Raw genomic sequence first — 144,179 nt, 5'->3', positions numbered from 1 at the left:
CACACTGTAACTAAGTGATCAACAGTCTTGAAAGCTTGAGAAAAACATTTCCATAACAGCAGAGCCGCCCGCTGCAGCTGAGCTCAGTGAAAGTGTGAAAAGCCTCCTCAGAGCTGCTCCATCACGATTCTAAATGCAGCTATTACTCGTATAAGCAAACTAATTATGATATATTTAAAGTGATGGTAAATTGGTACAAATTGTTTCATAATGTGTGATGAGAAAAAAAAAATCAATCTTCTCAGTTTACAATAGGAAGTGCATAAGAATGTGAGATAAATTATTCAAGAATACTATTTTTGATTTCACAATGTCTCTTAATAATTCATCACGTATGCTGCGTATCACAAGAGTTCTGACTCTGTGAGGATTACATGCCTATTTACAACTTCCTTTAATTGGGAAAATTTTAAATTGGACACAGCAATCATGGAATTTTTGATAAATTCTTGAAAATATACAACATAAAATACCTTGTCTTTTTTATCTAAAGTGTTTAATGTTCATCTATCTAGACTTTTTTTTTTTACCCACAGGGAAGGAAATCTCCTATAGGTTACAACACAGTTCATCTCCTCACCTATCGCCACTGGCTAACAGATCAAAGCAGCGTTCACTCACAGGAAAAGAGTGGAGCAGGGAAAAAGTAGGTTGTTATGGCAACTTCTACCAATTAAATTATGGTCCTGTGCTTCCATTTAATTAGTGAGATAACTATATTAATCAACAAAAGCTCCTGCTCATATAACAACACCTGCTGGGAAGATGCGGATGCTGGCGACATATTTTGTTTATGGACTTATTTTCTATGTTAAATAAAGGGGGGAACTACATTTTCAGTTTGTTTGGATATAGGATTTTTCTTGTGTGTATATATGACATTTGCTTTCTATACGACATGTCTTTCTGCACGTCCCAGGAGACTGCATGTATATGGCACAGGAGGATCGTAACATGAAATATTAACACCACACTCGGAGAGTAAGAGTGTCCTTGATACTCTGACATCTCCTGTATAATTAAGTTGTCCGGATTAAAGCCGGGACGGAAACTAATCAACAGAAGGGTGTGATGATAAGCGGTAAGCCACAAAGACAGAAATTATTTCCCCCCCAAAAAAACGAAAAACCTCTTCTGATCAGAAGGATCCCATAATGCATCAATCCCGAGGAATGAGGTCAGACACTTTGGGTTTTCCACGTAGTCAAATCCATTAAATACTGCGTGTGGGTTTGACAGCAGCTGTACAAATCTGTGTTGAGTGTACAAAGACATTACAGTGTGGGAGCCAAACGATCAAAAATGTCCTTTATTTTCATATAGTGGCGTCGATTTATCTACTATATATTTACTGCTACGGACTGTGTGCCCCTCCAGCATGTTGTTGATGTCCCCCTGACATTTTGCCTTTCTCTTAAATCTGAGAATAAACGTTTCTTTCCGTCTTTTCTAACCTTAGAGAAGGAAAAAATGCCCTTCCTGCAAACGACTCCATCAAAATGCCCTTGTTTTGTCACGAGGTGGGTATGACTCACAAAGTATTCCTGTTTGACTGCACCACTCCATAAATTCATACCCACGGACATCACAATATAGACCATTATTGTCGTCGCCAGTTCCGTCGTCCTTCTGTCCCCATTGCCACGGTCATGAAAGAGAAATGTTCTACAACAATGTGCAGCGGAGCACAATGTTTTGCAGTGTCGAGGCGATGTGAGTGTACTGTAAAAAGAATCTATTATTTATAAGTAGAAGTCGGAAAACATTGGAAAGATTTTTAAATTTCTCCGGCTTTTTCATCATCCAATGTTGAATGCTGGAATCAGCATGTCTCTGCTGATGATATACTGTTGTACAGGGAGAATTCATTTACAAACAGCACTGGGTGGAGTGGTCTCAAAGTGTGTGTGTGTGTGTGTGTGTGTGTGTGTGTGTGTGTGTGTGTGTGTGTGTGTGTGTGTGTGTGTGTGTGTGTGTGTGTGTGTGTGTGTGTGTGTGTGTGTGTGTGTGTGTGTGTGTGTGTGTGTGTGTGTGTGTGTGCGTGCGTGCGTGCGTGTGTGCGTGTGTTAGTTCATGTGCTGCTCGCTCGTCTGTCTGTTTATACCTGATGCCTGAGTGTTGAAGATCACATAGTTAATCATCATGTAATCGTTAAGACATCGCTTTAAATTCGTCCACTTAGGGCAACTAAGGTCCTAATTAAAGAGTAAAATATGAATCGCATTTAAGCAGAACATTATTTCCATGCACTTACGAGACAAGATTCATTTATGCTGATGGCAACACTCTGTGGAACGCCATTAATATAAAACATACATAATGCACACCTACACTTTAAGGAGACAAATCTATAATGCCTTTGCAGCATTATAGCTGTGGAGTGGTGGAACCTGTTTCTTTGCCTGCAGGTGCTGCATCACCTTTTTGTGAATTATAAATTACACTTATGGGCAACAAAAGTGTGCAATTAATAAACAATTACTGCTTACTGTTATGATAGGGGACCACGGTTGGTGTAGTGGTTAGCACTCTTGCCTTTGCAGCGAGAAGACCCGGGTTCCTGGGTTTGAGTCCCGTTTGGAACAACTTTGCAACAAGGGCCTTTCTGCAAGGAGTTTGCATGTTCTCCCCGTGTGTGCGTGGGTTTTCTCCAGCTTCCTCCCACAGGAATGGGGATTAGGTGAATTGGTCACTCTAAATTGACTGTAGGTGTGAGAGTTTTGCGATACAGTACATTTGTTTGATCGCAAATTGTGGTAAATTAGTTGGTAAGTTCATTAAGAGGCGATAGAGCCGTCTTTTATGTTTATATTCTATACTGCGCTTATTGTACTCTGTGTGTACAATAAGTGCATTTGGTGATTATCGCACTTCACAGTTCTATAAATTGCTTCACGATGTGAAAATAATATACAGTACTGTGCATTATGTAATAAAACTAAAGCAACTGGCCATAAAATCCTCCTAATATGTCACAAAGACTCAGGAATAATGTTCATATAACAAACTGAACTCACCAACAACAACAGTACAGCCAAAATATTTGCATTAAAAAAAATATTTTGCAGACTGCAAATCATGTTTATGTTTTGAAATCATGTTTTGGCATGTGGCGCCACCTACCGCCGTCTACCAATCATAGCAGTCAGTAGAGTCTCAGCTGCCGAGTTACCAGTTAAGTCTGAGCTACAATGGTGGAGAAAACAAAACCTAAAAGAAATCGGTATTTTGAATTTGCGTGTAGTAACCGTTTTTGGCCACATTCTTACATGTGGCGCCTTTACGCCACCATTAGATTTATTGTTTTAGCAATGCTATAACGACAATAGAGGATAATTATTTCTGTTTGACTTTATTGGAACAGATCCAGAAAATACAGTATGTATGCATTACATAGCATGAGTTAAACTCATTGACAGCTCGCTAATATATAAGACCAGCTTTAAGTTGCATCACTTCATTCCAGATGCCAAAGATCACAGAATTTGACAGGCAGAAAAAACAACAGAGCTGCCCTGAAACTTCTGCACAGTACTGTATATTTATAAGATGATTGTTTTCTTTATGAATTGACTTTTTTCACAAGATTTTGCCAAGATGTGCAGCTCAATAATAGCTCTTAATACGTGTACTGTTTAGTTAGTATCAGCGTGTCCCATCATGCCAGATATATCTTTGAAATAAGCAGAATAAGAAATGAATTTGAAACCCTGTGAATGTTCTGCAGTATGACTGTAATGGCAAATTTATCTCCTCAAGAGAATCTGCCTGGCTGTTTGTGTTTGCATTATTTGTGCAGCGTTGCTTATCTCAAAGACTCGCTCCCTACGCATTGCTGAATTTCTTGCAAGAAAAAGAGAGAGAGAAAGAGAGAGAGAGAGAGAGAGAGAAGGCCAACAGGTGCAGCAGAGCGCAGTGTGTGAGGTTCTCTGGTGAGAACTGGGAACGGATGCAACTTTAATAGCAAAAACTCAAGGCAGAAGTGCAGACGCGCAAAGAACACAAACAGAAACAGTCAGGCGGTTTCTCATGAGGACAGAACTTTGCGATTAAAATCATCTTGTATAACAAAGTCTAGTGCACTGAACATCTTTGAGACCAATATTTTTTTCTCCTCTGTGCATAATGATGACTCATCTACGTCTGTCCTGCAAACAAAGTATCCTGTAACTCCATCCATTCATCCATTATCTACCGCTTTATCCTCCACCAGAGGGTCGCGTGGGGTGCTGTGCCTATAGACATTGGGCGACAGGCGTGGTCACACCCTGGACAGTTCGCCAGTCCATCACAGGGCCACATATAGAGACAAACAACCACTCACTCACACTCTCACGGTCAATTTAGAGTGCCCAAATTCACCTTATCCCCATATCGCCTGTTTTTGGACTGTGGGAGGAAGCCGGAGAACCTGAAAAAAACCCACACACACACGGGGAGAACATGCAAACTCCTTGCAGAACCCAGGAACCCAGGAACTGTATCCTGTATCCTGAACTGCATCATTCTAAATTTTGAGCACTGTGACTGTGTCTCAGCTGCTTTTAAAAGGTTTTAAGACTTAATAATTAATGGGAAAAAATGGGAAAATACAGAATATATTAAGCCAATTACAGCCCTTAAAATAACCTTGCAGGCACAAGTATTCTTGTACAGTATATCCTTTGAGGCGGAATTCATTGTGCTACGGAATATTCATACTGTGGATAAGCTAATGTTAACTGTTTCTATTTTTCCTGTGTAATAAGTAACAAAATATTGACGGTAAACCACACTCGACTCTTAATTTAGAGTTGGATTTTCACTGATGTCGTGACATGAAAGGTGTCCCTTGCAGTGTACTATTAACTGATAAGTATTAATTATCACCTGCACCTCTCCTCAGTTCTGTGGAGCATTTCGATATATTTCTGTTCATCGTGTGTGGTTTTATAGCCCACAACTCTCACTGCTCTCTTCAACCTTCTTTCCAGCAGTAACAACAGGCAGCTTTCCACCATCTGCCCGGCACCAAATGGCAGACAAATAAAAACAGTAACAAGCTGGTGGGCATAGTGGCACAGCTAGCAGCTTAAAAAAAAAAAAGAGCTATTTATAACATAATGTTTGCTAACGTGTTCTCTTAATCAATTTCCAACTGTTTTTTCTTTCTTTCTCCCTTCAACTGGCTAAAGAAAACCAAAGCTTTCCCGGGTTGACCTTGTGATCCAACTGTGTCTTTCACTGTCATATAAATCCATTGTAGTTATTTTAGAATCTTCTGGATATTTTTCAGCCGATCTGAAATCCCATCTGTAACGTTATAAGTAGCCCACTGCAGAAACAATATATAGGATAGATTCTCACTGGAGAAGTGCCAGCTCAATATAATGTAACATAATAAATGTGTTGTTGTTGTTGTTGTTGTTGTTGTTGTTGTTGTTGTTGTCGTTGCAACTTGCACAGTCCCACTAAAAAAAAAAAGAACCTAAAACTGACCTTGAAATACTAGAATCCACATGATTATTGAGTATCATAAAGGAATGGCCTCTCATTGGAATTGCAGTACATTGGCTGAGCTACAAACACATCAATCGTGCTTTGAGCGGTAATGATCTGTGGGACCGAATGACTTCAGGGGGACAGCAATGTGGTTATGCAACACAATGCTGCCCGCACAACTGTCGCCTTGGAATTCTCACACATAAAAAGTGGAGTGGGAGAGCCTGACAATTAGCTTGGAAACACAATTGTTTTTTTTGTTTTTTTTTAATACCTTTATTATTAACTTTAAATGATAAAGATGAGTTATGATTACAAAAGCATATCCTCTAACTATTGGGTTTCCCTTTTGCAATTCTCTATTTGAGTGACCAGGCTGTGTAATGCATTGACGTTCTTTGTGTTCCACTCCCTCTCTTAAATGTGTCCTCATGGTAATGGGGAATCTTTTCATGAGCCAGTTGCTAATGATACTATTGATTTCTACATTAATTAACTGCAGTACATTTTGAATGCCGTCACAGTACATCAGCGCCCGTGGTTATATTGTCATGTACCACAGTATCTCTCTGTCCACGAGAAACTGTAGCTTGAGAAGCAAAACAAGACATTTCTCCAAAGCACTCTTTTATCTATCTTTACGGTCGGAGCAAACAACAGTAATAAACAAAATCCAGACAAATCCTCTGTGCTCTTGAGGTGAAAAGGTTTATCCTGTGATGGACGAGAAACCAAGTGCCACGAGTTGAACTCGGTTGAGTTAATAACGATCTGTCAATAACGGCTCCTGAATGCTGAATGCAAACACTTCAGTCTTGTCTCTGCGGCTCTTGGTTTAGCAGAGTGTGTGTGTGTTTGGAATCTTAAAGGCAAGGATCCAGTCAGATAATTGAATGCCACTGAAGGGGTCAAAAATGAAGTGGTGCTGAAAAAAGAATGATATAGAAGCCTTTAAGAGATCACGCTGCAACACTGCGGAGGCGATCGTTTGCTGTGTCTTTCCCAAGGCAATCGCTCGCGTATATCTTATTAATCTGTACTTATTCATGAAGTTGTTTTCCAGTGACGAGACGTAGTAGTAAAGGGGTTTTGCATCATTGCTTTGTCTTATTAGGAAGTTGTTTTTTTATATACAATGAGCTAAATTCAGGAGCTATAGCAGACAGTCGTATATCTACAGTGAGATAACCTAGGAAATGTTGCGGCAAGCTCAGACTGCTGGATTAGCTTCCAGGCTGGAGTAAAGCAGAAGAATTGACATGCAAATAGGATGGGGATTACTGAGAGAGCATTCACTCTACCACAGCCTCTTCTGTTAACTGGCGAAAGCTGTGGTCACGTCTGAAAAATATATCTAAGCCCAATGATTATTCTCTCTTCACGTACTTGTTTAGAAGGTAATAACTCCATTAAATGTCACCTCTTTGTTCATCTGTGAGTGAGAGATGAACAAAGATGTGAACAGTTTGCTCCTGCCTGGTATTACCCAGCATACAATATAACAACATAATGATCCAGTCTGAGGTGATTATCAGCCCCATTAGTCGGCACTCCATAATAAGCAACTATACATGCTGTGACAGACAGGCCCTATTCCATGAACATTGCACTATGTTTAAAAGAAGAAACATACAATCTGATATGTTTGTGTGACAGGTAACATGTTTTCTTCCAATATAACATTTTGTCGATCCAAAGTGTTTGTGCATTTGAAACCAAAGAAAATGCTTCCAATGAGAAAGTGAATTATCTCAACTTCAAAAGCATGCTTCCTGCACACTCTAACATGTGAAATTTGTAGCTGCGGGGATAGCACAAACTTGAAAGAAAAAAAAAACGATTTTTTTTTTCCCCCTCTCTGATCTGTGGAGCTAAGCAGATGTGTTTATTGATTATTTGCCATCTCATTAAAAATGAACTTGCTGTTACTGGATGTGTTTCTGTCTGTTTGTTGCAAATTAATTATCTAAACACATATACATGTATAATCACTTCTCACCCCCACACCTTTTAATCTCAACATATTGATACAGAGTAGTCTGTATTTATATTAATGTGAGTCACGTGCAAAATATACCACACAATAAATATCAAGGATCTATGATAGGATTGTTTCATTGCTATGGTCATGTGTACTTTCCTAGGTAGAGAGTGCCCCCTGCTGGCACATTAGAGATATAGCATAACAACCACTCACCCATCCTTTTATTCTTCTCTCTTTTATTCTGAACAGGGAGCAACAGCACCTCATAGCAGCCTGAGCTAGCCTTTCCCCCTGTAGCATCCTCCACCTCCTGGATGCTGAGAGGTGAGGTGCTGATTGAATATGCTTTCCATTGTGTAACTGTGTCTCCCATCACTAAGTGTGGAAAAGAAATCTTTATCCTGACCTTGTAGTCTTAAAACCAACGACTATAATAAAATAGTATTTAAATTGATCATCAATAATCTGTGGTGTTATTAGTATTATATTACAAGCCTATATAATTGACCTACTGTGCTATTACTGTAATTCCCCCCCTGGGATAAATAAAGAATTTATAATTCTGATCATGTATTCAGTTTAAAAGATCTGTGTCTTAAATTCCCCTCACAGTCGTTCTCTTCACATACAACTAAAAAACTCAAAATATACATATACATGCACATAATTTAACCTCCACCTCCAGAATCATATCAGTATATAATTGAAACCTGCACTTATTTAACTGTGTTACTTTCATATCACCTCACCAATAAAATGCCATATAGATCAATTACACTTTCAGACTTTTATGCAGTATTTTTTTTTCCCTTTTTTCTTTAATTGGGAATCTAAGACGATTAGTAGACATTTGGCTTTTAGGAGCTTTTAATCACACAATGCCAGCATGTATCCTGTACACTGAGATATTCGAGTGATATGGTGGTCACAAAAGGCCAAAGTTATTAATTACAGCTCAGACACGGCTTTATTGTAATCCCACCATTACAAAGATGTGGCTTGTTTTAGATTTATTTTCATACTAGCTTTTAAACTGCAGTCCATAATATTTAAACAGGAATAAAGAGATTCTATTTTGGTTTTGGAAGTAAAAAGCAAAATTTGGCAGCAAGTTGAAATTTAATTAAGGAAAGAAAATACCTTCAAAGTGACAAGCGTATGCTCAAAAAGTGTTTTTATTTATTTTTTTATTTTTTAACAAAAAGATATCATGAAGTCACAATTTGACTGAATCCTGAACATGTATAAAAGACGTGGTGGTTTGTGGAGATAAAGCAACATTTGCCCAGTGTCTTCATAGTTTCTGTGTGTTCTTTTGACTCCAGGGAGTCAGACATTTGTTACAGATGTTCGTAGACTTTGCAGTGCAGGTACGCCAGCTTCTCAGACCTGCTTTTCCTCAGCAAGTGAAACCACTCTTGATGGCTAAGCTCTACAACCCTGTAACCTGCCAACTTCAAATGACGTCTCTTCATGGCATGAAGACCCAAGAGCTGCTGTGAGTGGCAGCAATAGTGATTCCTGCTTGGGACCTGAATTGCAAGTTTGACTATGCCTGTGGTGTCGTGTGGAGCGGAATCTGAGCTACTGTGTTCAGTAAGAGTTTCAATAAGGTCACTTGTTAGATCAATCCCTGTGTTAATCAGTCTCTTTTCATCAGGTTTTTGTTCACAGATAGATAAAGGCTTAAGAGGTGGAGGTGCTGTGGTACTTTTAGAGTCAGTTAGCTGTGCTAGAAGTTCCTCAGTAATAATCACTCCTTTCTCTATTTTCCCCCAACCTTGGTTCAATGTAGGTTTGTATGAACTGTTCTCAGGACATAATGTGGTTGTGTGGGATTCTGGGTTAACAGGTACTGGCTGCCCAGTGGAGTCCAGATGTACTTCCAGGTCAATGGTGCGACTGTGGGGCAGAATCATTCTCTTACATACAAATTGCTCTCCTCCAAGAAGATCTTGCAGACCAGACTCTGCCTCCTGAACCTCAGTTTTGTGGCAGATATCGGATTGCACAAACTTCCACAAATGCTCAGCAATCTCCTCCTTCATTTCAATGCTTAGCCGCGGCCCAGTCCAGTGTGGCAACTCCAGAGCCACAGCTCCATCTAAAGTGAGCCAGTCTCTTCTCAGCTCCAGCTGTGACGACTTCAGCGCTAACTGGATAAACTCAGGGCTCAAAGCTAATGAAATTAAGTCTTCAGGGAACTGTGAGACAAAGGCAAGGCCAAGGAGACCAGTAAGTAGATGTTCAGGGTATTGTTGAAACTCCGCTTTGCTCTGTCTCAAGCCTTCTGTCAGGCTTGGGTAGAGGCTTGGACTCTGACCTGGGGGAAACGTAAATGTGCCGAAGGCCCAGAGCAGTTTGCATGAGTCTTTGCTCCTACAGTGTGGCACTAGTGAGGGCACTCTTTTAGCAACAGCAGTGAGGATGCTATCACTCCGATAATGCAATGCCGAACAGGCCAATGCCACATGCATCAGCCCCTGGACACCCATGCCGGGAGCCCGTCGAGGAACTTCCGTTGACATGGCCTCCATCCATGCTCTGTGATACAGGTAACTGAAACGTAGGAATTTCAGCACATTCACAATGGCAAAGTCGCTCATCTCTTTCACGAGAAAGAGTGCCTGATTGACAATGGTTGTCAATACATTCTGAGATATCGAGGTTTGAGATTTAAAGAGCCCCAAGCATACAACGCCAATTTCTTCTGGGTAAAGTGTTTTTAAATGGCGCATGAGAAGCTGCTGTACAGGATGGACTAAGTCTGCTGGGCAATGCCTACTTTCTCCCACTATATACAACAGCTGAACTAATTCAGGGGGCCCCACCTGTCCTAAATGTAGATGGACTGCCTCATAAAGGTGCTGCAAGAACTGGGGTACCTTTCTCCCAATACAGCTCCACAAATCAGCAACAAATAGCAACTGGTGTAAGGTCATCTGGTTGGCCCGGCGGCTCAGCTCGGTCTCATACAGCGCAAGCACAGGATGGACAGATGACATATCGAGCCACACAAAGGACTGCAGCACTCCCAGCAGCTGCGCATCAGTGAAGAGGCGTAGGTTTTCCACAGAATATCGGAGAAGCATGGTGAAGCGTTGGTTACTCCACACTAACGGCATCATGTCTGGATGTAAGCGACTGAGTTCCACAAGAAAATGAGACACATCAGATGGCTTCATACTGCCCTTTAAAAATACAACTTTTTGGAGCAGTGCGTTGGCCTTCTCCCATTCCATTAGGTGAGGCCGCTGGGAACGGTCAAGAGCCATGTCAGCATACTCTGGCCGGCATTTGTGGAAACCACGTGGATGTACTTTGACATCTGGAGATATGGGGGTTTTGTAGTATGATGACGCTGAGGGGGTCTTTGGTTCAGGACTTTTGTTGAATGCTAAGTCAAGGAGTGTGTTGTTTGAACTGGAAAGGTTCCGCGAGCAGCTAAGACTGTACCGATTGCCCTGTTGCCAGAAGGAAGGTACAAGAGTTGAGGGGCACCGTTCATCCTCATCATTATCTGTTTGGCTTTGGAAGGTTGCAGAATTCCGAACACAGTGACGATACGAAGACGGGCTGTAATACAGCTTGTAGTCTCCCAGGGGTGAGGCTTCCTGGTGCTGAATTGTCCCTTTCCTCGGCTCCTGCTCATCAGTCTCATCCTCAGTTTTTCCACTGAGGTTCTGAGCCTGGGTACAATTCTTTCTCCATCCTCGAAAGTAGCGTAGCCTGGGCAATCGCTGACACAGCACTGAGGCAGCCATCATCATGCCACACTAAGGAGAAAAAAACATGAATTTTAGTTAGCTATACAAAAATGTAACGTGCACAACTGCTATATATTTTGGTCACTATTTGACTGTTTAAAATAAATCATGAAATTAATGATTTATTAAACACATCTTAAATTATTGTTTCTTTATTCCTATACAAGAATCACATTCTTTAAATTAGAAGCATGTATGAACATTCATGAACGTTTAATTCACATATTAATCAGACAACGAATGAATCCTGACTACTTAAATCTCACTTAAATACTATATAATGGCGTAATGATCACGTGGACAGATCAGAGTGATTTTATTGTTGCTATGCCTCTGCTGTTGTAACAATATATAAAGCATACATACATACTTTACTATTACAAATCCCTCTCCGGTTAATATATATTGCTAGTGTAAACTTACCCAGAGCAACTTGATATGTTCCCCATCAACAATGAGTGTTAATGTTAATATAACATTAAGCTAATGTTCACCTCTCCAGTATCAGAACATGCCTGTTCTAGAAAGTCAATGCAGCGTCCACATGTAAATACGACAAGAGGAAGTGTTAGACCAGCGAACATCAAAACGGAACTTGAGGAGACACACCTTCAAAACAAAAGGAAGTCACCATTTGTTTGCGAGACGGTGGAACCTTCGAAGTACCAAAAACCAGGTTGTTGCATTTTAATATGAAATATTTTTTGATTATTTTAATTTTATGAACTACGACACCTCTGCTCTATTTATAAATGTGTAAAATATAATGTCGGACTTCCATTGTTGTTTTATTGTGGTAGGGCAAAAATGTCGTTTCCGTGAAGGGCAGCCATGACTGAGCAGAGTGTGACCTACGGTAGCTTGGTGGGTTCAAACTTTCAAGGCAAAGGAAAAGAAAAGAAAAAAGAACTGGTTTTATACACCTTTACATAATCTTGTACCACATTAAGTTTTCACAACTTTTAATAATTGTTGGCAACATTCATTAAATATATATTATTTAACAGGTTACTTGCTACTTTTAACTCACTATTGTAAACAAGTGTTGCTAAAATTGTGAAAGAAAGAAAGAAAAAGATACATGCTAACATATCCTAATTTATCAATTTATTCAGCTTATTTTACGTGAAAAAAATATATTTTTCCCCATTTCTTAATAAAGAATGATTCCAATTTTAATGGAAGCAATGCTTTGAAATTAGATTAATTTTCATAGCATGTCTGAACTACCATTAACATTTAAGTCACTTATAGGTCAGATAATACATGATTAATTACCAACCCCTACTTTCCCAAATCACAAATGAAAAACGAATTTATTTAAATTTCAGGATCATTATGGCTTAATGAACGCTCTGAGTGACTTTAATATTATTAGTATCACCTCTGTTGTGATGAGTCAAATATATTTTCTGTGGAAAAAGGCCTCGTGCTGGGAAATTAAGTGATTTGGCAGCAAGTTAAAAATATGCTTTGTTTTAGGAATGTCTGCAAGGAGTCAATTATTATAGTTTATGCTAAGTATAATGACTGATGTTGAAAATGTGTGTAACTATGTTAATCAACCCTTTTATGTGCATGTGTAACTGTTTCCAACTCATCTAAGTAATGTTCTACTTTGTTTTCACTTGCCCCATGGTACTCTTACGTTCGTTTTTAAAAGATGGTGTTAGAAACATACATTTTGATATGCTATTAAATGTGTGTTTGTTATCCTTCAGACCCTTTATAGCCATAGTAAATTCTAAATATTTCAGGAATAGGTTAGAATATCAAATACAATTTATTTTGTTTCAACATTCTATGCCTCCTTAGTATGTTGAAACCGAGCTGGTCCTTTCCAATGAACCGGCTCTGGGGTTCCTAATTGTACTTTATTTTTGATAAGATAAAATAAAGAAATCATATTCCCATGATTTAAGTGACAGGTGAAAATATGTTTCTCAACCCGATTTGCAATGTAGATCATTTTAATTTCCTGTGCTTACAAAATAAAGATCAAAAGGCTATGAGGGATTATTTCAGTTTCTGTGTTTCCATTGTGTGACTTCACACATGACTGAGTCTAGGGGTGAAAGGTGAGCCAGACTAACCAGTGGTCATAAGACAATTCTCTGCATCCATTCTAAAGGAACACTCCTCTTGTTCTTTCAATGGGAGGAGCATTGGCACAATTATTTATGTCGGTGGCAGTTATATTTGTTCTTTGCATAAATCAGGGCACTTTTCTTATTACATATTTAGCAAGACGTTAATGTAAATTAATCTGATACTACAAACTACTTTCATTCTTCATAGAGCTGAATGTGTGTGTAATAGAAAAGATGTGGTGTGGATTTTGAGTGGTTTGTTTTATAATAACATTACAACACATTATTATAATTTATGATTTTTTTTCATTATGTTAATATTTTTGTCACCCTTCCAAATTAGATAACAACCTCACACAAATAAGTATATATATGTTTCATGAGAAATAAAAAGTAGCATGTGCTCTTCAACTTTCACATAAACTGTATTCAGCTGATATGTTATCTAGTGCTGCAACTAACGATTATTTCCGTAATCGATTAATCTGTCGATTATTTTCTTGATTAATCGATGAATCGTTTGGTCCAGAAAATGTCAGAAAATGTTAAAAAACATTGATCAGTGTTTGTCAAAGCTAGAAATGATGATGTTCTCGAATGTCTTGTTTTGTTCACAAACCAAAATGATTCAGTTTGAATGATTTCTTCATTATATGGAGCAAAGAAACCAAAAATATTTTTAATAATAAATAATAAAAGTTTTAAAAATGGAAAAATCGCTTCAGCTCTAATAATATCTATTATGAATACGGTGGAATAGTTGCATCACATTTTTTTTTAATGATAACTTTTATATCTAAAATAAATCATCAATAAGAGTACAAGCATTTATGACCTAATCAAAGGTTTCTGTTATATTAACAGCATCATAATCACGTTATAAACCTCTGTGGGACGTCGACATGGTAACTTTATGTGTTTATTTCCGATGTTTTCTTTTTTTTAATATTAGATTTTTATATATGCAATTGTATATTCTTTGCTTTCAATAGCACCTCTGAATGTTTATCAACAGACTGAATCAAATAGTGAAACTTGAGAGCGGCACTTGGAGAGGAAGTAGTTGATTTATGCTAATGAAGGAGTTGGGGTTTAGCTACGCTGGCTGGGAGCCGCCCTTCATTCACCACATGGTTAAACCCAGACACTACTCGCGCCACTTTCGCAATCTTACTACGATTCCCAAACTCCAAGCAAATCGTAACAGCGGCACCAGGATTATTCGTCCCTGTTGTTGTTAAAATTGTTGAGCCTTTCCCCACAGTTTTGCAGGTATCCCCGAAACAGAGTGAGTAAACGGTAAGTCTGTACAAGTGAGTGAACATGGTGGATGTTTAGAGGCTAGTGTCTTATTACGCGCATGTTGTTGGCAAGAAACCTGTTGTTAGCCCTGTCGAGAGACGCGGTAAACGTCAAGAAAGTGAAACGCTCGTCCCCGGACGCAACACTGGAGCTACACATAAACGTTTACATGAGAGAAAAACATTTTAATGCTCAGTTTCCGCATTTGAAAACAACGTTGCAAGGGGCGCATGGCAACCTCTCCTCCATGCTTGGAGAATGAGGGAGATTTGAAAAGCTTGTGTTGCGGCTGCACCTCAACTCGGAGAAGTGAGGCACACTGGTGAAATTTGCGCGTTGCACACCTCGGTAGTAGCTCCAAGTTGTGGACGGTGTGCTTATGTTGTCGGTCACACGTTGGATGAAATAAAAGTTTTCGCGTAATTCTCGGCGCAGTCACTTGGAAGTGGCTTCAGAACAAAGCACGGCAGCACATGGGGTTCCAGCAGGCCGCGCGCCTTTGCTATTCTGCGAGCTGCCGAGTTAGCTGCTAACGATAATACAGCAACGAATTGACAAACCGCGTCAAGTTACAGTGGTAACGTCGGCGTGACTGATAATAATATCATGCTTAGTGAACGGTTAATGTCGCTTATGCACGCACCACATAAACACGCTGTTATTTGGCTAGTGTTAGCATTCATGAGTTGGCTACATCAGTTGAGCTAACTAAGCTAGGATACTGTATTGCTTTGAAGTGCGCGGAGTTAATGTTTAGCGGACCGACTCTGTACATCTTCTCGGCTGTTTTAACACACGGTGTGATTAAACACAGCCGACTTGGGTGTCGTATGAGAATGTTGTCGGACCGCATTCTACATTGAAAGCTAACCACGCTCGCACGACGCACGCGTTAGCCATTGGCTAACACATGCCTGCATCGTTGTTTTGATCGAGCCCTAGCTTATGAGCTGGACTCTACCGTAAGTTTGCAGTAGCTCGTATCATACGCTTGGTGCGCACACTCCGAATGAGCGCACGCTTCAGTTGCACCTGATTTTCGCGTAAAGCGCACGTACAGTCACCCAAGTCATCTTTACTCGTGTTGGGTTATCCTGCACATACATTAAACGTTCAAAATGCAGACTCCCGGGCGCCATGTTAGTGCGTGGGGGAGGGGTGTCCTCGTAAGTGTTGTTTCGGCTCCAGATTTCCCATTGAACTTTCAGGCAAATTGTAGTCTGCATTTTCTTATTTGGATGCATTGGCGGCAAATAACAACACCCTCTGTATCGCCACAATGACCCATATCTGCATCAAAATAAATGGTTGTAGCTTTTTTGGGCAGCGTGTTGAAGGAGATGCAAAAGTATCAAGGGACCACGAGTCCTCTAAGCATGCAGGGACACTTTACATTCAGTTACCTGCACATTTCTATAGAGTCTAAATAGTTTTGGTATTGACTCTCTCAAATGTAACTCAAACTTAATGTCTAAAGTAACAACCAAATCAATAGTTATTTACAAATTACTGTATTTCTGTTGTCTAAGATACTGTAAAATAAAGAACAAAACTTGGTATTAACATAACGTCAGAGTTTACAAACACAATATAGATCCTTTTCTGGATGTAGAAAACATTCTCGGTTTACTTAAGTTGCACAGTGCTTTCATCTGCAATTTAAGCCAGTGTTTACTGTATTTTTCATGATGGTTTTTCTTGTCATAAATATCCCTCCTGTCCATTTGTCAATTAAGGGTGTTCCATAATCCAGGAAAACAACAAAACAAAAGCTTACAACTACTACTCTTCATTAAAGAGGCTTTTGCCCACATAAGCATATCAACCATGTATAGTGCATTTCTGTATATTGATGATCTGTCATTTTTAGCCCTGAACTGAAGTTGCTGACACTCTCCTGATGCCATGTCTCATTTATGCTTGCTTGCAGGCCGCTGGGTACAGCTCTATCTCCCCCTGAAAAGCCCTTCATTGTGGATTTAAAGGCACCGTAATTCATTCTGTCAATGAAAACTTGCCATGAACAGTTAGAAGTCACTGTAGTGTCAAAGTGCTTACAGTGCAGGTAGTTCCATAATATCTACTGCAGTGAAGGCACTTTCAGCACTATTCTGATAATGTTAACCAAAGGACCTGGTTTATTTCATGCCAGTTTATGCCAGGTCTGCATTGACTGAAATACACATCTGACAGGGCGTCATCTTCAGCCTGCTGTGAGGTTCTGCACCCCACTATCTCTGAGTGAAGCAACGGTCTGGAGCGAGTCCCCCTGATATTTATGAGGCATTATGCATTCTGTCACTTTGCATAATGACTTTTTGGCATTCACCAGTGCATGAAAGCTTTAAGGTTACTTGGAGTCGTAGGTTTCTTTTTAAATCAGGTGGCCAACAGCTAGAAAGTAGAGATCAGATTACGTGAAGATGATCTTTTTGTTATTTAATTTTTTTGTGCCACTTGACTGTTGACGTTTCCAAATTGTTTATTTGGCATAACTTGCACGTCTCTTTCCACTAGTGCTTATGCTAAGGTGCATCTAGTGCAGATAGTGAAGTAGACTAGCACCTACTGCCCTAAGTGCTCCTTCTGGCATAAAGTGCTGGGAATGTCATCTGCTCTTGTTTATTTTTTGTTAATGTATACTCTTAATTGTAGCAGTTCTCTGTTAGTTTTGCATAGTTGCGCTGCAAGAAGAAATAAGTTGTGCAAATCTATGCAAAACTGATGGTGACCTGTGTTAACATCTGAACTCTGATAATCCTCTATGGTGGTCAGTCAAGTCCCTGGTCCAGCTCTGTAAATAAGGTGAAGATGGGTTTCAGTAGTATTAAAGTGCTTATAGTGCAGGTAGTTCTATGAAATTCTACTGCAGTGTGAGCACTTAAAGTACTTCTAGACATGTATCTCTTCTCGAGGACACTGCAGGTGTAGATTGTGCACAATGGGTCTCTGGTTAGTTTTGCTGGTTTGCTTTCAGCTTCTCTCTGTACTGCTGTGCAAATCCATGCAAAACTGATCATAGAACTGAAATGAGTCCAGTCAGAAGAGATCCCTTTCTGTGCAGGTTGGGAGAGGTCGCAATGCTCTCTTTTTGTTCGGTATTGCACTTGTCCCGGCCTGTTGAGGACATGGGGAATTATTCTTCAGTAAATTATCCTTTGAAATGGACTAAAGATACCCTTGTTTTCTCATTTTAATGTTCCTATATGGCACCTTGTCCATGCTGTCTGATATAGTGTCTGAAACAAACTATTGTATGTTATTTTTGTTTAATTCCCACTTCTCCCAAAATGGGTAAACGGCAGTCATCATGTTTGTAAGAAATATTTTGAAAATAAAATGTTGTATTTCAAACTAAGTTATTTGTTCTTGTTTTTTTCCACTCTATCTCTCTCAACAGATGGTTTCCAAAGATACAAGATGACTTTCCCTTGAGTGGATACATCTTGTGGTTCCATTTCTAGGATTTGTTGTATTTACACAATTTGGACATCCTTCTGTGTCATGAAAAGTAAACCTTTTTTCTACAATATGAATGAATATAAAGTCAGACAATTTTATAAATTGCATTCTCTTAACTGGGTACTTTACAGTCTTTTTCTGATACATTTAAAATGACACCAATGCACCCATTTTCTTCACTTACAGTTGCTGTAATTTTTTAGTTGTCTAGAAAATTAAGTAAGGTTCTATGAGAGTATGTTTGAGTATAAGCAGTGTCAACATACTGCGTATGAAAGTTCCGGAATTGTTGAAAAATGCTAATTATATTCTGCTTTTACCCCCGGGTAGATTTCAGTTTCATTTTAATAAATCAACCCGAATGTAAAGACACTTATTAGCTGTTGCAGCTGTTTGTGATATATCTCAACTAGGCATGCAAGTGACAATGGCAGAGGATAGAGGGTTTTGTGTGAGGATTAATGTTTGAAGAGTGTAGTTATGTATTTCTCCAGCAGAGGGAGCCATCTGTATGCTTAAATGGCATGTTTCAGAGCAACTGTCTTATTCTATTGTTTGTGCACTTTGAAATGTCACTCCAACTAAATAAGGACACATTCGAACATGAACATTCCCCAAAGAGGCCTTTTTATCTAACATTTTGGCAAGATAATTGATTAACTCATTGGCTGCCAATGACGACAATTCAAAAACAACTGTCTCTTCCAATGACGTCTGATGAAAGAAGAGTATTCTTTCTTTTGGTTCTGTTTTTGTTAACATAGTCATATGACACACTGTTTGTCTTGGAAAATCAGTCAAAATGCTGTAAAACGCATGAAAAAAATGCACTGAAAATGGTTGGCAGCCAAGGAGTTAAATACAGTGCAAATACATTCTACCAATAAGATGAACCAACCACCGATCATTCACGTTATTCACACAAACTCGCACAAACGCTGGCCAATGAGCAAAGTTTTCTCTTTATTGGTCATTGTAAAGTGGAGATCAATTCACTGGAGCGTTCACCTCTCATTGGCATGTCCTCTGCTTGACAGAGAAGATTAATGGGATGCATCCAGAAAGGACACAGACTCAGAAATGCATTTCTGCATGTCGGTCCGTGCTGATTGCCCTGGCAACCTTTGCTCTCGTGTCTAGAAAATCATTTTCCTTTGTTAGACACACGACCCTGCATGATTGAGGGTTGTCAGGGAGATGCCACCTGGAGTTTCATAGTTGTGTTTTTTTGGTCGATCTGTGTCAGAGGTCGACTAATACTTTATCCTACTGCTTTTAAATTCATAATATCTAAGTGTAAGTATTGCTATACCGGTGCCATCAACAAACAGGCACATGGAATAATTAGCTAACCCAAACCCCTTCAAAAACAAATGTTTGTGTCTGCACACATGCAAGTTGTCTTAAGCCATTCAAAACGCTCTCAAGGAGACCATGATCTCTCAGCACAAAGGGGATATTCACCTGTTGTGTTTGTCATAATCATCATCATAAATAAGACAAGCAAACAAACATGCCAAGGTTCATACATCCTCTCTTTAATTATTTAAAACAAAAAAAAAGCATGTACTGTATGAGTCATGCTTCTTCCAGTTAGGGGGCTGTTGGACCTGAACATAGACTCCTGATAATTATCCAACACAACTATGTCCACCAATAACTAGCAAATAATATGTGGTCTGAACAGTCAAAAACACAGAGAGGTCTGTATGAGTGATATACAGTATGCTGCTGAAATCTGGATAGCTCCCTTTTGTACTTGTGGGGTTTGTTGAATATTCAGAAGGGGGTGTGTGTGTGTGTGTGTGTGTGTGTGTGTGTGTGTGTGTGTGTGTGTGTGTGTGTGTGTGTGTGTGTGTGTGTGTGTGTGTGTGTGTGTGTGTGTGTGTGTGTGTGTGTGTGTGTGTGTGTGTGTGTGTGTGTGTGTGTGTGTGTGTGTGTGTGTGTGTGTGTGTGTGTGTGTGTGTGTGTGTGTGTGTGTGTGTGTGTGTGTGTGTGTGTGTGTGTGTGTGTGTGTGTGTGTGTGTGTGTGTGTGTGTGTGTGTGTGTGTGTGTGTGTGTGTGTGTGTGTGTGTGTGTGTGTGTGTGTGTGTGTGTGTGTGTGTGTGTGTGTGTGTGTGTGTGTGTGTGTGTGTGTGTGTGTGTGTGTGTGTGTGTGTGTGTGTGTGTGTGTGTGTGTGTGTGTGTGTGTGTGTGTGTGTGTGTGTGTGTGTGTGTGTGTGTGTGTGTGTGTGTGTGTGTGTGTGTGTGTGTGTGTGTGTGTGTGTGTGTGTGTGTGTGTGTGTGTGTGTGTGTGTGTGTGTGTGTGTGTGTGTGTGTGTGTGTGTGTGTGTGTGTGTGTGTGTGTGTGTGTGTGTGTGTGTGTGTGTGTGTGTGTGTGTGTGTGTGTGTGTGTGTGTGTGTGTGTGTGTGTGTGTGTTGATGTTATGTCTCAGGGGATTGTTTAATTCTGCTAACAGACAGAAAAAGGCTGTGTCAGCCATGCTGCTGAGGCTGCAGTTCACTGCTGGCATTCACTCTGATGGGGGGGGGGGGGGTCTGTACCATCAGCTGACCTCTGCAAATTAACCTTGACTGTATCTCCGGGATGTTGCTCGGCCGGAGGATGAACTCTAGCTTTGCGTACGCACAGGGCACACTGCGGCCGTCAGTTTTGTGCTGATGCACTTTTGAATTAGCCACGGAAAACAATTAGCGCTCTGAGCGTGTTGATCACGAGTTTTTACAAGACGCTTCATCACGATCTTTTGTGGCAGCGCTCTTGCTGACGACGAGGCTTACGAAGTGAGACATGGGCAGAATTCAAACAATGTTCATTCAAGATAGGACAGACTTTCTCCTGCTTATTATACTTTACACTCTCTTGATCTTTAGCAATGTCAACACGCACCCTTGTGATTTATTGCAGTTAATAATAACTGTGGCAGTAACTCTAGTAAATCTCTAGTTCCTGGTAGTGATGTGGTGATATTCCAAAATAGAGCGTCCCTCACACACAAAAGTAGACAAGTGTGAGGAACTTCCTCTAGACCAGTGGCAATGGCCACAAAAGGCTATTTTTGCAGAAATATAAGTAACGGTACCAATAATATTCAGGTATTCAACTGCTACAGTTGGCTCTTAATGCAAAAAATAAAGTTACAGTTCCAACAAGACACAGGCACTACTACAGTTGGCTCATAGTGCAAAATATTCTGGTACATACATAGGCCGCCTATAAATACAGCTGCACTAGTATTTGCCAAAAAGGGACACAAAGTAACTCAAAGTGTCAGAAATAGGCGAAGCTATGGTTTTATTGGCTTTTTAATAATACATTCATTATTAATGGGTTAATGGGCCGTGGGCTGGTCCAAATTGCTTGAAGGGCCTGATCTGGCCCCCGGGCTTTAAGTTGAATAGCCTTCCTCTAGACCCTGTGTGATTTTATGCATGCCACGGTACGCAGTGTAATATAGAGACAATGTATGTAGTAAAAGAGCAGAAACACCTGATGATTCTCAGGTAAGCATCTGATGATGTGTCCCTAGCATCTGGTGCTGGTCGTCAGCATATGGTGGTAATTCTTTACGTCTGCTGGTGGTTTGTGACCAATCTTTGATCTAGTGCGGAGGAGCTTCAAGGGGGCATTCAGAATATTAATATAAATATGCTGTAATATTCAGCTAAATGTAGACACGAACTATAACGCGTGATGGATCGGGATTCAATCATTACAGTTCTTTGGATCGAATATTGCTAGAAAAAGCACATCGACATTAAAAGTATGTGCTTTTGGCAATGAGAATTATAAGTTTTATGTGGATGAGTTAAAAAAAAATAAAGAAACGTCCTTGTAAAATGTAGGCCAGTGTGGGGATGATTGTGGGAAGCCGTAGTCTCAAGAATAGGGCCCCAAAGGCACTGTGTGCAAGACAGAGAGCTACTGTGGTTATATACAGAGCTTCAAAATCACATATTTAACCGCACACACATCGCAGCTACCAATCTGTGTCCTATTTCCATCCCCTCGTACTGTCACCTGTCTCTCATTCCTTGTCTTTCTTGATTCAAAGTTCCCTTTGGCTTGAAAAACTGTCCTGTCTGTCCTGTCGTCTGCTCAATTCCAGTAGGCCGACCAATAAGATGTAGGGGCTGCAGATTCAGCACCGCACACGTTAAAGCACCAACTGTTCCGCGGTTTTCTGTCTGGCCGTGCAGCTTGACAGATACTGTCAGGGGTTTTGTGAAAGTGGTTTATACAGTATCTACACTGTTGTGGTGAATGAGTGATTGCTTGCTGCTTAAGCAGTCTTTTGTCAACCACATCATGGAATGTCGTGGGCTATAATGTATGTGAAGCAGCTTTTCTGTCCAAACTGAGGTATAGAGGAACATGATATCTTGTAATTGATTTATAGAGTTTTGCAGCAAATGAACTCTCTTGTTTGTTTTGGTGATGCACAGACCACACAGGTGAAACATATACATATTTCATCCGTATTACACGGTTCCAGCTGCATTGGGAACTACCCAAAATTAATCATCTAGGTTTTTAATCTCATTCGTCCGTAGACCATAGCACTAAAACTATTTTCCCAATGATATAAAGTGTAACATTTTGTAAAATGCCTAACCAATGTCTAATTTATTTTTATTTTTTCCCAGAATATGCTGCATGTCGCTGTGAGCTTATTGTTTTTTTTCACTGAAAGCATCCTCCTGCTGCTCATCAGAACAGGTTGATTAGAGCAACAATAAAGCTCCCAACAGCTAATGCCATTTAAGAAAGACCTTAAGAACAGAAATACACTTCAATACATTTAAAGTGTAACTGAAAATGATTTAATTACATCACACTTACGTTGATTGACGTTACCATTTTGACTTTTGTAAGCTGCCACAGGACTTGATTTGCATTCACACCAGGGAAGCAACACAGGGCAGCACAGCTGCGAACAGATTCCTGCCATAACTGTGAGACCCAGCTTTACAAGAGGCCTCTTTACTTCGTCGGAGGTGAACTTGCTAAGGATATAATTTTAACAGCAGGAAAATGACCATGCACTGCACTTTTATGGTGCATTGCCACCAGACTGGGTTTTTATTTTTTTTCGGGGGAGAAATCTGGTGGATTACTGTGCAATACAAAACAGGAAGTGGGCTGTTTCCAGAAGATTTCTGAATGGCAGATGGTGGATCAAGTCTGCCAATACAGAAATCCTTCTGATGAACAGTGTTTCTTCCTTAGAAAAGAGAAAAGAGTAATTTGAAGTAAATATACTTGTAGTTAAATTGGATAATACATTGGTTTATGCTATGGTAGATGTAGCCTTAACTACTGCTATGATGAAATAGTGATTACATCCACCCCAACAACAAAGTCTTAATAGTAGAACATTACTATTTTCTGTTACTGGCATAAGCTGAAAGCATATAGGCCATTAATAACACATCATCATAGGTAGTGTTCCACAAACGTCACCTTGCGCTTTTTCCTCAGACACTAATCATGGCCAACAACAGCATTAAAATGGTAGATGAATGACAGAACATTGTTATCCACTGTGTCTGCTTGACATAAAGTACATTTTTAGAGAGATGTGTATGTATTTTGGAGCTGACACAGGGAGAAGATTGCATTTATATCATTTCAGCTCAATCTCATGTTTTATAATGGTGACATGAAACATTGGCTTAGCCTTATCTCACTTAAGGCATTTCTCTGCTAGAGTTATGTTCAATCAAAGAGAGACAAAGCTTTCTCTTTTACTGAAGAGAATAACTCATACGCCCTCAAAGGAGACACATTCTCTCTCTCTAACTTCCACTTGAATGAAATCTTCTTTTCCGTCGTAAATCTTTGACTTTTCCGTTCGTTCGTGATAATCTATCTTTGAGAATGTCACACTGACAACAGATCAACTCAAGGGATGCTCCACTGGTTTTGTTGGCTGTGGTGATAATTGAATTGGCAAAACTTTACTTGCCTTTTGATGTTCAAAGTTTCTTATTCCAGTCACTCCATGGCTCTATTATGCTGAGCACTGCCTGACGAGGGTTTGGAGGAGAGCTGTGAAGCCAGTCGTCTCAGGTAACACATATTGACGTTGTTTTTTTTTGTCACTTCATTGTGGTGCAGCAGATAGTGTTGTCTGCCTTTAGTCAGCATGAACAGATTTCACAACAGGCACAAGAAGGAGAGTAGTTATCATGTCTGTACCATGTGGGTCCAGGGCTAAAAAGTGATGTAATATGTTTTGACACATTCCCTGCTTTTTGACTCCTCAAGTGGCACATTGATTTTCTCTCTAAAAAAAAAAAAGCCAGCTGAGAGGAGACGAGCTTGAGCCTCTTAGCAGCGTCTCATTAACTTATAAATGGTCTCAAAGGGGAAAAAGGGCAGATCTCGTAACACTGCATGTTATATACAGTTGTGAGCAGTGAGGGTGAGAAACACAGCACTTCATTGATCAATAAAACAACCGCAAATTTGTCATTTGCACTTAAAGCTTTAGTCCGTAATTTTTTTGTAAAATTATCTAATCTGTGTGAATCCCTTCATGTCCTTAGCCCTTGCAGGACTGATTTTATTCAAACCAAATAAAAAGTTTTATTAGTGAATCCACTATTTCAAATGGTTATTTTATGTCTTAGAGGGGACATATTATGCAAAATCAACTTTTTAATAATTTAAATCCTTATATTTGGGACTCTGGAGGCCCTATGAGTAAGCAAAGTGTGATAAAAGATGACTCACTCATGTTTTTGTGGTCCTCCTCAGTCTAAGTACAGGAGATAAGACACGCGATGTTGACTTCCCTGCTCACTGGGACGTCACAAGACGCTAAATTCCTGGAATTGTTGTCTCGGGGAGCTCCTCTTTGTCCGTAAAACACGCGAGAGTGCTGGGGAAGGCAATGGTATCTGAAAACCGGAAGTCCGCAAAAATGTATATTCTTGGCTCCACAGTGCAGCACAGAGTTCTACACAAACTTCCAGCCTCAGAGGATTTATCTGTCCAGTGGATACATGTTATATATGAAGGCAATGTGCCTGCTAGAGCCTGCAAATGATCACTTTTCCAAATGCTAAACGGCTCTCAGCTCCCAGTAGCCTCTGTGGCTGATGTCATTTCCTGTCCCTTAAGTTTCGTTTCACTTTTTTTTTTTTTAAGGTGGACCTAAAGAGATACTGAACAGACGGTTCTGATTAGGGCTGTTTTGACAGGGTGATTGAACTGCTGTGGTGCTTCATCCTTATGGTATTTTGACCAAAGCATGTCATAGGGATGTTCATTAGGACACCAGGGAACTAGTTTAACTTTGAGAAATAGGGTATAATATAGGACCTTTAATATAATTCATTTCTTACATATAGCACCTTTAAATGAACCCCCCTCAGGCAATCATTAATACATTAATATAAATAGTACATGGGTATTTAACGTCTTGAATTTAGCTAAAATGTTGTGTTCATGTATAACCATATAGCTAATTGTAAAGTATATGCAGAGGAGTAATGATCCTCTGACATTACTTGCAGTGAAAAGATGCATTTACAGTCTGCCTGTGTACAGCGTATCATATAATTTGTCATCACAGAGTGATTCCCCTCTGAGCTGAGATAACTATGTCTGCTAATTACCCGGGCTGCGCTAGCATAGTATGTCGGTGTTTACAATGTAAAGCTGCAAGCAATTATCCGTCAGTGGCTTCAGTCGGGAGAATTGATGGTTTGACCCCACTCGTTCTGAAAATCACACTTGACACTCGTACCCCTGCAGGCAATGTCAAATGAGACAGCTGGGGCTAACTCTGGATGACACGCGTCACTGACTGCTGCTAAAGACGTACCATTTGTCAGAAATAAACTAATATTTCCTCCAAGCAACAGCTCTCTGTTCCATTACATTTCATAATTGCTGCGAGGCGGCTCTGAACATATGGTAGACGAGAAAGATGGTACACACACACACACACACACACACACGAACGACTGTGGCACTGACATGCCCTTTGTCCTAGATGTAAGAAAACAAACCCTATCGGCTAATGTGATCCAAAGAGTTAAAGTCTGCCCGACATTTACTTTATCGAGACAGTTTTGACAAGAAACTTGGCAATGCTGTCAGAATGAATTGTGAAAGGACTTATGTGAGTTGCCCACAGAGACGCAGCCATCACAGTGCAATAGGCCGGGCGTTCTCAGCAGTAAACTTTATCATGGTCTGCTTCAATAGCACAATCCTGAAATTTGTTTTTTTTATTACGTTGTAGAAAATATATAACGCTCTTTATACAATGGACTCCACCGCATAATTGCACTGCACTGTAGTCAGTGAAATTGCTTTATACATGCATTTTTATTAGAGATCACCAACTATAGAAATGTGTGGGATTACTGGAGGCTTGAGGACATTATTGATGAACGAGTGGGCGGAGTGAACTAGGCATATCCTGTCTAAACCTGCATAAGCACATTTATTGCATTTTATTTCAGATTGAATGTGTGTAGCCCACTCTAGGATATGGTGTACAAAGGGAATAATGGATTGAACTGTTAAAGAACTATACAAAATAATCAAATTGATGTGAAAGTTACTGCTCTTCTGCAAATTAAGACCTTTACCTCGATCGTTATGATATGAAAACATAAGCTTTAAATGAATAAGAAGTGTCCTTTATGGCAGTTTATTTTCTAAGTGGAGTGATGATGGCTGATGGCCTCTCCCTGTGACTCTGTTGAGGCTGCTGGTGTAACGGCACCTATAAGCACAGCTACAAAGGCAGGCAAATGCAGCCATGGAACATTATGAGACAAAATGAAGAGGACAAGGCTAATGTAGAGAGAGAGAGAGAGAGAGAGAGAGAGAGAGAGAGAGAGAGAGAGAGAGAGAGAGAGAGAGAGAGAGAAGGATGAGCTGGCAGGTGGGTTACAAACAATGCATGCAGAAACAAATCAGGTTACCTGACACTGAAAACGGCTGATGTCAGCACCAGGGGGCAGACATGAGGAACTAGTGTGTTAATGTGAAAGCAGGTGAGCAGGTGGATATGGAGACAGGAAGTCCACAGTAGGCAGATGGAGTGTGACAGATGAATGTGTGCTGCCAGGAACTAGAGAGCCAGACACAGTGCAACAGGCTCAGAGGAATTAGGTTTAGTGTGTAAATGAAGACAGATGTGAATTTACTTTTGTACGGACGGCAGGTCATGCACCAACATCCTCTAAGGTACAATATTTATAAAAAAAAACATATAACAGCAAACCTATATTGTCTGTGTAAGTGATATTATTGTAATGGGGGTAATGAACAGAGAAGTGTGTTACATCGATGGAGCTTCTCTGTTCTCTGTTTTGGTGGCAGGTCCAGGTGCACGGGCCAGTTTGTGCATGGATTTCACCATGTACGGTGTCAGTAACTCGATGACTATCTAAGGTTATACTGTAAACATCTCTTTTCATCTGTGGTAATGATAATGTTGCTTTTACGAGTTAGCCCACAGCAAACAACAGCGAAAATCAGCAGCATAACTTATAACAGGACACAAATACACACACATATACTTAAGCAGGTGGGTGCAAAGAATGCACTTTAATAATTGAACTGAGTGGAAATGCAGATGAGCTGGCAAGATAAGACCCGAATCTAAAAAAAAAATCCAATAAGAAGGACTGAAACACCAAGAACACTGGGAACTAAACAGAACTAAGTGAAGGATGTTAAATACCTTGATAAGGTTATTGCCGCCTTATAGCAAATCATAATCGAGATCATAATAGATGCCGATACCCTTGGCTTCAAACTTTAATTTGCAAAACAGCAAAGCAGGATATTGGTAGAAATTTCATTACAATATAGCTTCCTCATTATATCCCTGCTCTTATCCATTGATTCTCTTCTTTAATTAACTGGTTTTAACAGCTGGCTGATTCATTTCAATTACGGGCCACTGTACACTGCCAGAAATCTGTCAATTACTGATGCAAAGTCTTGGCTATACATAGAGAAGTCGATTATCACACCATTCATTTTAAATCCCATTATGTTGTTGCCCTTTTTTTTTTTTGTCTTTGATTGCATCTGCAGTATGAAATGATTCAAACCCTTTGTCCTGCAGTTGTGTCCATGTGCAACACATTTGCAAAGGGAGTGTTTGCATATGAGCTCCAGATTAACTTTTTAAATAAATAATTTATTAATAATAATAATGCACTAAAGTCCTAGGCTAGAGTTGCCTCTGATATCGACCCTTCCCACTTCTGATTATTGCAGTCTTCAGCTTCATTTCCACCTTTAGTCCAGTGCAGTTTAGCTCTCTCTGGTGCAGTTTGAAACTGTCTGACGTGGCTTGCATTTTCACCACGGAGCATGTGGGTCAGAAGGCGATAGCTGCATCCATCGCGTGAATAGCGCGATCATCTTGACACAGTGTAGCCGCCAATAATTTACACACATTTATTGGATCGCAGGGAGAATAACTAGCTAATTTTGCATACTAATACATTAAACGAGACAGAGAAGAAGAATGCAACACAGTAAACAAAGGGTTACACTGGAGGACTTCCAGCATTTTGTGTGTTTCTGTGACTGTTTATCACAAGAAATAAAAAAATCAAGTTTTGTTGGAGCAAAGGCTGCAGACTGACATTTTCTGTTATTCCCTCCTTTCACACAAATGTGACAATTATTATTCAGCAAAAGCATTTGACAATGGAAATGCAAATTGTTGCAGCCATGTCTCATTTTTATTTGTGAGATTTTCCCCCCGACCACTAGGGGGTTGTATTTTATTTCTTATATTCTGCCTGAGGCTGACACTGGCCCGGGGTCATGCTGGTTATTTGAGGTCACCTGTCATTTTACTCAGGTGTTGCTGATTAAAGGGGCAAACAGTTTTCTACTGTGTTCTGTTTTAAGTTTTGTTTTGATTTGTTAAGTGGAAATAGAAAGATGCTTTGTGGAAATGGAAAAATAAGTGGAAGAAAATAAATGGCTGATATCATTTCAGACACTAAGGAAGGATCTGGTCATGTTTTAGTGTAAGCTTGTGGCAAGAGATGACATCAGAATCTATATGACTGACCTTTTCTCCTTTTCTGTTACTATCATTGTGTTATGTTGTTATCATGTACTGTTATTCCTCTGTCTTTCTTGCTCGCTCCTTCATCTTCACACAGCAAGAAAATAATTAAAGGGGGCATATTGTGCAAAATCAACTTTTTAATCATTTAAATCCTTATATTTGGGACTCTGGGGGTCCTATCAGTCGGCAAAGTGTGAAAAAAGATGACTCACTCATGTTTTTGTGGTCCGTGCTGGCGAGGGCAATAGTATCCTAAATCCGGAAGTCTGCGAAGTCCGCGACGAGTTCTATTCTTGGCTCCACAGTGTAGCACAGAGTTCTACACAAACTTCCAGCCTCAGAGGATTTATCTGTGCAGTGGATACATGTTATATATGACGGCAATGTGCTTGCTAGAGCCTGCAAATGATCACTTTTCCAAATTCTAACTGCAAGTACAAACTTGCTGTATACTAGCTTCATCCTTATGGTATTTTGACCAAAGCATGACACAGAGATGTTCATTAGGACATCAGGGAACTAGTTTAACTTGGAGATATAGGGTATAAATATAATATAATTATAATACAAATAAGTATAGCAGACTCTTCATGTGCAAAGCCAATCTGCTCAGCAGCACAAAGCATGCAGACAACCAACTTGCAAGAATAAACTTCACATATACATTAGCTCACTAAAATACTGTAATCATGATTTAGTTACTGGGAGTTCATCGTACATGCATGTATTCACAAGAGGCCTGCGAAGTCTGTGACATGCAAATGACAATAATCATCCTAAATGCACCCCGCATTTCCTGTCAAATTAATATTTTGGACCATACATTAGCTCAGAACATTGAGGCTGATAGTCTTTCAAACTTGTCAAGTGTATCAAGAATCCCTTAAGGTTTCCCCCGCCAGCCAACTTTCTTTCATTCAAAGGGTTTTTCATTTTTGTTGCAAGCAGTTTGATGTTTGAAATTGAGTGTATTCTTGATGAGGGAAGCTGGGAATTGGCTGGCTGTCAGATCAGCACTATTATCTGCCTTTTGGGTTGGAAGCAAATTAGACTTGTGGTCCCCAAGGTGCGTGGACCCTTGCATACTGGTGTTGAATTCTTAGAGCATGTCATTTCCTTGATGGAAATTCACTTTAATCAAAGGAAGATTCACAGCCCCACTGGACGTGTTCACAGCTTTTTGATTTGTTTTCAGTGTGTCAGAAAGCACATTTTTCACCTGTAACTAAGAAATGTCGCGCTGTACCAGTTAAATACCGTATGACATGTTTAACTAGTTACTGATATGAGGCAAGCAAGCACTAAATCACTCTATTATTCAGATGTAACACTCACTCCAAAGGTCCAGGAGTGATGCAGACATACTTTGTAAAATATGCGCATTATATAGATAAATTGACCAATGTGTTGTGGGCATGTTTACAGTCTAAACTGGGAACACAGAAGACAGTTAATTAAATCCAAACTGTGTTCTTGGATAAACAGTGAGCACTGAAACTGTTTTGTTAATTGTGTTTATCTTTGAGAGATGTCCCAAAGCAGATTGGTACAATGCCTGGGCTGGCGCCACAAATACAAAATCATTTGTTGCCTTAGTGAAATTTCAGTGAATATCAATACTTGAGATGATGATTGTTCTTTTTGTCTGGCATTTTTCCTGGCGTACATTTGACAAGGGATATTGTTGATGAAAATGCTTTAAAATTTAAACCCTGATCCTAAAGGATGAGCCTTTATGTGACATAACAAATAATAACACTTGTAAATTAGTGTAAATTATCTTACAGAGGAATCACTGTATATATTTTTTTATGTAACTGTTAACATCATGTCTTACATTTCTGGGAGTTCTGCAGCCTCTTCATGGTCTCTGGGTTCATCTTCACATATTAATATATTATTATGTTTTTTTTGTTTCTTTTTAAATCTATCTCTTGGACCCCTGTTGCAAAAATAACAACCTCCTTAACACGCAAACATGTACTCACATAACAACATGTTTTTCTACTTTCCATGTCTCCTGGCACTCTTTCTCTACTCCCATCCATCCTGTCTTGTAAGCATCAGACCTCTGATGTCTCACTGACTCCCACCAGTATAAGTGAACTTGCACTACCTTTTTCCAAACACCTTGCAAGTGCCTGAATATAGTCCAAATCATTACGGTGTCTGGCAGACACAGAACCAGTGAGGAATTAAACTATAAAGTAGTCAAGGAGTGTCAGGCTTTGGTTTGTTTGTCCCATCTGTGTTGTTTACAACCCCCTGTGCTATAGTTGGCTCAGGGCAGCACAACACACTGCAGAGAAGCACTGGACCCCAGGAGCTTTATCTCCTCTCACACTCATCTGCAGGCTCGCTGTGTCCACCACTGGTGAGTGATTGACCACTAGCCTTAGATTGAAATTGATTGCATAAGGGCTGTAACAATGAAAGGCATTTGGTATTCTGGCAGGAGCTTGTAGGAGTGTCAAAGGATGGGATACTGCTGTCACTAGAACAACCGGGTTCTATGTTAACGTATTGTCCTGTGGTCAAATACCTTGGATTCAAAGTAGGCCTTTTATCCAAGAGATACTATATTTTTAATTGGGTCATATTGATCCATTCTGCTCCTGCTCACGGCAGCACAGTCGTAAGGAATTTCAGTATGCTGTGCTGAATTAAAAACTTGATTGGTCGACCATATGTTGCTTTGACTTCAGCCTGGTTGACCGGCTTTTTTCCTCTTAAAAGATATGTTAATAATAAATTAAATTAAATTAAATTAAATTAAAAATGCCTTTTTTATTTCCTAAATGTTCATGGAAAATCTCATTATATAATAATATATATATATATATATATATATATATATATAGATATAATAAAAGCACTCACCTTTTGGCATATACCAATGAATTGTAACAATTGATGAACAAAATTATGTGACATTAATGATAAAACATTTTTATCAATCAGTAGGTGTAGGTTTGAAGATGTATGTTTTTGTTAGTAAGTTTTGGCAAATGATCATGTTTAATTCAATACAAATGTTCTCTCTCTCAAAACTCTCTCTCTTTTTCAGTGTATATGTCCTTTAAATTTCAGCCTTCAAACTGTCAAATCCAAGACTATTTTGATGGTGCAACAACATGGTGAATGGCACCCAAAAGCCTGAGCAGATCTGCATTGCCTGTATTGGCAATAATTTCTGTTTTTTGAGTCAGTTGGAACACTATTGTTCTTTTGTCTATTTTTCAGGAGAATGTTTTTTATGTCTTGAAAAATAAAACAATGCAATCATGTTTGTATAAAATCCTATTACATAGACTTTTGTACCTGTCTGAAGACGCATGCAAATGTTGATTCGACCCTCTAAAATGCCCATAGGTGTGTGAATTAGTAATAGTCTGTCTTTGTATGTTGGCCCTGCGATGGACTGGCGACCTGTCCAGGGTGTGGCCTTTCACCCTGAATTTTGATTGATTTGTTGGGTGATTCGGTTCATATAGAAGCACATCTTTGAAGATTTGTCTGACATTCAGAACAAGCACGGTCAGTCGTGGACAAACGCATTGGCTTGTTTTGTATCATTTCTGAAGGTTTCATAGACACTGACACAGGCTTTATCTAAGAGTATCTACCAGTGATTCATTACGTTGCATTAGATGCCCTGGGAGAAGGAAAGGGCCAAAGCTTGAAGGATTGTGCTGCATATTAAATGACTCTTGCTGAACATCAGTAGAATGTATAATCCCATGAAGATTCAAAATGCAGATATAAAATAACAAGGGTTGAATACGACTGACTTTTAATTTACTGCAATCCCAGGACATGGACTGGGGCGTAAATTGCAGGCAGAATTGAGGGGGAAAAAAAGAGGTTAATGTAATGTCACTCACTGTATGGTTGATGTTATCGATGGATACGTGTTCTTTGTTGTCTGTGGTGTTTTAAAACACTTGCTTGTGTCTCTGAATGATTCAGTTGGTATCTGAGTGGGTGCCTTGCATTTAAAAGTAATCAGCTCATAATGGAATGCAAGTGAGTTGTTTTACGTGCAAATAAATTAAATAATTGATTATGTTTTACTAGTCACTCTTTAAATATTAAAAGCAACATAATTGACAACTCTTGATTATGGTTCGTGAGTAAGTATGTGTACTTGATTTAAAATGTGGTACTAAAACACCATTACCATAAAAGAGCCCAGAGTGGGGCATCCAAGGCCATCAGACTACAGTTTAATCATTGCCATGGTCAGGTTTAATGGCACCAGACCTATCTTTATGTGCTAATGTGCCAACTACCTTTATTGCTTCACACAGGCTGTTCACTACTGTTTGCAGGTTCCCTCAGGTGGAATTCCTCTCCTCAGGGTTGTCAGCATTCAGATTAGCCTGCAATTCAATGTTACCAAGTTGCTATTAATTTTTAGTGTGGCTCAAGGAGGGGAGACTTTGTTTTTGCAAGGTCAGAAATGATAATGAAGAAAGCTCTAGTTCTGTAGTAAGGCTCAAATGTTTGTCATTCAACTCCTGTTGTACAGGTCTGGTTGATACATCCGTGCTCCAGTGGATCCAGTGGATTACGGCGGACACAGGATTCATCATGTAGCAAATTTGTTTTTGTTTTGCTCTATTTGCATTCAGTAACTGTTGATCATTCTTTATTATAGAATAGATTCATTTCTCATTGTCAGGACAAGACATGCCCCAAAGACATGTTCCTTTCTTACGCAATGAACAATCGCGGGAATGATGAAGAATGAGTAATGAAAATATATTCAGTCTCCCCTTGCCTCGGGCTCATGGAGAATGTGGGACATAACTCAATGTACACTTTCCACGGTGTTCATTGGTGAAGGGGCGCTGATGCTGTCGGAGCCACTCAGCTTCATCAAGTGTATGTGTGTTTTACTATTTGTACTCACAAGGTGTTATAAATATCACTCGTGCCGAGGAGTCTGAATAATTGTGTGTTCAAAAAAAAAGTTTTTGTCACGCAGTTTGTTTCAAGTCATGAAGGTAGTAACATATTGTCAAAGGATTACTGTATTAAACTAGACCTTAGCAAAATGAATGGCAGACGCCAGCCTTGTTTCTGTGCTCTTTGGGGACTGAGCTGTGTAATTCTGTCACTTTTTACACATAATAAGGAAAAAATATACATCATCAAGGTTCCTGTGACTTTTGATTCCCTCCACTTAATTAGGGTTTAATGTTCTTTTAGAGCAGCTTATAATTAAAGCCTGTAAAATGTCTTAATCTGAAAGTGATTTCATAAACATTGCGTCGCTATAGGCTGCACAGTAAAATGCACAATGTTTGTATAATGTAATATAATGTAATATAATATATTATAATATAATATAATATAATTGCATCTTAGGTGTGATGCATAATAGAGTCTCAGGTTTGATAACGAGGTAACTCCAGCATTCCTGTAATAACTGTCTAATTATTGTGATTATGCATTTAACAGATGGAAAAGCCAGTGTCGCTTCCCTCTTTTGTTGGTGGATCATCTGCCTCCGAGTTCTGCTGAATCACAGCAGCCTGCATGTCTCGCTGAGAGTGGATTAAGAGTCGCTGTCCTCTGAGCATTTTGTTTCCGCGATGGATGTCTCCCCACAGCTCCAGACTGCTCAAGCAAACTTGTGTGTTTTCACTTCTCAGAGAAATTTCGATGAGAAGACAGCTGTCGAGGCTTTAGACTGATACAAACTGTGTCTCTCAGGAAGGAGTGCAGTTTTTTTTTTTTTAATGGACAAGGCAACAAAACAGTACAGCAGAAACACAACTCTACTTATTATATATAGTGTATTTATATACACTATATATAAATGCTATACTTACTTACTTTCATATAACTATACAGAGATCATCTTGTTTGTACATATGGACGTAAAAGCGAGGGAGTTAAAACAGTTTAATGCACTAAATATACTAAATATTAAAAGGTTGATTAAATGCAATTTCATTCTTATAATTAAACCTGTTGAGAAATAGATCAACTTGTTAGGTCATTTAATAAATAGATTGCTGAACAATAGTTTACCATAATGAGAGTATGATATTACTATACTTAATTTCTAATTAATATCTAATCAAACCCTTGGTAAAATTAGAATGATTATTACATATTGTATCCCATTGGTGGGTATATTCTGCAGATAGAAAATGCACTGTATTATTAAATGGCGTAACTTTATTCTCACTCTTTAGATTTATGACTTAACTTAAGCAACGATCATAGATGTTTGTGTGACGATGCTGAATGCAGTCATTTATTATAACTAACTTTGATTGTGTTTCTTTCTAGGTTATCAACCTATACTTACTGTATTCAATGATGTCAATGAAGAGATGGAATTGTACAGAGTTGGTCTTCTCTTGCCCTCCATGTCTGGCCGAGTTTAGGCAGACATGGACATGAAGACCAGAATAAACTTGACAAGCAGGCTGGGAGAATATGAGTAAGTACGTTAAAAAAAAAAAATATATTTAAATGTTCTGATTCCCCCACTGAGACGTGAAGTAATTTGGCACCATGCGAAGTTATAAGATATTCGAAAGAAAATTATCTTGTAAATTACTGTTCAGAACTCAGTTTGAGGTGGTCTGGTTTTATGATTAGTTTCATCAACTAGAGGTTTATCAGAGTCAAAACAAAAGCAGTTATGTAAACTGTCAAATGTACTGTGTATTTAAGAGGTTTCTGTAGTTCATAACAGCATGTGCTTGAAATTGTTTATTGACCGCGTGTTGTTAACGTTTACTGCATAGCACTCTCTTTTTTTCTCGTCACTGATGAATATCTGAGAATTACCATGATCTGATCTGATCAGACACATCTTTGTACCCTTTAAAACATGTATTATAAGTATTTGTCAGTGGTATAGATCATTTCTCAATAATAAAACTGACTTCAAAAAGTCACTCTTGCTGTGATCAGGAGAGAATCTGTGAACACTGTGTTTGTAAGATAGCTGCTAGAAAGTGGAGAGAGCATTTCATTGAGTGGCGCACAGGACCAAATCTGCACAGTAAAAATATAAAATAAACTAAAACTAAGAGCAAAACATACTCTTTTATGTCGAGGTCAATGTGATATAATGATACACTGGGAGCGTTCTGCAAAGAAGACACTGACATCTTTAGAAAAGAGGCATTATGTGCATGTCTTTGAAATAAAAAGTAAACAGGATTATACTTCATTAGCACGAAGATTAAAAACTGATCAGAAATTCTGAATTTTAAATGCCTGAAATAGGAGTTTCATCATTTTAATTTTCATAATTCACACCAGGATTACTGATGAAACAGCCTCGTAAACCAAATATGTAAACATCTTATCTGGACTAATGCATTGATCTTGATTGTTTTCATTGGTAAATATATCATTGGCTGCATGTAAACAATTCCACTGGCCTTTGTGCGAATGTGCACTTTGGTTGTTTACATCGATTCTCTGATTCTGACAGTAGGGTGATTACAAACTAAATGAACACAATAATGAAAAGCCATGTTATGTATTTATTAAACGGTCAAGTAAGTTAGTAAGTTAAATGTTGAAATGCCCCTGTAGTTATGCAACAAATCTTATTTAGTTGTTTGTTTGTTTGTTTTTCTGATCCCAATGAAGTATACTGAGTGAATCTTTGACTTTTGTTTGTTGTTTTGTTGCTAATTAAACAGCCATTCCTTCATTTCAGGATTGTATCGTACTGTAACAGTGCAGGACAGCAAGGAGACCTCTTGAAAATTTATTTTGTTGATATACTGTATATAATACGTTGTTTTAACTCTCCAGGGAGACTCTGACTGACAGTGACAAAACAACAACAACAACAAAAATAGATACATTGTTCACTGTGTCTTTGGCATCAAACCATATAAAAAACAACTATATATTGTAACACAAATCATAACAGTGTTATTATCAGGGTCAAGACGTATGATCAGTGATCACATTTCCCAAAATGACAGAAAATACCACCAGAATGGTTCAAGGCATTTGATACACTGAACAAACATGGTACAGGTGACAGACTCTCACTAAGGGGACATTGCTCTTTTTGTTCATGGCTTTAGCAGATAATAATAATACTAATAATAATAATGCATTATGGGTTTAACCCATTAACACCTAAGCCTCAAAATATCCGTTTGGACATTTAGACTTATTTTAAACATAAAAGGGCCAGAAAATGATCCTGTGAGCAAGTGCTTTTGTCCATTTTCCCAGAATAACTTTCAATATCAGGCAGTTATTTACAATTTACTGTATGTTACAATGGTGTATTAACAATTTAAAATAAGAAAAACTTGTATTTAAAAAAAACTGCACTGTAGTTGCAACAGTAGTTTAAACAGTTTAACACATATTTAAAAAAGGCTGTTTTTCCAACTCTTTCCTCTCTGGTGACAAAGACTCTGATTCACTGGCTTCTGCGACACGCTCAGTGTTAAAGGGTTAAGATGGCGTGGCAATATGATGTGTACAGATGAAACTGTTTTGTGTAACTGACACTGGTCCTTTAGTGTTAACTGAGATTTGGGAACTATAGGCAGACCTGCACAGATAAAAAAAAAATGATTAAGGAGATTCATGTTGTCGTAGGAACCTTGGATCCAAGGGTAATATTAGATTGCAGGAAAATAAACAGAATTTAAACTTCAAGGAGTGTAATAATTTGCATTGTATACTGCCTTTCTTCATATATAAATTGGATTCATGAAGGTACATCTATGTCTATGAGCTGCTGGAATTCACGAGGTGAATTAAACGGCTACATTAAAAGTAATGGCCATATTCAGATTCTTGTCATTAATATGTTAAGTACTTGCTATATAACATGAGATCTATGCACACATGCTTTGCACTCTTTCAGTGCTCATTATCAGTGTAGACACTGTCAAACAATAATGGGTATGTTGTTGAATCAGGTTGTTATTTCCAGGTGTTTCTGGGTTCATTAGATCACGGCATCAGCTCTGGGTGTCTCCATTCCTCTGATTCTGACACCTTGGTTGCTGCCAGGAATAAACATAGTTTTTTTTTTTTTTACAGTCACATGAAGAGCAAGTGCGAGAGCATCTGCCCTGACTGCAGACACTTCAGTGTGTACTGTAGGCAAAGGAGTAATGTCAAAGCAGATTCATAACCCAGCCAGGTAAAATATTAAATTCATATTCAGTTTTTTGTCTGTTGTTATTGATCAAAGGAAATAGAGCCATCAAAGTGTGAAAGTTAATCATATTTTTTTCAGCATACTCCAGATTAGTTTTCTGTTTTTACCTTTTTTTTCACTCCAAACCTTTCTTTTCCTCCACAGAAAACTCACATAATAAAGTCATCAATGATCGTCACCTGCCATAAGGACGGATGATCCGCTGCCTACACCAGTTCTGTCTCGACAGAATGTTAGAAAAACAGGCAAAGTAGCTCAGGTAACATGGTGGAGCTCTCCAGGGTGCTGATCACAAAGCTGTCAGTCTAAAGTTGCTGCCACATATAATGGCAACAGCTGGCAAGAAGTTACAAGACAATGACGGAGCTGTCATTCACTCACTGAATTTGCTTGTTTATGCGGTTGCATGTTTTATATCTCCTGGTTGCTGGAATATGATGAGCTGCACCTTGTGTTCCTTCACCTGATATTGTGTTCACTGTTTATTAAGACAGCTCAAATGTTCTATCCACATTCCGATTGTTCCTTTCTCAAAGTTATAATTTGGCTGCTATTTTATAATTTGCCTACCTCGATGGCTGCAGTTTTGTTTTCCCCGGTACTGTATGTGGTTCTGCCAAGAAAATCAAATCATTTTTAATGCATCCAATGTTTGTATTTGTTTATGTCTTCCTTTGGGGGTTACTGTGTTTGACCAACTGGATGCTTATAGGATGGACTCGATCTCTAGCTGCTCTGGGAGTATCCATGAATCCCAGAAGGGCTTGTGTACATAGCTGGAGGGTGGAAAATTATATACTACAAATGGCACAGGCAGTATTAAAGCAGCCCATACATCCCCCCCATACGCCCATACATACATACATAGATAAACCTTTTAATACAGTGCTTCACAGTCTACTTAGGCACCTTGACAGCTATCTTGGCTGAAAATTGCCCATTAAATACATTTCTCATCACATTCAAAACGTTCATTTGGATGAAATTGTCCACTGAGTTTTAAAGTTGGACACATAAATTAATGATGACAGGTCAAAAAGTCTCATCACACGTGAGTACAGCGAAGAATTCATGAAAGGAGCTGTGGGATCGCTTATGGCAAACCACTGTTTCTATCATCCTTTAATTCAATGTCATATTTTAGAGACTATATTTGTACTTCAGATAGATAGATAGATAGATAGATAGATAGATAGATAGATAGATAGATAGATAGATAGATAGATAGATAGATAGATAGATAGATAGATAGATAGATAGATAGATAGATAGATAGATAGATAGATAGATAGATAGATAGACTCATTTCCCATGCATCCTCAGTCCCCTGCCATTGAACTAAATGTAAATGAAATGCTCAAAATAAGCCAAACTGAGATCATTTCATGACCAAAAAAATGGGGGAACATGTCTCTCTAAACCTTGTACCTGAAGATTTAGACATCTAATCTTCCAGTATAGCATCGCCCTCTGAAGCAGGCAGATGTCACTTTAAAGTAGCTTTGAAAATGTGGTATCCCATACCAATGGGAACTCATGGCAGCCGTGTTAATCCACTGTTGATCTATCCTCGGATCAAGCTGTTCCAAAATCAATAGTCATGAACATTTGCTGTTCGGTCCTCATCACATCCTTTTTATCCACCGGTTAATCCGATCTGATACTGTGCTCCTGGTGTTTTGCTTTAAGTGTCACAGGAATGAGAAACATTTTAATCTGAATCTTATTTTTCTCTTTTTGCTTTAAATCTTCTGAATTATAAACTGAAACCTCACAGCCCCAATATAGATTGGTGAAGAATAAAACTATATTTTTAAAATAATGTTTAGAACCAAAACAATAGAGGAATCAATCTGAGAGGACAAACATCTGTGTTGATACAAATCAAGACCCAGATTTTGGCTAAACTAAATCTGTATGCATGTTTGATCACCACCAAAATCCAAAATATGTCCTTACTTGGGCCATAACCCACATCCTCAGAAAATCATCCACATCCATCTTTGACCTTTTGACTTATGTTGTCCACAGACAGACAAATAAATAGACCATTGAGGCCAAAAACATAACCTCATTGGTGGAGTTGAGGAATAACAAAATGGGATAGAACTTGTGACATCTAACAATGAGACTGTGGATTGTTAAAAAAAAACAAAAAAACAGAAGTCTCATCCACTCACACCCCTTTCTTTTCTTTGGATATCAGGGAACTGTGGTGGTCTTTGTCTAGGAAAAAGGATGTGGTTTGCCTTTGTTTGAAAACGAAGCTTCTTCACGACACAAAACACAAGCTTGTTTGGTTTGGTTGAAGCTGCTGGAAAAACATGGAACACATGATGACGGCCTCCGTAAAGCAAGGCCCTGAAGTACATAAAAAGACTTATTTTAGTTCTATGAAAACAACAATTTACACTAATTATACACTCACTAAAAGTGCGCAAGCGCACTTTGCATTACCGCAGTTATGCGTCAAAGCCAACGTGTGGTTATTACGGTCATTTCAGATTAGATTCCAGTTAACATTCTGCATGTTTTGGGACTGTGGGAGGAAACGGGAATACCCACTCACACGCGGGGGAGAACATGCAGACTCAATACAGAAAAGCTCCCAGTCAAACCCGGGAATCAAACCTGCAACTTTTTGTGAGGCTACACTGCTAGCCACTATACTGCCGTGTACAAGGATATTAGCACAACTAAAATATCTACAGTGACAAGCCTGATATTAATAGGGTTTCAAAGAGATTTAATAAGATAGTGATTATGAAAGAGTGGGTCGCCGCCCTGGTGGACTGTGCAGGTACTGCAAGTGGGCAGTCACAGGTCCTAAAAATGATCAAATGTAGTTTATTTTTGTTTTTTTGTTTCTTAATTTACAGAGCTATTTGGTACATATGCAGATGCCCAATTCAAAGTTGAAAAGCTCTTTTCTGTAGGTTTATGAAATACATTATAATATTAAATACTTGATCCTATAGTCTTGTTTTTTTGTAGAATTTACTATTGGCCTTGGCATTCATGAGGTTAGAAATGGCTATAACAGGGAGCATAAACAGGAGTCTACTATGTAATGCTGATGTGATAAAACTTCACAAACACCAGAGCACTTTATAAGGGACCTCGTACACAACAGTGACGAGGAACCTATTGAAATTGTAAAGATTATTATTATTATTATTATGTCCCTTAGTTCACCCATTGTATTCCCTCTGATTTATTGTCCTTCCTCTGTGGTAGGTGTCGACCCCCTCTGCCACCCCACCACCACCACCACCACCATGCAAAAATGGACGAGGCTGGAGTCCACTCCATATTTTGTATGGCGCTTTTCGTTGCCAGTGAGTGCATCTGCTGTGAACACTCAGCGCTGCCTCCACCAGGCATTTCCACTTGCGCACAGCAGCAGCAGAAGCAGCAGCAGCAGCAGCAGCAGAAGCCTCGTCTGCTTACAGAAGTTGAGTCAAGGCACCGGAGGGGGGGGGAAACGCGCAGCCTGGATTCATGAGGCTCCTCCACTCTCACAGACAGTCCTCTTCGTTGCGGCGCGGGGGGACTTTTTACTCATTCTCTGTTGCACCAGAGCCCCGTTTACCATTTGGAAGATGTGTTGGTGGGCACTGATAATCTGAGCCGCAACCATTGAAACGCCCACTCATTATAAAGTACCTTCGGATCTACTGCATGGGAGTTTGAGCAGCCAGCTGGAGAGAAGCTTTCAACAGTAAACGGGTCCACGCACAAGTGAACAATGCTCAGATTGGAGACCATCCTTTGCACTTTTTCTGTGCTGTGTGTGGCAGCAAGAGCAGATTTTAAGGCACGGAATTGCAGCGAGGTGCGGGAGGCTTGTGTCGGGAAAGGCTTCAGCTTTGCACATGTTCCTCCTCAGGAGATCCCAGGTAAGGCTGAGTCAGGCTCACACTTTATATACTGCATTATAATTTAGCTGGTTAATGATTTTTTTTTGTTTGTTTGTGCAAGCTGGTAAAATCGAATCCTGAGCTTCCATTCATTATGATGCAAAATTATTGTGCAAAGCGTTTATATATATATATATATATATATATATATATATATATATATATATATAAACGCATATATGCACAAATGCTGCAGGAGTCACTGCTGCAACTGCACCTCAACCACCTGTCACTCACGAAGTTGCACGAAGTTGTCAAACGCACACACGGGATGTTCTCACATACACTGCGTTTGTGCCAAATCGTCCTAACTGATTGGATATGATGGTGGTGAGCAACAGCTGGAGCAGCAACCTCCTGCATCCCACAGCTGATCAGCACACACACACACAGACACAGACACAGACACACACACACAGCACTGCTGCTTTTAACAGATAATGTGATTGTACATTCATGCTGAGATAACCTGTTTTCTTCTCCCATAATACTTCCCCAGTCCCTTAGCATAAGTCCAGCCGAGAGGTTTCTCACTGTGCCAACCAAGCAGAGATAATGAATGGTCAACTCCAACAGATTAACTCAGGTTCCTGCAAAAAAGAGGTGATTAGGTGAAGTGGAACTGCAGGCTCCTGCACTACACTGCAGCCCATAACTATCATTATCACTGGGTATACCTGATGGAAGCCACTACACCCCCCTCCCCCTTTGATTGTGAATGAATGACATGCATAGGTCAGTTTGCACCTGTGTGAATCTTGCATTAATTAGGTGGATTCAGTGTCCACTGTCAGAGCCTGGTACATCAAAATCCTTTCATTTCAGTTAGAGGTGCATTATGTAATAAATCTAAAGCAACTGGCCATAAAATCCTCCTAATATGTCACAGAGACTCAGGAATAATGTTCATATAACAAACTGAGCTTGCAGACTGCAAATCATGTTTATGTTTTGAAATCATGTTTTGGCATGTGTCGCCACCTACCGCCGTCTACCAATCATTGCAGCCAGTAGTAGAGTCTCAGCTGCTGGGCTGCACGGGTTGCCAGTTACGTTTGAAAACCAAACCTAAAAGACCTCGGTATTTTGAATTTGAATGTAGTAACCGTTTTTGGCCACATTCTTACATATTTACACCTTTAAGAACAATAATAATAATAATGTAAGAAAAATAGGTATTTAGCAGCTCAAATCATAGTGATAGTGATAGTATACATTTTTACATATACACATTTAATTTCACAGGATTTTCTCTAGTTCCTCACTCAGCACAATTATAATTTATGTGATTTGACTTTTCAAAAATATGATGAGTGTTATACTCGACACCCTAAACATAACATAAACCACTCTATATTCTAATCCAAGGTGTTGACTTGTAGATATGAATTGTCTCCTGTGTCACGTATATAATAAATCAATTGGAGCGTTTGCAATTAGTTCATGTCTTAGTTTCAAAAAATGATGAATGAATAATAGTCCAGCTGAGTTCACTCCCCGTGTCGTCGTTGTTATTTAAGCTTCAGGGCCAATCATGCTTCCTTTGAAGCAGGGGAAATCTGGCTGAATATGTGACATCAGGCAAACTGGCTCACAGATGTGTTGAACAACAAACTGATTAAATCCGTTGGATCCAGGTCTCTGTGACATCACAATTAATCTCCCAAATGAGTGAAAATTCCAGTGTCTCTCTCGTCTCCAGTTGGTATCACCCCCCGAATAGATGCATTGGATCAGGTCTTTGAATGAGTTATAACCTTACGTGTCCGCTCGTGAACCACGCGTTATCAACACCCCAGCAAATTACAAACGCTGATGGGCATGTCCTTGACGCTTCGACTGCCTTTCACTCAAATGTGAGCTGAGCCACATTACACTTTAAGTAAAAGAGGGGAAAAGCTAATAAAAAAGCTAAAAAAACACACACAAAAAAAGATTGACTGGGTTTCAGGCATTAGAAGCAGAAATGGAGCACATGTCCTCTATGGAGATCCACACCATGTAAAGTTTTCACACTCCTCTTTGGTACGATTTATTGATCCACTGTAAGCCTTGCTTTTATGACCACAGGGATGTGGTCTTCACGGATAGAAAAAAAAGAAAAATGGTGAATCGATTTACGGCACGTTGTTCTGTATCCAAAACAATGAGGTGAATAGCGTTCACCCAGCAGTATATCTTCTGGGGTGTCTTTTCATACAGGACGTGTTATTATGACACGACACAACACCAGCTCTGAGAAAATGGAACAGGAATCACTCAGAAATTGCATTGACAAGTTAGAAGTTGTTTGGGGGTCAATATAGAGGCAGACTCCTATAAGGAGAAGCCGAAACAAGAAGAAGTGTATTTTTGTAATTCAAGTTCCTGAAAGCATCTTGCTGGAGAATTGATGTTTAGTTCCTTGTGGTGTAGGCATGTATATCATGATATCATGATTGAATATCAAGATCCTGATTCAATATCTTGATATTTTGTGGCATAGTATGTAATAAGCGCTGCATCGATATTGAAATATTCTTGACAGTGGTTTTGCGTTGTATTTCATTCTCCAACCGCTAGTTGACAGCAGCCTTTCAGTCATTTAACGCTTAGTTTACTTAAAGGTGCATTATGTAATAAATCTAAATCAACTGGCCATAAAATCCTCCTAATATGTCACAGAGACTCAGGAATAATGTTCTTATAACAAACTGAACTCACCAACAACAACAGTACAGACAAAATATTTGCATTAAAAAAACATTTTGCAGACTGCAAATCATGTTTATGTTTTGAAATCATGTTTTGGCATGTGGCGCCACCTACCGCCGTCTACCAATCATTGCAGTCAGTAGAGTCTCAGGTGCCGAGCAACCACGGGTTGCCAGTTACGTCAGAAAACGAAACCTAAAAGACCTCGGTATTTTGAATTTGAATGTAGTAACCGTTTTTGGCCACATTCTTACAAATGGCACCTTTAAGTTTAGAATCAGAATCAGTGACATTGCACAAGGAAATCAGAAGTGCAGGTTATTTCGAACGCAAAGAACAAATGTTCAATTCAAGTCTCTTCTCATGTTTGAAAAAGGAGTGAGAAGAAATGAAGAGAAGATCTCACCCCTTCTCCTTGAAATGTGAATTAACGTCAACATGGCTTCCAGTTTACATCTTATACATAGACAGTATATGTATATATATAAACACACACAGGAAAATATAATTAGGAAATTAAGGGAAAAAACCTTTCACTCTCACTAGACAAAGCAAACTATATTTATGCATATAAATTGTTATTTTAGTGTAAGTTTTTTTGTGGAGGAAGATACTTTATTTATTGTACACCAATATATTGCACTATGTCATATTGTCATCCCCCCGTGTGTATAATAATGCCAGACTACACAGCCACTGCACAGCCCTATTAGTTACCGGCATGAAAAAATGGCCATACAAATAATTGTTTATGATGTACTGTAATGATGGCAGTGGAGGGGTTAAGAGTGCCGATGTGGCAGATGGGGGAGCATGTTCAGTCATGACATTACTGTGGAGTTAATATTCCAGTGCTTGTAGATTAGTTGGTACTTTGTGGGCTCTTAAAGCTTCCCATGTCGCTTATTGTTTCCGTCGGCCTTGCAGCTGCCATCACACTCTATTAACTCGCTGATGTCTTTGGGAAAATGTCAACCTGGGTGTTACCGGTAATGATGATGCTTTCTCTGCTTTTTTCTCGTACTGTATTTCATGTGAAATCTTTGCTGGGTGTTCTTCTCGCAGGCAGAGCCGTCAAGCTCAAACTGTAGTGACAGATGTGTGTGCTCTTGCTGCTTTTCATCGTTTGACGCCATTAGAGAGTACGGTTACGTTCAAACTATTTATGAAACACCTGTTTTCCCTCATCACATGTATGGATGCGAATAATGTTGCACTTGTCTTTATCTGTTTGCCGTTAATCCCATTAGACCACTGTTGAAAACACAACGTCTTTTTTTTCTTCTTTTCTTTCAGTCTTAGGTATGAGGTACACATATCTACACTGGTCAAATTGATTAACCATCACAGATATAACTGAGGTAACAGCAGGGAAATGTGAAGATACCAGAAATAACAGCAGGATTTGTTTGCTCTGCACCGCTTGAAATGCTCAAGCACAGCTGCAGCGTCTTTGTGTATTGGGCTAAAAATGAAAAGGCTTAAAATCCCCGACTTTTGGTCAAACATGAGGAGCCAGGTCAGATGGAGTGACAGCATTGGAGTCTGTGTTACTGACAGAAATGTTGTTATTATCTCAAGCCAAAAGGCTCAGTTGATATAGTTATATTCCACTTCAGACTACTGCAATGCTTCTGTCTGCTGACCAGGGCAGGCTGGAGGCTGTCAGCAGCAACACGTTGGAGGCATTTTGAACCGTGCTAGCATGAGAGTCAGCTCTTAAAAGTCTTTCTAGAAATGCCCACAGCATCTCCCTCTCAAAACATTCATTACTTTTTGACTTCTGACAAGCATTTATGAGGCACTTTAAAATTCAAATTCAGCTTTTCAATCAAATTTTATACCCAGCTCCTCACTGCTCTCAGTCTTCCCTCGAACCGTCTCACTTTTCACTTAGTGGATTACCCGATGTCTGAGACGAGACTGGAAGATATGGAAAGTGAGTCACACAGCTGACTGCAGGATTCAATGGAACTTCCCGGCATGTCACATGCTGTCATGCAGTCATTTAATGTCCTGCGCTGTTTACTTCCAGGCAGGAGATGGAGATGGGACAGAAATAATGCGGCGGGTATCTTTATGTGATCCTGGGGTGCAGGTCCTCTGCTGTCGTGTAATTGGATTGAGAGGATTGAAAAGGGCCACGTGACTTTGTTAACCCATGCAGCATATGTCAGTATTGCTGTGATGCACTGAGTATTGAGACTCAATGAGATATAGTAAATCTGCATGTAAGTAATATCCTGAGAAGGATCAAAGCTTTTGGTTGGTTTACGGTTGGTTTATGGTGTGCCCGTTCACCCTGCAAACATAATACATTTGTCATATTATTACAGATAATTAAACTTTTTGGTTCGGTAGTTAATGTTTAGTTTGTATGCTGTGTGTAGCACCACCGTTTGAGGCTGCCTCCTCCTGCTACTATATAGTGCAATGTGAATGTGTCCTACTGAGTGGCAGAGGGGGGATACTATCAGGAAAGACGAAGCGAAACAATCATCACTTCTTCTGCAGCACAGGGGAGTTCTCAAATGCAGCCTCTGTCCCTGTGTCATCAATCATGCTCATGAATGCCAAAATGGCCACATGATGGGTGCTCTCTATGGGTGTTCCCTCTGAGAGCCAGATAATATGTTGTGTCCTCTTATAGTATATAGTATAACAAGAAGCTTATTGTAAGGAAGATGGCGTTTATCAAATACAACGCAAACCCAGGAAATTAATTTTCTTACTATTATAAAAAAGAGGCACAATGAATTACAGTTAAAGGTGGCATGAATGTCTAAGTGCCAATTTGAGTTCAGACTAATTAGAAACAACATCTTTTCTCATCAACAGTGGATTGAAGCAGATGAGAGGGGGTTTTGAGTTAATGACGTTTTTTTTTTATTGTTGCTTGTTTAGTCTGTAGCATGAAATGAAATTTGAAGCCAAGTTTTCAGAGGCTTTCTGCTAGAATTGAAATGTGCTGAAAAGTGGATTTGGTTGTGTGAGATCCCTGCTTATCAAATGATGTAATCTATGGGTTTAGTTAATATTTTATAAACCTAAGAGTATTTCGATCCATCCATCCATTTTCTACCGTTTTATCCTCCACAGGAGGGCCGCAGTGGGTGCTGTGCCAATCTCAGCTGACATAGATTGATAGACGGGAGTACACCCTGGACAGCTCGCCAGTCCATCACAGGGACACATATAGAGAAAAACAACCATTCACTCTCACACTCACACCTACGGTCAATTAAGAGTGACCAATTTACCTAATCCCCAGATTGCATGTTTTTGGACTGTGGGAGGAAAACCGGAGAATCTGGATAAAACCCACGCATGTGAACTCCATGCAGAAAGGTCCTTATTCAACTAATAAGGCAATGGCAAGAGTGGTTTTTTATTGAAAGTAAATAAATAATAATCAAAAAACAAAATCAATTGCAATCCGAATTCAAACTGTATCATTGTAAAGCTTTGGATGTGCACGCTTTTAGTCCCAGTGTCAGACATGTGCCACTTTAATAATACAGAATAATAAAGTGATAAATAATCTTCTAAAGTCAGTTAAATAAATAATACAGTTATTTTACCACATGCAACACTGGTCAGATGCCGCATGATTACCTGATCTGCAGTGTGCTGTCAGTGTGCAGGATGCTACCATTTAATGCATGCAAATGCAGTGTGAGACATGTACTGTAATGCCTCTGTGTTTGCCTGGCAAAGTTTTTTTTTGACTAAATTATTTTATTCTACCACTCTGGAACCTACATCAGATGGAATATTGTTCTTTTGCTGCTCCCAAGAGGAAGACATCTTTAGCTGTGAATTTTGATGTGCTTCAGTTTGTTCAGGAAAGACATAAAGTCCTGCTTTAAGAACTTTCTGGATACAATTCCTACATTCTAATCCTGTCTGTGACCTAAGCTTTCTGGGTATTTTGGCGATGGCCTTGAGCACGGTTTATGTCCAACTTTCTGTTGCCCACAAACCCTGCTCTCTAAAATCTAAAATTGTGATGCAGTCTGCACATTTAACATACAACTAGGAGGGAATTCAGTTCTACGTTAGGGAACTTTAAACTTTTCCAGTAGTTGGTTGCGTTAGTTGCAGCATGTAACTTGCATTTTAAACTGACTCTGTATTCCAGAGGATACGATGACCTGGATTACCGAGAAATTTCACAGACACGCAAAGACGATGTGTCATGTTTATAAGCAGCAGCTGTTCTATAGGATACTAAAGGAAGTCTGTTGTGAATGCAGCCGCGGAGAATGAATGTTTGTCAACCTCATCTGAGATGAATCCATTTCAATCACAAGCAAATGGATTGGAGTTATTCTCTTGAGACATGTCTGGCAATAGCTATTCAATATTTTTGTTTTAATAATTTGAACTGTGACGGAATGAGTGCTCACGCTGTCAACAGAAGCTTGATTGGATGTGATTCTGAACCTGTCACCTGGGCCAATTACACTCTAACCTGGAGCCACAGAGAATGTATGAACACATTTCCACTATTTAATCATTTTTATTTTTGTACCAATGAGCTAGTGACAGCCATGGAGACGTACTGTTGTGGAGTTTACTGCACGTGTGTCTCATTCTCATGGCCACGATATCGCAATAATACTTTCAGAGATTTGTTCTAACATTAAAGTGTAGAGCTGTAGATAACTATTATTTTCATAATCAATTAAACTGTTGATTATTTTCTCGATTAATTGAATAATCGTTTTAGTCCATCAAATGTCAAAAAGTTAGAAAAATTACGATCAGTGTTTGTCAAACCAGGAAATGATGATATTCTCAAATCAAACGACAGTGACCATAAAATATTCACATTTAAGAAGCTGCAACAATCACAAATCTTGTCTTAATAATGGAAAAAGCTTCAAACCGATTAATCGATTATCAATATAGTGGACAATTTATTTAGTGATCAATTAGTAATCGAGTCATTGTTTCAGCTCTATTATAGTGATCTAACAAAATGGGATTTTTGGCGGTAAAATGTGTTTCATATCCAATGGTTCAAAGGTCAAATTTAACGCCACAAACAGAACATGTTAACATTTATTTGGACACTAAATTGGAAATGCAGATCTTGGCGTGCACCATGAAACTGGGGATGATTGCACATATATTCCTTGCAGGCTTTAGTGAATCGTCCAAATTCCCACCAGAAATATATTTTATGAGTTTGGACATACATGGATGCAAACCAATCCATGATCTGTTTTGACAAATTGTATGTATATATATAACTTTTAGGTCCTTTTGGCAGGTCACATCTCAATCACTTCAACCATATCCCATTGATATAGTGGAAATCATGGCTCAAAGTTACATGTACAAAGGTAGTAGAAGTAGAAGATGCAAACCAGGTGTGAGGGGATTACAGTGCTGATGAATACTATGTTAGACTGTGTTAGACTGTGTAATCTCGTTAGCTTCCAAGATTTTATTTGCTAACTAATAACGGCCGCTACGTAAACGCAACCCTGGTTAAAATCACCTCTGGTTTCGTCCATGCATTTTTTCATGTATTTTTTGTTTGCTGCATGTGAATTGCCCCTGAAGCCTGTTCAGACATTTTTGGTAAACATCTCTGATTTAATATCTGACAACCTACTACTTTTTTTGATTTATTATTCATTTTTATGTACACCGTTTCCAGTAGTTGGGGTTGGAAAAAAAACCCTTCTGTCCATGAATCATCTCTTTAAGACTTTAAGAAAAAATCCCCAGGATCAATGTGCATTTCTTTCTGTGATATGAGAATCAACTTTCAGCTTCTGGATGTGACATATACCTGGTTCTTTTCCCCAACACCTCATCTGCCTGTCAAAAACCCAGCCATCATGAAATAAAGCCCCCTTGAATGCCTCGATTCTGTCGTTGGATCTATCTTTAGCCACACGTCTGCCACTCTCTGTCTTGTTGACATCTGACTACACCTGATGTGCAACTGGAGAGGATGTTTGCCTTGTCACTGCTCCTGAGGATGGTTCAGTGTGGTGTCTTTCAGCAGTGCCCGCTGTGGGGGAAGCAGTCTGTTGTGCAGTTGTGAGTTGTGTCCTCTTCCTGGCACTGAAGCAGAGCAGAGGGCACTTGCACTGTAACAAGGTATCAGAACCAATAATGGTGGCTGTTGGTAAACTAAGCTGTAAATGCTGTGTGTAAAGTAATGATCAGAGTAGGTTTCGCCCCCCAGGTCTCCAAACAGCCACCAGCTGTTAACTCGAGAGTAGTCCACCGGCATGCTCTACTTAGCAAGGTGACTCAGGAGAGAGTGGCTCGCCTGCTAGGGTCTAATTCTCAGGGGCGTCTCGGCGTACTGCCCTCATGGATCGAATATCTTCACTAGTCTTCTCATGCATCCACGAGGCTTTTTATTACATACTTGTGCACAACTATCAAAGCCAGGCATCGTGCTACATGTGCTGATTATGCTGAGCTTGTTATTTGTAATCGTGCTGCACACGGTGCTAAATAAATCCATACATGAATATTTGCTATAATGATTTCATGCATGTTGTAGAGTGGTGTGACACATAATCCATTATAGTTGCACAGTTATATTATATTAAATTATAATAAAATATATATAAAAAGATCTCATATTTCATATGACAAAAAAATATTTTTTTTACAAAGAAAAGAAGCAAATGTTGACAAAATTGGCTGAAGCTTTAATTAAAATGTTTATTCGTTTTCTGCAGATCAAGACATTATGAAAGAATATTAAATGTTTTAGAGGAAGTTCTTCTCACCTCTTATACTAGATTACCTAACGCTATAATCATAGAAGAGGACAACTTAATCTGACAGCACAGCTTCATTTTGTGAATAATATAACATTTCTCAAAATGTCTCTTAAACACTGACAAAGGGCAGTTTATGCATTTATATTTCATCCATCCATTTTATTTATATTACACAGATAAATATTGTAATACAACAGTTTGGTGCTATTTCACATAAAATGGTGTTTTCACGTGAGACACTAAACCACTTTGCTGTTTCATCATAACACTCAGGCTTCCATAATGACACGTTGCAGTGTAATATCTTGACACGTTCAGAAAAGCTGACAAGATTGTCACGAGTACGAAACTGCTCCACCATCTTTCTTCTCGTCCTTTTCCCCTTCATGCCGACTCTCCTGAGAATGAAGAATACCATCATTGCATTGTACTGCGCTTTCGCTTTTATTGCCGAGTCTTTTATGTCGGTGAGATTTCATTCCCTCTTGAACCTGTCCTCATTCACCCAAGGACACACTCCTGTCTGCATCTGCATCCTCAAGTTATTTTAAAACACAAGCATGGCTTTCATTATGACTTCTGACATCCCCTGAATCGTTATAGAAAACCGTCATCTTTTTTTTTTTGTTTGGTTGATGCAGGTCCTAACCTGTGTGAGAAGCGTGGTTATTCTCTACTCAAAATATATAGACATTAATAAAAGTGTAAAGAATAGACAGTCTAGACAGGCTAGCATACAAAGATTTGAAGACATCTCATTTAATTCTCGTTAATTTCCTGTGATCTTACACAGTTTTGTTTAAGTTTGATTATTCGCCAGGCAAAGAGCAGAGCTTTCAGTTTAAGAGCAACTGAAACAGTGAATGCTTTCTGCCATATGTAAGAATGTGGCCAAAAACAGTTACTACATTGAAATTAAAAAATACTGAGGTCTTTTAGGTTTCCTTTTTTTTACGTAACTGGCAAAAACGTGGTTGCTCGGTAGCTGAGACTCTACTGACTGCAATGATCGGTAGACGGCGGTAGGTGGCGCCACAAATGCGAAAACATGATTTCAAAACATAAACATGATTTGCAGTCTGCAAAATATTTTTTTTTAATGCAAATATTTTGTCTGTACTGTTGTTGTTGGTGAGTTCAGTTTGTTATATGAACATTATTCCTGAGTCTCTGTGACATATTAGGAGGATTTTATGACCAGTTGCTTTAGATTTATTACATAATGCACCTTTAAATCTGAAATGCACATACAGTTGCATGTCTGGAAGCATACTGTGTTAACTGTACGTGATCAGTGTTAAATAGAGCGGTGAGTGACACCAACCTCTGACTAACCTCAATTATTTTTGACAAGATGAGGTGAGTGAGCCTACAAAGTCTGATCAGAGTCGCGGTACAGAACCAGACGAAAGTTTGGACATAAAAGTGTGTCCACTATTGAATTCTTGAAGATAAATCAATTATTTATGTTTTCCATTACGTTTAATTACAGTTAGAATAGCTCAGGCAGGACCAAGTGTTCAATACAATATTCAAAATGTGATTTATAATGATATTTGCAGTATTGTGTTTGTGTTTGGCAGCATGGCTTTGTTTTGGGGTCTCCCCGCTCTTCCACATGCATCGTGCAAAACCCAAAAAAAAAACAAAAACAAGGAGAGCACACTTCCTTTTATTGTGCTTACATGGAAAACGAGGCGGACAGAGCAGCAGCCAAAAGACGGCACTGAGCAGAGCAGACGTCGATGACGACACCTGACATTGATGCAGATCAGATACAGCATGTAAAGGAGGTGCTGGTGGTGACATGAAGTTGTGATGAAGCACATCCCTGTGAAAGCAGGAGGTATAGGCAGGATATGGCAGCTCAAATAGGCCGTGCAGCATGAGAGATCTGCTGCTGTCAGCGGACGTACAGGGCTGAGCTCGTGACGCGCTCTAACTAATGCGAGGCTCAATTTGTTGATGCTTCAGAAATCGTAATGAGCCACTTTTTTTTCTGCATACATACAGCGTAGGTTGCTTCGTGTCAATTATATGGATTTAAACACTATAAACGCTGAAAGTAGTCAAAACCAAATTAACAAGATTTTAAAATAAATAATTGTTAGGATAAAAAAAAAAACCAACAGAAATAATTGAGGTATATTTAAATGATGTGTGGGAATGTAATTAATAATTAAAAATAACATTTGCAAATGTCTGTGTTACCTGTAATTGGAAACATTTTCAGATATTGCTGATTAGATATATGACTGAATAATGATTTATTCACGGCTGCAATAAAATCTTTAGAGGTTTTATAGAAAACACAGACTCCAAACCCCATAGCACAAAAATCTTATTACCACCAACATCGGTGTTTTGTTGTTAACTGACCTCCATCTATCATCATAGCAGTCGTCATGACCCTGTGATGGACTGGTGACCTGTCCACTTGCCTTTTGCCCCCCGTGACCCTCAAGTGGAGGAAAAGCAGTAGACAAGTGAGTGCGTTTAGTCATGACAGAGTAACAATAGAGAAATATAAGTAAGTATTAGTAACAAGTGCAGTGACCTGGATCAGGAAGAGGTTTGGGGTGTGGATGGTTCATCATATCACAGGCCTTTGACAAGTCTTTATTCCAACTTTAATCATGTTCTCAATATCCACACCATGACATTGAACATCTTGTAATCATCTTTTTTATTATTCTAACACATGACAACCAAGGTTTGGCACAAAACAGCAGGGACAGATAATCAGTTGGTTATTCAGGTTTGAGGACTTGTTGAGACTCTCAAGCACCGAAACTAAGAGCTTCAGAAAATGCTTCACTGATTTTAGAAATGTTTTATTGTCAATGGGGACTGAATATGGCTCCAGGATAAAAGGAGAGAATTATGGGACACAGCAGATGGCAGGTTTGTTCTGTACCTTAGCTTCTTCCACAGGAACTTGGACACTATTCTAAAAGTTGAACTATTCATTGAGTGGAAGGTGAAGGAGAGTGATAGAAAAAGAGGCGGGACAAGGGACAGTATTGTTTCGGCTCATGTAAACGTAATATACACATTTCATTATCGGTTTATTGCTGTTATCGGTTTTTGAAAAACCTGTTTAACACACCTAGGTTTCTGTTAATAATCTGATTTCTTATAGACATGTATACACTTTAAATGGTTTATTCCCGATTATTATATGTTACCCGATTATTGGAATATCAGGAATCGTTTTTTTTAGTGTCCATGTAAACCCACTCAGTGTAAATAGTTTGCTTGTCATCTATTGCTGTGTTTCAATCATGGTACAGTTTGGTTTGGCACAGTACAGTACGGTTTGGAATGGTAAAGACTAAAATAAAAACTATAATATATAGTGTACCAAACCATTCCACTCGATGGAAACAACGAGCCGTTTCAGGCCATGTTACTGAAGTCATCTCATCCTCTCGTCCATCTCGTTTGGAAATCAAGTGAAACACTGTGCATACAATGAGTAATAGGTTATATGAGGACGATATAAGGTTGAGAACACAAGGTACACAAATGAAAGCACTATTGTTATTTTGTCGTTCATTCTGGGCTTGATATTTGTTTCTATTATCCTGCAAAATAAAACAATGTAATCTTACTTGTCTAACATGCTATAACAACGGCTAATGTAGCTGTTCTGTATAACACATGGTTGTTTGCGAAGTCCTGCTTCATAGTTCACTGGTAAAGTTGTGATGAATCGCTGTGCAAACGTATGTGTGTTTCTATAATTGAAAGAAACACCTTTTTTTAGCAATGCCAACAAGCGGTTTAATGGTTCAGTTATAGAAGCAGAATATGTGTTTTATACAGTACTGCATCATTGCCAATTGCTTATTTGGAGAAAGTTGCTGAGTTCCATAGAAATATAATAATAATGGAATTGTTCAAGCCAATAGTGTCTGGCATTGGACTTGAAGGCGCCACCATTTCCAACTATGTGCAGCACAGCAGACCTTTTTTATCCTTTTTTTTTTTTTCCAGAGCAGTGAACAAGCAATACACATACTTAAGATGTGTGACTTGTGACTTTAAGCTATGTTGTTATTTCTATGACCGCACTGTATGAATCAATGGCAGGGGAAAAAAAAACTGGTGTATGCTGCAGCTGATAAAATCTAAGAGAATGTAGTATGAAATAAAATAAATATTGTCAAAAATAATCATACAGCTGTTATGAACATGATGCGATTATAACTTGGAGGTGAGAAACTACTACTTTTAAGGAGAAGTTTCAAAGTCATATGAAATGCACGAAGCACAGGACGATGAAAGACATTACGAGAAATTGAAAAGTATTAGGACTGAAAGAACTTCGGTGTCAAAGTCTCACTGAAGTGTATTCACTTAGATGAACTGAAGTGCATTAAACTGTGTAAACTACTTGACTTCTGGGTGTAAACGCAGGCAGAACTGCAGTGTGCTAAAAGCAGTCTGTATTGTATTATCTTGTATTAGCCAAGATGAGGTGAAATTTGACGTGTTGACTGAACCAGGTCACTGAGCAGAAGAAGGGGGGGGGGGTATATTTTATTTTCTTGAGTGTCACAGATCCTGTCAAAATAATCTTTTATTATGTCAAAATCTGATCCATTATGCAAGGGCATTTGGAAAGTTGACAACATAATTATTTATATCAGATGTGATGTAGCCGGCCTTGTTGTACAGACCATATTTGGTTGAACAAATGTTTTGTTATTTTTAGTCGTTTGATATACCAAAATAATATAATTAATTCAATATAATAACGTTCTTCCTGTCTGAGCACTGTCTGGCGACTGTTGCTTATGTGTGGTCTGTGGCACCAGTAGATTATTTGTGAGGCTACATTGCCGTTTCAACCTTGACAAGGAAGGTCGTGGCACTTTGCTGAGTGGCGAAGTCCCTTGAAAGCCCCCCCCCCCCCCCCCCCCTCGTATGTTGATGTATGACATGCTTATTTTTAAGTGATGTTTTGCTCTGTTGAGACTGTTGGAGCTCACAGTAGGGCTGTTATGTCGAGATGATTTCTCTTTCGCTTTTGATATATCTGATGAAAAGGCTGCACTCAAAATAAACCCCAGGGACTTCCCACTAACACCTCTCCAGCTGAGCCATTCTGAAACCAGTGGGTGATGAAACGAAGTTACTAATTTCACGTTATTATAAACAAATTAATGTTTCGCGGCCACTTTTAAGTTGGTACCGCTCAAATGATGATATTATTTTTTCACCAAAACATCTGCGATGGGAGCCGTCCACCTGATCTCCTGTGACATTTGCATAGAAATCCCCCTTCTCTCCACGATCAAAACCTATTTTAGGAGCTGCATAATAGATTATACTATGTGTTGACATGATCTATCCTGTTCACTTATTAATACCATGTTTTTGTTTATCAGAACCATGGTGATGTACATTTCCAGGAAAATGAAGTACCATAGATAAAGTCCCAAAAATACATTAAAATATGCTATTCTTGATGACAACTCGACAGCCAGTCACTTTTCAAGTGAAATATACTGTATATTAGAAAGAATAGTTTCATTACCACCCCATAGTATCCTATGCTTTGCATAGAATTGGATATAAATTGACAGTTTCATATATCATGTATTGTTTTTATTGAAATTATTGAAAATACTAAGATTCCCAGCTCAATATTCTGACACTAACCAGTGCTGACGAGGTATGGCCAATCGCCAAGTGTGAAATATGCAAAGACAGGCCTGCTGACATGTGCCGACCTCCTAACGTCACTTTCGTGGACCCCAGTCTAGTCTCCAACACGCTGGACATTTGATCCAAGTCTGCAACGAGTGGCTCAAGCCAAACCAGCCAATCAGAGACAGTGGCCGGGTGCCAGCGCTGAAACCTGAACAGTAACAACAGTGGATCATTAGAGAGAAGAAGAGGGAGAACTGAAAAAAAAGAAATACATCATTAAAACAGAGGTCACAGTGACATCACTCCGTTACAGTTTGAGTTCAGCAGTTGACCGGGAGATATGAAAGTGAGCTAAATTGAGCCTGGTTTTGCTGATCGCTCAGCACTTCACTTCTCATATTTCTTTTGTCTTTTTATTTATGGTCCATGGCTAAATATGGCTCATATATGTTTTTGTGGCTCCTCTTGGTCAGAGAGTGTGTAGTGTTTGACCCTGCCTCTGCAGAGAGTCTATTGAGTTAGGTATCAACTGTGTTGAAAATATTTCTCTTTTCCTTCTGAATCCTTAGTGCTCACGTGGCACTGTGCACCCTTGGTAATTTGGAGTGGGAATATATATATATATATATACATATATATACTTATACTCTTTATAGGTCACATATATACTCTTTATAGGTCACATCTTCGGGCTTTACAAAATGTGTTTTTTTGTCTTCTTAAGTGTTGTTGGGTCGTTTTTTGTTCCTAAAAACGAGCCAAGCCAACTTTGAAATGTGACGACGTATTTCCAAATTTCATAAATTCTATCTAATTTTTAAACTTTTTACTACTTTTAGCTCAGGTTTGTTTATAGAGTTGGTGAAAATGGAAACAAAAATCATGTCGTCAGGATATAAGACACTATATTGCACATTCCTCAAAAGGAAAAAGCCTTCTAAGGGTTAATGTATTATAGTAGAAAAGTATAAAGTGAGACATAATATATATAAATATCTATATATATCTATATATATGTGTATATATATATATGTATGTATATGTATATATATATGTGTAATACATATCTTGTTTACTGCTGTGCAGTCTATCAGTCGCCCCATGCCATGACAATTTTACAGCTGCCACCTGCTTAGCTACTGTGCTGATTGAAAGCTCATTGTAGCTACAGCACACTGAATTTGCATCATTTGGGCAAAATCTGAATCAGAATTTGTGTTTTGTTTTGTAGAGCGATGGGAGATGAATCGGAGACTGTGCGTGTGCGGCACCTGTGGGGCAATGTTGACAATTTTCGGTCTTTACGACGTGATAATCGCTGTAACTGTATGTGACTGTTTCAGTTTCCTTCCCTGTTGTGCTCTCCGTCCCCACAGTGCTATTATGTTTTGGACTGTGAAATGAAGACACGCACACACACACACACCCTGTTGCAGAGATGGTCTGCATTACGGCTGCGTGGCAACATGGAATGATGTAGCTCATTAACTTTTCATACACTTAAACATTTGCCCCAGTGTCATTGGTTATGTATGTGTGCAATAGAATATGAGAAGATTGTGTATCTCTTTGTTTGTATCTTGGTACAAACCTATAAGCAAGCGTGCAGACTGAAAAGGAAATATCAACATTTTGTTCTTCTTGTGGACAAAACTATGCTTAGGGTTAGACAAGATGGCTCATAGTACTCTCATGTGCCTCTATTAGGTACAGAGGACACCTAATTTAGTGTCAGGAGTGGAACCTGGTGTGTTCTTCTGCTGCTGTAGCCCATCTGCTTCAGGGTGTTGATCTGTGTCCAGGGATGGTTTTCTCTCTCTGCCTTGGTTGTAAACAGTGGTTATTGGATGTACTGTTGAGAATTACTGTTACCATTCTCCTCTGACCTCTGGCATCACCAAGAAAAATGCCACTCTCTGGATGTGTTTTGCTGTTTTTCTCTCTGTATAAACCCCAGAGATGGCTGTGCATGAAAAATACCAGCAGATCAGCAGTTGCTGAAATACACGGAGCAGCCAAGTCTGGCAACAGCAACCATGCCATGTCACTTAGATCACCTTTTCTTCCCAATTTTGAGGCTTGCTTTGAACTTCAGCAGGTCATCTTCACCATGTTTTGTCTGTATTGAATAAGAAATGACACATGAACATGAGCTCAGTGTAAACTGTGGCCCCTGCATGGCTCCTGATTGGGAAGAATCCTTGATTCACCAAAGTCCATGCATCCTAGCAGACACTAAATAAATAAATATATTATTTAGTATATTGTGTTCATAATATTATGTAGGTTCAATACATCCCAATATATCATGACAATGGTTTTGGTCATAATCACCCAGCCCTCCACACACACTCAATGTTTACCATTCAAACTTACATCCTATACTCTTAGAAATAAAAGTGCTCAGTAGAACCATATAAGGTTCTTTGGCTTTTCCTCAAAGGAGAACCCTTTTGGCTCCAGGTAGAACCTTTTTATAAAGGTTCTACCTGGAACCCTTTTGGAGGGTTCCAACAAGAACCCTTTTAAAACCCTTTCTTCCGGAAAGGGGTTTTAAAGGATTCTCTGGCTCAAAATGGTTCTCACTTGGAACCATTAGTGTTACCAAGAACCCTTCAAAACCCCATTCTTCGGGAAAGGGTTTCTCAGAAGCAAATGGTTCCAGGTAGAACCTCAGCCCTTGTAGAAGGACCCTTTTGGAACCCTTATTTCTAAGAGTGTACAGCAGGGTTGCCACCATCAATCAACTTACTGCAGTGGATTCCTCACTAGCTGAATGTGGGGAATGTTATGGAGACAAAAAACTTCATTGACAAGATTAATCTTATTAGGGAAAAAAAAAATCACGCCCCTAATCTTTGTATGAGACTCATTCATCTTTTAGATTTAGACTCTTTGTAAAGCTGTGTCATATGTGATACCCTCATCAAGTCTCCTTGATATTATTTCTAAAACAAAATTTAGGCTGGCAATCTGTCCAGGGTGTACCCCCGCCTATTGCCCAATGTCAGCTGAGGGGAAAAGCAAACCCCCCACGACCCTCACATGGAGGATAAAGTGGTAGAAAATGGATGAATTGAATTTAGATTCAATCTGTTTGCATCTTGAATAGCTCTCTGTCCTGTGGACATGATCTATTTGCGATGGCTTCCGTCTCTAAGTAGGGCTGCAAACCCGAGTCAAACATAACAAATGAAATTGATTATAAAAATGTTTGTTTGTCGACACGTTAACCTGTTCAAACGTCTCTGGCAAACCACGTTCAGTGACAGCAGTGTACTACAGGAAGTGCTGGGGGCAAAAGGCCGACAAGAAAACAAACAGTTCGGAACAAACTATTGACTTAAAAGTTGTTTTATTGATAATTAAAACGTTGTATTGCTTCCTCGTAGTAAATAAGTCTTTATGTGGGGTTTGAACTGCGTACATAACGTCGTTGGAGTGTTTGTCCCCCAGAGTATTGTTTTACATTTATTTACACTGGGGGCTCATCTGGGGTATATATATCGCACTGCTGCGAGGAGGGAGAATAAAACGTAATTGCAAGTAACAATGAAATATCAGCACGCAAACGTTCTTGGTGGATATAAATGAGAGTCACAGTGGCACCAGAGAAACTTGTGATTAAAACCCTTTGAGCAAGAAGTCGTGTTCATGCATATGGGGTAAACCTGACGTTTTCCACCACTTTGGGCCTGGAGCTGTATTAAGTAAGTCTCCCCTGTGCTCCTCGACTTCAGTCTTTGAGCTAAAACACTAAAGGTTACACTCTGTTAATATATAGTTAAAGGTGCCATATGTAAGAATGTGGCCAAAAACAGTTACTACATTCAAATTCAAAATTGGGTCTTTTAGGTTTCGTTTTCTGACGTAACTGGCAACCCGTGGTTGCTCGGCAGCTGAGACTCTACTGACTGCAATGATTGGTAGACGGCGGTAGGTGGCGCCACATGCCAAAACATGATTTCAAAACATAAACATGATTTGCAGTCTGCAAAATATATTTTTTAATGCAAATATTTTGTCTGTACTGTTGTTGTTGGTGAGTTCAGTTTGTTATATGAACATTATTCCTGAGACTCTGTGACATATTAGGAGGATTTTATGGCCAGTTGCTTTAGATTTGTGATAATGCACCTTTAAAAAAGAAAAATATACTTTAACATAATACTTTTACTTGGTTACCGTGCCACTGTATTCGAAAAGTGGATACATTGGCGTTCATTTCAAATTACAGTTAATCTCTCTGCTTTTTATGCTCAGGTTCTTTAGTATATAGTCATACACAATAGAATAAACGGAGACTTCTCCTGAGATTTCTTGGGTCTAAATGTTCACATCCAGTTTATAAACAAGTGAGCTTTTGTTGAGCAGCATCACTTGGTTCATGTTGATTCTGCCACTGCCTTGAAATCTCATTTTTCTTCATCACATTTATAAAACATTTGCTTTCCCGGTGACATATTTACCAACATACAATTCACACTGTTGGTGGTTATGTGGCAATATAATGATCTTTATAATGATATGATTTGAGATAAACACACACACAGAAAACTGAAAAAACTTTTTTTTTTTATTGTATTCTCATCTGTCAGTATCTGTATCTGTAATTAAAATTACTGGATTGGATATGTGACAGTTGAAAAAACTATAAAATCCCAGTCCAAAAATCCTACATATCTCATGCTTCACTATGCACAGACTTTAAAATGTATATACAAATCAGCAAAAGCATTTTAGCTGAGTCATGTTTGGGCTGATCATTTTTTTTCTTTTTAGGAGAACAATATTTGTTGAAGAGTTGGAGAATTATGACTCTGTATCGGTAGATACCATAGTTTGTTATATCAGTAAAAAAAAAAAGTGTCATTGTGCCATTCCTAATGAAAATATCAAGTCGGTATCTTCCCATAAATGTGGGATAGAAATATAGGATAGTGTATTTGATTTAACAGGATCAGATTGAAGCATGCTATTTGCATCACTCCATCCTAAAACTTAGTTAAACACTTCGATCAGATACACTGTGAAAGTATTTTTTTCTCTTTGCTGTGATGTTTTTGTGTGGTTAATTGCATTATGTGGGTAACTGTAATCGGTCTAATTGTATTATATGATTAATTGTATTATGTCATCCATCGTGCTGTGTGTGACATTGTGACAATGGAGCGTCTCGCTTCCTTGTCACATACATTTTGTTTTTTCATATATTACTTTAGTTTGTGTTGCTGGAGTTTTGGACCTTCAGTCCAGACCATGTTTCTCTTGTTTGGGGTCACCTATACATTTTTTTGGTGTTTTCCATTAAAAGTCAGACTTTTATTCATCAACAGAGTTGCAAAACGAAAAGAAAATATAGTCAAGACATTGACAAGATTAGAAAGAATGATTTTTATTCCAAATAATAATTTTGCCCCTCAAACTTTGCTTTCGTCAAAGAACCAGCAAAACTGTTTTCAGCTGTGCTAACATCATTGCACAAGGTTTTCAAGGGTTTTCTAATCATCCAATAGCCTTCTAACACGATTAGCAAACACAATGTAGAACAGTGGAGAGATGGTTGCTGGAAATGGGCCTCTATACACCTATGTTATTCCATTAAAGCTAGAATAGTCGTTTTTCAGTGTATTTCTGATTCATTTACTGTTATATTCATTGAAAAAAGTGCTTTTCCTTCCAAAATATGGACATTTCTATGTGACCTCAAACTTGTGAACGGTAGTGTAGATGAAGGGAACTTTTGACAGATAAATAATGCCATGAAATGAAAAGCATTTCCAAAGACTTTTCATAGCAGACATACAGTATATGACCTCTTTCATAACAGTACACTGTATAGCAGAGGATACATTATGTGTGGAGCATGCATGGCTATATTAAGAGGAAGGATGTTATTTCACATTTTTATTATTATCATTTCCAGGTGAACATCTTCGAGTATGTCCTCAAGGAAACACGTGTTGCACGCAGGAAATGGAGGACACATTTGGCCAGCAGAGTAAACAGGACTTTGAAAATCTAGTGGACGAAGTGAGTCATGAACTGAGGAGCACCTTTGTTTCCAGGCATACAAGATTTGATGGTAAGTGTTTTATTTTTATTTGTATTTAATGCATCGTGCTTATTCATTGTCCTATTTAGTTTAATTTTCCAAACAGTTTAAACATGCATCCACACAGTTGAACACATTTTCACAAAAAAGAGTCAAAGGATTGAGAGTGGTTGTATTCATTTGAATGGATTCTCTTTTTTTGCATGTGTGTAGCTGTCTTCCCTCCAGAGGAGTTGAGATGTGAAAATCTCATTAATATGCCCTGGAGTGGTAAACTCTCTTGTTGGATTAGACAAACATGGCTTCTTGCACAGCAGATTGACAGTTTGAACAGCAGTACACTGCCAAACTCTGCATTATTAAGGTTGTTTGGTGGTTTTGTGCTGCATGTGGTCTCGTCGTAGCCCCATGGTGACTGTCTTGACCATCACACACTCACTGAGCCTCTGCTATGGGAGCAGTGGAGCTTATTCTTCCTCCCCATCTCTCCCTGTTGGTATCCTTCTCCATAGAGTCAGCTCCTTGTAGATACAGTTTAATGAGAAATAATAATCCCTCCACCTCTCAACGCTGTAGGGAGCGGCGTCTTATCACTGCGGACAAAGACAGTGAAGGGTGGTGGAGGTGAAAATTGTCAGCAATTGTGAAGCAATTTAGGGACGGAGCATACATTTTAATGAGTTACTACTCGTAAAAAAAACTTTTTTAAGCTCTTGAAATGTCTTTGTCTCCAGTTGAATATAGAAGGAAGAAAAATGTACTTGTAAACCCTGGTTATCTTTAACTTTGGATAATAACAGTGTGATGAGACATAAAATACACATAAAAAATTTAGATTATTGTCACTATTTGATGCCCGTTGTGATACCCATCGTGCATAATTTGAAATCACAAATGCTTTTTTTTTGTCTTGACTAGTTGATAAATTATTACTTGTAATTGTGAATAAATGTTCAGTAAGATTTGCCTGTCACCATCAAACTTTTGCAAACTTTCCATAAATGCAGGAGTGAGAAACCTGTATTTAGAAATGTACTTTAAAACTTAATGGCAACAAAAGTTCCTTAAAAATACACACACACACACTATAATTATTTGCTCAACATGTTGCCAGCTGTAAGTGGCTGACTCATTTTGACTCTGACTCAGTCAGTCAGTAAGATTAATACTTTACATATTCTTGTGAGATGCTTTTGACATGTGTGCTGGTTTGTATATTCAGCAGCATTAAAAGAAAGCTCATCATATGCACATAAACAACATAAATCTGAGTGTTGTTATCAAGTCTTTCATCCCGTAGCTTTATATTAGCTGACATGTTTCCCCCTATATTTATTTTATTATCTTTTTTTTTCTTGCACGCATCGCAAATCACTTAAAGGGGACATATTATGCTAAATCAAAAAATTTAAATCATTTAAATCTTTATATTTGGGACTATGGAGGTCCTATCAGTCTGCAAATTGTGAAAAAAGATGACTCACTCATGTTTTTGTGGTCCTCCTCAGTCTAAGTACAGGAGATAAAACACGCGATGTTGACTTGCGCGCTCACTGAGAAGTCACAAGACGTTAAATTCCTGTAATTGTTGTCTCATGGAGCTCCGCTTTGTCCATAAAAAAAGGCGAGAGTGCTGGTGAGGACGATGGTATCCGAAAACCGGAAGTCCGCGATGTCTGCGAAAAGTTCTATTCTTGGCTCCACAGTGCAGCACAGAGTTCTACACAAACTTCCATCCTCAGAGGATTTATCTGTGCAGTGGATACATGTTATATATGACGGCAATGTGTCTGCTAGAGCCTGCAAATGATCACTTTTCCAAATGCTAACTGCTGTTAGCTCCCAGTAGCCTCTGTGGCTGATGCCATTTCCTGTCCCTTAAGTTTTTTATTTTAAGGTGGACCTTTAAGGTGGACCTAAAGCGATACTATTAAACAGAGAGTTGTGAACAGGGCTGTTTTGGCAGGGTGATTGAACGGCAGGGTGGTGCTTCATCCTGGTATTTTGACCAAAACATGTCACAGACATGTTCATTAGGACACCAGGGAACTAGTTTAACTTGGAGAAATAGGGTATAATATGAGCCCTTTAATAAATGATTAGTTCTAATTGTGAAGAAATGTTTAGAAAGAAGATGCCTGTCACCATCAAACTTTTGCAAACGTTCCCTAAATGCAGGAGTGAGAAACCTTTATTTAGAAATGTACTCTTAAACTTAATGACTACAAAAGTTCCTTATATAGGAAAAAAAGAACACACACTACAATTATATGCTCAACATGTTGCCAGCTGTAAGTGGCTGACTCATTTTGACTCTGACTCAGTCAGTCAGTAGGATTAATACTTTTGACATGTGTACTGGTTTGTATGTTCAGCAGCATTAAAAGAAAACTCATCATATGCACATAAACAACATACATCTGAGTGTTGTTATCAAGAGTTACATCCTGTAGCTTAATATTAGCTGACATGTTTCTCCTGTATTTTATCTTTTTTTTTTCTTGCACGCATCACAAATCACTTAAAGTCGTGGAGACCAGAGATGATGAATCTTGACCCGTGTCTGAATTCAAAATTAGTATTGAGCAGTAATACGACCAGTGCTGTATCTGAACTACTGGTAATATTGACAGCTACTTATAAATCCACAAGCAACAGACGACTTTCAGATTAGAATCATAATAGTGAACAATGTTGTCATTAAACACTACTAACATACAGCATTCTAACATATGTGCAACTAACAAAATATAATGCTGTTATTTCACATTCACAGGCTGTGGTACAACACAACCACCCTATCATCTTTAATTATATGCCCTGATGTTTGAATTAACATATACAGGTCATTATAGTTCCACAATAACATGATGCATTGTTATTCCCAACGCCAACCTTTTCCTCAAACGTGTCAACTGAGGCCATGTTTTTGTAGATGTTGAACTGCAACAGCTGTTATATTCTTCACTTTTTGTGATTCATTATCAAATGTTGTGCTGCTGGCAAAACCCTCTGTGAAGTCTGAGTCTTTGTCTTTGTGCTTTAGAGGTTATCGTCTATAGACTCTTTCCATACTGTCCAACATCATCATTATATGGCGTCAGTGTGATATAGGAGTTTATGTGTTTTGAAAAATAAATAAATAAATGTGTTTATTCTATGGGGAATTACAGCTGCTATGTGCCGTGTTCACTCTCCTTCATGTTGTGTGCATATACCAAACAAAAGAAAATATCTCTGAAAAGATGGATTTGTGGCTGAACAACATAAAATATATACATGCATATTATTATGATGTGTACAATTTTAATTAATAATACTTTCTACATTTTTAATGACAGTTTTGTTTGAGCATTAAGGCTTTACACTGGCCATCTAAGCGGTTTGGCATACATAAATAAATGATATACTATGTTTTATGTTTATGCACTTGTTGTACGATCTGTTAACATCATAATCATTCAATTTATAAACTGTGTAAGTAACACAAATGTTTAAAACGCCAGCACAAATAGGATCCTGTTGGATTTCAAGGCTGAACACGAACACTACCCCATGTTTAATTTTATCCAAAAAAATAATTCTCTTCTTTCTCTGAATGCAGCTCGGAGCATAGATATTCATATTGGGCTTTCCAAACATATCCAGTGTCACCACTAAATCATGTTTGAGTGATTAATAAAGCAATTTAATACTCGACAGTCAATGCCTTGTCTTGCTATGCTCATTCTCTTCAAACTATTCAACATCTTGCATGAAACAAATACTATTGAGTTACAGTATGCGACTCTCAGATGATTGTGCATTGCCCAGAAACTCAATGTCACAGTGACTGGGTGATGTCTGTCTTTTTTGTTTTCCAGGAATATGCACTTCTTTAGCCTGCACGTGATTCCTGGAAGCTTGCATAAATAAATAAGTGTTATTTTGATCAGCTGCTGTCAGGATGGTGAATGTCAGTAGGAGGACTCCAGTGAGCGAGGAAATGGGGTTTGTCCAGCAGCACTTAGATGCATGACTCCAGGCACCCTTCCTCCTCCTGGGGTTTGCTGCCACTCTCCATAAATGCATCAATGTCAGATGCTATGTGCAGTCTTCATCTCCACAGCTCCCGTGCCGTCTGCAGACTCTGGGTCTGCTGAGCGTGTTGACTGACCACCCGCTCAGAAAATATATGATATTGATTGCTAGATTTGAATCTCACATTTATCCTTATTTGTCATTAATTGGATCTGAGTGTTTGAAGTGGCCTGGTTATTAGTTTTCAGCAGGGGATATGAGATGAGATTTAATATACTGCTGCCATGAGGAAAGAACTTATTATTTGAAATTACTTTTTCGCCTTGACACTGAGCCAGAAAATTAAAGATCCAAAATAATGCCGTGTTGTTCGCTCTTCACCATCTATTTAGCACTCAACTTCAGTAGTTCCACCTACATAAAATCAGCATATGTGTATATTTCCTTCTGTTTATGCAGCGATTGTTTGCTATGAGTATTACAGTAGCTGACAATAGACGGCCAGCCCACGCACACCTGACACTGCAGCTCTGTGTGTCACGGTGAGAGGGCACCGTCTCCACTATGCCAAGACTATCTAAGCAGGAACACAAATATCTGCGTTACAGAGGGCATCTGTATCTTAGAATCTTAGAAAAAATCCATGTCAAACATGGTGCAATTTAACAAAAGCTATGCTGATTTATTTTTAAATTAGCGAGTCTTAACATTTCCATTGTTATCGCCATAATACACATAAAACCGCGGGAAATCCAGTCAGTCTTTTATACTTTGCTTATTAAAGACAACATTTTTTTTTGCTTAATTGCTTATCAATTCTTGGCCCTCCTGGTCATAAACGCCACGGTGTTTGGAAAACAAATAGAATACTAATGTGATCCACCCTCCATAATTGATCTTGCACTCACACACACACACAATGTTGCTGAATGTTCTGTATCTATACAAGGAGAGATAAAGTGAATTCTCTTTTTACCCCCGAGCACCCATTGTTGACGTGCCCTTGAGCAAGCAACTTAACCCAAAATGAATCCATAGGAGCTCGATGTGTGTGACTGGATGAGTGTGTGGGGGACGGGCTGAGGCTGAGAGTTCTTTGTTCATTCAGCAAAAGCCATTCTTAAGTTAAGGAATCCTATTGTTTGAGTTTATAGGACTCAGGTGTGACTGGAGTGGATCTGAATCTATTTGTTCTATAGAGCTGCATAGTGTAACTTTCAAATATGAGGAAAGATTAAATCACTATTTTAGACCGTGTTCACAGACGCCTCTGTCTGGACTCACCATTTACTTTTCCTTCATTCTCCTTTTTTTCTGTTAGAATGAACCTGTCGCTGTGTGACATTGTGCCAGTAGCATAGCACTTAAAGCAGCGCTCCAGCGATTCCTGTCCGACCAATCAATAACCCACCTTATGACTGACATGTGAAATTCAAAGGGCTCCTTTTCTTAGTAAATTTGCTACTTCCGTGAGAACACAGAGCAGCTGCAGACTTGGATTATAAAGTGTACTTTACATAATGGTAGGAGAATGCCTTAAACTTAAACTATTGGTGCATGAGGATCAACAAACAATGTCTTACTTGTTTACACAGCGTCAATAAATTACAAAATAAAATAAAATTACACATAGTCAATGATAATAACAATGTGTTGCTTGCTTGAATCTGACAAATTTCCCCACAATAGTGCTTTGAACTTTTGTATTCAATATATTTGGTACATGGGCCCACGGTTGGTGTAGCGTTCTCGCCTTTGCAAGACCCGGGTTCCCTGGGTTCAGAAAGGGCCTTTCTGACCCCTTGCATGTTCTCCCCATGTGTGCGTGGGTTTCAGTCCAAAAACATGCAGATTTGGGGATTAGATGAATTGGTCACTCTAAATTGACCAAAGGTGTTAAGAGTGTGAGTGAATGGTTGTTTGTATGTGTCCAAATGGATGGATATTTACATTGGTACATTACATTGGTGTGTCGCCTTGAAATCACATGCTACATTTTGTGAAATTATAATGTTGTGAAATTATAATGGTCATTCACAAAAAGTAACACCCAGCTTGTTTCTAAGCTGTGAGCTCCTCCATGATATTTCTGCTGCCATTTTTTTTTAAAAATAATTCCATCTTGGACCTAGAACTGTTAAAAACTGCGCTACAATTTGTTTTTGCCCTTCCAACCCATAATAAATACAACATGTCACAAAATGCATCACATTATGAAGATGAACAAATTACCCTCAGACTCTTCCTAAGACCCTGCTTAAATTGCACCCCCCCGAGGCTTTGTTTTGTTTCGAGACCCATGCTTCCGAATACTGTGTAGCTGCTCTTTGTTGAAGATAGGTTAACTCAGAGCATGATTTACTGTATGCGGTTGATAACTTTGTTTGTGGACGCACAATAGTGCTTGCTCAGCAAAATTTGGCGCAGAGAGCTAATGCCTCTGTTTCCCAACGCAGCTTCTTGCTTCTTTTTCTCTTTCGGTGGATTGTATGAACAATATTTTACAATGGTGTGCATCACTGTGTAAAACCGTCCTACATATCCTCCTACATCATGGTCACAGCTTGTCACCATATTTGGACAGTAATTATTGCTGCAAGCCACTTATAATGGGGTCCTCACAGATGTCCACCTACACTCTGCCTCCGCTAGCTTTGTTCTCGTAGACACGTCGACTCCATATTATCGCTACGAAGATTTGATCTAATTGCAACTGGCCTTTTTTTCCCGTCATCGAGGTCTATAATTTGATGTCGAAGTGGTCTGTTTAAGAATTATAGAAATTAAAGCTGACACAAAGGAGAGCCCTCTAGATTTCTCTTCATCACAGAGAAAGTGGCTCTGTGTAGGCTCTGCTCACCTCTGTGTGCACATTAATAAACCAGAGCCAAACGTCGACTATATCAGCGAAATATAATGAACTCTCTGCAGGTTGTAATAGAATCCTACTGTCCAGGATTTCACCATCTTTATTCTGTTTCATCCTCTTGTAGCCTCTCATTTAGACAGATGTCTTAATCACTCTCTATTCTCTTTATTTTATTTTTTTTAAATAACAGGGATTAATTGAGTTGTTACTTATGGGATTAAGATGCCTGCTTTAGTCAAATATTGTTGTAAAGGCACTGACTCGTGCTGCTCCCAGCCATAATAAAATTATCACTGCAGGCTTAGAAGTACACTTTCCACATTAACAATACATTTTCGATTTAATTACATTTGCTACATTCAATTAATATCTCCGCTGACACTTTGAGTGATTAGAGATTCTTTTCCCCCCAAAAAATGTTTTTTAATAAAATTAGTTTTGAAGCTGTCATCAATCAATGTGCACATTGCTCAGCATCACTGACTGATTTCATTACCAAACACATCTCACTGAAGCACAAATGGAGATTTGCATATTTTGATATGCAGATAATACTCACTGTTGTGTTTCACTAACAATACAGTCTGAATGGCCAAAGTAACCATATTGGCCAATACCACAAGTCCTGCATACTAATGTAGGGAAAGGTCATATCCTTCAAGATAACAGAAACACATGCAATTAATGTTTTTTTTTTTTCCCTGTCTCTGGTTCTGTGCTGTGCAATTTCACCTTCATTGCTGAGCACTAATGACCACTTCAGATCCATCACAGATTTGTCAGGATCGTTCTGATAAGTGACTCTAATGTGCATGGCTCTGCTGTGCCAGACAGGTCACTTAGTGGATCTGTGTTCTGAGTATGTCACATGACTTAGCTACCAGAAATTACTGAGGCTAATAAAAGAAGAAGACTAACAGTCTTAGTATCACGTAGTATCATGTTGTGTTTTCACTCCAGAGTGTCGTCACAGGAAGAGGCCCAAGAATCAATTTGAACAATGCCAAACTGTAGATCAGTTACAAAGGATTTAGCAATCCGTGAAAATGTGGGCTAACGTCCAACAATTAGCCCTAATATCTAAAATCTCATCATTTAACAGAGGAGTCTGGTGTATTTAGCAACTGCACTGCTGAAAGCCTGCGATCGCATCTGTCATGGAGGAAGTAAATCCTTTTAAATCCTTTTAAATGAACTGATTCTAATGATTCAGTACATCGAAAAAAAACAACTGCCTTACAAGTCACTAGTTTGTGTTGCGTATATAAAACAAAGTCACGGCAGTTTCATTCAGCCGCGGTGAAGACCCCGCCCACATTGAGGAGGTAATGGAAAACCAACCAAACCGCGTAGAGCCGAGCTGAGGCGAGGCGGAGTGAGGCGGTACTGTATAGTGGAAAAATTGCAAAAAATTAGGTGAGCAACAGGATGTATGGATGTAAACAAGTATCCACCATTGAGCTGAATACACTGGTGATCATTGGTGTCTTCTCAACCATTAATATCACCTTAACTAAAGGGGGTTTGTGTTATTAACAGACATGAGTAGTAACACGTACTCCGTTACAAATACTTGAGTAACTTTTTGGATTAATTGTAATTTTAGGAGTAGTTTTATTGCAACTGTGTAATATTATGTTGTGTCTATTTTGTACCATTTGTGTTGTGTTTGTACCATAAATCCTTGAGTAGTCTTTTCACTGCATGCTTTTTTACTCTTACTCAAGTAATTATTTTCATGGGTACTTTTACATCTACTTGAGTGATTACTGTCTTAAAGTAACAGTACTTTTACTTGAGTATATTTTTTTGCTACTATACCCACCTCTGGTTAGCTCATTAATTTTCATCCCTGCATTTTTTTTTTATATTTTACAGCTGACTTTGTCCACACAGCTCTATCAACTTCAGCTAAAACAGAAACAAAAAAAATAGTTTTAAATGAATAAAATCTTGAATCTTAAAGATTTTATAGATTATCGGAATGACACAATTATATGAATATTGTAAACACTTATTAACTTATTAACTACCACCATCAAGTGACCAAAAGAGAAACAGTTAATGCTGCTGTAAAGCTTTAGAATGGACATTTGTATAGTGCGTCAGGAAATGTAAAATGTATATCTTTAATCACTCACTGTAGGTGTAAGAAAGTAGAGCGTCTGAGTGGAGAAGGAAATATCCCTTTAGACTTTCTAGTCTTGAACTATTTCCCTCTGCATTTAAATGTGCAGAGTTTCTGAGCCCATTTAAATATTAATCTTGGTCCTTGAATGGCAGCACTATCATTACAGAAATGCTATCGTCTCATCTGAGCTACTGGTGAGTCATAGACTTCTGAAGCAAATAAGATGGTGACTGGAAGAATGCACGATGGCTGCACGCACCTATATAGACAAACTGCGTTATGGAATCGCACTATAGGAGGATAAGTTCCTGCTCTTCATCTGACAGCGTTGTGCTTCCAGTATGTGCTGCGCTGCTGCTCCTGTATGAATTGGCGTAGAAGAAAAATCATTCACCAATTCCTTTCACTCAAACACACGTCTATATTTGGAGTTTAAAGGTGTGATATAAACAACAGAGACTCCCTGCACTGCAAATACAAACCTTATTGCTTTTTCCAGGAATATATGAGGAGTTCTCCTATTGCAGTGTCAAAAGTTGCTTACTGGAAATGAAAATCAACAAAGCGGTGAAGGCTGTTCTAAAATGAAAGCTGCAATGGAATGTGTTAATTGATCAGCTATTTTGTATTGTTCGCATTCGCTTCTTGAACAGCAATCGAGAAAACAGATTTTCTTTTAGAAGCATTCTTTTGAAAACAAGTGTGTGTGTGTGTGTGTGTGTGTGTGTGTGTGTGTGTGTGTAGCCCATATAGAACTATTTATAGCCACAAATGAAAGAAAATCATCTCAGCAAACTTTCTTTTTTCTTTTCCTTTTGACACAGAGTTCTTCCTGGAGCTCCTGGAAAACACAGAGAGGTCCCTGAACGAGATGTTTGTGCGGACTTACGGGAAGCCTTACATGCAGAACTCGGAGGTCTTTGAGAACCTGTTCGCTGAGCTGAAACGCTATTACACAGGAGGGAACGTTAACCTGGAGGAAATGCTTAATGACTTTTGGTCACGGCTACTGGAGCGTATGTTCACACTGCTCAACTCCCAGTATGTCATCACCGAGGACTATCTGGAGTGTATCAGTAAGTACACCGACCAGCTCAAGCCCTTTGGAGACGTGCCCAGGAAGCTCAAGGCTCAGGTTACACGGGCGTTCATCGCCGCTCGCACATTTGTCCAAGGGCTCTCTGTTGGCCGGGAGGTGGCTCAGAGAGTGTCAAAGGTATTTGACTAAAAATTCTAATTCAATCAAATGCTTGTTTTTGTTCTACCTTCTGTTTAATATTCACTATTTGACCCCAAATGAAATCAAGACTATATGTCTTCACATTTGAACACACACACACACTTTGATCTTTGTGTCTCTCTAAGTAAGCACACATTGTTTCTGTCGGGTGTTTTTTTCTGGTGCGTGTCGTCAGGACGTTTTAGGCTCGATGAGGTTTGGGGGTCACGGCTCAGGAGAAATGCCCTGACAAGAAATATCTGCCCATCACTGTTGACTGCTGTCTTGCCTAATACTTGTTCACGCAGTGCACAGAAGCCATTTATCACACATACTAACCTTAGTATTCCACTTGATGCAATGTAATCTTAATGCCTTTGCAGTATATCATCCTGGGAGTGTGTGTAGTTTTGATCATGTACAAAGTAAGATTAAAGGGCTGAGGCTCAAGATTTATTCACACTCAACAAAAGGACTGCAATCCCTCTTATGTGTGTAGAGACAGATAAGAACTGCACTGCAAATCCCCAGCCATCCTGCATTCTTTCCACTTCCTCCGTTTTTGATTTTACTTGGATATTTCACACACCGTCATCATAAATATTTAGATGTTTGTTGCGCATGTATGTGGTCGCAGATACAGATGAAAATGTAGTAAACCTCGGTCATCAGAGACAATATGAGAGACACTGAGGAGAGGATACTTTTTTTTCCGATTTTCTAAAGGATCCAACATTCATTTCTCAGGAGTCCCAGCGCAGTGCACTTGTTGAACTTTCAGCTCCCCCTAGTAGTAGTGGGGGAAGGCTCATTTAGAAGCAGCCCAAAAGGATGTGTTGTTAGTGTGCGTTTACTGAGTTACACCCTACATTGCGTACATGCCAGCACCGTCCCAGCGCCACCTCTTGACATTTCAGTGGGACCTGATGTCCAGGTCATGTGTCTGCGACTGCAAGTCCTTTGATCCCCAGGGTTTAAACTCATCATGAGGGATTGAGGGGTGTAAGCATAACAGAATAAGACACCCTGCTGGAGGGGGTCTGTCTCACAGTGTCTCTACGATGTGACACCCATGCCTGTTGCTGCTGGGGTTGAAGTCTGTCTTGAATAAAAGAAGATGACGTCGTACTTTAGACATTTTTTAAAGAGACAAATCACAGCAGCGCTTTGAGTTAAGCAGGTAGCACTGTTGCAGCAAAACGACCCAGATTCATGACCTTTCTGCATGTTCTTTCCGTGTGTGTGTGTGTTTTCTCTGGATACTCCAGTTTCCTCCCACACTCCAAAAACACGCAGACACTCTTTCGACTCTATCTAGGTGTGAATGTGAGAGTGAATGGTTGTCGGCCATGGTGAATCACCCTGTGTCAGCTGGGATGGCCTCTAGTGACTCGTGTCCATATTTGACAGATCTAAGTGTTTTGACAGGTGTAATGTTTTATACCAGAAGAACATGTTAATTGGTGCATTCACATCTTCACACATTTGCACCTTCGCTGGTGAAGGATATACCAGTATCATTTACCAGTGCTGAACACATTTATTAGACCACCACCCAAAGCCACAGCTGCCCTAACTTAACAGCATTGGTATGATCCAAATCCTTTTTTTATGTTTCTGTAATGGTTAATAGACTATTTTTAATGCTAAAATATAATTATTGTTATCAATGTACATTATTATTATAATTTTTTGATTCAGATGTCAAATTATAGTTATTTACTTGCATTAATGAACAGAAAAAAGTTGTTGTAGTGGTTGACTGTTATGCTTGATTCAGTTCTGACTTCTCAGAGAAGCCCAAATTCTGGTATAAAAAGGTGAATTCAGTTTGTTATGTGCCAAATAAATAAGAATAACATTTTTAGTTTAGTTTTTAACAAGTTTTTGAAACTTCTGAAACGTTTATGTTTTCTCATTTTCATGACAGGTGGTCTCATAGATTTGTTAAGCACTGCATATAATCAAAGCATTCTTCCTTGACCAATGTTTTTTTTTTTACACATATTGTTTGTTTTTGTTAAAATGAGAAGTGTATCATTCATAAATATATGATATGGTATATGTTAACATGGAACATTTCCATTTTACTTTCCACAACTTGTGCTTTAACAACATCCTTTGTCCAGCAATCTTGTTTAACATGAAGTCAACCTAATATAAAGTAAAAATGCATTGGTAAATTCTTCAAAAAAAAAGATACCTCACCATGTTATGACACACATTTTAAAGTGAAATGACAATAATATGATTGTAACTGGACTAAATGTTTGTATGTATGTAGCAGGTAGTGAATTACAGTGAATTTCCAATTTAATCAAACTATGGCTATTTAACAAACTTATCTGCACTATAATTAACGTAACCATGATCGATTTTGAGAATATTTACAATATTAATCCTTCTCAATATTAATCTTTATATCCTTAAAAAATCAGCTTTAACAATAGTTAATAAAATGCAAGTTGTGGCATCACAAAACACAGAAAGAAGTCCTGTAGTTGTGATTAAAGTGCTTTAAGAATGTTGCATGTTTGAAATAATGTACTGTAATATGTAAATGTTATTCAATTTTGCATTAGTCGTCTGAGATGCCATATAGCTTACGCAAGGCAAAGCATTGCACTTTGCACAATTGATTCAGTCAACGACCGCACCCATTTTTGGACGCTTCTGCAACTGCAGATTTGTCTCAGGGGATTTGCAAGAGTCCGTGTTGGTCGTTTGTCACTACAGCCACACTTCAACAAGCTTATAAGGGACACATTATGTGGAAAATATAAAATGGCATCATTAGAGGGATTATATACACACAATAATACCTTTTCTTAAATTCTTCAATTAAATTCCATGTAAATGTTTACTGATGGGAAATAATCATGGATTTCAAAGGTCCTGTCCAGGTACTAATGACTGCTGTCACACTCTGTCCTCGCAGGTAAGCAGCACTCCATCATGTATGCGAGCGCTGACAAAGATGCTTTACTGCCCTTTTTGTCAGGGCATGCCAGCAGTTAAAGCCTGTAAGAACTACTGCTTGAATGTCATGAAGGGCTGTCTGGCCAACCAAGCTGACCTGGATCCAGAGTGGAACCAGTACATTGGTAAGTATCATGTTTTTGTCTGTATAGTAAAGCTCTAAAAGCAGGTGTCTCAACCTCAAATGACCTGGGGGCAAAAAAAAGGTCAAATGTTTCGAGGAAAAGATATTGAATATTAATATTTATGATGATAGCTCACAGAATTTCAACATGGAATGATTTAGAGTTCCCAATATAAACATATTTATGATGCAAAGGCTGCAAGACCTTTGCTCTAAAGGATGTGGTGGATATGAGGAAGAAACATAAAAAAAAAAAAAAGTACACAAAAAAAGTACTTTCATGTACTACGGCTACCGATTCAAATAATTGTGATATTTCTGTGCTTCCACTGGGTCCAGTGTTTTAATTTGCACACACAAGCTCAGTCAAAGTAACTCTATCATTAAGCATTTTACAGTTTTTTTTTTCAAATTTATATTTAAAGTAGTTACAGTAAAAATTTCCAAGCATGTCGGTGTTCGGCGTTAAATAAATGGATGTATTCTCTGGCAGAGTTTGAGTTTCTATTTTAAAACGTCTAGGCTACAGATAGGTCTGTGTTGTTCGTTTGTCACATTTTGAGAATAATTTCACTGACACGCGTCACAAGCGCGCTTTTTTCGTCTGTCAACATTTCCCCGCATGAAAAGATTTCATTTGTGTGTCTCTTGCTCTCCTGCTGGGCTAAATGGGGAATTGTAATAGGGCAAAAGTGCACTGCAGGGAGTGTCAGCGTTTGTGCAAAAGAAGTTCACCGGGAACTTCTACAACTTGGAGACAAAGAACACAGACTTGATTGTATTATTTATATATTCATTTATTTATGGATTTTTAAGTGTTATAAAGTCACTTCTCCTGCCCGTTGATTTGATATCAAATGCCCACCAACCATTACTGAAATTGCATACTGGCTTTTGTTAACTATTAAGTAGTTTTGGCTTAAAAGTTGTGTTGCTTTAAAGTATAATTTAAAAAAAAAAACATCACCTTATACAAGGTTGTACCTCTTTGAATTTGTGCGACCTGCAACACAGCAACATCATAATGTGATATTAGAGGTGCGTGTTTGGATTTGTACATTTGTGACGATGGCAGTTCAGTGACAGAGTGAGTCGTCTTTCAACTTGAAAGTTGTGGGTTTGATTCCTGTCTCCACTAGTCAACAATGTCAATTTAGGCAAGACACTGACGGCTGTGCTGGCAGCGAGTGAATGAGTAAGAAAAATGAGTGACAGTAAAAGCAGTGCAAATAGATGTGCTGTATGATTGTGTGAGTCAATGGGTGAATGGCAAAACTGTCGTGTAAAGCAGCTTTTACTGTTATTTCTAGCAAAGTCACAAAACACTTTTAGCTCTCCGATCGGATTTCTGAAAAACATTCTCCTCCACTCGTCTCTTCTTCTTCTTTAGCACTGAGCCATTCTGTGCTGCACATGTTTTATACCATCACACACTTTCTAAGCTTGTGACCTTGATACAGTTGCACAAAGTTCTGTGCCGGTCCTTGTGTGTGAGCCACAGGGACAGTGTGAACCATAAAGCTAAACAATGAGCAGCTCAAAGCAGGTGAACGCTGCAAAGAGCTCTCAATGGGGGTTGCAGCAGCATTACCAATGCTGTTTGTGCTACAACGAGTCATTTAACTGAGTTTTAGTATATAAAAAAAACATCTCCTAATAAGACAGATGAACAGCAATTGATTTATGATTTTGTGAAGTAAAGACTTGTATCGACAACAACCTCTCGTGAGAGTAATGGAAATAATGTTGAGCAAACCTTTCTACTACTATACTTTGATATGGTAGCATTATTGAGGTCAGAGGCAGTTTAAAAAACATTAGAAAACACATAGCACATGTGTCAAACTCAAGGCCCGGGGGCCAGATGTGGCCCGCCACATCATTTTATGAGGCCCGCGAGTGATTAATTGGTCTTTAAAATCTGTGTTAAAATAGGTCTATGCTGCTTTGTGTTGACCATAAACTACATTTCCCACAATGCATGGCGATTGCGCTACCCGCAAAGTGACGGCACCGCCACTAGATCGGAGTGTATCATTGTATATGCATCATCCGACGAGCGAAATTGAATAAGTAATAAATACAGAAAGTTATTTAGCAATTTGTTACGGAGTAATTACCTTTATTTTACATTATATTTGGTTCCATTTATTCTGTATGACAGTAACATCTGGCCCTTTTGAGGGTAACCATTATGCTGATGTGGCCCTAATATATATTATATACATGTCATCAAGGCATTATTATTATTAACTGTCAGGCGAGAAAGTAAACAATACATTTCAGTCCTGTACTTTCATGATGTGGAACATATTCAGGTCACGTGACCTGAACAGCTCTATATGTTCTGCAAAGGCAGAGCAGCTGCAGTGCGGCAGGAGAGACGAGGCGACTGACAGATGCACGTTTGAGTTGGCAACTTTTCTCTAAAAAAATCAGGAACGTAGTGAAGTGCAAACCTTCATTAATCAACTTTACCAGCCTGTCAATAGACCATATTATAGTTCATTCCAGCCTACTCTTTTGCGTTGTTTACTCATTTTGTTTTCAAGTGTCATGATAATTTTGATTTATGAGGAGGGTTATTTTCCTAATATATTGTTTATGTCGTTGTTTAAAAGTAAAAAAATATATATACTTCAGTGAGAAAATAATAATACTCTATACGACTGCTCATTTCCTCTGATGAAAGTAAAGATACCTGCGTTTGACAAATGATTCCCACTGTTTTCTCTCTTCCTTTGCGTCACACAAGAAGACCAGCATTCTATTTGATAAATATGGCAAATGTTCCTTTTTGTGGATACATAATTCACTTCAGCATAGTATTTTTTTTTATCTCCTTTCTTTAGAAAGTATAGAAATATAATTTTCTTTTAAAGGATTTCAATTAATTAACTTTGAAATGAATTGTCATCCGCTGCTGATAAGTCTGCCACTGTCGCTTTTGTTTTCTTTGTAACCAAGTAATCTGTTGCTAAGAAACACGTGTGAGAGCTCGCATTCAACAATCAACAAAGTAAACAAGGTGCCATCCCAAGCTGTTGAAGCGTGTCTCTTAATTACATTTTGCCACAGGTCGAGCCACATTTTACTCTCATGTGGTGTGAGTTGCTCTAAATGTTGCAGAAGGAATCTATTCTCAAAGCAAGATTTTTAACCAGCAATTCACTCGGCTGTAAACTGTTAAGAAAGAGAGATTCCTGCTTGCGTAGACAAAATTAATTTTCAGTACAATCTAAATATACTCCAATAACAAAGAACACAATCCGGACAGGGTCAAAGCATTCATTCTGTTAATTCATCAGAATTATATCAATATTCCTCAGTGTAGATAAATGCTAATTCTATATATGTTGGCACTGACATTTATGCTCATTATAGGAAGACAGATTGCCAATTAGCTTAAATGCTGACCACAAAAGAGGCATTGGCATGACTATAAATGATCAGAAATGCTCTTTCATGTTCCACACCGACAGCCAGGCGAGTGTAACGTGTAAAGCCATAATGCAGCAGTCAAATAAAAATGTGTTATATAAGCCACGCTGAAGAGAACTGGCTTTGGTTTGAGAGAAATTGAGAAAACACCTGAGAGTCCTGCAGAGCCAGACGTGGAGCTTGTGATATTTAACTTGAATGTCATGACAGCTCCTCACACCACCATCATACCCCCTTACTCCACTGAGATCATGAGATATTGGAGAGTAAAAAGGGCAAAAAAATCCTCTGAACCCACAGGCCGTGCCCCAAAAAGCAGTGATTTGGGTTTTTCTTTTTAACTTATCTTTGCACAGCTTTACTTAAAGGGGACATATTATGCAAAATCAACTTTTTAATCATTTAAATCCTTATATTTGGGACTCTTGGGTTCCTCCTAAATCTAAGTACAGGAGATAAAACATGCGATGTTGACTTCCTCACTCACTGGGACGTCACAATGTGCTAAATTCCTGGAATTGTTGTCCGTAAAACACGCGAGAGTGCTGGCGAGGGCAACGGTATCCGAAAACCGGAAGTCCTCGACAAGTTCTATCCTTGGCTCCACAGTGCAGCACAGAGTTCTACACAAACTTCCAGCCTCAGAAGATTTATCTGTCCAGTGGATACATGTTATATATGACTGCAATGTGCCTGCTAGCCTGCAAATGATCACTTTTCCAAATGCTAACTGCTGTTAGCTCCCAGTAGCCTCTGTGGCTGATGTCATTTCCTGTCCCTAAAGTTTCGTTTGACTTTTTTTTTTTTTTTTTTTAAGGTGGACTTAAAGAGATACTACTAAACAGAGTGTTCTGAACAGGGCTGTTTTGGCAGGGTGATTGAACTGCTGTGGTGCTTCAAGCTTATGGTATTTTGACCAAAGCATGTCACAGACATGTTCATTAGGACACCAGGGAACTAGTTTAACTTGGAGAAATAGGGTATAATATGAGCTCTTTAAAGCAAACGACAATATCTCGCGAAACAAATTCCAGCCTAAACAAAAATACACACTTATTCATACTTGTTAACCTCACCTTTAATCTTTAATCTGAATGTGGAACAAGAAGAGATTGTTGTAACTCTGCCAGAGAAAGTAGTGTTAACAGCTGCTTTGCTAAATAATCTTTCAAAGTCTCTGTATTCATTTTAGCTTTTTTTTTTTTTTTTTTTTTTTTTTTATTCTACTGCCTGTTCAAAAACTGAAATTAATTGCCATTGAGTCCAGTGTACCATAAATGATGCGATCCTAAGACTCACCGTTCGTCTGCATTTGTATTTGTTTAACAGAACACGTATGCATTATTATTATTTTTTTTTATTATTATTAATGCCGCTGCTAAAATGAGCACAATATAAAACCAAATGAGCTAAACACAACCTTAGAGTAGATTAAATGAGCTCGTGCTGAGTAGCCATGCAGTCTATAATCCATTTGTTCCCACTGGAGAATAAATCCTTGCTGACCTCTGCCCATTCTGCTCCTAATCAGATAATCTATTCAGTGCATTAATTACAAAAGCTGATGGTAATAATATTTTAGGCAGTATATCTAATTAGTCAATTGATTTCAAATACCAGAATATGAGTAAGAAATTACATTTTCCCTCTGTGCGTCTCCTTAGATCCTACATAACAAAGTCTTCCATGTACAATTTGATGAAATTAAAAGTTAAAAATGATCATTGTGTGAGGCTTTCAACATGCCCAAGGCCAATATACAGCCAATCCTCATTATCAAACTGTCGAAAACGTCATGGTTCTGCATAAATCAATGGATATCTGTTTTAAGATCATCCCTTTGACAGTGTTTGTTTGACTTTGTGTTTTGTTTTGTTTTATCTTCTGTTTGTCTGTGGAAAAATGGGACTATTTTTAACCATTTTTGATGTTATTTGTCAAGCTTTCAAATCAAAGTCCTCTCCGTCTGAGGTCATTTAAACACCAGCCACATGCTGTAGTCATAAATATTGTCCTCTGCGGTTTGTACCGTGTGTCATGATCTGTTTTTTTTTTTCTTTATTTCTGACATGTTCCTGACATCTATGAGGGAAGTTTACGTCCTCCACCTTTAAAATCTTCATAGTAAGACTTGCTGTTGGCTTGCGATACATTTTTTTTTTTTTTTAAAGGAAATTGCTTGAGTGTGCCACAGTTTTATTTGCAATCTTGTTGAATGATGTTTACAAGCTGTTGCCGTTTCCTCCTGAGAGACATGTCACCACATTGGAAGTGATCTGCATCGATTCTATCTGCTCATTTCTTTTTAATTAGGTGATTTGTTTCACTCTGTAACTGGAGCCAGCTACAGCCCCACTGTTTATGAAAATTGAAGCCAGCAACATATCCTTTCCGCTGTGAAAAATTCCTCATGAATAAAATATTGACTAGAAAATAACCTTTCTCTGTAACACATTGAAAGTGGACAGTTAGACCACACAGACAATTTCTGCTCACAGGGGTTTTTGAATGGTGTGCTTCAACCAGCATGAATCCTGATTTATCGCAGACCTTTAACACTTTACCATGATGTATTTCTCTTTTCACACCTACAGAGTGACACAGGTTAAATATGCGCTTACAATGCAAATCAAGTTATTATTCTCTTCCCGAACAGATATTGTGCTTCTGATCATCAGGCATTTATTGTGTATGAACCATACAGTATGAGTAGGAGAAGACTGAAATAGATTTATTAAATTAAGATGAACTCTACAACGGATCTGAAGTACAGTAAATGAGAGCAAGTGCGCTGAAAATATAAGATAATTGTGTCACATATAGGATGTGCATTTGCAAATGTCAGACACCGTGAATGGTGACAGCCACACATTAACCTGACATGAAATAATCACTAGCTGTCATTTGTTCATGTCTTTTGCTTCTGTAAAAGCACTCACAGCAGTAAAACTCGATGTCACGTGATTGAATTATGGATTATTATTTCTGAAATACAGGAATCTAAAGAAAAAAAAAAGTATTTCTTATTTGCCCATACAGAATGAATTTTTACTGCTTGTTTACAACCCTTGTCCCTAGTTGGGCTTTTACATGAACAGTATAATAACATATTCATGATCATAGATGTAACTACAAGCTAAACGGGATTACACACACTAACAATTGTCAATTGATTCATATCTTGCTAAAACTTCACTTCATATTGTTATATCATGTGTTGCTTGCAATAATCTAGCTGTGGAATGCTCCTTGTTCCTCTGAAATACAGTAAAATACAGTGTCATTGTATTTTTAAAAATACAAAAATGTGCATATTGGAACTCTTCTTCTTTGTTTGTGTCTTATATTGCCCTGGAAGTAAGGTGTTATACTGGGTGCATACTAGGGATGGGAATCGCTGTGGGTCCAATACTGATCAATATCAATCATACTGTATTTCCATATATATATATATAAATATAATTGCATGCTTCATTATGCACAGACTATAAAGATTTAAACACAAATCAGCAAAAGCATTTTAGCTAAGTCATATTTGTGCTGTTCATTTCTTCTTTTTGGGAGAACAACATGTGTTACACAGTTGGAGAATTATGTCTTTGAAACGACTCAGCACAAATGTGTTTTTAACAGCTTAATAGTTCATAAATGGTCTCAAATTACTAATCAGATCAGACTATTATAGGTATTGGTAGATACTCGAGTTTGTGATATCAGCATCAGACACATAAAAGTATGTGTTCCTATAGTGGGAGCTGAAGAAGATTTTTCAGTTATGGTAATGCATGATAAGGAACGGGCGTGGCTGACAGTCACAACATCTAGCTACGCTAATGCTAATCGAAAATGAAAACATTTGCGCTGTGCCTAATGAGGTTGCACAGTGTTTGTATTATATTAGCTCTAGACTAATGCTAATCGTAGCCCCGCTAGCTTACCTTTGGAAACAGGTTTGCCAAGTTAGCCGCAAAGTAGTAGAATGCTAATGCAAAATAAATATGTGCTCGCATTGGTGAATGGACACCTTGCCGTTTCAGTATAACACCATGTTCAGCGTTGAAGAACACTCCCACCTTCCCGCCCCAGACAGCACAGCTGCTGCTGATGAGCCGCTGCCTGCCTGGTGCAGTGTGATAAATCAGTGAAAATTCAAATTCCTCCAAAACATTTGAAAATCAAGGATGCACACCATCGGGCCATGCTCAACCCATATCCAAAGTCTTAGGGCGATCTGACTAACGGTCAGCGAGATATGCCCCATCACAGACACACAGACGCAACTTGCTTTATAGATAGATATGTGTCACGTCCAGGCCTAGGAGGAAATCTGATCGCAACATAAATAAGGAGACTCACTCTTCCCAACTCCCAAGAAACCACAAACTAAACAAACCATTTTAAAGGTTTATTAAAAGCAAGTTGAAAATGTCTGCTGGCAGTCTGGCTGTGAGTGGTTCAATGAAGTCCCCTGCAGCTCAGATGATCAGGCCTTTCACACACATCATTCACTCAAACATCTCACACTCACTGCAGACACATACACACAAGGAAAAAGCAGTCACGACTCACAACTGCATCATTTACTTCTACTTAGAAATATTCTTAAGTTAATCTTCAGGTAGTTTAGGAGCACAACAATCATTTTAGTTTGCTTTCTTTTCATTCCCACCGTCTTAAGATTGTCTCCCTGAATATAAACCCTCTTCTCTCACTCCATACATCTACTACTTAAATGTGTTAGAATTAAGAAAGATGAAAACAAATGACATCTAACTTGAAGTTAAAATAAATACTTCATATTTTGCAAATGCAAAAATACTCATGATAAATTAGTATATTGATTTATTTTCCAGCACAGTGACACTCAAAGTAGACATGGACTCTGTTCCCACTTGAATAAAAAGTGATTCACAATGAGGCTGTAAGAAAAAAAAAAAAGAAAGAAAAAGAAGAAGCTGGGTTGCACTTATCAGCAACTTCAAACAATTCAATTATGAAGTCGTGTCTTCTCAAAACAAACCCTCTTGTTTTTAGCAGTGTTCCATACATAGGTTGACATTTTTAATACCAGTGCAGAAGACTGTCTGTGTTTTTTTTTTTTTTTTTTTTTTTATGATGTGATAGACATTGCTCGCTGTTATGAATGTTTCTATCATGAAGTGCTAACTTATTAAAGAAAGAAACGCGCCACAGTCTTCTGGAGACAGTGACTTTCTCTAGTTGCTGCCGGTTACTATAGCAACCTCTGTGACTGCCGAACCACCCATCAAACACTGGGTTAAGATAGATAGATAGATACTTTATTCATCTCACAGAGAAATTCACAGTTCAGCACGAACCAGAGTTGAGTTTTTGAGTATTTGAATAAAATTGGATAAGATTTAAAAAAAAAATAATTGTATAAGATTTTATTATTATTTTACAGAGCTGTTACTTCACTTTCCAGTCTCTATGCTATAGTCTAACATCTGTGTGTTTATGTTTTAAGTATCTTTCCCAAAAGGATTTAAGTTCAGTAAAAGTCAGTAAGTAGGTTTTCAGTAGTGTGAATTATTTAGATCTTTTAAATTTTAGCAGTTTCTACGTTCACATCTTAGCAAAGAAACAGTCCAGAGAAGCACAAAAAGGGACATTTATATTATGAAACTAGCCTCTTTAACTTAATGTAGTAATTGAACGATTAAGATGACCTAAAACTGTAACACCAGATATCTCCCAGTTATATGTTTCACCTTAATATTGTCCTCATTTTATATTTTGCTGCCACAGTGAGGAGATTGCTATAAAAAACTTTTTTGTGTCCCGCTTTGTTCGGTGTGTCTTTAAATTAATAAAACCTCTTCTTAATATTGTAGACGTCAATGTTCTGTGAGTGGGGGAAAAATATGCTCACTACTTTTTTAAGATTTATGCAAAAACAGTTTATCCTCAAACTAATTACAAAAAAAAAGATGACTTATTTTGCACAAGAATATGATTAATAATAACCCTAATAAATTATGTAAAACAGCAAAAGTCAAAGAAACTGAAGAATGCTCTGTGCTCCTTGACAAACTGGTTGAACAATGTGTTCTCACTTTGTTTAATGCGCAAAAGCATCTGTAGCTAAAATATTAATTCCCATTTAGTTTTATAGATCTCTCGCTTCCCTAATCACTCACACTTACACAGAGACATGGTTGAGCAGCTCTAATCACAGATTTTCTTCCCACCTGCGCAAATATTCATTTGGCAGAATGAGGGGAACCTTGGTGAGGAGAGAGGGACGATTCTCTCCGGTATGTTTATGAGCAGTGAGGCTTATTATTGTCTCTGCGATGAGCTGACGCGGTCTGTGGTTAGCGGCGGCGGTGTACCGTGCAAAATGTGGCTTTGACAAAGGTGCGAAACAGTGATGTTGATTTCTTCAAATGACATGACATTAATGAAACTGTGCTTTTGAATGACTCATTATCGGATTGAGTTCAGTGCTGCTGCTGCAGTGTTGATGGTTTACTGTCGGTGTGCTGCTCCTAGCACACATGTACAGTGGAAATAGGAATGAACTGAATAATGTGTTATTTTTATTGTTATGATGGCATGTAGTTAAATGGCAACACTCTTAGAAATAAAAGAGTAGAACCATATGAGGTTCTTCGGCTTGTCCTCATAGGAGAACCCTTTTTGGCTTCAGGTGGAACCTTTATAAAAGGTTCTACCTGGAACCCTTAGTGTTACCAAGAACCCTTTTAAGGCTAGCTTTACACGACAACGATCTGAACACAAACCACAAAAGTGGCGTTGCGTTCCCACTTTTTATTTTGCGTTTAGACAAGCGTCTTTGGGTGGAAATCTGCATGCACACGGTGTCGCAAAAGTGTGTGAAATTTGATGAAGTATGCATGCCAGGTGGCTAGGTGGCTCTGTGACGCACTGTCATACAACAACACCAGGAGTGCACGCATGCACTGAAACGTCCTTCTACCCACAGTTGAAAACCAAAACATTAACTCGGCGTAATTGCTGAAATGACTCCTGGATAGGTATCAGAGCAGCTAAGGCAACTTGAATGTCGGACTGATGGATCGAATCCGACATGTTTGTTGTTGTTTGGCTGTTACTGCACATGGATCTGACGTCAACGCGTACGGGAAGATAGTCAGCGTGACGCTGAAGTTGGCACCACATTCGCCCCCGGTTCTCTTTAGAGAACCTGAGGCGAATGTGGTGCCAACTTCAGCGTCGAATGTGGTGCCAACTTCAATGTCGTGCCAGCGTGAGCAGCTCAGAAAACACTTTTGCGTTTTCAACCTTTTAGACGGGAACGCGACAGCGGAGGGTTTTTAAGATTTCCACTCTGGAGGGTGGGTTCATTTTTTTGCGTTTTTATGCCCCAAAAACGATGTCGCTGTCTAAGCGAAAGGCACATCTGATAAAATATTTTGTCGGTTTCACCCGGGAGTTTTGCTGTGTAAAGCCAGCCTAAAACCCTTAATTCGGGACAGGGGTTTAAAAGGGTTCTCTGGATCAAAATGTTTCTTACTGGAACCATTAGTGTTACCAAGAAACCTTGAAAAACCCTTTCTTCGGGAAAGGGTTTTTCAGAAGCAAATGGTTCCAGGTAGAACCTCAGCCCCTGTAGAAGAACTCTTTTGGAACCCTTATTTCTAACAGTGTATATGCAAACAGCCTGGTATTGAGCAGGCACTATTTGTTATATCAAATATCAGTTGAAAAAAACCTATAAAACCTTTCAGGAGATTTAATAAACAAGACAAGAAACCACCAAAATCTGTAGCATATCCTCTAAGGATTTTGTAAATAATAATTTCTAAAAGTGATCTAATTGTCAAGAAGTGAAGCAGAAATGTTAATACATAGTGGTGCTAAATACAGTATTATGGTCCTTGAATCAATAAAAGAAATATAAAAATATTATCTTTTTCTATGGCTGACCTAAAAGTAAGGTTGCCAAATATTATCAGTTAGTCTAGAGTTTTTTACATTTTTTTTTAAGAATAATTGACTAGTTCTTCATAATCCTGTCCTTATATACGTGGAAAAGTGTTTGTGCTGACGTGATCTAATGTATAATGAACTAATTTGTTGTTGTTTTTTTTATCAGATGACAACATGCGTTGGCATTTTGCTCTTCCTCTCCACTTTCATACCAATTCACACAGCGCCATTAGTTGGTTGACTGAACCACAGATGAGCTGTGCTTTACAGAATCCAAATTACACTAGAGCCATTTTTCATCCCATGGAGCTCTTCACAGGCAAAGAGCCATAGATGGCCTTTTTCACTTTCCTTATTTGTCCTTGTCTGCTGGAGGCTTGCTGCTGGCTGACATAGCCTGAATTTAAGAGGACATCAATCTCGATAAAGAGGCAGAGCCCGGAGTAATATTACCTTCACAGATATTTTTTTTTTTTTTTTTGTATACGAGACAGCACAAATAAGCATGTCTCACATCACAAACTGAAACATTAACCTACACAATGGAACAAAACTGGCTCACAGTGGGTTTTCACAGCATGGGTGCCTTTTAGTTTTACAGTGTGTGTCTAGGCACAATATCAGCCCAGAATAGGGAAAGATGTATCTATTTGCAAGGCTGTGTCGTGGTGATAACAAGATGTCCTCTGGCTGGCCAGTGGCCTAACAGTGCTGCAGAAAGCAGTGCAGGGGAAACTTGGCTCTGCGTAGCGGCGGCCAGGCCGCTGTGGACTGGACTTTGTGCACTCTTCATAAATGAGAGTCATTAATTTCTCCGTGTTAGGTAGAAGTTTTCACATGTGGTGCAGGAGCCCCTCTCTTCCTCGAGGACAAAACCAGAACCCGACGTCTTTCAAATCAGTCAGGACCGTGTGTCGTTCTTCTGCTTTCTTCACTCTTCCTTGCTTCCTGTCTCTTGGTGTCTTTGCTTTCTCTCTGTTAGCATACGGCTCCCTCTTTTTGTCAAGCCCATCTGATAAGTTGCAGATAAGTCACCATTGTTGGGAAAGATTGCCATCGCCTCTGATGCTGGAGGCACTCGTCTTTTTCTTTTATCGTGAAATACAAGTTGTTCCCACTTGGTTCCTTTGACCTAAATTTTCAGTATTTCCACTTGACAATTTTTAAGCATATGCTTGAATGTGACTTTTTTTGTGTGTGTTTTTTGAAAAAAAAAATAAAAATAAGCAGACATACCTGAGGCAGCTGAATAAATTTACATTATAATTAGATTAAATTGCTATGACAATGCCACTTTCAAATTGTTTTTTGGAAAATATAAGATAGAGATAAAATCTTCAGCCTTGATTGCAGTTTAGTATCAAGAAATCACAAGGAAAACCCATCAGCATCAATTCTAACGGATAATTAGTGACCGCTTTCGCTGATGGGTCATCTGCACTTCACCACATGGCAGCAGAGTGGTGTGATTGAACAGCTTGTGTCGAAAAACATTTGGCACTGACTTACAGTAGTCTGTAGCCGATATTAAAATCTCCGGGTGCATCACAGGCTATTTGCAGTCCACAGTGTAAACAAACAGAAGAGCTCTTCAAAGGCTCAGACTTAAACATAATTGGACAGGAAATGGAGCCAGAGAGAAGCTAATGTTTCTCGGCTCTTTTCCTCTGCCATTGGTGAGCCCAAAATTTGGATTAGGTTGTCTGTTAAAGAACTGGAGTGCATTTATTTTATTTTATTTAACATGTTTTGGTCCTTTGGTCAGTATTTGTTTCCTATTTCTTCAATCATTCACAACATTTTATATTAAATTGTCTTGGTCACTTTAATATTGTCTATATATGTATATATACACATACATACAGTGTTTCGTTTATGGAAGCAGCAGTCATATTATTAAAAAATAAGGTAATTTTCCACATTTACGACGTATGAAATGAACAGTAGACGCTCGCAAGCATGCCATTGTTTCTGTAATCTTCAAAATGACGGTATGACCTAATTTAGTCAGGAGGTAATTGTAGTCATTATGACGGGCTGCTGGTGAGGTCCTATGCTGGGAGGTCTGTGGATGGACAAACCTCTCCTCACAGACCGTCTAAGCACTGGCTCAAGGTCTGAAACTTGCACAGTTATGAGCTGGTGGTTTGGTGACGTTCAAATCCCTGCGGCACTGCATTCAAATGTAGAACCCCCCCCCTCCCCGTTACAAAGAAGTGGGCCATTAACATAAACCCTGTGGTGTTTAGTGCACTTTGACACTTTGCCTAACGAGCTTGAGTTTGAATCATCGCAGTAAATATCAAGTATTATGATACAAAATCCCTTTTAAAGTGATTACAGGTGTCCACCGATTTGATTGAAATGATTCCATGACCTTTTAGTCTTCATTGCTCACCGCAGATGTGAGTCAGTGCTAAGCTTTGAAATGTCTTATCAAATCTACGTCTCATCAGAATTATTCATTACGACTGTGCAGCCACATGTTATTGACGTGGTGAATGACTTTGACTGTGACATGAATGTGGAGGGGTTTGATAATACTGTGTCGTGATTACAATCCAAGACGCAGTCATGCAGCTACTGTGTGACACGACGAGCTCCACAGAAAAAGTTGCCCAGACTTAAAGGTGCATTATGTAATAGATCTAAAGCAACTGGCCATAAAATCCTCCTAATATGTCACAGAGACTCAGGAATAATGTTCATATAACAAACTGAACTCACCAACAACAACAGTACAGACAAAATATTTGCATTAAAAAAAATATTTTGAGGGCCGCAAATCATGTTTATGTTTTGAAATCATATTTTAAAATCATGTTTTGGCATGTGGCGCCACCTACCGCCTTCTACCAATCACTGCAGTCAGTAGAGTCTCAGCTGCAGAGCAACCATGGGTTGCCAGTTACGCCTGGAAACGAAACCTAAAACACTTCGGTGTTTGGAATTTGAGTGTAGTAACCGTTTTTGGCCACATTCTTACATATGGTGCCTTTAATAGTCATATTTGTTTGTCCATAACACAAACCATTGATTAAACGAGAGAAATACACATTGATATACGCAGCAGATGTGGTCAATATTTTATACTTTAGTGAAACTAATTTGTTTCAGAATTTCTCAGAGTTTTAACATTTGCTAAACTTATGTATTTAAAGTCCTAAATAGAGCTATATTCACAGTGTACCCAGGAACAAATTAAATTTGTCTTGTGTAATGCTGTGTTATCTCCAGTAAATGTGTGAATCAAACTATTGGGTGTCTCAGTGTTGACTTCACTTGAACTGTGTTGCGTTATTTTCGTATGCAGAGGGTTTGTTTTCCTCTCTGAATATGTCTCTTTGCACCCACTCTGCACCCTTTTACCACTGTTTTTACAGATGCCCTGCTGCTGGTGGCACAGAGGCTGGAGGGACCTTTCAACATTGAATCTGTCATGGAGCCCATTGATGTCAAGATTTCAGAGGCCATCATGAATATGCAAGACAACAGTGCCCAGGTCTCCTACCGGGTATGTCAATTAGTTTCATTCCTAAAATAACACCTTAGACAGATTGCTGAAATCAAACCTCCCACAAATGAAATAGTGACTAAGAGGGAACTTGCTGTTAGCCACACGAGGCTGTGTCTAAGGTGTGCAGTAGAACACGTTCTAATTATGTCCAAGTATAGGTCTTATATTTGAATTATATGTTTCAGTTTGGTCAGAAAATCTTCGTTCAACTAACAGTATTTAATGCGTTTCCTGTGTTTTACTGCATTTTTCTTTGCCCACAAAATTGGACTCGGGGAGGAAAAAAAAATTGTAGGTGGTTGTGAAGATTTTTTTTTCTTCTGCCCACACAGTTTCAAATGTCAGTTTTCATTCGACGCTAAATGCTCTGTTGGCTTTCCCATGCAGCAGATGCAGTTTTGTTTATGGTTTAAGTATATGTGGTGTTTTCCCAAAAACCCCTGTAAAAACTAAACTCCATCATCTTAAATAGCATTGGTCACAGCTCCGAGTCGAGTCACCTCTCAACATGATTACCTCAACTCGACGTAGAGGACTGTCACGTCGGTAATGCGGGGCGAAAGCATCGCGGGACCTTAACAAAACACCGTGCTGTCCCTATTTTCCGCATCCAATGTAATTCAAACCCCTGACAACTGGGTGCCCATGTTTGTGTAATTGCAGGTTTTTCAAGGTTGTGGTCAGCCAAAACCCGTAGGAATGACTAGGTCTACCCGTGGTGTTTCGGATGTGTTCAACGCCCGCTTCAGGCCGTACAGTCCAGAGGAGCGGCCTACCACTGCAGCTGGCACAAGCCTAGACAGACTGGTAAGGAAACTGCTATTTTCAGGCAAGACACTGCCTTAGAGTAAACATGATTCGTCTCTCTGACTTGACACTGTTGATTAAAGCTGGTGATTTGGCAACGTAAGCCCCCGGGAGCCGGAAATTAATTCTTTGTACTCATCCTCCACACCGACCCCTCTATTGATTTGTGTTTGTTAACGAATCAACAGCTTTACCCCCAAGAGGGCAGTGGACAGTGTGGTGTGATGCATTCAGTACCCGTCTCAGAAAAGAGAGGGATGAAAGCAGATACAGTAGATAGATTGGGTGACGCTGACCATATCAATTGCTATGAAGCGCACCTTTATTTGCTGTCAGATTAGTTGCATGTTTGTTGGATTGGATCCTGATACACAGATTTCCATCTCAAACAACCTTGAAACCTAAAATGCTGCATCAGGGTAAAGGTTAACGTGGAGCTGACAGTCCAATTCAGGTGAGAGACAGTTCTCATCATGGATTACCTTTACAGCCACCGTGCCCTTCTTCTCTCCCCTCTAGGCCCTTTCAAAGTGAATCTTTTCAAGCTTTGTGCGTCTACTGTCGGTATTCGGAGCTATATATGTATCGCAAAAACTTTGAAATAATTGTTTCAATTTTTGACTCTTGATAAGTCGTAAATGTCTCTCCCACAGTGCTTAAAACATGCTTATTCCATTGTCCGAGTGTCTTCTCTTTGTTTAGTTAATGGATAAATAATTAGAAAAGCAGCAGCTTTTCTTCACATCCGGCTCTTGGAGTCCCACAATGAATGAGTTCTCTTTTTTTATGCTAATTATATTTTCACACAGTCCACTTCATTTGCTGATTTCTGATGTTTCAGACAGAGCAGTTGTCTTTTTACGGTTTCTTTCATCTTCTCTGAATTGATAAAAAACATTTCTGTTTCCCTTCCTTTCTGCCGCAAACCAGAGGATTGTTTGGAATACGATGCAACAAAGTGTAAGGTTCATAATTTTCTACTCATTTATGATCTTTTTTTTCTCGCCTGGACTATTGTGTTACTTTGTTTTATATATTATTACTGGAAGAGGGAATTATGTTTAAATAATGGGCTGTTTCAGAGACTGTAAATCCCAGTAGTTTTAATTTTTCATATCACATGGAATCTTTGAATCAGCAATGACGGAGCCATTTATCAACAACAATAATGGCCGATGTGGTGTATTATGGCATTTATCAGCTGTTAAACTTGGTATTTTACAGTCAAACCGCCAAACTCCAAATGGGTAGTTTTACGTGGGGTGTTCTTTATGCTAGTGAGGATTCCTCTTCGGGGATCTAACTTTGCCATATTTATTCCAGTCATATTCCAGTCCAAGATCTTCATTGCCATTGCTAATAAACCAGCTCCTGTAAGAAGATGACAGATCGACCTGTGTAGTCAGAGCTTGCAGAGAGGGGCTGGTGACGGAGTGTTGCAGCCTGCATTCGCTCTAATGGCACAATTATGTGGGGGCTCCAGAGTATTCAGTAATAACTGGGCTTTTAGCCTATCCTACAAAATGGAGCACAGAGACAGGGACTTGTTTCCAACTCACCATAACTCTTACCTGCTTTAGGCGTCCAGTCTCTGTCACTGCAGCTTTGAAGGGAATAGACGACTAAAAGCTCCAGAACCTTGGTAAAGTGGGTTTATCAGAGTGTTTCACTGAAAAGAGGTGCAAAAAATGTGAGTGCAAAGTTTGGTGAATGTGAAAACAAGCAGAAAATACAGCGACACTGAAATGCTCTGTTGCGCTAAACTTCAGGTGATAAATCTCAGGTAGTGTTGATCAAGTTGGTGATAATTACCAGTGAGCACGCTGGAGGTATGAGGCTGACTGTCGAGACTTAACAATGAAATAATTAGCACAGCGGTGGCACGGTGGTTGTGTGGTTAACCACAGTATGCCTTTGTTCTTCTAATGCTGTTCCTCTTTCTGGGTTTATGTAACATGATAATACAGCAATACATGTTGAGTTTTAGTCAACTAACTCAAGACTTATTAAGAGGTCGTGATTACAGGAGACATTTAGTGTACACACAGTACTCATGATAATGTAGTGGAAAGCAGTGAATATTTAATTACATGAGCAATCGGGATTCTTATCTATTGATAACATCAACCTCACAGTTTATAACAACAGCTGAAAGTGTTGTCTCACACAACTTAAAAGATTAATTTAACATGCAAAAGTGTGGCCACGACACTGAAAATGCATTGGTTGACCTGGTTTTAACTATAAAATCACATCCTGTGGATAAATTTAAATGCATTTCTGTTGAAGTACAGCAGCAGAGATCAGAGCCTCTACTTGCCATCACACTGGCAGGTAGGTGCCTATTCTAGATCTTGCAGAATATTGACATGGCAACAGTGCGGTAGAGTGCTGAGGTAGCCACATCACATGCGATAATGTTGTCAAAGAAATTTCCATTAACGCCAACATACTGTGAAAGAACAGAGAACAAAGGCTGCCCCTTTATAGCTCATCAATTATAATAGTTGCCTCTTCTTGTAGATGATCTGCATCATCATCACTCTTCAGCAAGTCAGATTTTTGGTTTGGTCAGTTGAACGAAAGCCATTAACATTAAGGTCATATAAGCTAATTATAGGAAAAAAAGGTGGTATGGTCTTATCAGGAGCTACATATTAATGAATGTACCAGGGTTACTTCAATCATCCATGTGTACACGTTTTGTTTTTAATTGGTTGAGGCCGAGGTGTGACTGTGGTCGTCTCCAGCTGGAATTAGATCTACCCGCTTCTTGTGTTACGCCTACAGATACCTGCAGTCACAACCTAATGCATGAATTGTTTTTGTAAGATGTTTACATGTCACTACATTTAAGATTTGCAAGAGTGAAAAGGATATGCACATTTATTTACAATTAGCAGGTAACTGGTAAAAATATGAAAGGTGTATAGAAGATGATTTTTTAGTCGAAATCCTAGTCAAGCAGTGTTGGATTGTGATGAACCACTTTGTGCGAAGATTTGTGAAAAAATTTGAAGGTTTTTGTCAGTTCAGAGACGATAATTATCAGCACATGATTACAAAGAATTTAGTCCTCATGTAGAGTTCATAATACTGTGAAAAGATTCAGAGAGTCAGGTGAAGTCTAGGTGTTGTCGGCATCAATTTCAAATCAAGTTTGTTTCTTAAAGCAGACCTAGAGTTGTCCTGTTGCACATATATATTAGTTATGGAGGTCTACTTACATACATTAACTTGTTTTTATGGTCAAAAACCTCCTAGTTGCTGTAAACGAGCCTTTTCTGACGGTGTTTCCCAGCTGACTTGAAGACTTGAGACTCAAATCTCTCACCCAGAAGACAGAGTCTTGTGATTGGCCAGTATATTCAGCACACCCGCTCTCAGAAGCGCAGCTCCCCCCTCTGGAACGGTGGATGCACTGCTACTCATTATCAAAACATTGTTTTAACAATGTTTAAAAATAGCTTCTTCACGACTCCCCGCCGCAGTCCCTTTTATGACTTTGACCCGGAGTCAGACCCAGAGTCAGAAGACACTTGACGCTCGTGAAACACCTCCACATCGGACGTTATTCTTCTTCTGCGGTTCAATGTACGCAACCGGATGTGCCCGGACTAGTGCCCGGACTAGTGCCCGGAGCAGGAGGATCTGCTGCTCCAAAGAACCGGTGTTTACGTAACCGGACCGGGTTTTTTCAGAGATCTCGCTGAGCCCGAGATTACAATAAAACACAGCGTTCTCAGCAGTGGCTGAAATGTTTGTTTAGAACCTTCAGGGCTTCTTAAACAAGGTAATGACGCAGATACACACTAAAAAACAGCGTTAATTGGAACTTCCGGTCTAGGTCCGCTTTAAATAATGCATCAAATGACAGAAATCTAGAATCACACCATTTTTGAAAGAAAGAAAGTGGCATATATTGTAACCACATTAATATAAAAATCAGAAAATACTAATGCAAATGTTTGTCCTTTCTTCCTGTGGCTATTGTTGCGTGACACTAATGTTAGATCGATGCAAGGCCGCCTATAAATTACTCCGATTACAGTGTGTGTGTGTGTGTGTGCCATTTACAGACTTCTGCTCAATGAAAACATGGCTGTTTTGTTGGTATGCATACATCCTCTTCTCACATGAGTGCTAGTAGGCATACAGAAATATATTACTGATCTACATGTTATTTTACCCCTCTTCATTTCTGAGCTTTTTTTTTTATTTAAAAAAATATATATATATTTTTCTAGGTCTATTCATTAGCCATGTTCTGAATCCATCTCTGGGCTGAGGCTGCATCAAGGTTCATATTATTTGTTTGGAATATAAACAGCTGTATTGTAGCAGCAGGTGTTTCCTTGTATCTCAGTGGTTCTTCAGAGCCGATATAAGACAGGGGTTCAGTGGCAGGAAACCAGCCCAACGTGGTAAATGATTTTTGAAAAAAAAAAAAAAAAAATGCTTTCTATGAATCTCTGTGCTTGCCTCTTTCATTCAATTTGTCCACACTGTGGTGCCTCATTAGGTTGCTAGTTATCATTTCAAATGGATTCTGAGGGTTGAACAAATATTTAGTTCAACATTGAGAGCACAGGGATGCGAGATAACAACTGCTGTGAGTGGAAAGTTTGATCACTTCGCGTTTCATGCAGCGTGACAAACACAGGATTTGACCAGAAGCAGCTCTTTAGTGGCTTGTTATCACACAAATGAAGTACCGGAGTGACTGTGGTGTGTTACCTTAAGCTTTTTTTATTTCCATATCTCTGTTCTGTTCATGACGCTATTTGTAAAGGTGTCAGTTTTTGTCGAGAGCTGCTGCCTTATTGCCCTCATTAATGTCAAAAGCGTGTGTGCGTTCATCCTCCCAACAGGGATGGGACTGTGTTCTCTGTGAGAGCTTGTCTTTGTTGACCCACGCACTGTCCCCGCTTTCATTCTAACACAGGATAATTACCCATGATAGTGACACTGCTCAGCCTTGTGAAAGTTGACAGTATAGTTAAAAGTGTCTTTGATAAGAACTTCTAGTCTGTGCACAGGAAGGGGAGTGGATTCGTTTCTTCTGTTGCCTATGAAGGAGCCTGGAGGAGTGGGCCCACCTCCAGCTCAATGAGCCATGGCTGTTTAATTGCCTGACATTCTGTCAGAGCACACGCGCTCAAAGCTACGAGGAAAAAAATGGAGATGTGAAAGTCCAAAGAGGGGATAAAGGCACAACAGACTGTCAGACAGAGAGGCACATTAAAGATAAGAGGTGGTGCTTTTAATTTGACATTTATAACAAGTTTGGTGCAGTTCAATTTAGAGGAGTTTTATTGGTCCTCTTTGTTGCCCTATGGTTATATATATGGTACATGTTTTATCACAGTGGTGCTATAAACAAAAGAGCCAAACACAACAGACTGTTTAAAGTGACAGTGGGGAGCAATATTTGTCAAAAAGTAATCCTGTGATCCATGACTGTGTGTCCATAAATGGTGTGAGGGTTTTAATGTGTAGCGTTTAGAAGAATTCAATGTCAGATCTAACATATATTTATTTTGTATAAATTGCATTGTCTGGGTTTGGTCACTTTCAAAATGTTTCAAAAAGAAATTACTGCTCACCTCAGTCCACAAAAACAAGATCCTCTTGCAACAAGTATATTCTCTCAGTAACAGTGGAAATAGAGGTGAAAATACCATCAAAAATTGGATTTTCTCAAATCCAATTTTCACCCGTTTCATAATATCCAGAATCAGCACTGGCATATCTGTTTTTCTGTGCACGCAGATATGGTCGGTTAGATTTAATATTGTGACAATACACATCAATTGTAAGCAAATTATAGCTGCCTTTCATCCATGGAGAAATAATTTACTCATGACCTTCTCTCCATTTCTCTCTCTGCTTCTCTGCCTGTCTCACCCTGTCAAACATTTGTTTGTCCTCCTGGCGAAGGTAACCATTTTTGAAAACCAAAGTCAACAATCAATAGTGGCTACCCAGCATGCATTTAGGCATACACCCCAAGGTTAGTCCGAACTTGCCGCGTCAATTCCAGACTTCTGTTCAAAATGGAATAAAAAAAAAAAAAACACACATTTTGCAAAAATGTTCTAAAACACAGTGATTCTAATCTGGAGTCACAAAATAAACACAATGGATTGCATGAGGATTAACTGAATAAATAATCTAACCTAAACACAATCATTTGTCTCTAAAGTTGTTTATTTTATTAGTATTACTATTATTATTGTTTTTAATGTTAAAATCTACACTGTTGTCTCATTGGACAGCTAAAGAAATGATGTGTCTTTTCACAAGTTAAACTGCTGATGTCGCCTTCTCCAAGTCCGCATCTTGGTAAAGTTTTAAGTTTTTTTTTACATCCCACTAAGCTGAATATTGGACTGGCATTCAAACTAGTTGTGTCATCAAATTCTGCACATAAACCTGCATGCCTTAAATTTCAGTTTCCTTCAGCAGTTGAATATGTAAATCAGCTTCTAGTTTCAAAGTCCATACATACATTATTCTGCGCCGTGAAGGTCAAACATCCATGTTGGTGTCCGCCAAACAAAAGTGTTTTAGCTGGACTTTATGAAAAAGCAATGAAAAGCCTGTCTTTTCCGTTGCATTATCTAGTTTATTGTATTCTTCTGTTCTTGATCTCAGCCATGTCCGTCTTTAGTGGTGGAAAAACAGTCAAGTCAAATAGATGCAGTCACCATTGTTCTCTTTCCCCCTCAATAAGAAAAGGTGGCAGCACAGCAGATCAATGCCTAGAATTGCTGCCCAGCAGCTAGAAAAGTTTTGCAATATAGACTCTTGGCTTCCCCCATGTTTGTGATTTTTCTTTTCTCTAACTGCTTTAGTTTCCTACCAGTGGGGCAAGCAGGTCAATACACCGCCATTAGTGTGATGGCTTTTTTTAAGCTTTCAATCCATGCATGTGAATCACTCTGCCATGACATGTGCATACTGTACGTATGGTGTGGTGAAAAGTGCAATAACACTTGTACTCTCTGATCACAGTCACTTACATGTTGAGCTGTTTGATGTGCATGGATAGAACATCCATCCATACATGTTCTACCGCTTTATCCTCCACATTATATATACACTATTAATCCCCTTAGGGAAATTCTTTCTCTGCATTTAAACCTCTTATGACCACCAAGATAATGAGTCTTCGTGGATTTGTATTGATGTTATGGCTGTAGTATTGTGGAAAATCGTTCAATGAGTGAGTGCTTCAGCCCCTTTCTGCTCCTTTTTCCAAGATAACTTTCACTTTCCAGTTATTCAACCATTTAGGTATAAGCTGACATCACAAACATGACATGACGTGCTGGTGAATCTCATCTTCGATTGGACGGTCATGCCGTGGACGTCCTTTCTTCCTGTGGCTATTGCGGGCTATATGTATGGGCGCAAAGCTCTATTTATCTGCTTTCCATCTGTCCGGCCGTCCCCTCTCTCCCTCCCTCTACCACTTTATCCTCCACATGAGGGTCGCACAAGAGCCTGTGCCAATCTGTGCTGACATAGGGTGAAAGGTGGGGTTCTCACCCTGGACAGATCACCAGTCCATAGTTTGGCAATTTTCTAGATATCACAGTCTAGGAGTTATGGTAATGAGAAGTGCGCATGCCAAATCCTGTCTGCAATGACAGGATGGTCACAGATTGGTTATCCCATCCTCTACGACCTCTACCTCCTATAATGAGGAGCAGTGGGCATGCTAGAAGTAGAAAGACCCTTGTTGGCTAGAACATGAATAACCAAAATGAAATAGTAATGCATGCTATGTTTATTTTTCATCTTTGCCATATTCAGTAGGAAACATTGAGTAAAACATCTATGTGTGGTTTGTGAAGTCAGTTGACAGGGGGGGGGGAAACAAGCATAACCACTCCTTTCCCAAAATCTTGACCCTGGCATTATATTTATGCAGTCCAGGAACATGTCAAGCCACAGAAACATTCTTGCTTTGGATATAGCTTAATGGAAGTAAAGTGAGCCTATCCACAGCTCCACTCTGTTGTGCTGTCCTGACTCTTGCCCAGGACATTCAATTATAGAGATTCCATGGATTCTAGCATAACTCATACTTTCTCTCAGACCACGTAAAAATAAATAGTCTAGAAGTGCACATGTGGCATGATACATCAGGGCATTGTTTGGTGATATATTTAACAATACGCTGGATTAGAGGTGGATTTTAAGCATAAGTCTGACCAATTCCAGCAGTACATGCAAATGTAAACCACACTTTCTGCACTTGTTAATTGATTGAGACAGAATGGTCTGAATAGTTCTGTGTGTAACCCAGTGGTTGCTGGATTTATTACCAGATGTGGAAAACCAACATGTATTTAAAGGTTCCCTTCATGGTAAATAGGAGGGTTACCTCTTTTAAATGTTAAAATGATGATCACTTCACTCTCGAGATCAACCACCTGTGCTGTAGGCACTGGTCATCCTGCCTGTGGTCTTTAAACACAAAATAGCAAGTCATAAAAAACTAACCAAAGCAGATGTGATGACAAGGCACTGTTGACCACTGTGTTTATAGTTTTCTGCTGAAAGGCAAAGTTAACTTCCATTTTTAAGCAGGATATTCTGGTGTGCTTACAAAGCTGTGGCAGGACACAGGTATTCTCCATTTCACAATGATGGGAAACCTAAAGTCACTATCTGAAATGTTTGTCCCGCTCATCAGTGGCAGAACTGTATATTTTTTGCAGCTCAAAAGAGCCAACATGCTTGGTTTTACTGTTGTTGGGGAGCTTGGGTGGAGCCGGTATGGAATGGGGTTGAGTGCCAGGAATTTAGATCCTGGGATTTCCTGTGTTTTCTCTAAAATCTGCTCATGTATCTTGAAAAAAACCTGTGGCAACCAGGGATTTTTATTATATTGCAACTTCACCACAGGAATTCATGTTCTGTGATTCCCAGTGAAATTGTTTTTTTGTTTTTTAACATAGCATCTACCTTCTCAGGATGAAAATCTACCTGTTTGGTGTTAGGTGAATACAGATAACCATCTTCCATGTATGGCACAACACAGCAGAACTGGCGCCACGGGACAAAACTCAGCTGTGCATCGACATCTAAAGGGAAAAAGACAGTATTTTGAGGATGCCAAAGTTGTATATTGGACAGAGAAGACAGATGGTTTGAGAGAGGGCTAAAGGAAGCTATCTATGTCCATTCAGTGTGACCTTTCTTGAACAGAGGAGATGGTTTAAGACACCAATTGTCAGCCACCTACAATTCTGTCTTGAGGGCCATCCCCGAACGGTTTAACCCCAATTCACATCTTGACCCATGTGACCTCATCAGCTCACATGATGTTAATGTTAATGACCCTAACGTCATTACCACCAATGGTTTTAAAAACCTGGGAACTCCCACAGCAACGTCAGAACTGAAGAAGCCTTTTGGATGAGAGGCAAAACATCAACAGAAGACCAGTTGCCTTCATTTTTAGCACCTAAAGGCTACCATGACTTTGATAACTGAGAACCTTCACAGAGTCTCTCACTTTTTTGGTATTTGGTGTAACTATACTACTGTTTACGTCGATGTAGAACATGGCTCCTTAATTGCAGCAATCTGAGCAACTTTCTAAAGCTCTTCCTTTTGATGATAGAAAATAGCTATTGGTTGATAGTATTGAAACTGCCAATTTGATTGGCTTAAGCTCCTTTGTCACCAGTTTGCAGTTTGTGGAAGATGAGTTTTCAGCAGTGTTGTTCTGAAGCAGTTTTGCACGGTAGTGGCGGAGCTGTGTGCTGATGCTGGCTGTGGTGAATGTTGTATTTGCTTTATTGTCTTACAGAGAGTCTTTGTGTTTTCAGGGACTTGTTTGTTTCTACAGATTTTACAAGAAGGTGAACATTCTGCTACACACATGATTCCAATGCAGTTGTAGCTTTTCCTATGTCTGTAATACTTTTGTCACCTCCCGCTGCTATTTCAAAGATGTAACACAAGGACACTGTTTTGTATAATCAAGGTGACTTTACGCTCTGAAATACTGAGTTTGGAATTTGTGAGGAAAAAACGCAACTTCTGTGCTGTTATCATACAACGTTATAACTCCACTCAAGACCCATTGCTGCATAAAGCTCTTTGACATTAGTCCATCGTATAATGTACGATAGCTTATGAAAAAAGAGACAGCAGTGGAACTGCCAGCATTACTTATGCTGTTAATAAATATTCCGAATTATGATTACTAACATCAGTGTTCACAAAAACGCAAAGAAATAGATGAAAGCATGCATGGACACTGACGTGTGCATTTACCCATTTATAATTGATAGTAGGGAGATGCCTATAAATCTTTAAGTCTATAGTGTTGACTCGTATAAGTACCATTGAGTTTAGAGGAAGACAACACGCCTCATAGTCTTCTTTCCCCAGAACATTGTCATTGTACTGTATGTCTCCCTCAAAATAAAACACTGAGTCACTCTCAGTCACTGGTCAGAGTCCCTGACAGATGGGATAGAAAGACCTCAGAGAGTTAACAAACTGCTGCTACTCGGTTAACTCCAGAGACTGTCCTTCTTATAAAAAAAAAGATGAGCCCTGTTGGTTATCTGCACAAGCAGCTTTTTTTTCAGGAGACATTATGACGTCAGCACAGGAAAAAGTCATGTGACATTGAGCACAGTGAGAACATACTGCACGGTGGAAGCTTTCACATGCAGTAGGGGACCGCTATTTGTTTCCTGTGTTGAACTCATAGTCGTCATTGTTTCTTTTATGCACGATCACCCCACCGCAAAAAAACACATTTGCTGTTGAAACCATGATCTCAATGATCACTTTACCTAAAGGAAATACTGAACCTGACCCAGTAGTTTTAATCATGACCTCTCCATGCAACCTTGTCTGCAACTACATGACAGCCAAGGTCACTTCCGCCCTCGTACATGCCATTACATAATATTTATGACATAACAACAAATGTATGCTATTGCGCTGCTGCCAGTAGGCTCCTAATTGGTTGCATCTAAGTGGAGAGTACCTTATTAGTACAGTAGCTGCTCACTGACATTGTTATGATCATCTTCCATTTAGCATTATTTAATCGAAATAGAGCTTTGTAATGAGCCAGTTTGTGTGGGCATTTTACTGTGTAGATACAAGGTCACATAACACATACTCCTGTGTAGTCAAGACTGCACACTTTCTGTGAAGTTACTGTACATCAAATGCCTTTGTTGTCATTGCACAGTATGGAATTAACTAATTCTCCTGTGATCCACATGGTAAACAACAGCTGTTTGATAAAATATATCATAAAGAGAGGAGGAAGTGATACAAGTGATAGTGGTAAATAAACATCAAAGAGAGTGAGATCCGGGCCATTTGTCTCAAGGTTCTGTGAGGAAAGTTTGAGGAAGCTTTTGAGAACCAGCTGAGGAAAAACAGTCCTTCACTGTGAATGTAGAATAAAGCCATAAAATCATAATCAAACTCTTGCTTACCGCAATGAGTAATCTTTAAGAGCAGTTCTCAGCTAATCGCAGGATTAATCACATGTAAACTTAGAGAGGAATTCCCAGTCAGGCTCAGGCTCAAAAACTTTTCTAGCATTACCTGAAATAGTGTTTCTGGTTGTGCTCAATTACCAGTTCGCCCAATCATATCATTTTCCTCTTTTCATTTAACAAGAATGAAGGACGTTTAAATACCCTGCACTACAAAAATAATGTATTATCTGTGTATGTCCAATACTAATAACCAAACTTTTTAGGCAAAATAGAATAAAAATATGATGATAAATTATGCCAAAAATCAAGTTATTTTTTACATCCTATTTTATAAATGAAGGTTAAGGGAACTTTTACAGTAAGTCGTGTTCTTCTATGCCACACAAGAGCTAAGTCTGTTTCATCACAGATTGGTAATCTATATTAAGCATCAGATTCTCAAAACTCTCTAATTTATTCCTGTGAGATTAGCATAGTCACAACTGCATAATGTTGCTTAATTTAAAAACACACTGATTGGTGTTTTTGCAGAGACTGGGAGGTGTCAGCAATTCGTGCTATTTCATTTTTAGAAACTTGGATTTTCACATTTGGCTCAGAGTGGGATTTATATACAGAGGTCTGAAGTTAAAAGTTGGAACAACTTTGAATGGCATCACGGAATATACAGTGACACACTGCATTTAAGCCACTTGTAATATTTTGAACATTTAATATTCATTTAATGTTTCATAGGCATTTACACATTAGAGTTTAGTTTCTCTGCCTGAGCCAGGTGCTGAGCCAACATGCTCGGGTAGGGTTGGGCTTGAATTTTTCGGCCCAATCTAAGCTCGAGTACACATATTGGATCATATCAGGCTCACATTGTAATTAGATCTCGCACTCAACCCATTGAAAGGTTACCTCACTCTGCCTTTTCATGCATTCACAGGTGAGCTACACCCAAGCCACGCAGAGCTTCACTTCATTTGCATATAGCCCAAGAAGTGCACAAATGCAGGGTTGTTATTTTGCAAAGATGTATATGCTGTGCATATGGCTAAGCAGTGTACATGTTTGTACTACTGAACTATGTCTTCGAAAAAAGTGAAATTTTAGTATGTTGTCCAAAACATGGTAAAAAAAATGCTTAGTTTAGTATCATCCAAATGTGACAAAAAAAGTCATAGGTTAGTATTTCGTTCAAAATGGGACAAAAAAGTCATAGGTTGCTATGGTCAAAAAACGTCATTGTATTATATGTCGTCCAAAAATGGTCAAAAATGTCATAGTTAAGTATTACGTCCAGAAATTATCAAAATTGGTCAATAGCGTCATAGCATACTATGTCGTCCTAAAATTGCCAAAAATGTCATAGTATAGTATGTCGTACAACAATGGTAAAAAATGGTCAAAAACGTCCTAGTATAGTTGGTTGTCAAAAAATGGTCAAAAACATCATAGTATAGTATGTCGTCCAAAAATGGTCAAAATTGGTCAAAAACATCATAGTATAGTATGACGTCCAAAAATTGTCAAAATTGGTCTAAAACGTCATAGTATTTCCAAAAAAATTGTAAAAAAAAAAAAGGCATAGTTTAGTATCGTCCAAATGTGACAAAAAAGTCATAGGTTAGTATGTCATCCAAAATTTGTCAAAAAAGTCAACCTATAGTATGTCATCCAAAATTTGACAAAAAATCATAGGTTAGTATTTTGTTCAAAATGGGACAAAAAAAGTCCCATTTTGTCCACAATTTGACAAAAATTGTCATAGTATATATAGTTTGTCCTCCAAAAATGGTCAAAAACATCATAGTATAGTATGTCGTCCAAAAATGGTCAAAAACGTCATAGATAAGGATGTCGTCCAAAAATGGTCAAAATTGGTCAAAAACATCATAGTATAGTATGTTGTCCAAAAATGGTAAAAAACGTCATAGTATAGTATGTTGTCCAAAAATTGCCAAAAACGTCATAGTATATAGTATGTCGTCCAACAATGGTAAAAATTGGTCAAAACATCATAGTATAGTATGTCGTCCAAAAATTGTCAAAAACATCATAGTATAGTATGTCATGGTAAAAAAAAAAAGGCATAGTATGTCATCCAAAATTTGACAAAAAAAATCATAGGCTAGTATTTTGTTCAAAATGGGACAACAATTTGACAAAAATTGTCATAGTATATATAGTATGTCATCCAAAAATTGTCAAAAACGTCCTAGTATAATATATCGTCCAAAGTCTGGGCGTCCAAAATCGCCCAAAATGTGACCAAAACATCATACTATACTATGTCGTTGACCTCAATGTCATACTACACTATTTCGTCCAAAATCTGACCATTTAAAAAAAAAAAAAATGTTGGTCCAAAATTTGACAAAAAGGTCATACTATACGATGTCGTCGACCTCAATGTCATACTACACTATTTCGTCCAAATTCTGAAAATTTTTTGGGAAAATACATTTGGTCCAAAATTTGACGAAAATGTCATACTATACTATGTCGTCCAAATTCTGTAAAAAAAATTTAATTGTTTTTTTTTTTGCCCAAAATGTTACAAAACCTCATACTATACTATGTCATCTACCTCAATGTCATACTTCACTATTTCGTCCAAAATCTGACAATTTTTTGAAAAAAAGAAATTTGGTCCAAAATTTGACAAAAACGTCTCACATTCTGGACAACATACCAGAATGTGAGACGTTTTTGTCAAATTAGAACAAAATGTCTTAAGTAGTTGGCCTGCTCCTTTGGAGCAGCGGATAAGGCACTTGCCCTTTAAGCCTGGGGTTGTTAGTTCAAGTCCCATCTTGTGCATAACATGACAGTCTCTTATGTCTTTCAACAAATGGCACAATAAATTAAGCTCTCCTAAAAAAAGTCACAGTATATCGTATTGTCCGAAATTTGACCAAAAACTCATACAATAGCACGTTGACCAAAACTTCATAGTATGCCGTCCAAAATTTGGACGGCATACTACACTATTTCGTCCAAAATCTGACCATTTTTTGAAAAAAAGAAATTTGGTCAAAAATTTGACAAAAAGGTCATACTATACTATGCCTTCCAAAATCTGATAATTTTTTTGAAAATGTTTTTTTCGCCCCCTAATTGTGACCAAAACGTCATACTATACTATGTCATCAACCTCAATGTCATACTATACTATGTCGTCCAAAATCGGTAAAACATTTTGAATTCTTTTTTTTTTAGCCCAAAATGTTACAACACGTCATACTATACTATGTCATCTACCTCAATGTCATACTACAGTATTTCGTCCAAAATCTAACCTTTTTTTTTGAAAAAAAATTTTGGTCCAAAATTTGACAAAAAGGTCTTAGTACAGTATGTCGTCCAAAATCTGATAATTTTTTTGAAATTGTTTTTTTCGCCCCCTAATTGTGACCAAAACGTCATACTATACTATGTCATCAACCTCAATGTCATACTACACTATTTCGTCCAAAATCTGACCATTTTTTGAAAAAAAAAATTTGGTCCAAATTTGACAAAAAGGTCATACTATACTATGTCGTCCAAAATCTGATAATTTTTTAAAAATGTTTTGTTTAGCCCAAAATGTGACCAAAACGTCATACTATACTATGTCATTGACCTCAATGTCATACTACACTATTTCGTCCAAAGTCTGACCATTTTTTGAAAAAAGAAATTTGGTCCAAATTTTGACAAAAAGGTCATACTATACTATGTCGTCCAAAATCTGATAATTTTTTTGAAATTGTTTTTTTCACCCCCTAATTGTGACCAAAACGTCATACTATACTATGTCATCAACCTCAATGTCATACTACACCATTTCGTCCAAAATCTGACCATTTTTTGCAAAAAGAAATTTGCTCCAAAATTTGACAAAAAGGTCATACTATACTATGTCGTCCAAAATCTGATAATTTTTTTGAAATTGTTTTTTTCGCCCCCTAATTGTGACCAAATCGTCATACTATACTATGTCATCAACCTCAATGTCATACTACACTATTTCGTCCAAAATCTGACCATTTTTTGAAAAAAAAATTTGGGTCCAAAATTTGACAAAAAGGTCATACTATACTATGTCGTCCAAAATCTGATAATTTTTTTTTTTTTTTTTTTAGCCCAAAATGTGACAAAACGTCATACTATACTATGTCATCAACCTCAATGTCATACTACACTATTTCGTCCAAAATCTGACCATTTTTTGAAAAAAAAATTTGGTCCAAAATTTGACAAAAAGGTCATACTATACTATGTCGTCCAAAATCTGATAATTTTTTTAAAATGTTTTGTTTAGCCCAAAATGTGACTAAAACGTCATACTATACTATGTCATTGACCTCAATGTCATACTACACTATTTCGTCCAAAATCTGACCATTTTTTGAAAAAAGAAATTTGGTCCAAAATTTGACAAAAAGGTCATACTATACTATGTCGTCCAAAATCTGATAATTTTTTTGAAATTGTTTTTTTCGCCCCCTAATTGTGACCAAAACGTCATACTATACTATGTCATTGACCTCAATGTCATACTACACTATTTCGTCCAAAATCTGACCATTTTTTTGAAAAACAAAAATTTGGTCCAAAATTTGACAAAAAGGTCATACTACACTATGTCGTCCAAAATCTGATAATTTTTTTGAAAATGTTTTTTTCGCCCCCTAATTGTGACCAAAACGTCATACTATACTATGTCATCAACCTCAATGTCATACTACACTATTTCGTCCAAAATCTGACCATTTTTTGAAAAAAAAGAATTTGGTCCAAAATTTGACAAAAAGGTCATACTATACTATGTCGTCCAAAATCGGTAAAACGTTTTGAATTCTTTTTTTTTTAGCCCAAAATGTTGCAACACGTCATACTATACTATGTCATCTACCTCAATGTCATACTACAGTATTTCGTCCAAAATCTAACCTTTTTTTTGAAAAAAATATTTTGGTCCAAAATTTTACAAAAAGGTCTTAGTACAGTATGTCGTCCAAAATCTGATAAATTTTTTGAAAATGTTTTGTTTAGCCCAAAATGTGACCAAAACGTCATACTATACTATGTCATTGACCTCAATGTCATACTACACTAATTCGTCCAAAATCTGACCATTTTTTGAAAAAAGAAATTTGGTCAAAAATTTGACAAAAAGGTCATACTATACTATGTCGTCCAAAATCTGATAATTTTTTTAAAATTGTTTTATTCGCCTTATTTGTGACCAAAACGTCATACTATACTATGTCATCAACCTCAATGTCATACTACACTATTTCGTCCAAAATCTGACCATTTTTTGAAGAAAAAAAATTTGGTCCAAAATTTTACAAAAAGGTCATACTATACTATGTCGTCCAAAATCTGATAATTTTTTAAAAATGTTTTGTTTAGCCCAAAATGTGACCAAAACGTCATACTATACTATGTCATTGACCTCAATGTCATACTACACTATTTCGTCCAAAATCTGACCATTTTTTGAAAAAAGAAATTTGGTCCAAAATTTGACAAAAAGGTCATACAATACTATGTCGTCCAAAATCTGATAATTTTTTTGAAATTGTTTTTTTCGCCCCCTAATTGTGACCAAAACGTCATACTATACTATGTCATCAACCTCAATGTCATACTACACTATTTCGTCCAAAATCTGACCATTTTTTGAAAAAAGAAATTTGGTCCAAAATTTGACAAAAAGGTCATACTATACTATGTCGTCCAAAATCTGATAATTTTTTTGAAATTGTTTTTTTCGCCCACTAATTGTGACCAAAACGTCATACTATACTATGTCATCAACCTCAATGTCATACTACACTATTTCGTCCAAAATCTGACCATTTTTTGAAAAAAAGAAATTTGGTCAAAAATTTGACAAAAAGGTCATACTATACTATGTCGTCCAAAATCTGATAATTTTTTTGAAAATGTTTTTTTCGCCCCCTAATTGTGACCAAAACGTCATACTATACTATGTCATCAACCTCAATGTCATACTATACTATGTCGTCCAAAATCGGTAAAACATTTTGAATTCTTTTTTTTTTAGCCCAAAATGTTACAACACGTCATACTATACTATGTCATCTACCTCAATGTCATACTACAGTATTTCGTCCAAAATCTAACCTTTTTTTTTGAAAAAAAATTTTGGTCCAAAATTTGACAAAAAGGTCTTAGTACAGTATGTCGTCCAAAATCTGATAATTTTTTTGAAATTGTTTTTTTCGCCCCCTAATTGTGACCAAAACGTCATACTATACTATGTCATCAACCTCAATGTCATACTACACTATTTCGTCCAAAATCTGACCATTTTTTGAAAAAAAAAATTTGGTCCAAATTTGACAAAAAGGTCATACTATACTATGTCGTCCAAAATCTGATAATTTTTTAAAAATGTTTTGTTTAGCCCAAAATGTGACCAAAACGTCATACTATACTATGTCATTGACCTCAATGTCATACTACACTATTTCGTCCAAAGTCTGACCATTTTTTGAAAAAAGAAATTTGGTCCAAATTTTGACAAAAAGGTCATACTATACTATGTCGTCCAAAATCTGATAATTTTTTTGAAATTGTTTTTTTCACCCCCTAATTGTGACCAAAACGTCATACTATACTATGTCATCAACCTCAATGTCATACTACACCATTTCGTCCAAAATCTGACCATTTTTTGCAAAAAGAAATTTGCTCCAAAATTTGACAAAAAGGTCATACTATACTATGTCGTCCAAAATCTGATAATTTTTTTGAAATTGTTTTTTTCGCCCCCTAATTGTGACCAAATCGTCATACTATACTATGTCATCAACCTCAATGTCATACTACACTATTTCGTCCAAAATCTGACCATTTTTTGAAAAAAAAATTTGGGTCCAAAATTTGACAAAAAGGTCATACTATACTATGTCGTCCAAAATCTGATAATTTTTTTTTTTTTTTTTTTAGCCCAAAATGTGACAAAACGTCATACTATACTATGTCATCAACCTCAATGTCATACTACACTATTTCGTCCAAAATCTGACCATTTTTTGAAAAAAAAATTTGGTCCAAAATTTGACAAAAAGGTCATACTATACTATGTCGTCCAAAATCTGATAATTTTTTTAAAATGTTTTGTTTAGCCCAAAATGTGACTAAAACGTCATACTATACTATGTCATTGACCTCAATGTCATACTACACTATTTCGTCCAAAATCTGACCATTTTTTGAAAAAAGAAATTTGGTCCAAAATTTGACAAAAAGGTCATACTATACTATGTCGTCCAAAATCTGATAATTTTTTTGAAATTGTTTTTTTCGCCCCCTAATTGTGACCAAAACGTCATACTATACTATGTCATCAACCTCAATGTCATACTATACTATGTCGTCCAAAATCGGTAAAACATTTTGAATTCTTTTTTTTTTAGCCCAAAATGTTACAACACGTCATACTATACTATGTCATCTACCTTAATGTCATACTACAGTATTTCGTCCAAAATCTAACCTTTTTTTTTGAAAAAAAATTTTGGTCCAAAATTTGACAAAAAGGTCTTAGTACAGTATGTCGTCCAAAATCTGATAATTTTTTTGAAATTGTTTTTTTCGCCCCCTAATTGTGACCAAAACGTCATACTATACTATGTCATCAACCTCAATGTCATACTACACTATTTCGTCCAAAATCTGACCATTTTTTGAAAAAAAAAATTTGGTCCAAATTTGACAAAAAGGTCATACTATACTATGTCGTCCAAAATCTGATAATTTTTTAAAAATGTTTTGTTTAGCCCAAAATGTGACCAAAACGTCATACTATACTATGTCATTGACCTCAATGTCATACTACACTATTTCGTCCAAAGTCTGACCATTTTTTGAAAAAAGAAATTTGGTCCAAATTTTGACAAAAAGGTCATACTATACTATGTCGTCCAAAATCTGATAATTTTTTTGAAATTGTTTTTTTCACCCCCTAATTGTGACCAAAACGTCATACTATACTATGTCATCAACCTCAATGTCATACTACACTATTTCGTCCAAAATCTGACCATTTTTTGAAAAAAAAATTTGGGTCCAAAATTTGACAAAAAGGTCATACTATACTATGTCGTCCAAAATCTGATAAATTTTTTTTTTTTTTTTTTTAGCCCAAAATGTGACAAAACGTCATACTATACTATGTCATCAACCTCAATGTCATACTACACTATTTCGTCCAAAATCTGACCATTTTTTGAAAAAAAAATTTGGTCCAAAATTTGACAAAAAGGTCATACTATACTATGTCGTCCAAAATCTGATAATTTTTTTAAAATGTTTTGTTTAGCCCAAAATGTGACTAAAACGTCATACTATACTATGTCATTGACCTCAATGTCATACTACACTATTTCGTCCAAAATCTGACCATTTTTTGAAAAAAGAAATTTGGTCCAAAATTTGACAAAAAGGTCATACTATACTATGTCGTCCAAAATCTGATAATTTTTTTGAAATTGTTTTTTTCGCCCCCTAATTGTGACCAAAACGTCATACTATACTATGTCATCAACCTCAATGTCATACTACACTATTTCGTCCAAAATCTGACCATTTTTTGAAAAAAAAAATTTGGTCCAAAATTTGACAAAAAGATCATTCTATACTATGTTGTCCAAAATCTGATAATTTTTTAAAAATGTTTTGTTTAGCCCAAAATGTGACCAAAACGTCATACTATACTATGTCATTGACCTCAATGTCATACTACACTATTTCGTCCAAAATCTGACCATTTTTTTGAAAAACAAAAATTTGGTCCAAAATTTGACAAAAAGGTCATACTACACTATGTCATCCAAAATCTGATAATTTTTTTGAAAATGTTTTTTTCGCCCCCTAATTGTGACCAAAACGTCATACTATACTATGTCATCAACCTCAATGTCATACTACACTATTTCGTCCAAAATCTGACCATTTTTTGAAAAAAAAGAATTTGGTCCAAAATTTGACAAAAAGGTCATACTATACTATGTCGTCCAAAATCGGTAAAACGTTTTGAATTCTTTTTTTTTTAGCCCAAAATGTTACAACACGTCATACTATACTATGTCATCTACCTCAATGTCATACTACAGTATTTCGTCCAAAATCTAACCTTTTTTTTGAAAAAAATATTTTGGTCCAAAATTTTACAAAAAGGTCTTAGTACAGTATGTCGTCCAAAATCTGATAAATTTTTTGAAATTGTTTTTTTCGCCCCCTAATTGTGACCAAAACGTCATACTATACTATGTCATCAACTTCAATGTCATACTACACCATTTCGTCCAAAATCTGACCATTTTTTGAAAAAAGAAATTTGGTCCAAAATTTGACAAAAAGGTCATACTATACTATGTCGTCCAAAATCTGATAATTTTTTGAATTTTTTTTTTAGCCCAAAATGTGACAAAACGTCATACTATACTATGTCATCAACCTCAATGTCATACTACACTATTTCGTCCAAAATCTGACCATTTTTTGAAAAAAAAAATTTGGTCCAAAATTTGACAAAAAGGTCATACTATACTATGTCGTCCAAAATCTGATAATTTTTTAAAAATGTTTTGTTTAGCCCAAAATGTGACCAAAACGTCATACTATACTATGTCATTGACCTCAATGTCATACTACACTATTTCGTCCAAAATCTGACCATTTTTTGAAAAAAGAAATTTGGTCCAAAATTTGACAAAAAGGTCATACTATACTATGTCGTCCAAAATCTGATAATTTTTTTGAAATTGTTTTTTTCGCCCACTAATTGTGACCAAAACGTCATACTATACTATGTCATCAACCTCAATGTCATACTACACTATTTCGTCCAAAATCTGACCATTTTTTGAAAAAAAGAAATTTGGTCCAAAATTTGACAAAAAGGTCATACTATACTATGTCGTCCAAAATCTGATAATTTTTTTGAAATTGTTTTATTCGCGCTATTTGTGACCAAAACGTCATACTATACTATGTCATCAACCTCAATGTCATACTACACTATTTCGTCCAAAATCTGACCATTTTTTTGAAAAAAAAACCTTTGGTCCAAAATTTTACAAAAAGGTCATACTATACTATGACGTCCAAAATCTGTAAAAAATTTTGAATTCTTCTTTTTAGCCCAAAATGTTACAACACGTCATACTATACTATGTCATCTACCTCAATGTCATACTACACTATTTTGTCCAAAATCTGACCATTTTTTGAAAAAAAGAAATTTGGTCCAAAATTTGACAAAAAGGTCATACTATACTATGTCGTCCAAAATCTGATAACTTTTTTAAAAATGTTTTGTTTAGCCCAAAATGTGACCAAAACGTCATACTATACTATGTCATTGACCTCAATGTCATACTACACTATTTCGTCCAAAATCTGACCATTTTTTGAAAAAAGAAATTCGGTCAAAAATTTGACAAAAAGGTCATACTATACTATGTCGTCCAAAATCTGATAATTTTTTTAAAATTGTTTTATTCGCCTTATTTGTGACCAAAACGTCATACTATACTATGTCATCAACCTCAATGTCATACTACACTATTTCGTCCAAAATCTGACCATTTTTTGAAGAAAAAAAATTTGGTCCAAAATTTTACAAAAAGGTCATACTATACTATGTCGTCCAAAATCTGATAATTTTTTAAAAATGTTTTGTTTAGCCCAAAATGTGACCAAAACGTCATACTATACTATGTCATTGACCTCAATGTCATACTACACTATTTCGTCCAAAATCTGACCATTTTTTGAAAAAAGAAATTTGGTCCAAAATTTGACAAAAAGGTCATACAATACTATGTCGTCCAAAATCTGATAATTTTTTTGAAATTGTTTTTTTCGCCCCCTAATTGTGACCAAAACGTCATACTATACTATGTCATCAACCTCAATGTCATACTACACTATTTCGTCCAAAATCTGACCATTTTTTGAAAAAAGAAATTTGGTCCAAAATTTGACAAAAAGGTCATACTATACTATGTCGTCCAAAATGTGATAATTTTTTTGAAATTGTTTTTTTCGCCCCCTAATTGTGACCAAAACGTCATACTATACTATGTCATCAACCTCAATGTCATACTACACTATTTCGTCCAAAATCTGACCATTTTTTGAAAAAAAGAAATTTGGTCCAAAATTTGACAAAAAGGTCATACTATACTATGTCGTCCAAAAATCGGTAAAAATTTTTGAATTCTTTTTTTTTAGCCCAAAATGTTACAACACGTCATACTATACTATGTCATCGACCTCAATGTCATACTACACTATTTCGTCCAAAATCTGACCTTTTTTCTTTTTTTTCAAATTTTGGTCCAAAATTTGACAAAAATGTCTTAGTACAGTGAAGAGCTGGCCTGCTCCTTTGGCGCAGTGGATAAGGCACTTGCCTCTCAAGCCTGGGGTTGTTAGTTCAAGCCCCGTCTTGTGCACAACTGCAACAGTCTCTTATGTCTCTCAACAAATGGCACTATATCGAAAGCTGTCCTAAAAAAGTCACAGTATATCGTATTGTCCGAAATTTGACAAAAAACTCATACAATAGCACGTTGACCAAAGCGTGTTGACTCTGCTGTCCAAAATTTGACCAAAACGCTATTCATTCAAAATGTGACAAAATGTCATACTATACAATGTCATCGACCTCAATGTCATACTACACTATTTCGTCCAAAATCTGACCTTTTTTGGGGTTTTTTAGATTTTGGTCCAAAATTTGACAAAAAGGTCTTAGTACAGTATGTTGTCCAGAATGTGACATTAGTACAAAATGTCATAAGTAGTTGGCCTGCTCCTTTCGCGCAGTGGATAAGGCACTTGCCTCTCAAGCCTGGGGTTGTTAGTTCAAGCCCCGTCTTGTGCACAACTGCAACAGTCACTTATGTCTCTCAACAAATGGCACTATATAGAAAGCTGTCCTAAAAAAATCACAGTATATCGTATTGTCCGAAATTTGAACAAAAACTCATACAATAGCACGTTGACCAAAGTGTCATACTATGCCGTCCAAAATTTGACCAAAACGCTATTCATTCAAAATGTGACAAAATGTCATAGTATACAATGTCGTCCAAAATCTGATAATTTTTTTGAAATTGTTTTTTTCGCCCCCTAATTGTGACCAAAACGTCATACTATACTATGTCATCGACCTCAATGTCATACTACACTATTTCGTCCAAAATCTGACCATTTTTTGAAAAAAAGAAATTTGGTCCAAAATTTGACAAAAAGGTCATACTATACTATGTCGTCCAAAATCGGTAAAAAAAATGTAATCTTTTTTTTTAGCCCAGAATGTTACAACACGTCATACTATACTATGTCATCTACCTCAATGTCATACTCCACTATTTTGTCCAAAATCTGACCATTTTTTGAAAAAAAGAAATTTGGTCCAAAATTTGACAAAAAGGTCATACTATACTATGTCGTCCAAAATCTGATAATTTTTTAAAAATGTTTTGTTTAGCCCAAAATGTGACCAAAACGTCATACTATACTATGTCATTGACCTCAATGTCATACTACACTATTTCGTCCAAAATCTGACCATTTTTTGAAAAAAGAAATTTGGTCCAAAATTTGACAAAAAGGTCATACTATACTATGTCGTCCAAAATCTGATAATTTTTTTGAAATTGTTTTTTTCGCCCCCTAATTGTGACCAAAACGTCATACTATACTATGTCATCAACCTCAATGTCATACTACACTATTTCGTCCAAAATCTGACCATTTTTTGAAAAAAGAAATTTGGTCCAAAATTTGACAAAAAGGTCATACTATACTATGTCGTCCAAAATCTGATAATTTTTTTGAAATTGTTTTTTTCGCCCCCTAATTGTGACCAAAACATCATACTATACTATGTCATCAACCTCAATGTCATACTACACTATTTCGTCCAAAATCTGACCATTTTTTGAAAAAAAGAAATTTGGTCCAAAATTTGACAAAAAGGTCATACTATACTATGTCGTCCAAAATCTGATAATTTTTTAAAAATGTTTTGTTTAGCCCAAAATGTGACCAAAACGTCATACTATACTATGTCATTGACCTCAATGTCATACTACACTATTTCGTCCAAAATCTGACCATTTTTTGAAAAAAGAAATTTGGTCCAAAATTTGACAAAAAGGTCATACTATACTATGTCGTCCAAAATCTGATAATTTTTTTGAAATTGTTTTTTTCGCCCTATGTCATCTACCTCAATGTCATACTACACTATTTCGTCCAAAATCTGTCAATTTTTTTGAAAAAAAAATTGGTCCAAAATTTGATTTCAAAAACGTCATAGTATGGTATTGTAAGTGAAAAATATTATTCGGCCTTCTCTAAAGTTATCAGCTCCCATTCCTAAGCACAAGCCTAAACAATACAGGACAGCGCCTGCTGAAACTGTTGTTGTCACATTGACCTCGGTACAGCACTGTTGTCTACAGAATTCTTCTCTTCATGTTTTCGCTGAGCCTGACCGGATTGGGGCAGAGGACTGGCGCTACTGCGCAGTCCTCCCCAAGGTCAGCTCCATGTATCAGCAGAAGAAGCACCTTTAAGTATCCTAACTCTGGGACTCACAGGCAGACTGACAGAGGATGCCCAACTGTTAACATACTTGTTTGATGTTCGGCATTGTCTCAGTTCTCCTCAGATCTGAGCTGCTTCCAATAAAGCTTTTCAACTTAACTCATCTCTGACTCCAGGAAACTCCATCTTTGGTCGACTCACTTAATAATCAAATCTCCGCAACAAGTATGTCATCCAAAAATGGTCAAAATGTCATAGTATAGTATGTCGTCCAAAAATGGTCAAAATTTGTCAAAAACGTCATACTATTATGTCGTCCAGAAATGGTCAAAAACCTCACAGTATAGTATGTCATCCAAATATGGTCAAAAACGTCATCGTATAGCATGTCGTCCAAAAATGGTCAAAATTTGTCAAAAAGTCATAGTATAGTATGTCCTCCAAAAATTGTCAAAATGTCATAGTATAGTATGTCATCCAAAAACATCATATATAGTATGATGTTTTTGTATGACATACTATACTATGACATTTTGACAAATTTTGACCATTTTTGGACGACATGCTATACGATGACGTGCATGCTATAGTATGTCGTCCAAAAATGGTCAAAAACGTCATAGTATAGTATGTCGTCCAGAAATTTGTCAAAAACATCATACTATAGTATGTCGTCCTAAAATGGTCAAAAACGTCATAGTATAGTATGTCTTCCAAAAATTGTCAAAAACGCCATAGTATAGTATGTCGTCCAAAAATGGTCAAAAACCTCATAGTATAGTATGTCGTCCAGAAATTTGTCAAAAACGTCACAGTATAGTATGTCGTCCAAATATGGTCAAAAAAGTCATAGTATAGCATGTCGTCAAAAACGTCATAGTATAGTATGTCGTCCAAAAATGGTCAAAAACATCATAGTATAGTATGTCGTCCCAAATTGGTAAAAAACGTCAAAGTATAGTATGTCGTCCAAAAATTGTCCAAATTTGTCAAAAACGTCATATTATACTATGTCGTCCAGAAATGGTCAAAAATGTCATAGTATAGTATGGTGTCCAAAAATGGTCAAAATTTGTCAAAAACGTCATACTAGTTACTCACCCAAAAGTAACTGAATTAGTTACTGATTTACAAATTATAAAAGTAAGTAAGTAGGGAAATAACTTAAAATAACATTTTAAAGGTTCAAAGATGTGCTTAATGTGCTTGTTCAATTATTTATGATAAATCTGAATGTTATAATGAAATGGACACTTAAAACAATACATTTCTAACAGAAACAGTTTTCACAAATCTAAACTATTTTAATGTTGTTGTGTTGTTGTGGGTCTTACATACCTGGTTACCAGTTTATTAAGCTCGGTCTGAGACAAATGGTCTGTTGCGGAAAAATTGAGCTTCAGTTGTTTTGATTGCATGGCATTGTTTTCGTCTCCTTCTGTGTTAATGGCCACTCATTTCGTGGAAGCGTGTGACGTTCAAAGATTTCGTTAGGTCGGAGTTGCTTGACACCAACGAGGAGAAGCACTTCTGTCCAGGGGGTAATGTGCATTTAACGTATAAATTATTTCACCATTCCTGTTGTTGATCGTTTACTCACTTGTGTCGTTGTGTGTGCAACTACGCTTGCTTTTTTTGGTTTGGCTTACAATTAAATGTTACCCTACCTCAGCCAATCATCATCACTTATACATCTCCCCTCATGAGGAAGAATAGTAAAAAAAGTGCAGTGCAGACACGAGTGTAACACAAATTGCATTTGTGTTGTGGCTTTTGCATTTGTGTTGTTGCTTTTGCATATGTGTTGTGGCTTTTGTATTTGTGTTGTGGCGTTTGTATTTGGCCTGACACCTCTGGGCCACCGTAGAAAAGATATATTAAATCAATAGCTGATTAAAAACACCACCTTTGATTTTTAAGGGCTACACCAACCAGCGGCCACAAATTGTACTTAAAGAACCTTTCCATAGATCATTCCTTCGTCCCAATCAACTGATGCTACTGCCATAAAGGCTCCGCTACTGTTCATATCTGTCAATGCATTAATGAGGCACATTGGCCCCATCACACTCCAGGCTGCTTGCCTCTTGGGGGAGCAAGGGCAGCAGGGAGAGACCGGGTCCTGCCAATGATTGCTCTGTTCTCCACAGAGCATAGCTTCCCTTTAATCATCCCCCCTTTTTCAAACTTCTCATGTTGTAGCCTTGGGCGAATCACAAGCACACACTCACCAATGTTTCATCAATATTCTGTCATTTTTTTTGCTCTCACAGTGGGATCATTGTGTGATACATTTTCCCTCATCGTGATAAACCAAACCATCAAACTGTACAGTTTACACAGGTCTTAGTAAATGGTTTGAGGCATACAGTGGGACACTAGTTTACACTGACAGGATGTAAATATAACATGGGAACAACATATAGACATTTATCGTTGTGAGAGAGGAGAGGAATTGGGCTTATAAAGGGTAGGTTATTTGTTGGATCCCAGAATGGGCCAAAGAGGCTTAAAGCGTGGTTTCACCCATTTTTTTCCTCCACTTGGTCAAATGAACAATAAACTTAAAAACATTATGATGCTGATGTGTTTGTTTAATTCACATTCTATTTTTTTCTTTTAACTCGTAAAACTTGACAGAAACACAGTCGCAGTGTGGGGCTTTTATTTTCTTTGAAGGAAGTGCCTTTGACGTCAACATTTGTCAATTTTATTTTTTATTTTTTATTTCTCTTTTGTTGTGGGAATGAGTCATAATCCACTGTCTGAGGATCGACTAACACATTTATCTCTAGAAATTAGTAAAAAACTATTTTTGGGTGGGTGAAGTGGCCTTTTAACTCAAATGCACCCCCATTACTCCCTAGATGCTCGTCTGTAATAATAATAATTAATTGGTCTGTGTTCAAAAATCTAATTTGTAGGTTCTCATGAAAGACACCAAAGTTGTTTTTTACTGCTATTTTTTTAACCTTTCTCTTTCCCATCACTCTGTTAAGGCACGTAGAGATTTACTATCACAGTAAATCAATGATGAATCATCTCTCCCACAACTGTTATGACGATCGTTGAAAGTTGAAAATAAAGTTATGCCCCCTGAGTATCATAGAAGTGAACGATTCAACTCGGTAGGCAACTTTCTTTCACTGGAGTATGAAATCAAACCTAAATGTGGAAACACGGTCAGACCATATGGCACAAATCAAATATAATGTATCGTGCAATCACATCAATACAATATACAGTGGGTTTTTCTTTTGGTGTCGAGCAGTTTTAAAGGTGCATTATGTAATAAATCTAAAGCAACTGGCCATAAAATCCTCCTAATATGTCACAGAGACTCAGGAATAATGTTCATATAACAAACTGAACTCACCAACAACAACAGTACAGCCAAAATATTTGCATTAAAAAAAATATTTTGCAGACCGCAAATCATGTTTATGTTTTGAAATGCATGCATGTGGCGCCACCTACCGCCGTCTACTAATCATTGCAGTCAGTAGAGTCTCAGCTGCCTGAGCTACAATGGCGGCCAGAACGAAACCTAAAAGACAACGGTATTTTGAATTTGTGTAGTAACCGTTTTTTGGCCACATTCTTACATATGGCGCCTTTAAATCTTGATAAAATATGGAGCTCAGTGCATTTTTGTTGTTAAATTGCCACCTGCAAAAAAAGAGTTTAAAAAGTATAGCCTATTTTGAGTACATCAAGTATCCATCCCCAGACCGCAGTGTAAAGACAATCTCACAACGTTGTCGCTGGCAGCGATGTCACAGAGATGTTACAAAGATATACAGTGTGTTCTGCCCCCGGCTGAGAGGTTGTGGAGACGTCCGCGGTAAATCATGCCATGATATTCTGCGGTGGCAGATTTATGCGAGGACATAAGCAGCTGTAATCAAGGGAAACAAGGAGGGTGGCTTCACTTGAGAGTGTGTGTGTGTGTGTGTGAAAAGTGCTGTGGGCCCCGCAAGAGTGACACTAAAAATGGGTTTATAATGAGCACATGTCGTGTAGCCTAGCAGTGGAAGACAGGAAGTGGCACCACACTGTCATATCAAACCACGTTTAGTTAAGTTTGCAAATGGTTTTGTCTAACCACGTGGGAGAGAACTGTAAGAAAGACTGACAGTTATGTAATTATCTATTGTTTTATTGTATTCACACACATAAATATAAAACAAAAGAAATAACATTAAGGTAATTAATTAGCCACACAGAGGAAGAGGAGAACACAGTCTAATAATACAGTAATGCATTTTAAAACGTTCAATAGAAATATAATTAAAATACAGACCACATCCATAGGTTCTCTCTCACCTGCACTGAACAGCAAGGTCAACTTTAAAGACAAGGGAAAGGAGACATTCAAAACATTATCACAGAGGTCATTTACTTGGTATATCCTTTCTATATTACTTTTTTCTTCTTTTTTTTTCAAAAGCAGTGCTTGTCTTAGACACCGGATTCAATTGCTATGTCCGAGGATGAACACCCACGGGGCCTCTGCGCCGTGATATTTGACACTTTTGCAGTTGATCTGTCGGCTACTTTTCCACTCCCGGACGTGGACAAGAGAGAGTATTAGTTTTTTTAGTGTTGGCTCAGTCAACAATATAAGTCGAAGAAGAATGTGATGAAGAGGCAGAGTTATTCTTATTGTGGCCTTGGTGAGAAAGTATTCAGTCTGTCCCCAAAGTGGTCACTGGTCAGGGAGCGACTCATGGCATGGCCAAGGTCTTTTGGTATGAGCACAACTGACTCTCTGACCTCTGTAATTGAGATGCAGGAAGAATACTGCATTCGTATCAAATGAAAAACTATTTTAACAGAGACAGGAGGAGCAGTTGCCAGGGAAAATAAGTTGATCGAGCACTTGTCTGCTCCTTGTGGTTTAGCGGTAAGACCTGTTGCCGAGTCTATGATTAGATTGAACATGCACTCATTTAGCACAGACTTGCTCCACAGGGATGATCTCTGCATCCGACAGCAATCGCATCTCCAGAGAGGTTCTTGAAAAAAAAAAACATATGATTGTTAAAGCTCACATAGAGTGGTCCTGTTGCACATATGTTAGTTATGGAGGTCTACTTACATACATTAACTTGTTTTTATGGTCAAAAACCTCCTAGTTGCTGTAAACGAGCCGATAGAAATCCTCTTTTCTGACGCTGTTCCCCAGCCGCGATATTTCAGACTCAACTCTCACACCCAGAAGACAGACTGTGTTGTGATTGGCCAGCCAGCGTAGAGGCTTCCCAACTGTCTTGTGATTGGCCAGTACCCGGAAGTGACATATTCAGCACACCCGTTCTCATAAGCACAGCTCCCCCCTCTGGAACGGTGGATGCACTGCTACTCATTATCAAAACAATGTTTTAACAATGTTTAAAAATAGCTTCTTCACGACTCCCCGCCGCAGTCCCTTTTATGACTTTGACCCGGAGTCAGACCCAGAGTCAGAAGACATTGTCGCTCGTGAAACACCTCCACAACGTTATTCTTCTTCTGCGGTTCAATGTACGCAACCAGATTAGTCTAGTGTCTAGACTAGTGCCCAGAGCAGGACGATCTGCTGTTCCGGAGAACCGCTGTTTACGTAACCGGACCAGGTTTTTTCAGAGATCTCGCTGAGCCCGAGATTACAATAAAACACAGCGTTCTCAGCAGTGGCTGAACTGTTTGTTTTGAACCTTCAGGGCTTCATAAACAAGGTTATGACGCAGATACACACTAGAAAACAGCGTTAATTGGAACTTCCGGTCTAGGTCTACTTTAATTTAACAAGGTGGTCTATCCATTAGTGACAGAAAACTGAGAGGAGTGTTCAGCAGCTGGTGTGTGACCCTCCTCTCAGCCAAGCATCTTTTGCATGTTTTGGAGCGGAAAAACTTCGAAAGACAGTCTACGGCCACACACAGGATCCCTTGTTCTTTTGAAAGGCAGAAAGCGCACCGGGCATCATCCCTCATCTAGATAAGAGCTCTGGCTCCTGACATTGCGCTGTTGCCAGGAGTGCGAAGTAGCTTCAAAGCGAGTGACCCGTCAGCTTTTGATCTGTGTACAGGCATGAGCATCTGAACACCAGTGGTCAAAGTACAGATCAGTCACACGTGTGTGTGTGTGTGCTGAGGCGAGAGGTAGCTGCCAGCCCGTTAACATACACACAGAAAATATCATGACCCCGCTTGTGTGAGCTGCATTCACACAAAAGCAAGACAGGATGGAATATTCTGTAAGCAATGCTTTGAGCATCTGTATTTAAAACCGTCTCACGCCATAATCCCTTTGCCTTTTATTTTGGGATATAATTATGTCCATGTAAACATTTCCTTTTGTCGAGTCATTCAACAGTAAGATAAGATTATGTTTGGATTAGCTCAGACATATGAGCTGTAATACAATATTACAAGGCTACTCTTCCATGCTGTTTCCTGCTGAATTCATTTCTGAAAATATCCTGTTCCCCATTCAGGAAACAATGAAGAAATTATGTTCAGAAAACAAATTATGATTTTAGGTCTATCACCAATTATCCATTATCAATACAATACTGAGTTGTGCCAATCCAGTCTGACACGGGGCAACAGACAAAGTCTGTATCTGTGCAAACTTTGCTCGTAAAGATGTTTGTAATAAGTCATAGTGAAAGGGTGAAAGAGGACAAGAAGAAGTCCAACAATGACTAAGCATCCACTGTAAGTCACAGTGGGAAGAGAAATAGCGGAGGCTTTGTTTACAAAGCTTATTGGAACAGGAGTCTGGGCTAAGATCATGGGTCAGCTAACCATGAAACCTTCACTTTTTCTTACAGCTGAGGCAAGAGAGAGCAAGACCACAGGGAGATCAGATTAGAGTCATAGCGAGGAGGCAGAGAGAGAGCGAGAAAGAAACACGATTTACTAACATGTGGTTTGTGAGAAGGGAGCAGGGAGAGAGAGGGCTAAAGAGAAACACATGTAACATGGCTCAAGAGGAACAGAGAGAGCAGGTAAAACTCCACCTTACTGCAGCTTTAACTCTTCAAGGATTCAACTGATTGAGTGTGTACTTTAATGATCTTTAAAGAGGGTCTGGTTATATCTGGTGATGCCTGTTCCTTATTACAGTCATTACTACTGAACGTAAGAATGAATTTACATTATTTTTAAAAAAAAATTATTTTAGTAAATTCCATATGTTGTGTCTTAATGCATTTAAAATGTAGAATCACTGTATACTGAAACATATTCCCACCAAATACAACATTTACCCTTGTATGTGTCTTGAAAAATGACAATGATCTATTACTTATACACTGTAAAGATCTACACCATATTTTCCCATGGTGTTTTTAGTACATTCTCGAACATTTGAGGCAAGTACTACATGTTATTAATCGGAACAAGTGAAACATCTAACAACCCCCTAATCTGATTTTTTTTTTTTTTTTAAATTGCATTTCAAAAAGATTTGCAATGTGGTTTCATAATGGCTATAATGGATAAAATAAAACTGCTGAATTATCCGCACTTTCCTGCAACTCACAACCTTCACAGCCCCTAATGTAAAGCAGAATATCTTATTTTAGTACTGTCTTGACAATCTGTAGGCAGGTGTTTTTATAACAAGTCTGCTTAATGCCCGTTATACCCATCACGCCTGTAAGAGACATAGAATATAGATGCTGTGATGCATTAAACAGAGAACGAGAAGATGGCCGTGTGCAGTCCTGCAGGGCACACATTAGTCATACACACTAAACTCTGATGACACCGAAGACTGTTAACACAATTATAATATAGTTCAATTCACATTAATTACGACATCATTATTTGAATTTCAGAAATTGGAAAAAGGATGTAAGGATGAACTTGTAAAAATGTAATTATAAGTGGCCTATAACCAATTATATGTTGATTTGAATAGATTTCTTTTTTTTTTTAATGTGTTTGTTTAGCTTATTTTGACAATATTTATGTTTTTTTATATTTTGTCGATACAGAATTATGGCATTAACCTATAAATGAACACTAAACCTTTAAGTTAAAATGAATAGTGAAAGAAGAAAATGTATTAAAATAATAATAATTATTATTATACAATTCTTAAAATTGTGTGGTTTGCACTTGTAACACCTTATTTAGATGCATGTTTGACTCAATATTTGTACATAATTTAAGATATTGAGCATAAGGACAGTTGAAATTTGAAGGAAAACCTTGAATACAAATAATAGCGGCTAACACATCCCTCGCGTCCGTCTCTTATTTCTGAAACTATACAGTAGGTGTCGTAAACTGATGCCGTCTGCAATTTCCCTGGGAATCAGTAGCTACGGAATATAATGTAATATTGTGATGTGGGGGTGATGGGGGGGGGGGGGATCTGCATCTTGTTATGAGAATATCAACACTGTCAGTAATAGGTATCTGATTATAAAGAAGGAGCATTGCCTTTCACACATTTTGTTCTTCACATCACACTGGAGTAACATCCTTTGTGTCTCTACACACTTGGCAAGTTTCATGGCGAGTACTCTGATTTCTGTAAGACTACACTCGGAGGTTCAAGTGCACGTAAACTTTGATGTGGGGGAAAAACACACACACACACACATCATGACAAACAGTTGGTTCTTTTTCACCCATTCCTCAAAGACATAGTGCCATCTAGTGTGTATTGCAGCAGATTGCATGCTGGGGTAGTTTGTTGCAGTCATGTTATTTATTCATGGGCCATGAAGTGAATGAATTTATTATTGTGTGTGTAAAAGGCTTAAGCAGAAGGCATTTGTATAAACATGTGGATGTATTTTAATGTTCTATTATAGTGAGGTGTTTAACATAGTTAAATGTAAAAACAGAGAAAGTCTTGTTATCTATTTCCCGTCACTTGAATCGTGGCTATACCATGTTTTGTAATTAAATGTTTACATAATGAAATGTCACATGTCGAGTTTGTCGTTTTCTCGTTTTCGAGGAAAAAAATCCTGTGAATCTCTTAACTTGTTAGACTAAACTTAACGTGCTCGGTTTAGTCAAACATTGCCTGACAGTCTCTTTGCATTGAGTGCAGTCTTGACCCTCTGGGCAGTATCAGAGCTGCAGAAAGTGCTTTGGCATCAGTGTGACAGGATTAACACATCAAAAGCAGTGTCGGGGCCTACAGCAGCGTCACACACTCAGTACAGCACCTTTCATGTTCTGCTCAGGTTCACTACAATTTCACGTAAGCCAACAGCAAGTCAGACGGAAAAAGATAATGGGTCAACCTGCTGCTATCAGGCTTTCCCCTCAGCTTCAGTGAAATATGTCAAATTCTGTGTGTTTGATGAAAGATTGGAGTTCAACGGGGCTCGAGTCTGGAAACGATATCTAGCTGTGTCACATGGCCGGGATGCAATGGATCATTTAAGTCTGACATTCAAGCTGAAATTATTGCTGCAAGCCTGCATGGTCTTTACTTTTCATGATGTAAACCTTCAGAGTCAACATTTAGACATTTAATTAAAGGCTTTTTAAGTCAGGGGTTAAGATGTCTCAGGGTTCAATCCCATTATATTTATAACCTGGATGATAAGATGTGGTAATTACAAATAAGGAAATTTACTAGTAGCTCACTTAGGGCTTGCTATTTTTAATCTACCATTTTCGAATATGTCTGGCTCTGGTTGTAAATGTGTATGTAATAAAAGCTTTCATGAACACAAATACTTATCAGAATTTCAGTGTTCATATTCCTTATGAACAGTAAGTTTTAGATTAAGTTGTACACTTTTCTGTCTTTCTCATAATGACCCCTGTCTTTGCCTATAGGTGGTCGACATAAAAGAGAAACTGAAGCTGTCCAAGAAATTTTGGACCAACCTGCCCGAGGCGATGTGCGTGGAGGACAGAGTGACCGCCGCAAATGCCAGCGATGAAGAATGCTGGAATGGACACACCAAGGGCAGGTAAGAGCGACCAAGGCCCGCGGCTGACACAGACTAGTACAGGAGATTATTTAAAAGTCCGATGTCTGCTCAGTTTTGCTTCATGTTAATCAGTCTAATCCTAGAATTATGAACCAGATTATTTACTTGTACAGTTTTAAAGTTGTGCACGAACTTGGCACACTTGGACTGTGAATAATGTATTATTAGGCAGACAGGAATAATCATTCTGGTACTAGATATATTATTTATTGTACAATTTAAATTGTATTTTTCACTAAAATGTGTGATTTAAGTGAATGTGACCAAAAAGAAAACTAAAAAAAAAAATTGCCTCTGTTAAGCCGTCCGAATTTATATTAACCGGCGTGACTTTGGCTTAAGGGAAACAAATGTTGTGCCAGACGATTTGTGGAATCCCCTCACGTGATGACCTGCAGGCACCTCACATGTTTTGCCTTGGGAAACAGCTCCACACCATGCCAGCACGTTGCCCAGCATGATTAGGTCAAATGTTCCGTTTGACAATGCCGCTTTGTCCACAAAGAGCATTTGTTCAGTGTGACACGAGAATAAGACCCACATCTCAAAATGGCTGTGTATTCTGCACAACCCTGAACGTCTCTGGACGTCACAGGCCCCTGGTAACACTGTGTGTGTACGTTCATGGATATAAGGAGAACATCTTTATCTTCCTTTAACAGGCGTCTTGTCTTGTTAATGTATTAATGCACTGTGTTGTATTTTGAAATGAAAAGGTACTTCCCTGAAGTCCAAAAGGACGGACTGACCAACCAGGTGAACAACCCCGAGGTGGGCGTGGACATCACCCGCCCAGACACCGTCATCCGCCAGCAGATCATGGCTCTGAGGGTGATGACCAACAAACTGAGAAATGCCTACAACGGCAACGATATCTACTTTCAAGACACAAGTAAGATATTGCTGTGCAGCGTCTTTTCTTTTAGGCAGCAAATGTATTTTTAGTCTCCCTATCGCTGCCCTATACGTGGTCAAGTTCATACACCAGCTTGTCGCTCATTTTGATGAGCAGTCGGCTCACAATGCCGCCTCACCTTGAGGCTGCAGTAATTAGCATCTGTAAAGTCACAGAAAAAAAAATCTCAGAAGCAGCAAATGAAAAGAGCAGTGGAAACAAAAGACTGAAACGCTGATAGCAGAATGGAACAGAATAAAATTCACCTTAAGATATCACCTTAAATGTGCAGTTGGAAAGACAATCATACAAAATGATTTCGAACACATTTTTTAATTTGTGTTATTAGCCCTTTAAGGGGTATGTACCAGTACCACCTCTGCTTTTATATGCCGTATTTTCAGTGTTGCTGTAAGCGGTAACTTGGTGATGGTCACAAGGTGTACGGGGGGGTGTGGAGCTAGATTAGAGTAGATTAGAGTAGAGTAAGGACAGAGATCAAGCAAGAATAAAATAGAACACAATAGAATTAAAAAAGTGGGAAAAGTACTCAAAATTTGTACTCAAGTAAAAGTACCAATACTTTGATGAAATATTACTCAAGTAGAAGTAAAAGTAGTAATCTGAAAATGTACTCAAGTAGTACTTTAAGTAAAAGTAACTTAGTTACTTTGTGTGGGGTGTGAGGGTAGTAGAAATATGACAAGGGGTCATAAATCCAAAACTATTTTGGAGCTCATTAAAAAATACAAAATACCCCCAAAAAAAGTATTCAATGCAGTAACTTGAGTAAATGTATTTTGTTACTTTCCACCTGTTAACTAGTATTGAAAGTATTGAAAAGGTAAAACAAAGCTCTCTCTCACATTCACATTTGATCCACTATTAATAAAAGAAAAAATGTTAAAAGCTTACTGAGAAAGAATAGGGTTCTATTACTTTAAAGTTTAACTGGCTTATGTTTTGTTATGGTGTTGCAGGTGATGAAGGCAGTGGTTCAGGCAGTGGCAGTGGCTGCACAGACGTTTGCCCCACAGACACGGACAGCGCCGCCACTGACGCCCCGGTGGTGAAAGCTGACCGAAGTGGGCCTCTGGGTGACTCTGCTGTGCACCATGTACCCTCTGTAGCCCTGCCAACCATGCTGGCCCTGTCAGCCCTGGCACTACACCGACAATTGAGATAATGCTGGGGAAACGGGCCAAACATGGACATGTTTTTTTTTTGTTTTTTTTGTTCTTCTTCTTCTTTTGCCGTTTTTGTATTTAGGCAGAATTGGAGCTACTGTCAAGCAGACGGTGTTCAGGCTGCCAAACCTTGAGGCTTGAGGGGTCTGCTCTGAAAAAGAGAGCAGTCGTGCATCATGATTTTCCCACTTTCCCAAAGATCATTCAGTGCCATTCTTAGACTTGATATAATGGCATCACTTCACCAGTTAACACCGATGCCGCCCCAACTCAACAAACTCTGCTTCAGAGATTGAAAAAAGAAAAAAAAAAAAAGTATTTCTTGCACATATGGCAGGTATTGATGTAGGTTATGTTGACAAATACACGCACTTTTGATTGTTTTAATTTTTTTTTATGCAAAACATGTTTGTGTGTTGAGAAATGTCGAGAATGTGGTTATTTGATGCACCTAAAGATATGTTTATTGTATGTTTAATGTTATATTTTAGACAAAAAAAAACGAGGAGGAGAATGATTTAAATGGGATGTCATTCAGGAACATGTGGTTTCCACCCAGTCAACTCGTGTGCCAGTTACTGATTGTCATGTATTCATGACGGTCGCTTTGCTTCGTCCTGTAGTTTACACCGTTTTTTTTTTTTTTATTGCAGGTACAATTAGTCACAGGGCCGATCATGTGTCTGCTCACAGCTCTCCATGGAACTCTTCAATAGCTACATTGTGCTACTACTCACATGTTAAAAGGGATAAGGCGGACATTTCTATCTACGTACTCATTTGCTTTCATTATCTGCAAAATAACTTCATATGATTTACACAGAGATGGTGTCACCAGTGCCAACTATGGCTGGGTATTGACTTTTAAAAATTGATATAGACAAAAACTGTATAGATATTGATATCTGAACATCAATACTGATTCCTAAGTTATAATTTTTTCTTCAATATCAATTTTATTATATCCATTTGAACATATTACAATAAAATTATTTCGATTTTGGTGTTGGATCTTAGTCATACAGTACACTCTTAGAAATAATGGTCCTTCTACAAGGGCTGAGGTTCTACCTGGAACCATTTGCTTCTGAAAAACACTTTTTCTTATGAAAGGGTTTTTCAAGGGCTCTTGGTAACACTAATGGTTCCAGTAAGAACCATTTTGATCCAGAGTTTTTGGTCACCTTGGTGATAAAGGTTCCAGGTGCCAAAAAAGGGTTCTCCTATGACAAAGGTCTGCAACCTTTAGAATGAAGGTCCCCTCTTCACCCAAATAAAATTAATCTGGAGCCGCAAAACCTATTTGATTTGAAATGAAGATAAATCACGTTGTAAAGTAAAGTTTTTTTTTTACACATATATACTGTATTTAAAGAACCACAGTTTGCCGCAAGTTGATACCCAACCTTTAAAGTGTAGAAAAACGACGAAAAAAACTATTTTTCATAGTATTTTATTAGCTTTTGGGGGAGGTTTTTCAACTGCATGTGACGGATAAAACATCAAAACATTTTTATTTACGCCTTTATCTTGACAAAAAAATGTGAAAAACATTAATAGTTTTTTCTTCAATGCTAGAAGGAGCCGCTAAAGAGAGGCTGAAGAGCCACATGAGGCTCTAGAGCCACAGGTTGCAGACCCCTGTCCTATGAGGACAAGCCGAAGAACCTTACATGGTTCTACTTAGCACATTTATTTCTAAGAGTGTATGCTGCATGATTGTCTCACTGATGCTGATTTGTAAAGATTTTGTAATTGTCAATTGTGAAAATGGTATTATTAGGTGACACAGAGGAAGTTCAGTACCCAGTTGATAACATGAAAGCCTGCCTTAGTGCCACTGGATGTGCAGAGTTGTGGGGGATGATTGTTCTTGAGGAAATTCAATGAACTCACAACAGAGTGGACTAAATCAATTCTAACCCTTCACTAATAGACAGTATAATAACCAATTTATGTTATTTCAGTTTTGTTTTTTTATTCCATGAGGAGTTTACGTCTCCTTTATTTGACTGTTTACACAGTTTGCTTCCACCTCATCATTGTCAGGCATCTGTGATCTGCATGCACAGCCGCTCAATAAGCAGAGAGATTCTTAAATGTTTCCGGGGTCAATTCATTAAAGCCTTATAAAGGAAGTCTCATACGCTACGAAAAGCACATTTGATTAAATGCAGAATCACCGTCACTGACAGTGGTGCTTTGCAGCTTTCATCTCTGCAGTCATTTAATTTCATAAATACTGGAATTACACAAACAGGGGGGCACAACAAGTGTTTTTTAGCCACTTTTGCTCATGTGATTTAAAACCCAACACTTATTCTTTAGTACTTGGGTAAAATAGTGCATCATAGCAGCACAATAAACTATTACTGTGTGCTGTCAAATAGTTAAAAAAAAAATACAAATAAGAAAAAGATTGTTACTACAGTTATGCATAAGGTGAGGGAATTATTAAGAGAGGAAACAGCACACAGTGGGCACTAGAAATGCAAAGAAAGGCTCCCTAAATTTATCTTCAAAGCTCGAATGGTTATGTCGGCAGCACAGACAGGCTCGAAGCCGACCACAGTCACCTGTGAAATGAGAATATGTGGTGACTGGACAGGGCTGAATGCTTCAGTGAAGCTCCTCAGCAGAGCATACTTACAGAGAATGTGAGAGGCCTGGCTCTGCTGAGGGGGGGACGGACAACACCAACCTGTATGTACGACGTCCACTGTTCTCCGAGAGCCGTCAGCTCCAAAACCACCTGACCCACCACTAAGCTTACATATCCTGCCTACGTACAGTCTGCATTATACACTTTGCATACACTTTATATGAATGAATATTTGTTGAGCTTTTTTCGTTACGTTTAAGTCAGCAGTCACATCAAAAAAAAAAACCAAAAAAATATATGGAGGGATATGTGAAATGTGTAATTTGATTCTTTGGTATGAATTTTTAACTTACAGGATGCCCTTTTTATGTTTTGTATCATCGAACTTTTAATGGTAATATTTTTGCAATAAAAACATTGAAAACGGTTGTCTGGTCAGACAAATCATGTGAAAAATAGAAGAAGCGGGAAACACTTTGAGTCAGCATTTTTTTCTTTCCTGTGGATGCATCGCAGTACGAACTAATGAAGTGAACTTAGTTCAGGGTTTGAAAGCAATTTCAAACCAAGAGTAACAAAAACTAGACGAACAAATATGCCTTACTGTTTTTCAGTGCAATTACAATGAATGCATATGTGTTTTGTTACTGTTCTTGAGAATAAATATTTATTAAAAACATTCCAATAGATTTGCAAGTGTCACATTTTGCTAAGCTGGATAGAAAGATTGTACAGTTAAGGAATGTTTTTCCTTTTTTTTTCCGATTGGTTGAATTTGAAATAGTAATAGTTTTCAGTGGATAGTACAACCAATGTAACTTATCTAAAAATACAAGTGGCACTCATTTATACTGTAGGATACATTTCTTGTTTTAGACTTACAGAACACTGTAGGTTAGTTAATCCGTCTCTCTAGAACAACAGGTGAAATCTAGGCTTCTTCTGTGTACTTCCTATTTGTGAAATCGGCTTTTATCAGAGGCTCAAATCCACGGTTTCTTCGTTGACGCAGGTAGAGCGCAAAGATAAGCAGAAGCACCAGGAGGCCGATGAAGATTCCTCCAAGAGTGGAGCCCAGCACAAACACATTTGCCCCTCCTTCTGAATCTGTAAAGAACAAACACAGGTGGCAATAAACATAAATACAATCTTTCTTTTATTTTCTGCACAAAAACAATCTGTAAATGTTATTCATTGTGTTGAAATTGGGTTTTAAAGGTCTCCTTTCAATCAAGGAGAGACTTTGATGAGTCTGTGAACATGAAATATTGTCCTCAAAAATGACCAAACTTCAAGGGCCAATATTTTGTGGCTTAACCATTTTACACTGAAGCCTTAAAATGTCTGTCTTTTTGGACTTTTTCTTATTTTAACCATAAAAGGGCCAGAAAATGTCCTGTGAGTTTTTGTCCATTTTTCCAGAATAACTTTAAATATCATTTACAATTCACTGAATGTTAAAATACTGTTTTTGTAATATTATTATTTTTAAATCAAAAAGTTTTATTTAAAAAAAACAAACAAACGAAAACAGTAGTTTTGCATGAAAACCAGATTGTGTGTGTTAAATTTGAAATTTGAACAGTATAAAACATATTTTAATTAATTAATTAATTAATCAATTAATACATACAATAATATCTGTTTGAGTTTTTGTCTCAGTGTAAAAACAGGCCAAAAAATGTAAACTTTGTAGAGACGTTTTTCCAACGCTCTCCTCTTGTCAGAAATGTTCAGGTTCCCAAATTTGCCACACTACTCCTTTAAACAATCAAAAACAACACTTGCTCACCATCTATCTCAATGGAATATGAATATCCCAGCTGCTCAGATCCAACATAGATCTCCTCATTGGTGATGGGAGGGAAGAAGGGAACCATGTTGTAGTCTCTGTTGTGACCGATGGGGGCCATCTCATCTGGGAAAGTGGCGTTAGACGGGGAAATCCTCCGCATCCACTCATCGAAAATAGCATCGGTAAAAGCGTGGAGAACCTACGAGGTAAGAAGACAGAAACAACATTGACTTTTCTGAAGGTGGGGGGATCGACTGTGACATTTCATTGAAAAGCGTGAAAGCAGATTCTGACCACAAATATGGGGTCGTTGGCTGCTGAATGTGACAAAGCACTGGTTCCATTGAGCAAGGAGTGGACGAGGTTGTGAAGGTTGTTGACTGATTCATCCAGTTCTCCATCTGGTTTGTCGTAACCTTCCAGAGCATTTCTGCGATTTGTAAAGGGAAAAAGATTTCACAAGCTGAAGTGGACTTATCCTCTTGAAACCTAACTTCAGGTGCCGCACAATTTCCTGAGGAAATTGTGAGGTATAAAATGTTGGAATGAGGTATAAAATGAAAATTATTGTTATTATTAGGGTTATTATACCTAAAACTGAAGGAGGAGTTGGTGAAATATGGAGGGCTGTCAAAGTCCCTGATTCCAAGGCAGCTTCTGACATCATTCATCGTAGGCAAAGACATGTTTCCTTGCTCCATAATCCCTCTCTGAATTAAACCCTCACTGCTACCGTTACAAAGAGTCACCAGTCGATTGTAGTCGTCCAAACTGAAAGAGAAAACAATGAAAACGTTTGAATGCTTCACTCATACGGAAACTTCCCGCACAGTTTTTCTACTTTACATTATTGTGTTTAGTCTTTAATCCTCATATTTGTGCTGACCTGTTACACACCACTCCCCACCGAGAGAATCTGGACCGGTCACTGATGAGCGAGGGGTTGTCTGGGTTTCGGGCCCCAAGCATAGAGTCGGTACACACGTCACAGTCACTCTGCCCTGTGGCAAAATTCCAGTAAGGGATTGCAAAGTTCTCATTGCCAGTCAGTCTCTGCATGGAAACAGACACACATTATTGATATTAGTTTACATAAACGTTTCACCCTAATTTGTGTTCATAAGATATCTCCCTTGGTTCAATAATTGCCAGCAGCATGTATATTATTTAATGGTAATCCAATTTAATTAACGGCAAAAGCAACAATCATATGGAAAGTTCATTACGAGTGATTCATGTGTTTATGAGAAGTTTACATTTACCTGGAACTCTCTCTCCAAACTCAAAAGGTGATACCTGTGCCAGGTGATGAATGCTGGACCTTTGTGTGAGAAATCAATGGCTTTGAATGGACGACCTGGACCTGCAGAGGAATTAAGAGTTTTAAAATAGCAACTTGTACACAATGTATGAGAATTATAAATTGTAATATAAAATATATTTAAAGGCACAGTTTGTATGGACTTGCCATCCGTCTTATATAACTTTCCTCTTGTAATGATGATCTACGCTGGGTTTTAAGTTCAATTATAAATCTGTATGTGCTTCAAATTTATAAAATTGTCTAAAATGTGTGTTAAAAAAAATCCCCACTCATGGCAGTTTATTTGATATTATATGAACAAGGTTATATAACATTAAGGAGGGCGTTGTAACTGTCATAAATGAGTATTTTGCCATTAACTCATTTCTATATACAATATATTGCTATTATTTCTGTTATTTTTATGTTTCATTCAATATTAGACACATAACTAAAGGTATTAAATCTTATTTACCAAGAAGAGTGTCTCTCACTGAGTAGTAGTGTTGCCACACGAAGAGGTCATATATGGAGATGTTGGCAATCTGTGGCTCGGTTCCGTTTGGTCCAAGGAGACCGAGCCAGTGCTGGGTGGCGATAACATAGTCCGGGTGGATGGTGGTCTTCGCCAGCTCCAGTGCATTCAGGAACTCCTGGAGCTCCTCGGGCGTGAGCGAGTGGATGTTCTTCCTCACCACGGGAGCTTTCCTCTGGTCACAGTTCGCTCCAGTCCAGCCAAATTTACACTGGCCGCAGTTATAGCCTGCAAAGTTACCTGCAACACAGAGGGCACATATTAAATCACAGACAATGCCATTGCTGTTTGATAAACTATATATAAAACTGCAGAGCAGACTCACCTGTGCATCTGCAAGTCTGATTGAAGAATTTGGTGGGCCACCTCTCTCTGTCATCAACATTTCTCAGCCTGTATGGTCCTCCCCAGGGTTTGCTGTCAACACGGACTGCAGAGCAGTTCCCTCTCCCCGACAGAGAGCCACACACGTCGGCAGGATCTGAGCCCAGAGCGGGGCAGCACTGCTTGGACTGAATCCCCTCCACTGTGCAGCACACTCGAGGGAACTGAGCCTCGACAGACTCAGGCCAGACAAGTAAACAAAGAAAACCTAGACCCAAGGCTTTCATCATATCTCACCTGCTTGTTTTCTTCCAACCGCTCGTGACAAATCAGTTTGTAGATCAAATTTCAGCAGTTATTCAGCGAATTAGCTTCCCCAGAAGAGCATAAAATTGCAGCCTGCTGCAGGGAGGGGAGGGGGGGCTGGTATCTTCAGATTAGATTCGGTAGTAGTTTTAACATGAGTGGAAACAACACCTAGACCCAAATCATGTTGTGTTCCAGTTGGTTACATGCACATTAAGAAAGCCTGTAATTTTTCCTCTTGCCTTTATAGAGCTAAGAGGGATTAACTCATCAGTCTTGTGATGATCACCTGACAGCGAGTGGTGAGCTGGACTAAGAGCAGGATTCCTGCCTTTGGTGCCTGAGGGGCCTGTGCATGACCACAGGAGACTAACAGTAAATTAGAAGCTTTGTTAATGTCTCCTCAGCTGCTGCACTATGCTGCGATTCAAGGAAAGAAAAAAAAGACAAGGTTTATATTATTGTACTAGTCATGTGCTTGTTTTCTGGTAAAAAAACGTACTTTCATCTCGTCACATAGCATTTCTAACATGAATTGTGTTTCCACTGAACAGTAACTCGCCAAAGGAAGTGGACTCTCCCTTAAAAAACTGAATTATCTTTGAATCTTCATCAGACTTATTTGACATTTAAGTTCTATTATAATAAAGATAATAATAAGCAGAAGAGGGAGAATAATGCCGGTTAAACCACTGAAAACTACATGTAAACTACATCCTTGTGACTAAAAGAAGAAAGCTAAGCATTATGCCTTTGGGTTCTTCTCATTGACGTCAACAACAAATGCTGATATCATCAATGTTGTGATTTCTTTCCTACTGTCCTTTAATCATAAAATGATGGTCATATGAGGGAGAAACTCACAAGCGAAACACTGACGCTCAGATTGGTCGTTTACCCTCCTGATGCATTCCAGTGGCCTGACATGTGACGACTGTTCATGGGTTTTTTATTTCATGTCGGTTTTTGTTTGTTTGCTTGTTTGTTCAGTTGTTTGACACTGATTCGTGGTTAATATTGGTGTAAAATCAATCAAATCAAAAGCCTAAAGTGTGCCATTTCTGGCACATGTGTGTGCTTTGTAATCTTTATTGTTCCATGTTAAACATCATTGAACAGTTTTACACAACTAAGGGTTTAAAACATTCACTGTTTACAGCTTTATTTGGGTCGCGGGTCACTAGAGCCAATCCCAGCTGACACAGCGCGAAAGGCGGGGGAACAGCACAGGTCGCCAGCCCACATGGCCAACATACAGAGACCAACAACCAATGTATGTTGTTGGACTGTGGGAGGAAAGTGGACATGCACATGCAAACTCCATCCTCGTTCCGGACCGGGTCATGAACCTCTGTCTTTTTGCTGCAAGATAACAGTGCTAGCCACTACTCCTCTATGTGGCTCTATGTTGAGGAACATTACAGTGCAGTAGTTAATGTTTTTGTTGTTTATTGTCCAAATCCTTTATTGAATAATGGAAATCTTCTTTATTATCACTACCTCAGATTGTGGGTGCAGTGCGGTCATTGTTTCAAACATGAGTCTGTACTTGGAGCAGATCTAAACATTGTTCTAAGTAAGAAATCACGTGTAGCCACTGAGTCCTTTGCACAACAGGCTCTGTGAGGTTCACTGCACTCAATGGGATTAGTGAGCAGAATTCCTGGAAGTCAAATGGAATGTCTCTGTAAAAACAATTTCACATTTCTTTTTCTTTTTTTTGTCACGTAAGTCTGACAAAGATTAATGACAAAAAACTCTAATTTCACTGTTGTTCTTCATGGTCATGCCTTGTCATCTCAAAGGGAAAATAATGGTTTTCTGCATTTGCAAAGCCAAATCGATTTAAAAGCAGAAAGTAAACTTAAATCAAATCAAATACTATTTAACTCTTAGTGCTCACGCGGCACAGATCTGTGCCGTAAGTGCACCCATGGTAAATTGCCGTGGGAATGATACACAACTCCTTATATGGACATCCTGGGGGTGTGTGTTTATAGGTCACATATTCAGGCTTTAAAACATGCAGGGTTTATCATCTTCTTATGTGATGTTGAGCCAAAGTTATGATTACTTTTATATTGCATTTTAGTAGTGATATATAGTAGCTATAATTGTGCAGAAGTCACAAAATTGGACTGTTTTTCTTCCTTTTGTTCATAAAAACGAGCCAAGTGAATTTTGAACTGTGACGTATTTACAGATTTCACAAATTCAATCCAATTTTAAACATGTTGTGTACTTTTGCTCAGGCGTGTTTATGTATGGTAATATATATATATATATATATATATTTTCATTAGATTGCCTAGGTTGTGCTGAAAAAAAAGGATAGAAAGACAGAAGACACTCTATGTTGCACATTCTTATAGCCTCTGTAAATACTGTACATTTAAACATAGTAATAGGAAAAAGCAGCCAAAATGATCTGTGTTCTAAGGGTTAAAGGGTTAAAATGATTTAAATATATATATAAATATATATATATATATATTCACAAAATATACAAAATATTGAAAAAGAAACAGGAGAAACGTTCCAGTATGACTGAAGTAAACCAGCTCTGGCCTAAATTTAAACAGCGGTACCAGTGGTACCAAAACCATCATCAGCGCACACAAAGTTGTCATTATGTGTCAGATATTTTGATTCTGGTTTAAACTTGTACTGCTGCTGCTGCTGCTTCTTCCCTCCATGAAAAAAAAAAAAGAATAAAACATTTTCTTCCTTCTGAAACACAGGATGGTGCCAGAGAGCCATGGACAAAAATAAGTAAGACTGTATAACAGATGCAAGAGGACGTGGTCTGTGAAGGTTATAGAATAAAAAAAGATTATATGTATATATATATGTATTATATATACACAGTATGTCTTATCAACAAATGGTGTATTAAGGAATCTGATAGTTCAGAAAATCATAGTGAATTATATTAGTGCCAACATATTGCTATTCTCATCGAGGATGAATTGAATTATGTCACAAAACAAGAAAGAAGTTCCAATAATGAATGTTGATTTGCATATCACTTAGCAGATAAATCTTATTGCATCGTCTTCAGGTTCAGCATGTGCATAATATTCCCTAATGCACCTGAAGTGGAGGTGAAATCCACTTGTTACCATGTAGACGGAGAATAACATCATTTCTTGACAGATTTCTGAACATCGCTGTGTTGGATAAATAATAGGAGGCCTTTTAAAAATCTCAATGTGGACCACTTCACTCAGAGCAGTGCTCCGTGTCCTGGTAACTGGTAAAAAAAAAGAAAAAAAAAGGAACCATTTCAGATGTTTTTCCTTGTTTGTATTTTGTGTTTTATGAACGAGACACAATGCAAGGAGCCACTTCAAAACTCCTCCAGGGCCTCAAGGCTTTTTTTCTCCATATTTATTTCACATGTTCTAAGTCAGCGCACAATAAATCTCGAGTATTTGTGATTCTATGCATATCTGAATGGAAGCTACTTCAACACACAATCTCACAAAAGGTTTGTTCTTTTCTTTCATGGGTCTGCAGAAAATACTAAATAATGAAAATAATCATAAATCAACCGATAAAATAAAAAATGACACTTACTAATTATTAAATGAATAGCTCCCAGAGGGTGGGTGTCATATGTAAGCCCATTGTCTAATTCAATGAATTTCAGCTTTGAGCTCATGCTTGAATGTATTTTAAGTGATCCTAGCTTTCCTTCTTTTTAATATTTTTCTTCATATTGAAAATAAACCTCAAGACTGACACTGAAGTTAACTTCAGTGTGTCATATTCTCAAATCAATATTGTGTAAATCACCCACGGAAGTGGCTAAAAATCTTCCTCATGTCTTGTGTATGTTTTTTTAGCTACTTTTTAATACTATAAAGGCATGATGTTTCTATTTATTTGCCTTTAAAAAATGTTTTTGCAGAAGAGCAAAACATAAATGCCAAAAATCCGACCTCAAAAGGACGCTCTGTGAAGATTAGCACTCATTGTAGAAGTACTTCTCCTTTGTCTTCCATCAGACAGTGCGAGTAGACGTCACAGTGTGAGGGATTTGCAGTACTTGTCTGCAGTAGCAGGGGGCAGTGTTGCTGTTCCTGGTGGCCTTGGCTGAGTGAAATGACTGGTCTTCTTAACAGTTTGCATTTCCTTCAGGATGCTCCCACCAAATATGCCATGAAATAGTGTCGGATTGGGCATCTTTGTACTTTAACTGTCCCCAATTCAAATCTCAACCATGCCAAGCACTGACTGACAGTATATACAGTGGACTGGGTGGTATGCAGTCTTGTGAAATGAGTAGCCTGTATGGAGTTTTAATCCTCTTTAAGACTCCTATCCATCTCCAAATTAATATCTAGGGGCCACACATATTCCTTATGCACTAGTTGGTACTTGTATAACCCACTTCTCTAGCAAACTGATCAAATTAGTCACTGGAAAATAAGATTAATGGGCCTGGTTATGCTGTTAAACACGCTTCAGGTCAATTATTTGGAAGATTCCATTGATAAACTCATTACACTACAAAGCCAATTCAAGGACAAGCAGCATGAAGCGCTGTGTTGTAGATTAATCACCATTAAAGGTCAACATGCAGTGAAATTGAAGATGCAATCTGGTTCCAGTTTCCTCAGTATGAAGTGCACAGTATATATGAAACCTATAATGCTCATTACATGCATTTAAATGGGTCTGTCCTAATTACTAATCAGTCTCTTGTACCATTAGAGATGGAAATTAGAAGTACAAAACAGACCCTTGGGCATCATTCACTTAGAATATATTAGAGACTTTTCATTTTATACCAGTGTTGGAATTTGAAATAAAAAGAACTCTTGACTCTTGTCAAATATTGTAATATTTTGAGAGCAGGATTCTCCTTTTTTTATTATTATTATTATTATTATTATTATTGGGAAAAACTCAAACTAAAACTGCTGCAAGTGTTTAACAATTGTTTGTCATTATAACAAAGTACAGTGATACATTTTTGTTCAACTGGCTTCCTAAAGAAACAAAGAAACAAACAAAAAAAACTATACTCTTTATTTTGCTATGCCCCAATCAGAATATTGGCTAGACCCTTCAGTGATTCTTTCTTCAGTGATTCCCGCCCACCTCTCTGGCAGCTTACTGATTTACATTTGAGCATAATGCAAGCATTAGAGGAGGCACAAGGCAGCCCTGATAAGTTACAAAGTGCTCCAGGGGTAAACCTCGTAAGAGAGGGTTTGGAGTTATTTACAGCGTTCAAATCCTTCAAAAAATTCATGTCTGGGGGATGAGATTGGTTTTGCAGTTTATGCTTTGCGCACAAAGCAAACACAATGCATATGGAGGGTGTTTAGCTGTAAATGACCAGATGACATTAATTCTAATTGACTGATCTCATCCCATACATCCAAGACCAGTGTGTGTGATACTGCTCAGGACACACACTGGTCCTGTCAGAGCACAATGTTTCCGCAGCCACAAAGCAACAAAACAGAAGCACTGAGAATGGCTTAAGAAACGAGGAACACAAACGAGTAGAAATGATTTTTGAATGCAATTTAATTTTCAATGAAGCAATACTTAAGTTGTATGGCATTCCCCATTCAGCGCTATGTTTTGATTGTGCCGTTCCCATAATAAGAGTGCTCAAAAATTGCAAAGCCATTACAGAGGAGGTTAAAGGCAATGGAATTCCTTCTTATCGGAAATGCTTTCTGTACAGTTGTTCCATTTGAAATGCATTTAATTGCAAATAGAAAAGAAGAGAGAGAAAGCCAACAATGCAGGGGGCTAAAGCATTTTTCTTGTCTGCTTTGAGTGAGCGTATTCAAATCTAAGCGGGCAGACAATGAGGGAAAGGAATCGTGCTCTGAATAGTCTCTCTCTCGCGCGCTCGCTCTCCTTTTTTCATTCCCAGGCCAATCCACGTCCTTCCTCTTCTCTGCTGTTAGGGGAGGGGCTTTTCAACTTGCATCTCAAACTTCCTCACCGCTGTATAACAACACATCCACCTGATAGCACCAGAGCAGCACGCATGTAGCTATTCATCATGTCACTGAGAGAGAGACCCTGTGTGGGAGGCCGGGCTCCTCTGTCAATATTGTCTATATGACAATCTTTATGTAGTTCGCCCACTTGTTTGACGAGGATGCCGCTCAGGCCTTTTTTCCTCCAAAGTCACGGTCAAGTTTGACCTGAGATCCTTCTCTCCGGTCACTACAGTGTGAGGAGGAGAATCTGGGGGGGATCACAAAGTGTTTGAAACCTGTGCCTTTGTGAGGGCAAAGAGGGGGCCAACACCCCGCACAGCAGATGTGCTAACAGTCTCATAGGAGCAAGGGAAGAAGTTAAAGCAAAAAAAAAAAAAAAAGTGCACCCTTCAAACTTTCCAGTGCAGTGCTAGGAATTCTATTTCTTCTCAACAAAGATTTATACATATTTATACAAGCCCAAATACTGATAGGAAGGAGGTAGGGGGAAAAAATCTTGGAATTGCAGAGGTAAACTATATGTAAATGCCATAAAGTAATAGACTTGTAGTGCAAATCACACCATTTTATCTTTAATTTTGCTTTCGTACCCTCCCAACTCCCCCCCCCCATCCTCTTTCCTCTGGCTTAAAGGTGCATCAGAGATATGCATTTAAGCATATTCAGAACACGGGGCGTGAAATTAAATGTGTGGCAGAGTGAGAAAAATATACAGACGCTGGAGATGCCTTAAAAATAGTCATTTATGCAGATGGAGAGGAGTGAAATCATTTGCAATGGGATGACCCTCTCTCCAAGCATTTCTCCCCTCACTGTTCTTCCCTAATCTCGCACTGTATCTTCATTTTTCATTGAACTCGCCAGTTTGCTGCTAAGCAGCCTTGTAGATAAGGCAAAGTGCTAAAAGGAGACGACAGAAGGAGCTCAGTGGGCCCGTTTCTATTGCACTTTCACCCAAGGCAATGGGCAGAATTTAACGGATTCCTTCCAACATATGTTTTTGCCAGATAAGTAAACAGTGTGTGTCGGAAATGAAAAAAAAGCATTTGCAATTTAATGACATTACAGCTCCCAGCTTAGCCCGCCGTGCTGCGAGGCGAGGAGCAGAGAAAGGGGAGAGCGGAAGAATGGAACTGGGTGTCATCAATGTTTTTTTTTTTCTCTTTCCCTTGCAAGAAGCAGCAGTGAATTCTTCTTATTCTTTTCAAACCCTTTTCCCTTCTCCATCCCATTCGTGCTATTTTGTTCTCTCGCCCCATAGTTTCCTTGCCTTTGTCGAAATGAAATTATCTATTATTTTATTCTGGAAAAATTGCCAGGGCCTGCCATTCTACCTCTCTCCGACACATCTGATTCTGTCAGATTCGTCCAAGCTAAAACAAATCCACCCCGGCCACAGTGCTCTCACCCTCTCTCGCTCTCTCTCTCTTCTCCTCTCTGTGTTTCTCTCCCTCTTCACCCTCCTCCTCCTCCCCTGCCATCCTTTGTGTGGCTTCATCAAAGTGCAATAGATGTTTGGCACAATAAAGAAGAGCAAGTCTCCATGCTGTCATAACATTCAGACCCAATATATGGACCAGTAGTAGGTAATGAATTGGAGAGGGAATCACCTTGTTGTGTATATTTCAGTGGCAGTAAATGATCCATCCATCCATATGTGAAACTCAGTGATTTTTCTTCTTTTCTCCCTGGCGGCTCTCAGTCAGCTGCCTTATTATAGAAGGCTAATTGTGCAGGAAAGCAGATTATGA

At 38.3% G+C, this 144,179-nt stretch overlaps 3 protein-coding genes across 3 annotated transcripts; 1 reads left to right on the top strand and 2 right to left on the bottom strand.

The window, feature by feature from the left end:
• Window positions 1-8,805: 8,805 nt before the first annotated feature.
• fastkd5 (FAST kinase domains 5) lies at window positions 8,806-11,229 on the bottom strand (the record flags this gene model as incomplete). Its single annotated transcript, XM_083908280.1, has 1 exon — window positions 8,806-11,229. The coding sequence occupies one exon, from the start codon at window positions 11,227-11,229 to the stop codon at window positions 8,806-8,808; it is 2,424 nt and encodes an 807-aa protein (XP_083764406.1).
• A 30,659-nt stretch (window positions 11,230-41,888) lies between these two features.
• gpc6b (glypican 6b) lies at window positions 41,889-132,768 on the top strand. Its single transcript, XM_083908873.1, has 9 exons — window positions 41,889-42,232; window positions 63,296-63,454; window positions 73,269-73,660; window positions 76,602-76,767; window positions 91,529-91,659; window positions 92,326-92,469; window positions 127,349-127,485; window positions 128,223-128,398; window positions 129,382-132,768. The coding sequence occupies exons 1-9, from the start codon at window positions 42,082-42,084 to the stop codon at window positions 129,585-129,587; spliced, it is 1,662 nt and encodes a 553-aa protein (XP_083764999.1). The 5' UTR covers window positions 41,889-42,081; the 3' UTR covers window positions 129,588-132,768.
• Window positions 132,769-133,121: 353 nt separating this feature from the next.
• On the bottom strand, window positions 133,122-136,437 carry dct (dopachrome tautomerase; the record flags this gene model as incomplete). Its single annotated transcript, XM_083908990.1, has 8 exons — window positions 133,122-133,297; window positions 133,983-134,184; window positions 134,280-134,415; window positions 134,577-134,756; window positions 134,872-135,038; window positions 135,248-135,348; window positions 135,764-136,063; window positions 136,149-136,437. 8 exons carry the CDS (start codon window positions 136,435-136,437, stop codon window positions 133,122-133,124), a joined length of 1,551 nt encoding a protein of 516 aa, XP_083765116.1.
• Between the last annotated feature and the right edge of the window lie 7,742 nt (window positions 136,438-144,179).

Source organism: Microchirus variegatus (genome assembly GCF_963457635.1).
Source record: "Microchirus variegatus genome assembly, chromosome: 22".
NCBI lineage: Eukaryota > Metazoa > Chordata > Actinopteri > Pleuronectiformes > Soleidae > Microchirus > Microchirus variegatus.
This window is presented reverse-complemented; position numbering and strand designations above follow the sequence as displayed.

Bases quoted from the DNA above. Each gene is read 5' to 3' on its own strand.
- gpc6b (XM_083908873.1), top strand. From the start codon at position 42,082: ATGCTCAGATTGGAGACCATCCTTTGCACTTTTTCTGTGCTGTGTGTG. The intron at 127,486-128,222 runs GTAAGAGCGACC...TGAAATGAAAAG, and splicing joins AATGGACACACCAAGGGCAG to GTACTTCCCTGAAGTCCAAA. The intron at 128,399-129,381 runs GTAAGATATTGC...ATGGTGTTGCAG, and splicing joins TATCTACTTTCAAGACACAA to GTGATGAAGGCAGTGGTTCA.